The sequence below is a fragment of the Elaeis guineensis genome, chromosome 10 (assembly GCF_000442705.2).
Source record: "Elaeis guineensis isolate ETL-2024a chromosome 10, EG11, whole genome shotgun sequence".
In the NCBI taxonomy this organism is placed as follows: domain Eukaryota; kingdom Viridiplantae; phylum Streptophyta; class Magnoliopsida; order Arecales; family Arecaceae; genus Elaeis; species Elaeis guineensis.
Window position 1 is genome coordinate 79,885,705 of NC_026002.2, and position 143,072 is coordinate 80,028,776.

Consider the following 143,072-nt stretch of genomic DNA (forward strand, 5'->3'; position numbering starts at 1 on the left):
CATCATTTCTATTGCTTATGCTAGTTTTCAAAATTTCAATAAATTGTATATTCTTTGTGATTAGAAAAAGCTTTGGGCTTTCATGAGAATTTGGAACAAAATCAAGAATATTCCTCATTCTCTTTCCATGTTTTGATTTTCATTTGGGTTCTTATTACTCATCCTTTTATCTTTCTATCTTTCAAGATGTAAATTCTTTTATCTTTATTAATAAAAGCTAGGTGGCCCTCTTTTTATCAAAAAAAGGTTGCTTTTCTTAGAAACAATTGTTTACTTTCGTTATGCCAATTAGTATTTGATCAAGAAAATTAGTAGTTAAAAAAAAGTGTTTTATCAAAGAAAAAGAATGAAATAGAATTATACTCCATCTTATTTTATGCTTTCATAAATAATGGTTCATGTTATAATAGAGCTGGCAAAATACGACCGATCTATCAATCTTACTCACATTCGACCCACTATAAATAGATTTGAGTCGTGGTTTAAACGAGTTCGGCCATAAATAGATCAATCCATTTAACCTATTTATTATTCGAATCGGATTTAGATTCTGATCTTCTGATATATTTAACTCATTCATTAAATAAATCGGATATAGGGTTGGCAATTAGATCGGGTTAGGTTGGATATGGGTTAGTCAATATGGGTTGGATCAGAAAATAGTCAATCCAAATCTGACATGTTTATTAAATAGGTCAAAAATTTAGATCTAAATCCGATCTGTTTATGAAACAAGTAATCCGATTCGACTCACTTAATTTGTTTATTAAGCAGATCAAATTAGATTAAATGGATTAAACAGGTCAAATTAAATAGGTCAGAAACATGTTAAGTAGATTTTAAACAGATTAAATAAAATTTAAATAGATTAAAAAAAGTTATCTAATTCAATCTGATCCGAATATTAAATGGATTAAATGAGTTAAATAGATTAATATCTGTAATTTAAATTCAATCTAAATATTAAATAAATTAAATAAATTGATCTATTTATGAGTTAAATTTATTTAATTTAAATTTAAATTTATTTATAATGAATCGAATATGAATCAGATTAGTAGGTGAGTCGTATTCTGTTGGTCTTAATCAAAATAGCTGAGTCCGCTTAAAATTTGTAATCCAGTGCCCAAGCCCACGTAGTCCACTGACTTAGGACTCCAGTCTCTTTCGAAGTCTTTCTAAATTCCAAATCGTGACACCGCCCTCTCTCTTTTCCTAATTCCACCTAGTTAGGTTTCCAAATTCACGATTGATCGAGATGCAAGCAACGCAAAACGCCATCCGTCTCATGAGTTCGTTCTATCCTGTTCCGACGGTGGTTGGCGGCAGAGCGGTGGGATTCTTGTAGCCTTCGATCCTCAATCCTCGAGACAAGCAGGAGGTCACCGATCGAGTCCTCTGATCCTACCGCTTTATCGATCCCTCCAAGGTCTGTCATCCATCCTCTTCCGTTTCTCCCATTGGCTTTATCCATCTGGTGAGATGAACCATTGGCTTATCCTTCCTCCTCCACCATGCCACCCCCTCGATCGCGAGAGAGATGATCGCTTTAGGGGGTTACGAAATTCGGCTTCTCAAATCTAGGGTCCCTAGAGAGGACCGTCCAATGACTGCCATGCCAAAAGCCTCCTCTGTTCCTCTTCCCCATCCCCTGTTTATGATCGTAGATTCTATCTCTCTCAGTCACTCTCTTTCTTTGATCCCCACAGAACATCCTGTCCTTTACCCGTGTCGCCTCGGCCTTGAGCGGCCGCTATGCGATGCCGCTTGGATCGATTCCTCTCAGGTCCCCCTTTACCATGTTTCCCTTCGGCTCTCTCTTTCCCCTGGCTGGACCTGAGCTTCCAATCTCCCAACCTTTGCTAGCAGGCCATCTCTCACCCTCTCTCACATGACTGTCGTTACCTTCTTTCCCAATGGATAGTGATTATGATTGCTGTTCCTGATATCATCTCTAGTTTGATGGGAGGCACTTAGTCACCTGATGTTTTACCATTTGTTTTTGAGAGAACAGCAAATCAAGTCAGGATGATCCCTTGCAAAGGTTGGAGTAGACAGTATTTATTTCTTCAGTCCATGTTTATTTCTTGGCCTCTTTGATATATGTCTTTGTTTTTTTAGATCCCTGAATTGTTCTTTGGTTTGAAAAGACCTAGAGGTAAAATCGAGCTGAGCCGAGCCGAGTAGCTGGAAGCTTGAACTCAACTCGGCTCAAAATACTCAGCTCGAAAGTTGGATCGAGATCGACGAGTTTTAATATCCCAAGTTTAAGACTCGGTTCAATGAAAAATAGGCAAAACTCGAGATCGGATCGGCTTGACTCAGCTCAAATATCAATCGAGTCATATCTGAGTTTGAGTTCAAGCTCAAAATCGAGCCTTAGTCTATTAGTAATATATATATTAATACATATTAAAAATAAAAATAATATTATTAAAAATATGTATAAATTTAAGTGGGCTTGCGAGCTTTCAAATTGAGTATTCGAGCAACTCGAGCTTGATAATAATCGATTCGAGCTCGAGTAGCTCGTAAGCAGCTTAACTTATTTGCGCAATTCTTATAACTAAGCTAAATATATTTATTAAATAGGTAAAATTGGTTGGATTGAGTTAGATGAACAGATTATCTATTTGGGTTATCTTTTTATTCAACAAGTAGGTTTTTGTTTAATAAATAGGTAGGGTTTAGGTTTGGATTTTTCTAATCTGATTTGTATCTGATCCGATCCATTTATGATCCAACTCGACTCAATTGCCATTCCTATGTAATAATGACGCTATACACACATTCTTATAAACCATATTCCCACTTGGGAGTTGATGCTGCAACCCATTTACTCCCCAAGTCTCTCTTTCTATTTTTTTTTTTGGCCATTTGTTGTGACAAACCTAAAAGCTTAAGAATTTTCCAACAACTTGGTTGTCTCTGATCCAGCCTCTCTCTCTTCTACTAGATCCTCAAGGCCGAATCCTCCCTCCCCCTTCAATCTGCCACCTATCGAGGCTCTGTAATCCCTAATATCATCACATACTTTTTTGTGATTTTTTACATTCCTTTCTTCATGAAACCTCTTATAAGATAGTTTAGTTTGAATTTAATTGGTTGTATGTGTGCATAGTTTTTATCTTGTTTAGTAGGTCTATTTTTCCCCCTGAATGGAATAAATTAGGGACATAGGGTTTTGAATTAATTTGTTTTATTGTTCGAAAGGAAGATGACATTGTGTTGTAACTTTCAATCAAAGAACTAGTATTTATTGAATATTTATATATCATGACAATTAATTGGTGATTTATCTATTGCTCATCAACGTGATTTTGCGAATCATTTACCGCTATTTTATAACATAGGTACTATTATTTTACAATGTAGGGGAAATGTTTGTGATGCATGATGTATGCCTTTCTACCTTTGGGGTAGCCTTAACTGATTAAAATTTAACATATCGCACATTCTATACCCATTCCAACTTGAGTTTGATTTGAGTTTGTGATGGTTAGTCTTAACTGGTCATGGCATATGCCATACTTGGGTTTTGTTTGGTCAAGCTTAGAACTTTGGTTGAACTTCCTATAAACTTGCTTGGAAGATCCTATTTTAGGCCAAATCCCCTCATTCTATTATATGTCAAATCTTTTCAGAAGATTTGATTAGTATGTTTAATTTTTTACTATATTATCTTATCACCAGTTATCTCTCTATCTTGTCCGTTGTTTTAATTTAATTTCTTTTTGACAAGTTTTTTGAAGCTCTTTGAAGTGTAGATATGGTAGCATGGAAACTAGAGCTCCTAATAAGCTCGAGGCAGCTAATGGTCCGTCAAGCTGGTCCAAGATTGCATTTAATAGAATGAGCTTTAAGTCTGAGTAAGGCCTTAAATACAAGATAAACTTATCCTCAACCATTACAATACCCAAAATACCTTGTGCATTTTAAGAAAATAACTTCCACACAAATTGAGCTCAACAATATCCATAAAACACTATTAAATTTGTTGGTTTTAATTCAGGCTCTGAATGTCTCATAGATCTATGCATTATGAACTTAGAGCATGATCAACGGCAAAGAAATTGTATATATAAGTTATATTAAGCTATAAGTATAGATAAACTTATGCATGCAAGTAAGTGTCTTCTTGTTGTTGCTCAAGCACACACATCCTGATTATTTATACTATTTCATACCTTCTTGGTTATTTTTTATAAATATATCATATCATTTTTTAATTCTATATAGATTTTCTTGCAACATTTCATATCAATAAAGTAGAAAGGTGATGCAATTGATGGTTTGTTTGCAACTTCTCAAATAGATAGACCAAGAGAGGTTGCATCATGCTGCATGCTAGTTGTGCCAAGTTCCTAACAAAAAAACTTTTGGCAGTGAATATGTACTTAAAATGGGAATAGTCAACTTATAGGAAATATAACTTAATAAAATCTTTATAAACATATGAAAATAAATGTTTTATATGTTTTCTCTCGTAAACTAAATGCATATTTGGAGCAGCTGATTTCAACGAAAATGCGAAACTACATGAATATTGCATGTTTTCAAATAAAATAATATATGGGTTGTCCAGAGGGATCGCATTTATCTTAACATTTCGTTTGCTTGACTTTGCCTCAATTGCAAAATTTCTCAAACAATGCAATAAGGGAGAATCGAAACAGTCAAATTTCAGCTCGAACCATAAAACATTATATAAAATTATTACTTATAAAAATCTTAAAGCTTTCAGAATAAAAGATGCAATCAAATGATGTATAATAATAATAAGATCAAAAATAGATTCATACAAGAGATTTATTCCAAAAAAACAGTAAGATGTGGTAGTTAAGAAAATCATCAATATATGATAAAAAAGAATTGTAATCTCGATTCATCTTAGATGTTGCGATGTTAGGGATTCTAGAGTCTCAATGGATAGTGGATCGAAAGGGGAGAGAGGATTTGGGGTGTGAGAGAGAGAAAGAGAGAGAGAGAGGTTGGATTGGAGATGCCTTGAAAGTGCCATTGGGAAATCCTAGGATTTTGCATTTGTCGCAGCGTGTGGCAAGAAAATGAGATGGGCAAAGCGAATAGGTCAGAGCATCAACTCCCGGATGGTTTATAAGAATTGGCTTGTAGCATCATTATAGCATCGACCATTATTTGTAGAAGTGTAAAATAATATTGAGTAAAATTCTATTTCTTTTTTTGTCCTAATCAAACATTAATTGGAATAATAGGACCAAACTATTTTTTTTTCTAAGAAAAGCAAAAACGGGCTTAGCACCCCTTTTGCTTTTGCAAACCCATATATTCTATTTAATCTAGAATTAATTATTTCATCTGACATGAATGAAATAACTTATTCCAGAATAATGTAGAATAGGAGTAGATATCCCATTACTTGCTCCTATTCTACATTATTTTGGAATAAATTAGTGTTTACCAAAAAAATAGTGTTTAATCAAGGAAAATAAATGAAATAGGATTAATTTTACACCATCATACTTTATACTTTTATAAATAATGCTCGATGTTATGTTACATTGTTTTTGTGGTCAATTTGTTCCCACATCTCCAACGCCTAAACTCATGACGTGTGGTCAAATCAGAGTGAGGGATATTTCCTCCATGTAGATTGGCTTCTGTAGGATCTAAATAATTTGCAAAAAAAAATGTAAGAAAAGAAAATAACTATAAAAATATATATATAGGTACAAATATATACATACATATACATATAATATGTATATGTATATATAGATATATATTGTTCGTTTGTTAGACACCGCTAATTTAATACTTATTTGTCATGCAAGAATTATGATTTTAATTCATTAATGATATAGGCTTGACACTTGATGATAGAGGACAAAGTAATGAACTAGGTAATAGATGTAGATTATAAATTCTCTTATGACTCCTAAATTATGTACAAAACATTCATTGAAGTATGACTTTGTTGGCAGACATAAAAGTTATTTGCATGTTAAATCTTCTATGCTCTCATCTATGATAGAATAATATTCATTGGAGTAATTGCATGTTGAAAAGTATCATTATCTAATTTTCAATGTGATCATTGAGACAACCCTAGTTTATGGTTTTATTATCAAATTAATTTTTTTTTTGCATCCTGTTATTGATATGTCAATCTTTTCTCATTTGTGAGTACAACAAAAAGATTGTTTCCTCACCCAAAAAAAAAACTCAATCCTCATAAAGCTTTAATGGTCACCTAGTATTTTGTGTGAAATTAGTAATTTCTTTTCATGGAGGCAATTTTAACTACCAACAAAAATTACTTAAATAAAAATTTTAAGTATATTGACCAATAGTTTGATTTTAAATTGTTTATTGGCTCTTTTGGAGAAAAGATACATATTGGTATATAATAGGGCCAAGCTCCAATCAAAATATTATCTTCCTCTTATTAGAAGAGGCATTAACAATGGATTGAATTACATTGATATGATACTCAGAGCATGTGCTATTACATGTGGAGGCACTTGGCCTGCTTTTTTTCCCTTTGTGCACAACTTTGCTCGGTTAATACAAAAAAATAGATTTTTTATTGTTAAATAAAAAGTTGGGAATTATCTTCTAAAAGTAGTGGATAGCAGTTGGGTGGCTAATGTCTTCAATAATCTTGTACCATATATCCTTTTTTCTTTTTCCTCCAAACCCCTCAATTGGGACTATTGAACTATTATGGAGGAAAAAAAAGTACATTATGTTTGGGTGGGAACCATAACAATATGTGTGGAACTTTATCCTCATACGAATAGGCATATTATTTTTGGTTTGATTGATTGGTCTTCCAAAAAGCCAAGTTCTTGGAGGAGAGGAGATGGTTTCTTCAAGATGTGCTTACCAAAGGGAAAATATCAGGATCTGAAAATCAAGACATCGTTATAATAGTCATAAGGATGCTAAAGTCCCATTCTCATAAACCCATCCCGAGTTGACAATCTAGCCCATTCACTCCCATAGTCTCATTTTCTTGCCACCCATTGTGGCAGACACGAAATCCTAGGGCTTTTTCAATGGCTCTTCTGGTGTGTCTCCGATCCAGCCTCTCTCTCTCTCTCTCTCTTCCATCGAATGCTCATTCTTTCGATCTACCACCTATTGAGGCTCTGGAATACCTAATGTCACGACCTGATGAATCGAGATTGTAATTCTTTTTTATTATATATTGGTGATTTTCTTGACTTCCACATCTTATTGTTTTTTTGGAACAAATGGCTTGTGTTAATTTATTTTTGATTTTGATATTATTACAAATCATTTGATTGCTTCTTTCATTCTAAAAACTTTGAGATTTCGTAAGCAATAGTTTGTATAATATTTTATGATCCGAGTTGAAATCTGACTGTTTGGACTCTATGTAGTGCTTGATGGATTTTGCGACTCTGGCAAAGTTAAGTGAAGCAAATGTCATATATATATTTTTTTATTATCAAATAGGAAATATTTGTGTCATTTCGTATTTTCGTTGAAATTGGTTGTTCTGAGTATGCATTTACTTTATGAAAGAAAGTGGATATTTTTTTTTTTTTTTTTTTGTGTTCGTATATAGATTTCCTCTTACCTTCTTAACCAGTAGATTGTTGGTTTTGATTCAAGTTATATATCCTATAAACCGGCGATGCCTATTTTAAGTACATATTCACTAGTAAAAGTTTTATGGTTAGAAATTTTGCAGAGCTAGTTTGTACCATGATGTAATTATATTGGTCTATCTGTTTGAGAAGTTGCAAGTAAAACCATCAAAATTTAATTGAATCATCTTTCTACTTTATTTGTAAGAAATCTACTTGGAATCAAAAAAATGATATATCTATAAGAAATTACCAAGAACGTATGAAGTAGTTTAAGTAATTAAGAGGCATTTATTCGAGCAACAACAAGAACACATTCATTTGCATGCATAAATTTGGCTATAGTTATAGCTTAATATAAGTTATATATAAGTCCTTTGCCTTTGACCTTGCTTTAAGTTTGTAGTGTGTAGACCTATAAGACATTTAAAGATCCAACAAATTTGATGTGTTTTATGGATGTTGTCGAGCTCAACTTGCATGGGAAGTTATTGTCTTGGATGCACAAGGTGTTGTGGTTATTGTAACATCTTGGATGAGGATAAGTTAATCTAGTATTTGGGGCCTTACTCAGGCTTAAATCCATTCTGTTAAATGCAATTTTGGATCAGCTTGACAGGCCATCAGCTGCCTCAAGCTTATTAGTAGCTTTGGTTCCCGTATTTTCATGTCTACACTTTAAAGAGCTTCAAGAACTTTGTTGCAAAGAAATTAAAGTAAAACAACTAACAAAATAGAGAGATAATTGGTGATAAGACAATATAGTCAAAATTACGAATACTAATCAAATCTTGTGAAGAGATCTGACATATAATAGGGTGAGAGGGGATTTGACTTAGAATAGGATCTTTCAAGCATGTTAATGGGAAGTTCAGCCTAAGTGCTTAACTTGATCTAAAAGAAACCCAAGTATGGTATATGGCATGATCGGTTAAGGCTAATCATCACAAACTCAAATCAAACTCAAGTCAGAATGGGTATAGAATGTACGGCATGTTAAATTGTGATCAGACATTGACTCCTAATTGAGATATATTACTTCCCCTTCATGGCATAAAAGTTAACCACCAGAAATGTTTCCTAAACTTTCAACGTGCACATGGATAAAAGCAATTAGCTGATGCATAAAACTAAAGCCTCTTCAAATTGTATAAATGTTTAAGACAGCAAGTTTACAAAAAGATGTTCTAATAGAATATATGGGAACCCTTTATGATTTCTAGTTCATTGAGTTGATAGAAATTCAAGTTGAGAATAAATAAGGGTTGATATTAAATCAACATTAATTTGGGTTGGCATGAATAAGATTAAAATTGTTAGCTAGATTCCATTAAAATGGATCACATTATGCGTGCTTATTTACCTTGGATGACATGTAGCAAGTAAGACTAAACCACATGTTCTCATTTAATTATGAATATCCAGTCATGTTAATTATCAAAGTCCATAGACATAATCCACCAAATTGCCAATTTAACCTTCACCTGAAAAGCTGAAGATCTGTATCAAGCCACAAAATGCTCCAAGTACTTCATCTCCATAATAATCTTGACAATTTTCGGCAGTAAGATGAACCACATGTTTTGTTGATTAAGAAAGTTAGCCTGCTTCTTAGAGGAAAAAAATCAATGATGCACAAGCTTGTCCTTAGGTAGACTTCTTAGCCAATTCTTTTATACGTCTAGAGCTATTCCCAAACTAGGTTTTGTTACTGGTTCATGTTCTACACTTGGAGGCTTGGATCATAGTCTTTTATGATCCATGACATCTGGGCATTGAAATTTTTGTAATCAAAAGGTACTTCTGGGTGGAAAGAAACACATGGTAATTTGCAGTGCATATTGAACATACCATAAATCAAGGAATGACCACCAAACATAGGAAGGCATGCATCATGCATCATGAACACTTGCCCTACATTGTAAAATAGCAGTACCATACATTGTAAAATAGCAGTAAATGATTTAAGAAATCACATTGATTATTGACAGATAAATCACCAATTAATTGACACGATATGTAAATATTCAATAAATACTAGTTCTCTGACTAAAAATCAAAATATAATTTCATCTTGTTTTCAAACAGTGAGAATTCAAACCCTTGTGCCCCTAATTGATTCCATTCAGGAGGAAGAATATTACCTGCCAAACATGATAAGAGCTGTACACACATAACCGGTTATCCTATAGGTGGTTTCATGAAGAAAGGAAGCTAAAGAATCACAAAAGGGTTTTAAGTTTTTTTCTTGGACAAGGATAAGAGAAAAAAAGAAGTAACTGGAGAGCTTGACATACACTAGAAAACCAAACTGTCATTATTAGCTAGAAAAGCTAGATTTATCTTGTGAGAGGTTTTTATCAATCAAGGCAGCCAGTGAATCACAATTTTTTTTTTTCCCTTGAAAAAAGAAGAAACACCTAATGCACGCTACAGACAAGACCTCATGAGTTAACTAACAAAATCAGATAGACCAACAGAAGATTAATTGTTTATCTCTATTCATGGGAGGAACCGCATCATATCTGACTGCTTCCTCCTCCATAGCTCCTTGAAGCATGTGAAAGCTGCTAATGGTAAAAAGAAATCCAAAAAGGCAAGGGCTCCAAGGTTTAAACTAGCAGCCATAAGAAATGGTTTGGGACCTCCTCTTACATGGTCCTTCACATAATGGTCATTATTTGGCTATAATCTGATATTTTCACTGTTCACTCTTCTGCTTCCTTATCCCTCCTTTCTCCTAAGCAAGTGCTCTGCACTACTATGATGCTGACTGGACCACTCACCCTACTGCTCTTAAATATTTAACTCCACTCGTCTGCTGTTGCCACTGTTCATGTTTATGGGATTTAAGATTTATAGGCTATATCGCATCATAAATTTTCTAGAAAGTAATAAAAGTCTCATCTACATAAATGTGATGCATGGTATATATTCACAATCTTGATGTGCATCATAATTCTGTTTAGATTTGTCATAGCCCAAAACCCAAGTCCAGATTAACAGACCCAAGCCCATTCAAAAAAAAAAAAAAACAGAGGAAAAAAAAATCGGGAAGAAGACTCCCGATAGGAGTCTTCTTCTTTGGCGAGACCCGGGCGAGATCGGAATCCTAGGACCTCTCGGAGTCCTAGGGTTCTCTATAAAAGGACCTTTCCCTTCCTTAGGAGCCGATCATCGGCCCTTTTCCCCTCTCTTCCTCTCCGATTTTCTCGAATTAGAGCCGCGGACACCCGCTTTGTTCTCACCGTGACTGCTCACCGACGAGATCACCGGAGGTCGAGGTGAGTTCCCTTTCTCTTCCTCTCTTCCTTTCCCTTCCTTCCGTGCCCTTGTGCGCGGCTGCCGGCGACGGGAGTCGCTGATTTTCGGTCGGAAAAGAGACCCCTGTTTTGGTCTCTTTTCCTTGAATTTTTCGACGCCGGCGATCGCAATCGACCGCTGGCCATGCCTCTCTGTGATCGGGGGAGTGGCCCCCCTCTGCCGCCGGCCTACGTCGTGGCGGCCGCGGCCTGAACGGCCCAGCAAAAGAGGGGACCGACGGTCCCTGTTCGGCCTGGAAGGAGCCCGAGAGAAGAAGAAGAAGAAAAAGAAGAAAAAGAAGAAAAGAAAAGAAAAAGAAGAAAAAAAGAAAAGAAAAAAAAAAGAAAAAGAAAAAAAAAGAAAAAGAAGAGAAAAAAGAGAAAAGAGAAAAGAAAAGTGTTGGTGCAAAAATCTGCTTGCGCCGGAGAAGCTGGAGTCGGGGAAGTCGCGGTCGTCGCCGGGACCTGCAAAGGAAGTCTAAACCGGAGGTGGGGTTGCTCCGGCAAGACCCTCCGACGCTCAAGTCAGTTCTCTGCCTCAACAAGAATGGAGTGCTCGAACGGAGAATTTAGCAGAGTTTTGAGATGAAAAAGAGAGCTTAGAGAATAACGTATCTGGGTCCCCCTTTTATAGGCGGAGGAGGTAACGGATTGATGGCGACGTTTGTAACCGTCTGGTAGTGGGCCGCTCATAGTCAGGAGGAATTTATTGCGAAGGGTAGTGGAGCGGAATCGTGGCTATCGCCGTAGCTCGCCACGTAGAATCAGTTGCGAGGAGTGGAGCAGCGTCCGTTGTCGCGACTTGCCAGCGGATGGGAGAATCGCCCGGTATCCATCGCAGGAAGTGGAGCAGGATCGTGGCCGTTATTGCGGCCTGCCATGGAGTAGTGGAGCTGCGCGGAATCCGCCGCAGGAAGTGGAGCAGGATCATGGTTGTTATTGTGACCTGCCGGGGGCGCAGATCCATCGGCTGAAGTTCGGCTGCGGTCGGAGTCCGGCCTCTGTAGGGGTCCGGGCGGAGTCCTCCTTGCGGTTAAAGTTAAAGGCGAAGTCCGGCTCCCGTAGGAGTCCGAACGGGGCTTACCAGCAGTTGACGTTGAGGACGGAGCCCGGCTCCCGTAGGAGTCCGGGCGGAGTCTACTTGAGGTCGAAGTTGTCGGCGGAGTCCGGCTCTCGTAGGAGTCCGGACGAAGTCTGTCTACAGCCGTTGGAGTCGAGGACGAAGCCCGGCTCCCATAGGAGTCCGGGCGGAGTCTTCCTGCAATTAAAGTTAAAGGCGAAGTCCGGCTCCCGTAGGAGTCCGGACGGGGCTTACCAGCAGTTGATGTTGAGGACGGAGCCCGGCTCCCGTAGGAGTCCGGGCGGAGTCTACTTAAGGTCGAAGTTGTCGGCGGAGTCCGGCTCCCGTAGGAGTCCGGACGAAGTCTGTCTGCAGCCGTTGGAGTCAAGGATGAAGCCCGGCTCCCGTAGGAGTTCGGGCGGAGTCTTCCTGCAATTAAAGTTAAAGGCGAAGTCTGGCTCCCGTAGGAGTCCGGACGGGGCTTACCAGCAGTTGACGTTGAGGACGGAGCCCGGCTCCCGTAGGAGTCCGGGCGGAGTCTACTTGAGGTCGAAGTTATCGGCGGAGTCCGGCTCCCATAGGAGTCCGGACGAAGTCTGTCTGCAGCCGTTGGAGTCGAGGACGAAGTCCGGCTCCCGTAGGAGTCCGGGCGGAGTCTTCCTGCAATTAAAGTTAAAGGCGAAGTCCGGCTCCCGTAGGAGTCCGGACGGGGCTTACTAGCAGTTGACGTTGAGGACGGAGCCCGGCTCCCGTAGGAGTCCGGGCGGAGTCTACTTGAGGTCGACATCGTGGGCGGAATCGTTGATTCTGTTGAGGACTTCGGCTGTGGGTATTTTATACCCAACACCAGTCCCCCTACTTTCGAGTTTGAATTTCGAACGAAGGAAATACAGAGAGATGGGTACAGCCGAAGCCGTCCCCTCGAATCCCGCGCACTGCTGCCCCCAGATATTTTGGGCATTAATTGCGCGCGTGCCGGAGTCTTTTCGAATTGGGGCGGTACGAAGGGACTCTTCGAAATTCCCGCAGGAACGCTGGCCCAGGTACAGCGCAATAATGGCCCTGCCAACCGTCAGCCGCTTTTAGCCGCCTGCCAGGGGGAGTGGGACACGTGTCGGATGCGGGCTGGCTTGGGGGGATTCGCGATCATTATGGCGTCGGATCTCAGGGTCTATTTAAACCCATCCTTCCACCTTTAGGTGCCCTACTCCGTTCCTGAGTTCTTACCAGCGTCTGCCTTCTCTTCGAGAGCCCTGTTTCAGTGGGCGTCTTCTCGAGCCGTAGGCGTCTTCTGTTTTCGTCCCTCAGGTCCCTCAGAGCGATATAGGTTAGTTCCAGCACCGCCAACCTTCTTCTCACCACCTAGGGACTTCTTTTCTGTCATTATCTTTTTGCATCCCTCCGAGTTAGCTTCCTGCGGCCTCTCGTTTCCCCTTCTGTCCGTCTTCTTAGGGTCCTTTAGAGCCCCCCTTCGAAACTACTCGAAATGTCTTCCGACTCTTCTGCTCCCTGCAGTTCCGGGAGTTCTTCTGCCTCAAATCCCCAGGTCCCCATCTCTGCAGACGAACCCGCGTCTGGGGTTGGGCTCCGCCCGATTTTCGCGCCGGGCGTCATTCCGTGTTCCCTGACCTCGGAGGAACTCCTTCTGATAAGGGTTCAGTACGGAGTTCCTCCGGAGTACGACCTGGAGCTGCCTGGCCCTTCTGACCGGGCCAGCACTCCTCCTCCCGGTCGCTTTTGTTTGTACCAGGAAGCGTTCCGTGCCGAACTCCGGCTTCCGCTTCCTTCCTTTGTCGTTGCCCTCTTCCATTTCTTGGACATCTCCTTGGCTTCCGTGGCCCCGAATTCTTTTAGGTTTTTGATAGGATTTCTCTCCCTCTGCCACGTAGTCGAGGTCCAGCCGTCCCTCTCCTTGTTTAGGCACTTCTATACCTTCAAACGCCATCCTTCGACGAAGGACTGGTGGTACTTCTCCCCCCAGTTCGGCAAGAAGGGGTTGCTGAAAGGCGCCCCTTCTTCGATCCACAATTGGAAGGAGAAATACCTCTTCGTCCACTGCCCGACCCTGAAACTGGGCCTGCCCCCTTGGGGCTCTCTGAGGGATTCTGTCCGCCGAGCTCCCAGCCTGGGGGAGGACGACCTCCAGGCCGCCCAGAAGCTTCTAGCTTATTCCGCTCCTTCCCTTCCCAATCTTCTAAGGGAGCAGTTTCTTTTCAACATCGGCCTGAGTCCCCAGGATCCAGCGAGTATTCATCTTTTACCTTATCTTCTCTTTTTATGCCTTCCTCCTCCTCTTCCTTCTCTCTCTCTTTCCCCTCTGTTTCTTTCTTTCTCTCTTCTTTCTTTTCTCTTTTTTTTCTTCTTTTTTTTTTTTTTTGACTAATTGGTTTGCTTCTTTTTTTTCTTTCCTTTTCTCTCTCTCTTTTTCTTCTCTTCTTTTGTTTTGTTTTTTTTTCTTTTTTTTTTAGGAATGGACGCCGAAGCAGTGCGGATGCTCACCAGGGGCATGAGGGCCCATAAGAGAAAAGGTGCTGCGACCTCCAGATCGGTGAAGAGGGCCAGGGCGGAGGAGACGAGCTTAGCTGCACCCGTCCAGGCGGCCCCGACCATCGACATTCCTTCGGATGCTGAGCCAACGGCCCCCCGGGCCTCCTCGAGGAGTCCGCCGACTGGGGCCCCCGCTCCGGGGGTTCGCCCTACGGAGGCGCCCGTCGCGGGGAAAAGAAGGAAATCGGTGGCCCGCAGGGCGAGTAGCCGTCGAAACACTGCGGACGAGTCCCTCTGCTCCGAAGAGGGGTCGGAGAATCCCTTCAACGATAGGGACCTGATCAGGCGGCTGATCGACGGCTGCATTCTGCCTGACGTCGTGGAGAGGATCGACCGCGCCGATCCTGAGCAGCGGGCTTGGGATTCTTTGGGGTCCTTCCTTGAGGTAAGCGACTCTTCATTTACATGGCTATTCGGCCTTTGTTCTGATTCCCTAGCCGTCCTTGCAGATTGGGCACCAGCTCCTCGCCTATATCGAGGCGGTGAGCCGTACGAGGAGGGACATCCTCCAGGTGGAGGAACGCTGTCAGGCGGAGGTTGCTCGCCTCCAAGCAAAGACGGCCGAAGTAGCCGCCCTCCAGGAGGCCCTGGAAAGGGAGAAGAAAGCCCGGGAGGAGGAGAGGCAGATCTTGGAGGAATCGGCGAGGAAGGCGGAGGCCGAGGTCGCCCACTTGGTCGAGCAAACTCCGATCCTGGTCTCGGAGGCCAGAGCCCTTGCGGTGGAGGAATTCAAGGCCTCCGCGGAGATGAGGGACCTGAATGTCCAGTTCAGCCAGGAAGCATTCATTAAGGGGTTCGAGCTCTGCCAAGAGAAGGTGGTCAAAAAATTCTCAGAGCTCGACCTTAGCTTCCTAGGCGAGGAGTCTGAGGACGAGGTCGGCCCCTCATCAGCCGCCACTGCTGTCGCAGCCCCCGCACCGAGTTCTCCACCCCCCGCCCCTGAGGTCTGAGACCTCCGATCTTGTACCTTTACTTCGTCACAATTTTTCTTTTCCGTTTGTCTTTAAAAACCATTCAATCAATAAAGTTGAATTTCTTGTTGCGGACGGCTTCTCCTTCCCCCTCCCTCCTCTCTGCTTTTCTTCTTGCAATAAGTCGTGCTTTGACGCTTTTGCCTTCCGATGGCAGTGCCCTGCAGAAGTGCTCCCCCTGCCCCTGGGGGTCCCGCTGAAATCGATGATCCAATGGCTGAAGAAGGAAGTCCTTCACCTGACAAAGAAGTTGAAAAAGATGGAAGGCGAGCTCCGCAAATCGAGAGAAGGTCACTCTGAAGCCACCGCTGAGGCCACCCACTTTCGGAGTCTCCATGTGAAGGGGATCATGGAGTATAGCCGGAGGAAGGCAAACTTCGCAAAGGAACTCGAGGAATGTAAGAAGAGCGCCAGCGATCGAATTTGGGCCCAGGCCGCCAGGATCAGCGCCCTCAAGGTGGAACTGTCAGCTGCGAAGGGGAAGATCGGCCAGCTGGAAGGAAATTCATCCCGGCTCTTGGCCCGGGTCGATGATGAACAGAGGTGGTCGCAGAAGGTCTCCGACCTTCAGCAGCAGCTTCAGGACGCCGAGGTGAGCCACGACGTGCAGTGGGCTAGCTGGCGCAGGCAGGTGGAAGAGTATAAAGGGAGATTCAAGATGGCGGCCGACGAAGTCGTCCGTCTCCAGAGGCAGCTGGCTAACAGGGCACAGCTTACTTCCGCCCAAGATTCTGAAGAGCTCCAAGCCCTAAGAGGCACCGTTGAGGTGATTTTTGTCTCCCTCGGGGAAAAGATAGCCGAGCTGCAACAAGTGAAGATCCAACTGGCACTCGAGCGGCGGGCCGTTGCGGATGCGGAGGCGGAATCCGAGATCTTGAGGAAGAGGCGTCAGGAGGCGGAGGCTGAGAGCCAGCAACTTCGTCGGGCGCTCCAGGATGCGCTGCGGAAGAGGAAAGTGCTAGAAGAAGAAATTAAGAATCTGAGACAGTCCTGGTTAAGAGATGGAGTAGATAATTCTAGGTTGGAGGGAGCAGGGTCTCCTTAGAGCTCTTTTTGTCTTTCTGTCTTTTCATGTATTTACTTTCTTTTTGTCGTTTTGCCTTTCTTTCCTTGGCCTTCCGAGCTTTGTAGTGTGTATATCGGAAATGGAATAAAAAAAATGTTTTGTGTTATCTCGTCCGCGTGTTGTACTAAATTGCTGCCCGCCGAACCTTTCTTGTCATTTGACTTGTCTGATGTAGACGTCGTTAGGGGGCGCCCGGTCGTCGATGCGTTAGCTCGCCTTTCTCGTCGTACATGGCCGCGAGCCTGAGCTTGGCCGTCCGGGCTCCGCATTATTTTGGGGATGTCGTTGTCTTCCTAACCGGTGTCGAAAGTCTTTTTAGCGGCCGGAGGTGTTCGGTAGGAGCTCTCCGTTTCAGTTGGGACGAAGTCCTTTAGGTCTTTTGGTGTGGTTCATCCTTCGTCCGTTCCCGTCGTAGTTCGTCATCCTTCGTTTTTAATTTTCCTCCTCTTCTCGGAGTGAAGGCCTTCCCCCACTTTTCGCGGGGTTGCATAGGAGCGAGGAGGTACCAATGAGGGGCTTTTTCTTTTCATCCGATCTTGTTGGGCGGCCGGGCTTCGCCACCATCAGCTCTTGCTGTAGATGTCATGGGTGGAATCCGACTCCCGTAGGAGTCCGGGTGGAATCTTCCTTGACGTCGTGGACGGAGCCCGGCTCCCGTAGGAGTCCGGGTGAAGTCTTCCTTGGCATCGTGGACGGAACCCGGCTCCCGTAGGAGTCCGGGTGAAGTCTTCCTTGGCGTCGCGGACGGAACCCGACTCCCGTAGGAGTCCGGGTGAAGTCTTCCTTGGCGTCGCGGACGGAACCCGACTCCCGTAGGAGTCCGGGTGAAGTCTTCCTTGGCGTCGCGGATGGAACCCGGCTCCCGTAGGAGTCCGGGTGAAGTCTTCCTTGGCGTCGCGGACGTAACCCGACTCCCGTAGGAGTCCGGGTGAAGTCTTCCTTGGGGTCGCTGATGGAACCCGGCTCCCGTAGGAGTCCGGGTGAAGTCTTCCTTGGCGTCGCGGACGTAACCCGGCTCCCGTAGGAGTCGGGTGAAGTCTTCCTTGGCGTCGCGGACGAACCCAGCTCCCGTAGGAGTCCGGGTGAAGTCTTCCTTGGCGTTGCGGACGTAACCCGGCTCCCGTAGGAGTCCGGGCCTTCCCCTTCGCTCGAGCCAGGGTGAGGTTCTCCTCCCGTTCCCGGCTTGGCTGTGGGGGCGCGTTAGGGCGCTGTAAGGCCTCTCCCCCCATCCGGTCTGAAAGAACCGGGCCTTCGACTTTGCCCATGTCAGGATGAGATCCTCCTCCTGTTCCTGACATGGCTGTGGGGGCGCGTTAGGGCGCTGTAAGGCCTCTCCCCCCATTCGGTCTAAAAGAACCGGGCCTTTGACTTTGCTCATGTCAGGACAAGGTTCTCCTCCTGTTCCTGACATGGCTGTGGGGCACATTAGGGCGTTGTAAGGCCTCTCCCCCCATCCGGTCTAAAAGAACCGGGCCTTTGACTTTGCTCATGCCAGGACGAGGTTCTCCTCCTGTTCCTGACATGGCTGTGGGGGCACATTAGGGCGTTGTATGGCCTCTTCCCCCATCCGGTCTAAAAGAACCGGGCTTTTGACTTTGCTCATGTCAGGACGAGGTTCTCCTTCTATTCCTGACATGGCTGTGGGGGCACATTAGGGCGTTGTAAGGCCTCTCCCCCCATCCGGTCTAAAAGAACCGGGCCTTTGACTTTGCTCATGTCAGGATGAGGTTCTCCTCCTGTTCCTGACATGGCTGTGGGGGCACATTAGGGCATTGTAAGGCCTCTCCCCCCATCTGATTTTGAGATAGTCGGACTTTCATTTTGGGTATGCTTGGGTGGGGTTCTCCCCCATTCCTGACATAACTTTATTTTTGGAGGGATCATATCCAGTCATAATTAATCCACGCCAGATGGGAAGAGTACGTTAAGTAGAAAGAAATTTAGATTCAAGGTGAAATCGTAAGTGATACATTTACAGGTGTTCCGAGCTCCACGGTCGCGGGTGGCCCGCTCCTCCTTGAGGCCCTCCGGTGATGGAGTCGATGGTCCCGATGGGAGGCCGGTCCCTGGGTTGCTCTTCCCTTCTTGGCGGTTCAGGCTGCGGAAGGGCTCTTGGCCGGTCTCCTCTACCCTCAGGCCTGCGGCGGATGAACCTGTCGGGTCGATCTCGCCGAATGAGCTCCTCGATCTCATCCTGGAGCTGGATGCATTCCTCTGTGTCGTGGCCGTGGTCGCGGTGGTAGAGACAGAACTTGTTGGGGTTGCACTTTCCGGGGTGTGTGCGCATCCTCTCCGGCCTAGGGAGCTGCTCCCTGACCTCCATCAATACCTGGGCCTTCGAGGCATTGAGGGGGGCGTAGTTGCGGAATCTCCCTGGTGGGGAACCCCACCGAATCCTGCGATCCGGGCTTCTCTGCCTGCGCGCCCGGGATGGAGTATGGGCGCGCTTATGCCCGGGAGGGGATCGAGAGCACAGCCGGGCTTCCTTTGGCCTTTTCTAAACTGCGGGTTTACTCGAGTCTCCCGCTTGCCGCTCCCTCGCCGTCTCTTCATCCTTCATTTTGAAGGCTTCTTCCGCTCGGGCGTATCCTTCAGCCCGAGCCAGCAAATCAGCAAAGTCCCTGGGATACTTCTTCTCCAGGGAGAACAAAAGATCATTCTTCTGAAGGTCGCCTTTCAGGGCGGCCATGGCGACTGATTGGTCCAAGTTTCGGACCTCCAGCGCTGCGATGTTAAAGCGATTGATGTATGCCCGTATGGACTCCCCTTCCCTCTGCTTGATGTTGATGAGGGACTTCGAACCCTTCCGGGGGCGCCGGCTGCTGACAAAATGGGCCACAAATTGGTGGCTCATTTGGTCGAAGAAAAAGATGGTACCCGATTTTAAAGCCGAGTACCAGTTCCTCGCCGCTCCCTTCAAGGTAGACGGGAAAGCCCGGCATAAGATGGCATCAGGAGCACCGTGAAGCAGCATCATTGTCCGGAAGGCCTCCAGATGATCAACCGGGTCCGAAGTCCCGTCGTAGCTTTCGAACTGGGGAAGCTTGAAGTTTGGCGGGATCGGTTCCTGCATGATCATTTGGGAGAAGGGAGGGTCAGTACAAATATCCTCACTGTAAGCGGGAGGTGCATGGCGGAGTTCTTCAATCCGCCGGTTCATCTCCTGGAGCCTTCGGTCCAGGAAATCCTCTCGACTTCGAGTCTCGAGGGTCCTCTGGCAGAACAGGGGCAGGGATCTTCCAGGGGTGGAGTCGTGGTCCGATTGAGGGCTCTCTACCCTCGGGTTTGTTTTCCCAGGAAGGACGGGGCGGCTGGCCCAGGTGGCCCGCCCCGCCGTCGGGTTCTGACATTCCGGAGACGCCCTTTCCGGGTGCGCTGACGCCTGCGGCTGCTGCATTACTTGCACAGCTTCGACGAGGCCTCTGACCTGCTGTGCCAGCAAGTCAAACTGCTCCGTGCCGACCACCGCCGCCAGAGGAGGAGGAGGAGGTTGAGAAACAGGAGGGGAGGCCGGAGCCTGAGATCTGGCTGCGGAGGCCGTGGACCGTCGCGTGGACGCCTTGCGTGGAGGCATCGAGTATGGATCCCGCAGGGGGAAACAAGGAGTGGGTGTCGGAGGAGACAATCGGAGGCGGCTCCGTTGAACGCTCCTTTAAGAACAAGGGTACTGCGAAGACACAGCCCTTCCTCTAGCGCCAATCCTGTTGGTGCAAAAATCTGCTTGCGCCGGAGAAGCTGGAGTCGGAAAAGTCGCGGTCGCCGTCGGGACCTGCAAAGGAAGTCTAAACCGGAGGTGGGGTTGCTCCGGCAAGACCCTCCGACGCTCAAGTCAGTTCTCTGCCTCAACAAGAATGGAGTGCTCGAACAGAGAATTTAGCAGAGTTTTGAGATGAAAAAGAGAGCTTAGAGAATAACGTATCTAGGTCCCCCTTTTATAGGCAGAGGAGGTAACGGATTGATGGCGACGTTTGTAACCGTCTGGTAGTGGGCCGCCCATAGTCAGGAGGAATTTATTGCGAAGGGTAGTGGAGCGGAATCGTGGCTATCGCCGTAGCTCGCCACGTAGAATCAGTTGCGAGGAGTGGAGCAGCGTCCGTTGTCGCGACTTGCCAGCGGATGGGAGAATCGCCCGGTATCCATCGCAGGAAGTGGAGCAGGATCGTGGCCGTTATTGCGGCCTGCCATGGAGTAGTGGAGCTGCGCGGAATCCGTTGTAGGAAGTGGAGCAGGGCTGCGATCGTTACTGCGGCCTGTTAGGGGTGATGGAGCTGCGCGAAATCCGCCGCAGGAAGTGGAGCAGGATCATGGTTGTTATTGTGACCTGTCAGGGGGCGCAGATCCATCGGCTGAAGTTCGGCTGCGGTCGGAGTCTGGCCTCTGTAGGGGTCCGGGCGGAGTCCTCCTTGCGGTTAAAGTTAAAGGCGAAGTCCGGCTCCCGTAGGAGTCCGGACGGGGCTTACCAGCAGTTGACGTTGAGGACGGAGCCCGGCTCCCGTAGGAGTCCGGGCGGAGTCTACTTGAGGTCGAAGTTGTCGGCGGAGTCCGGCTCTCGTAGGAGTCCGGACGAAGTCTGTCTGCAGTCGTTGGAGTCGAGGACGAAGCCCGGCTCCCGTAGGAGTTCGGGCGGAGTCTTCCTGCAATTAAAGTTAAAGGCGAAGTCCGGCTCCCGTAGGAGTCCGGACGGGGCTTACCAGCAGTTGACGTTGAGGACGGAGCCCGGCTCCCGTAGGAGTCCGGGCGGAGTCTACTTGAGGTCGAAGTTGTCGGCGGAGTCCGGCTTTCGTAGGAGTCCGGACGAAGTCTGTGTGCAGCCGTTGGAGTCGAGGACGAAGCCCGACTCCCGTAGGAGTCCGGGCGGAGTCTTCCTGCAATTAAAGTTAAAGGCGAAGTCCGGCTCCCGTAGGAGTCCGGACGGGGTTTACCAGCAGTTGACATTAAGGTCGGAGCCCGGCTTCTGTAGGAGTCCGGGCGGAGTCTACTTGAGGTTGAAGTTGTCGGCGGAGTCCGGCTCCCGTAGGAGTCCGGACGAAGTCTATCTACAGCCGTTGGAGTCGAGGACGAAGCCCGGCTCCCGTAGGAGTCCGGGCGGAGTCTTCCTGCAATTAAAGTTAAAGGCGAAGTCCGGCTCCCGTAGGAGTCCGGACGGGGCTTACTAGCAGTTGACGTTGAGGACGGAGCCCGGCTCCCGTAGGAGTCCGGGCGGAGTCTACTTGAGGTCGACATCGTGGGCGGAATCGTTGATTCTGTTGAGGACTTCGGCTGTGGGTATTTTATACCCAACAAAAAGAAAAGAAAAGAAAAATAATAATAATAATAATAAAATATATATATATATACATATATATATATAATAAATAAATAAATAAATAAAATGAGAGAGAGAGTTTCTCTCTCTTCTCTCTCTTCTTTCAGTCTGAACCTTTACTTTCTCTCTCTGGAATTGGATTTTCTTTTTCTACTTTCTCTCTAAAATTTTCTCTCTCTAGATTATTTCTCTCTCTTGATGGATTTCTTTCTCTCAAAAGTTATTCTTCTAGAATTAGCGTAGTGGAAGGCTTCATTTGATGATTTTTGATCGAGTTTAGAGAAGAGTTTGATTTTAAGTGAGGTTTTGATTTGGGACTTGTTTAGATTTAATTTTGAATTAAAATTAATGTACAAATATAATTTTAGATAATAGGCACGGAAGAATCTCCTAGAAGTTAGTCGATCTGTTCATTCAGTGCTCCGTGAAAAGTAAGTAATGAATCATCTTCTCGAGATATTTCATATTTATTATGAAAATAAATAATTATTCTCTGAAATTATGCATGAATTATGAATTATGTTTTGAAAGAAAAGTACTTTTGAAATATTATGGTACGTCGATTATGAACACGTTTCGTGAAAAAAAATTATGATATATTATGATACAAAGTATTTTGATACAGATCGGATTTATGCTCTCAGCCTAACTATGTTTCAGTGGGCCCTGCCAATGGGGATTATACATTGGTACTCAGTGGACCCTGCCAGTGGGGGTTGTGCGCTGGTGTTTGTGGACCCTGCCAGTGGGGGTTGTACGCTGGTGTTTGTGGACCCCGCCAATGGGGGTTGTGCGCTGGTGTTTGTGGACCCTGCCAGTGGGGGTTGTGCGCTGATATTCTGTGGACCCCGCCAATGAGGGTTAAACGTTGGTCATAGTCAAGGCCGTTGAGTTACGAGTGTTTTGCATCGAATCGGATTTATGATTATATTATATGTGAATATTTGAAAATATTTGATTTATATTAAATCAGCATGAAATATACTCTTATGTTTATTTGCAACATTATTCTTAAAAATTATATAATATCTGAAATATCTAGTTGAGATATTTGTTACTTACTGGGCTATCTAGCTCATTACCTTTCTTTCTATTTTTTCAGATTCAGATAATTAATTTCGAGCGTGGGAAGAAATATTGGGACAGAGCTTTTAGAGGCAAAATTTAGCATTGTCAACTTCATTGAACTTAGACCTATTGTTTTATTGTTAGTAAAATTTTATTGGACGTAAGACATTTGATTTAATTACTTGAATTAAGGTTGAATAATAATTATTTAAATTTATTCCGCTGTGATGCATTGATATCGTGATGAGATGTCTTGCATGCTTATGAAGAGAGTTCTTCATAAGTATGCGGCGGTTGCCATGATCCTCGATTCACAATCTCGGGTCGGGGGCGTGACAATTAATATGGTATCAGAGCATAAGTGGATAAATTATGACACATAGAATTTGACATAGTATGAGTGTAGGTGGGTAAACATTAGGAATATTGGGACGTTGAAGTATGAGCATCATAATAAATCTATCCTAACAAATAGATAAATGAATCTAATAAGATTTTACTACTACAAGGTTACCATGCCTCCCCGTAGAATGACAAGAACTACTCAAGGAATTGCAAGAGAGACATCACAACCTCGGGATGGTAGCACTCCCCATCTGATCAGTGGCACCCCTCAGGAGGAGGGAGTCGTAGATCCTAATGGGAGTACTTCGAGAGCACGTCAAGAACCAGATATGGCTCAGTTAATGCAGACCCTAATCAGAATGGTACAAGCGCAACAACAAATACAACAGCAAATGCTTGAACAACAGCAGATACAATGAGATATACAACAACATCAGCATCCATCACCACAATATGGAGAGCAACCAGTATAACGGAACAACATTTCAGAATTTAAAAAGCTTGCTCCTCCAGCTTTCAAGGGGACTACTGAACCTTTGGAGGCTGATAACTGGATAATGGAGATGGAGAAGGCCTTCGCTGTCCAAGAGTGTCTTGATGAAGAAAAGATTCGATATGCAGCTTATTTACTACAAGGAGAAGCATACAACTGGTGTCAGCGACTACAGCGCAAGCATGAACAAGACGGCGAAATACTTACCTGGGAAAGATTTCAGATTGCATTCTATGATCAGTATTTTTCTCGGAGTATAAGGATCCAGAAAGAGCAAGAGTTTATTTATTTGAAGCCAAAGGGTATGAGTGTGACTGAATATGAAGCAAAATTTACAGAGTTAGCAAAATTTGCTCCGAGATTAGTGGATGGTGAGCAAGAACGTGTTCACAAGTTTGAGATGGGATTGAGAACTGAGATTCGAAAATAAGTGGTTCCATATGAATTGACAACTTATGCAGATGTGGTAAACAAAGCACTGATAATTGAAAGAGAAGTCAATGAAGAACGTATGGAAAGGGAAAGAAAGCAAAGAAAGAGAGCAAAATCAAATGATACACAAGGGCAGAATAATAAAAACATCAAAAGATCAGCTAAGGGAGCAATAGATAATAAGACACAACAGATTGATGGTGAGCAGTGCTCCAGATGTGGCAAAAATCATGTAGATAAGGATTGCTATTGGAATACAGGTGCTTGCTTCAAATGTGGTCAGATGGATCATAAAATTGCTAGCTGCCCGCTAAATACTGAAAATCTAGTTAGCCAAAGAACTTATGAAGGATAACATAAGGGGGGTGGACAGATTCCTAAAAATCAGGAAAGAATGTATGCGCTTACTCAACAGAATGCACAGGCTTCCAATACAATGGTGACAGGTATGAAAAATTTTGAGGACGAAATTTCTTTTTAGGGGTGAAGAATGTCATAGCCCAAAACCCAAGCCCAGATTAACAGACCCAAGCCCATTCAAAAAAAAAACAGACGAAAAAAAAAATCGGGAAGAAGAGTCTTCTTCTCCGACGAGACCCAGGCAAGATCGAAATCCTAGGACCTCTCGGAGTCCTAGGGTTCTCTATAAAAGGACCTTTCCCTTCCTTAGGAGCCGATCATCGGCCCTTTTCCCCTCTCTTCCTCTCCGATTTTCTCGAATTAGAGCCGCGGACACCCGCCTTGTTCTCGCCGTGACTGCTCACCGACGAGGTCACCGGAGGTCGAGGTGAGTTCCCTTTCTCTTCCTCTCTTCCTTTCCCTTCCTCCCGTGCCCTTGTGCGTGGCTGCCGGCGACGGGAGTCGCCGATTTTCGGTCGAAAAAGAGACCCCTGTTTTGGTCTCTTTTTCTTGGATTTTTCGACGCCGGTGATCGTAATCGACCGCCGGCCATGCCTCTCCGTGACCGGGGGAGTGGCCCCCCTCTGCCGCCGGCCTCCGCCGTGGCGGTCGCAGCCTGAACGGCCCGGCAAAGGAGGGGACCGACGGTCCCCTGTTCGGCCTGAAAGGAGCCCGAGAGAAGAAAAAGAAGAAAAGAAAAGAAAAAGAAGAAAAAAAAGAAAAGAAAAAAAAAGAAAAGAAAAAGAAGAGAAAAAAGAGAAAAGAGAAAAGAAAAGAAAAGAAAAGAAAAAATAATAATAATAATAAAATATATATATACATATATATATATATAATAAATAAATAAATAAATAAATAAATAAATAAATAAAATGAGAGAGAGAGTTTCTCTCTCTTCTCTCTCTTCTTTCAGTCTGAACCCTTACTTTCTCTCTCTGAAATTGGACTTTTTCTCTTTACTTTCTCTCTCTAAAATTTTCTCTCTCTAGATTGTTTCTCTCTCTTAATGGATTTCTTTCTCTCAAAAGTTATTCCTCTAGGATTAGCGTAGTGGAAGGCTTCATTTGATGATTTTTTATCGAGTTTAGGGAAGAGTTTGATTTTAAGTGAGATTTTGATTTGGGACTTGTTTAGATTTAATTTTGAATTAAAATTAATGTAAAAATATAATTTTAGATAATAGGCATGGAAGAATCTTCTAGAAGTTAGTCGATCTGTTCATTCAGTGCTCCGTGAAAGGTAAGTAATGAATCATCTTCTCGAGATATTTCATATTTATTATAAAAATAAATAATTATTCTTTGAAATTATGCATGAATTATGAATTATATTTTGAAAGAAAAGTACTTTTGAAATATTATGGTACGTCGATTATGAACACGTTCTGTGAAAAAAAATTATGATATATTATGATACAAAGTATTTTGATACAGATCGGATTTATGCTCTCAGCCTAACTATGTTTCAGTGGGCCCCACCAATGGAGATTATACATTGGTACTCAGTGGACCCTGCCAGTGGGGGTTGTGTGCTGGTGTTTGTGGACCCTGCCAGTGGGGGTTGTACGCTGGTATTCTGTGAACCCCGCCAATGAGGGTTAAACGTTGGTCATAGTCAAGACTGTTGAGTTACGAGTGTTTTGCATCGAATCGGATTTATGATTATATTATATGTGAATATTTAAAAATATTTGATTTGTATTAAATCAGCATGAAATATACTCTTATGTTTATTTGCAACATTATTCTTGAAAATTATATAATATCTGAAATATCTAGTTGAGATATTTGTTACTTACTGAGCTGTCGAGCTCATTACTTTTCTTTTTATTTTTCAGATTCAGATAATTAATTTTGAGCGTGGGAAGAAATATTGGGACAGAGCTTTTAAAGGCGAGATTTAGCATGGTCAACTTCATTGAACTTAGACCTATTGTTTTATTGTTAGTAAAATTTTATTGGATGTAAGATATTTGATTTAATTACTTGAATTAAGATTGAATAATAATTATTTAAATTTATTCCGCTGTGATGCATTGATATCATGATGAGATGCCTTGCATGTTTATGAAGAGAGTTCTTCGTAAGTATGCGGCGGTTGCCATGATCCTCGATTCACAATCTCGAGTCGGAGGCGTGACAAGATTATTATATCTTGATTTCTTCTATAGCTATTGATACAAGGAAGATCAACAGTTCAGATAGCTGATTCTCGTTGACTTATTTTAGGAAAATAAGCTGCAAATCCTTAGGGAGTTGGCACCATTTCAAAATGGGTTTTTTAGGTCTGGCATTATTGGAAATAATTCTTTCTGCAGAAGCATAACAACAGTAGGTCATCCTGATTCATCTCTGGGACAAGACGATACTACCTCCCCTGATGTAGATCATCCTCGATGCATTAAGTTTAAAAGGCTCGATGAAACAGCGAAGCATATCATGAATGTAAGCCTAATAAGGTGGATGCGATTCTTTTGTCTTAGCATTATGCTGTACTTTTTTGTTTAACGAATATTGATAATTTCCGATTTTTGTTGAAGTGAGGAAGTCCCGCTTAACATATTCTTGAGGCTGTCATTGGTGTGGTTTACACTGCAGAAAGGATATGGCGACTCTCAATATCTTAACTTTTGATAGTTTCTGACATTTACAGATTTTAGATAAAGAAGCAGTGGAAAAAGTACAGGCTGAAAGAGAGATTCCTGATTTAAGGCCTGGATATATTGTTCAGCTAAAAGTGGTATGACGTTCTTTTTTTGGTAAAGAAGTGGTATGACTTTCTTTTTTAGTGGATTTTCTGTTTGGTTCTCTTCTGATCCATGATTTGAACGGGAAGTTCCCGAGAGCAAACGAAGAGTTTCAGTTTTAAAGGGCATTGTCATAGCAAGGCGAAATGCGGGTCTAAATACAACATTTAGATTGCGTAGACTTGTGGCGGGTGTTGGAGTTGATTCTGTTTTCCCCTTGTAAGTTACAATTTCAGACGCTTTAATTCCTATCCTGTGTGTGAGGTCAATGTGCCAAACGGTCAATTTTGGGACCTATCATATCGTGACAGATATTCTCCGAACATCAAGGAAATGAAGGTCTTAGACAAGAAGAAGGTTGGGAGGGCAAAACTCTACTACCTCGGAGACAGGATGAATCCACATAAGAAATGAAAGTGTTCTTTGAGTCATTTCCTCTGTCATTTATTTGTCGACCTGTTGATGTAGTTTATCCATGTGGCTTGTAAGGATGTTGTCCATAATTTCGTCAAACAGATTTTATAAATTGGATGTGCCCACTGTGAACTTTGATCGGGAAAGTTGAGGGTTCATTCATAGTGAACTTTGATCAGGAAACTTGGGGGTTCATTCATAATCAGAGAGGGTCTTAAAAAGGTCCTGCTTGGTGGGCCTGAATGTTGAGTTTCTGATGGTTAGTCTTAACTAATCCTACCATATATCATGCTTGAGTTTTCTTTTGGTCAAGTTTAGCACTTAGTTTGAACTTCCTATAAACTTGCTTGGAAGATCCTATTTTAGGCCAAATCCCCTCATTCTATTATATGTCAAATCTTTTCAGAAGATTTGATTAGTATGTTTAATTTTTTACTATATTATCTTATCACCAGTTATCTCTCTATCTTGTCCGTTGTTTTAATTTAATTTCTTTTTGACAAGTTTTTTGAAGCTCTTTAAAGTGTAGATATGGTAGCATGGAAACTAGAGCTCCTAACAAGCTCGAGGCAGCTAATGGTCCGTCAAGCTGGTCCAAGATTGCATTTAATAGAATGAGCTTTAAGTCTGAGTAAGGCCTTAAATACCAGATAAACTTATCCTCAACCATTACAATACCCAAAATACCTTGTGCATTTTAAAAAAATAACTTCCACACAAATTGAGCTCAACAATATCCATAAAACACTATTAAATTTGTTGGTTTTAATTCAGGCTCTGAATGTCTCATAGATCTATGCATTATGAACTTAGAGCATGGTCAACGGCTAAGAAATTGTATATATAAGTTATATTAAGCTATAAGTATAGATAAACTTATGCATGCAAGTAAGTGTCTTCTTGTTGTTGCTCAAGCACACACATCCTGATTATTTATACTATTTCATACCTTCTTGGTTATTTTTTATAAATATATCATATCATTTTTTAATTCTATATAGATTTTCTTGCAACATTTCATATCAATAAAGTAGAAAGGTGATGCAATTGATGGTTTATTTGCAACTTCTCAAATAGATAGACCAAGAGAGGTTACATCATGCTGCATGCTAGTTGTGCCAAGTTCCTAACAAAAAAACTTTTGGCAGTGAATATGTACTTAAAATGGGCATAGTCAACTTATAGGAAATATAACTTAATAAAATCTTTATAAACATATGAAAATAAATGTTTTATATGTTTTCTCTCATAAACTAAATGCATATTTGGAGCAGCCAATTTCAACGAAAATGCGAAACTACATGAATATTGCATGTTTTCAAATAAAATAATATATGGGCTGTCCAGAGGGATCACATTTATCTTAACATTTCGTTCGCTTGACTTTGCCTCAATTGCAAAATTTCTCAAACAATGCAATAAGGGAGAATCGAAACAGTCAAATTTCAACTCGAACCATAAAACATTATATAAAATTATTACTTATAAAAATCTTAAAGCTTTCAAAATAAAAGATGCAATCAAATGATGTATAATAATAATAAGATCAAAAATAGATTCATACAAGAGATTTATTCCAAAAAAACAGTAAGATGTGGCAGTCAAGAAAATCATTAGTATATGATAAAAAAGAATTGTAATCTCGATTCATCTTAGAGGTTGCGATGTTAGGGATTCTAGAGTCTCAATGGATAGTAGATCGAAAGGGGAGAGAGGATTTGGGGTGTGAGAGAGAGAAAGAGAGAGAGAGGTTGGATTGGAGATGCCTTGAAAGTGCCATTGGGAAATCCTAGGATTTTGCATTTGTCGCAGTGTATGGCAAAATGAGATGGGCAAAGCGAATAGGTCAGAGCATCAACTCCCGGATGGTTTATAAGAATTGGCTTGTAGCATCATTATAGCATCGACCATTATTTGTAGAAGTGTAAAATAATATTGAGTAAAATTCTATTTCTTTTTTTGTCCTAATCAAACATTAATTGGAATAACAGGAGCAAACTATTTTTTTTTCTAAGAAAAGCAAAAACGGGCTTAGCGCCCCTTTTGCTTTTGCAAACACATATATTCTATTTAATCTAGAATTAATTATTTCATCTGACATGAATGAAATAACTTATTCCAAAATAATGTAGAATAGGAGTAGATATCCCATTACTTGCTCCTATTCTACATTATTTTGGAATAAATTAGTGTTTACCAAAAAAATAGTGTTTAATCAAGGAAAATAAATGAAATAGGATTAATTTTACACCATCATACTTTATACTTTTATAAATAATGCTCGATGTTATGTTACATTGTTTTTGTGGTCAATTTGTTCCCACATCTCCAACACCTAAACTCAAGACGTGTGGTCAAATCAGAGTGAGGGATATTTCCTCCATGTAGATTGGCTTCTGTAGGATCTACATAATTTGCAAAAAAAAATGTAAGAAAAGAAAATAACTATAAAAATATATATATAGTTACAAATATATACATACATATACATATAATATGTATATGTATATATAGATATATATTGTTCGCTTGTTAGACACCGCTAATTTAATACTTATTTGTCATGCAAGAATTATGATTTTAATTCATTAATGATATAGGCTTGACACTTGGTGATAGAGGACAAAGTAATGAACTAGGTAATAGATGTAGATTATAAATTCTCTTATGACTCCTAAATTATGTACAAAACATTCATTGAAGTATGACTTTGTTGGCAGACATAAAAGTTATTTGCATGTTAAATCTTCTACACTCTCATCTATGATAGAATAACATTCATTGGAGTAATTGCATGTTGAAAAGTATCATTATCTAATTTTCAATGGGATCATTGAGACAATCCTAGTTTATGGTTCTATTATCAAATTAATTTTTTTTTTTGCATCCTGTTATTGGTATGTCAATCTTTTCTCATTTGTGAGTACAACAAAAAGATTGTTTCCTCACCCAAAAAAAAACTCAATCCTCATAAAGCTTTAATGGTCACCTAGTATTTTGTGTGAAATTAGTAATTTCTTCTCATGGAGGCAATTTTAACTACAAACAAAAATTACTTAAATAAAAATTTTAAGTATATTGACCAATAGTTTGATTTTAAATTGTTTATTGGCTCTTTTGGAGAAAAGATACATATTGGTATATAATAGGGCCAAGCTCCAATCAAAATATTATCTTCCTCTTATTAGAAGAGGCATTAACAATGGATTGAATTACATTGATATGATACTCAGAGCATGTGCTATTACATGTGGAGGCACTTGGCCTGCTTTTTTTCCTTTGTGCACAACTTTGCTCGATTAATACAAAAAAATAGATTTTTTATTGTTAAATAAAAAGTTGGGAATTATCTTCTAAAAGTAGTGGATAGCAGTTGGGTGGCTAATGTCTTCAATAATCTTGTACCATGTCCTTTTTTCTTTTTCCTCCAAACCCTTCAATTGGGACTATTGAACTATTATGGAGGAAAAAAAAGTACATTATGTTTGGGTGGGAACCATAAGAATATGTGTGGAACTTTATCCTCATACGAATAGGCATATTATTTTTGGTTTGATTGATTGGTCTTCCAAAAAGCCAAGTTCTTGGAGGAGAGGAGATGGTTTCTTCAAGATGTGCTTACCAAAGGAAAAATATCAGGATCTGAAAACCAAGACATCGTTATAATAGTTATAAGGATGCTAAAGGCCCATTCTCATAAACCCATCCCGGAGTTGACAATCTAGCCCATTCACTCCCATAGTCTCATTTTCTTGCCACCCATTGTGGCAGACACGAAATCCTAGAGCTTTTTCAATGGCTCTTTTGGTGTGTCTCCGATCCAGCCTCTCTCTCTCTCTCTCTCTCTCTCTCTCTCTCTTCCATCGAATGCTCATTCTTTCGATCTACCACCTATTGAGGCTCTGGAATACCTAATGTCATGACCTCCAAGATGAATCGAGATTGTAATTCTTTTTTATTATATATTAGTGATTTTCTTGACTTCCACATCTTATTGTTTTCTTGGAACAAATGGCTTGTGTTAATTTATTTTTGATTTTGATATTATTACAAATCATTTGATTGCTTCTTTCATTCTAAAAACTTTGAGATTTCGTAAGCAATAATTTGTATAATGTTTTATGATCCGAGTTGAAATCTGACTGTTTGGACTCTATGTAGTGCTTGATGGATTTTGCGACTCTGGCAAAGTTAAGTGAAGCAAATGTCATATATATATTTTTTTATTATCAAATAGGAAATATTTGTGTCATTTCGTATTTTCGTTGAAATTGGTTGTTCTGAGTATGCATTTACTTTATGAAAGAAAGTGGATAATTTTTTTTTTTTTTTTTTGTGTTCGTATATAGATTTCCTCTTACCTTCTTAACCAGTAGATTGTTGGTTTTGATTCAAGTTATATATCCTATAAACCGGCGATGCCTATTTTAAGTACATATTCACTAGTAAAAGTTTTATGGTTAGAAATTTTGCAGAGCTAGTTTGTACCATGATGTAATTATATTGGTCTATCTGTTTGAGAAGTTGCAAGTAAAACCATCAAAATTTAATTGAATCATCTTTCTACTTTATTTGTAAGAAATCTACTTGGAATCAAAAAAATGATATATCTATAAGAAATTACCAAGAACGTATGAAGTAGTTTAAGTAATTAAGAGGCATTTATTCGAGCAACAACAAGAACACATTCATTTGCATGCATAAATTTGGCTATAGTTATAGCTTAATATAAGTTATATATAAGTCCTTTGCCTTTGACCTTGCTTTAAGTTTGTAGTGTGTAGACCTATAAGACATTTAAAGATCCAACAAATTTGATGTGTTTTATGGATGTTGTCGAGCTCAACTTGCATGGGAAGTTATTGTCTTGGATGCACAAGGTGTTGTGGTTATTGTAACATCTTGGATGAGGATAAGTTAATCTAGTATTTGGGGCCTTACTCAGGCTTAAATCCATTCTGTTAAATGCAATTTTGGATCAGCTTGACAGGCCATCAGCTGCCTCAAGCTTATTAGTAGCTTTGGTTCCCGTATTTTCATGTCTACACTTTAAAGAGCTTCAAGAACTTTGTTGCAAAGAAATTAAAGTAAAACAACTAACAAAATAGAGAGATAATTGGTGATAAGACAATATAGTCAAAATTACGAATACTAATCAAATCTTGTGAAGAGATCTGACATATAATAGGGTGAGAGGGGATTTGACTTAGAATAGGATCTTTCAAGCATGTTAATGGGAAGTTCAGCCTAAGTGCTTAACTTGATCTAAAAGAAACCCAAGTATGGTATATGGCATGATCGGTTAAGGCTAATCATCACAAACTCAAATCAAACTCAAGTCAGAATGGGTATAGAATGTACGGCATGTTAAATTGTGATCAGACATTGACTCCTAATTGAGATATATTACTTCCCCTTCATGGCATAAAAGTTAACCACCAGAAATGTTTCCTAAACTTTCAACGTGCACATGGATAAAAGCAATTAGCTGATGCATAAAACTAAAGCCTCTTCAAATTGTATAAATGTTTAAGACAGCAAGTTTACAAAAAGATGTTCTAATAGAATATATGGGAACCCTTTATGATTTCTAGTTCATTGAGTTGATAGAAATTCAAGTTGAGAATAAATAAGGGTTGATATTAAATCAACATTAATTTGGGTTGGCATGAATAAGATTAAAATTGTTAGCTAGATTCCATTAAAATGGATCACATTATGCGTGCTTATTTACCTTGGATGACATGTAGCAAGTAAGACTAAACCTCATGTTCTCATTTAATTATGAATATCCAGTCATGTTAATTATCAAAGTCCATAGACATAATCCACCAAATTGCCAATTTAACCTTCACCTGAAAAGCTGAAGATCTGTATCAAGCCACAAAATGCTCCAAGTACTTCATCTCCATAATAATCTTGACAATTTTCGGCAGTAAGATGAACCACATGTTTTGTTGATTAAGAAAGTTAGCCTGCTTAGAGGAAAAAAATCAATGATGCACAAGCTTGTCCTTAGGTAGACTTCTTAGCCAATTCTTTTATACATCTAGAGCTATTCCCAAACTAGGTTTTGTTACTGGTTCATGTTCTACACTTGGAGGCTTGGATCATAGTCTTTTGTGATCCATGACATCTGGGCATTGAAATTTTTGTAATCAAAAGGTACTTCTGGGTGGAAAGAAACACATGGTAATTTGCAGTGCATATTGAACATACCATAAATCAAGGAATGACCACCAAACATCGGAAGGCATGCATATCATGAACACTTGCCCTACATTGTAAAATAGCAGTACCATACATTGTAAAATAGCAGTAAATGATTTAAGAAATCACATTGATTATTGACAGATAAATCACCAATTAATTGACACGATATGTAAATATTCAATAAATACTAGTTCTCTGACTAAAAATCAAAATATAATTTCATCTTGTTTTCAAACAGTGAGAATTCAAACCCTTGTGCCCCTAATTGATTCCATTCAGGAGGAAGAATATTACCTGCCAAACATGATAAGAGCTGTACACACATAACCGGTTATCCTATAGGTGGTTTCATAAAGAAAGGAAGCTAAAGAATCACAAAAGGGTTTTAAGTTTTTTTCTTGGACAAGGATAAGAGAAAAAAAGAAGTAACTGGAGAGCTTGACAAACACTAGAAAACCAAACTGTCATTATTAGCTAGAAAAGCTAGATTTATCTTGTGAGAGGTTTTTATCAATCAAGGCAGCCAGTGAATCACAATTTTTTTTCTTTGAAAAAAAGAAGAAAATTATCAATAATCGATCCTAATAACACAAATCTAGGACCTCTCTTAGGATTAATCAAAATTAGGATTTATCTAAGCATCTGGATCCTCCACTGATCCATAAGACTTTTAGAGAGAGAAAATCCATGAAGAGAAAGAAAATTTTAGAAAAAAAAGTAGAGAGAGAAAATTTTTGTATCCTTCAGACGAGGCAATCATGATCAAGATCATCAAAGATCATATCAGAGTGACTCAATATGGATTAACCATGATTGATGTTATCAATTTTGAATAAAGATCGAATCGGGATCTAATCTACTGCACGAATTTCGAAGCAATCTCAAATCATCTTATTTTCATCTCAATTTTATCCTAGGGTCTGTGATGCAATCAGAGAGAGAATAGAAAGACCTTAGAGAGATAAAATCCATAAAGAAAGAGAAAAAGATCTAGAGAGAGAATCTAGAGAGAAAGTAAAGAGAGGAGAGAGGAAAGAGGAAGAGAAAGGAGAGAGAGGAGAGAGAGAAAATTCTCTCTTTCTTTTTTTTTCTTTTTTTTCTTTTTTCTCTTTTTCTTTTTCTTTTCTTTTCTTTTCTTTTCTTTTTCTTTTCCTTCTTTTTCTTTTTTTTCTTTTCCTTCTTCTTCCCACGGCCCTCTCTTGGGCCGAAATAGGGGATCTCAAATCCCCTCCTTTGCTCGGCCGACCAAGGGCCGCAGCCGGCATGACGGTGGCCGGTAACAAGGGCCGACGATCCCACAGCTCGGAAGGACCAAACCGGTGGTCGACGGTGACCACCAGCGTCAGAAAATTAAAGAAAAATGGGCAAAATAGAGGTTTCTTCCGCAACAAAATCCGGCGACTCCGGTCACCGACGAGCGTGCACACCAGCACGGGAAGGAAAGGGGAGAAGAGAGGAAGGAGGAGGAGGCTCATCTTCGATGCCGGTGAGGCTTTCTGGCGAGAAATTGGACGGGCACAGGTCGGATCTCCACGGTGGTTTTCCGATAATTGCCTCCGACTGGATCTCGGGTCTTTGGTGGAAGGGAGAGAGGAGGGATCTCCTCCTTAAATAGAGCTGGAGGTGGCTCTTTTCCGACTCCGATTGGGAGTCGGTGAACGGAGGAAGAAGACTCCCTTCGGGAGTCTTCTCCTCTATTTCTTTCCTTTTTTTTTTTTTTTGTGTTTGGGTTGTGGCTGATTCTAGGCCCAATTGGGTCGGGTGTTACAGTAAAATAGCAGTAAATGATTTAAGAAATCACATTGATGATTGATAGATAAATCACCAATTAATTGACACGATATGTAAATATTCAATAAATACTAGTTCTCTGACTAAAAATCAAAATATAATTTCATCTTGTTTTCAAACAGTGAGAATTCAAACCCTTGTGCCCCTAATTGATTCCATTTAGGAGGAAGAATATTACCTGCCAAACATGATAAGAGCTGTGCACACATAACCGGTTATCCTATAGGTGGTTTCATGAAGAAAGGAAGCTAAAGAATCACAAAAGGGTTTTAAGTTTTTTTCTTGGACAAGGATAAGAGAAAAAAAGAAGGAACTGGAGAGCTCGACATACACTAGAAAACCAAACTGTCATTATTAGCTAGAAAAGCTAGATTTATCTTGTGAGAGGTTTTTATCAATCAAGGCAGCCAGTGAATCACAATTTTTTTTTCCCTTGAAAAAAGGAGCTCTTTTCCAGAATAATACAAAAAAAAATTTAAATATCAACATAATTCAAAACCAAACTTATTTATCAAACTAATGCAAAAGAGAAAAACGTCATTTTGAATGGTGTTTTTTCCCCTTCCACGTCATCCTCCTTTTCCACGATGGCATCATCCCCAAAAAAAAAAAAGAAAAAACGCCAATTGGAATGGCGTTTTTAAATTTTCCCACAAAAAAAAAGAGAAAAAATCATGAAATAATGAGAATTTTTTTTAAAAAAAAATTGAAATTAATAAATAAATTAAAATTTTAATTTTGATTGAAATTTAAAATATAAAGATTTGAATTTTTAATTCATTAAAAAAATTAATTTAGATTTTTTATTTCAAATTTTTTTTAAAAGATGTCAAAAAAAATCATAATTAATAAAAAAATTATCATAGAAAATAAAAAAAAAGAGAAAGAAATATGAAAGAAATAAAAATTTGAAATTTAATTGAAAAACATCATTCGAAATACTTGTCCTAAAAATTTTAAAATTTAAAATTATTAAATAATAAAAAAAAGAATTATAATTTAAAATTTAAAAGAAATAAAATTTTAAAGATTAATTGAAATAAAAATTATAATTTAAAATTATAAATTAGATTAGAAAAAATATATCATAAAAGAATAAAATTAAATTAAATTAATTACAATATTTTTTTTAGGGTATTTTATAAATGTGACTTAAAAAAATTAAATTTGAATTAAATTTTGATAAAAAAGAAATACATTAAAAAGTTAAAAAATGAGGAAAAGTTAAAAAGTTAAAATTTTTAAAAAATCACAAAAAATTATAATTATAAATTAAAATTTAAAAAAAATAAAATTTTAAAGATTAATTGAAATAAAAATATTTTTTAAAATTATTTTCTCAAATTAAAATTAATTTAATTAAAAAAAATTCAAATAAAATTTAAAAATCGCCTAAAAAAATTTCATAGAAAGATAAAGAATTGAAAAAAAATAGAGATTCTAATTGTAATTGAAGAACAAAGGTTATAATTTTTAATTTTAAGAAATAAGAATTAAAATTATAATTAAAATTAAAAATAATATTTTAAATAACTAAATTAATTTAAACATTATTATTTAAAAAATATTTTAAATAAAGAAAAAAAATTGGAAGAAAAAGTTAAATTTTAATTTGAATTAAATTTTGATCAAAAAATAAATACATTAAAAATTTAAAAAATGAGAAAAAATATGAAAAAAAAATTTGTAAATTGAACTTTAGAAAAAATAATATTTTTTTAACTAAAGAAAAAGAATACGTAATAGAATGCTAAAAAGATAAAAATGGAAGAAAACTGAAATTATAATTTCAAATGATAAATATTTTAAAATAAATTTAAAAAAAGTATCATAAAAAAATAAAAAAGTAGTAATAAAATAGGAATTATAATTATAAATTTTAAAAAAATTTAATTTTAATTTAAATTAAAAATTATCATTTAAATTATTATTTTTATTATTTAATTAAATTTATTTATTAAAAGATTATAAATAGATAATTAAAGAAATAAAAAAAAAAAGGAGAAAACGCCATAGAGAATGGCGTTTTCCCCTCCCCAAACCCATTTTTCCTCTCCTTCTTCCTTTTCCCTCTTCTCCTTCTCCTTCTTCCTTTTCCCTCTTCTCCTTCTTCCTTCTCCCTTCTCCCTTCTCCCTTCTCCCTTCTCGATCTTCTCCGGCGTCTCTCCGGCGGTACGGCGGTGAGGTCTCGGCGGCGGTGAGCTCTTCCCGCCTCTCTCTTCCTCTTCCTCTTTCTCTCTCCCTCTTCCCCTCTCTCTCTTTTTCTCTTAGTCATGCCGGCGGCGGGCCGCGCGTCCCGACGGCGGGTCCCGCATCCCGACGGCGGCCCCCGGCCCCCTCCTCTCTCTTCCTCTCTCTCTCTCTTCCTCTCTCTCTCCCTTCTCCTTGGCCGCCGGCCATAGACGGCCGGCGGCGGGTCCCGCATCCCGGCGGTGGCCCCCGGCCCCCTCCTCTCTCTCTTCCTCTCTCTCTCCTCCTCCTCTCTCTCTCCCTTCTCCTTGGCCGCCTGCCACAGACGGCCGGCGGCGGGCCGCGCATCCCGACGGCGGGTCCCGCATCCCGACGGTGGCCCCCGGCCCCCTCCTCTCTCTCTTCCTCTCTCTCTCTCTTCCTCTCTCTCTCCCTTCTCCTTGGCCGCCGGCCACAGACTGCCGACGGCGGGCCGCGCGCCCCGACGGCGGGTCCCGCGTCCCGACGGTGGCCCCCGGCCCCCTCCTCTCTCTCTTCCTCTCTCTCTCCCTTCTCCTTGGCCGCCGGCCACAGACGGCCGGCGGCGGGCCGCGTGTCCCGGCGGCGGGTCCCGCGTCCCGGCGGTGGCCCCCGGCCCCCTCCTCTCTCTCTTCCTCTCTCTCTCCCTTCTCCTTGGCCGCCGGCCACAGACGGCCGGCGGCGGGCCGCGCGTCCCGGCGGCGGGTCGCGCGTCCCGACGGTGGCCCCCGGCCCCCCTCCTCTCTCTCCCTTCTCCTTGGCCGCCGGCCACAGACGGCCGGCGGCGGGCCGCGCGTCCCGACGGCGGGTCCCGCATCCCGGCGGTGGCCCCCGGCCCCCTCCTCTCTCTCTTCCTCTCTCTCTCTCTTCCTCTCTCTCTCCCTTCTCCTTGGCCGCCGGCCACAGACGGCCGGCGGCGGGCCGCGGGTCCCGACGGTGGGCCCCGCATCCCGGCGGTGGCCCCCAGCCCCCTCCTCTCTCTTCCCCTCTCTCTCTCCCTTCTCCTTGGCCGCCGGCCACAGACGGCCGGCGGCGGGCCCCGCGTCCCGGCGGCGGTCCCCGACCCCCTCCTCTCTCTCTTCCTCTCTCTCTCCCTTCTCCTTGGCCGACCACAGATGGCCGGCGACGGGCCCCGCGCCCCGACGGTCGGGGTGTCCCCGCGCCCCGGCGGCGGTCCTCGGTCCCCTCCTCTCCCGGCGGTGGGCCCGCATCTCGGCGGTGGGCCCCAGACGGTCGGTGAGGCCGCGTGCCCTGACGGCGGCTCGCGTGGTGATGGCCCCGATGCGATGGGCTGCGATGACGGTGGGGCCCACGGGTTCCGGTGCTCATTTTTTTTATCTCATTAATTTTTTTTATTTTTATCTTTATCTAATTAGATTCAAGTGTATTTTAAATTTTTAAATATATTGTATTTCATGAAAACGTAGACCTGTCAATTGATCAATGTATAATATTCTACGTTATCCATATAAAATATATATGAAATATATATTTTTATATGGATATCGTAAAATACATACATTGGTCAATTGATTGTCCAGTTTGGACAGTTTGGAAATTATATTTAATTCTATAGATAATTACATTATTCGAATGATATGCGGAGGGTTCGAGAAAAATTTCGGACAGTATTTTTCTTTAGTTCTCCTCACACATTTTGAGTCGTGTGGGGAGAACTAAGGGGAAATGCTGTCGAAATTTCTTTCGGTCTTTTTTGCGTATCGTTTGATTAATGTAATTAATCTATAGAATTAATGCAATTCTCGAATGGGATAGGATCTATCTGTATCTATTTGTTGATGATATGATGCATGTATCATGTAAATTTTTTGTAATGATAAAATAATTAATAATATTAAATATTTTAATCTTGATTTTATTGTAGGTTTTTTTGAGAAAATGGCCAGTACTCGAGTTCGTGTTTTATTGTATTATGACGGCATGATACAGAATGATCAAACTGGTGTGCAGTATAGTCACCCTGCAAATCGGATGATTAGAATATCTTCATCATTATCACGTCAAGAATTATTGGATCATTTATACAGCAGTATTCCTGTAGACAAAGAAAAATATGAAATAAAATTGAAATGGAGATCTCCTAATCTGTCGGGACAGTTAATGCAGAGTAAATATATCTTGGTTCCAATTGATGACGATGATGATGTCGAAGAAATACTGATCTTTCCTTTGAAATATTCAGAATATCGATTTTTAGAATTATATATTGAAAAAGAAGATGTACCAAGTTTTGGATATCATAGTCGGTTTTTAACTCAAGCGGATAATAATGTTGGGCCTTCCTCACCTTTCGTAACTCCTATGATACAAACCGATAGAAATGAGGCCGGTTTTGCAGAACAACATTCCACTACTGCCGGTCCTAGCTGTCCAATTATTCCAAGTGCTGTGGTGACTTCTCCTGTGTCTTCTGCTATGGTGACTTCTCCTTTGGTACAAATAGTGGTAAGTGCGGGAGACGACACTCATATAGGAAATGATGATTGGGTAGTCGGTGGAATAAATTCTGATAGTCTGGGTTTTGAGTCAGATGAAAATGAAGATGAAGACAGTTGGATGGATGAGGACAGTAGCAGTAATGATGATGATGATGAAGATGAGAATGATGATGAAGATATTCAAGCTAATATTAATGTGGAAGAATCTCAATCTCGTTTGCACGAACCTCCACAATATTTTAATGATATAAATTTAGATGATGGTGGTTGTGTTAGTGCTGGTCGAAGATTGAATTCTGACAATCAATTTTGAGACTCTTCGATGACTGAATTTTCTAAAGGTTTAATGTTTGAGAGTAAAGATGATGTAAGGAGAGCTGTTGATCTTTATCACATTATGAAGCATCGGACATACAATGTAGTTCAGTCGCATTCAAAATTATGGTCCGTACGATGCGCATCATCAGATAATGTTCAGTATTGTAAATGGAGGCTTTGTGCTGCATTGTTGAAAAAATATGGATATTTTCAAATCACAAAATATGAGGGTCCTCACACTTGTTTGTTTACGGGATTGAGTTAAGACCACAAACATGTCAGTGGAAAGATGATTAGCACATTAGTCCGACATATTGTTGAGAAAGATCCCGGTGTTAAAGTTGAAGCTATTGTGGCGGCCGTTAATGATCAATTTCAATATACAGTATCATACAGGAAAGCATGGTGTGGAAAGCATAAGGCATTGGTTGATATTTATAGAGAATGGGAGCCATCTTATGCTAAATTACCTTATTATATGGCTGCACTTCAATATGCAAATCCTGGTACAGTTGTTTCATGGAATTTTTTTCAAGCTGTGAATTCCAATGCTCGTGTTTTAAATTATATTTTTTGGGCTTTCGAACCATCTATTCAGGGTTTTATGCACTGTCGTCCTGTAATTAGCATTGATGGCACGCACTTGTATGGTAATTTTAAAGGTAAGATGTTAATTGCAACAGGCATTGATGCAGAGAATGGGATATTTCTATTAGCATATGCAATTGTCGATGAGGAAACGACTGCAAGTTGGAGTTGGTTTCTTTTCCAGCTCAGAATACATATCGTTAAAGATAGAAATGGAATATGCTTAATTTCTGACAGGCATCCAGGTATATTAAATGCCATCACAGATGAGTCTATTGGATGGAGTCCACCACGTGCCTATCATCGATACTGTTTAAGACATATCTGCAGTAATTTCAACACTCATTTTAAAAATGTGTAGCTGAAAAGAGCAGTATGGCAAGCAGAAAGTGCTCATCAAGTTCGTAAATTCAATTTTATCATGGGTAGGATTAGAACAGTGAATGAAGAAGCTTGGAGCTGGTTGTCCGAGATAGAAAAGGAGAAGTGGACATTGGCACATGATGATGGCCTACGCTATGGTGTTTTGACTACAAATTTGTCGGAGGTTTTTAACAGTGTTTTACGAGGAGCTAGAAATGTGCCAATTACAGCTTGTGTTCAACTGACATTTTATCGTCTTGTCAAATATTTCAATACGAGGCATGCCCAAGCCTTGAGATATGTAGAGGAGAATCCAAATAATCTTTTTACTCCTCATGTTGCAATTAAAATTGCTGAAGATCAAGTTAAGGCTAACCAGCACCGAGTAACAGTATTCAACCTTCAAAGAGGTATATATGAAGTGCTTACGAGAAGAGCAAGCGGAGGATTACGAGGTGGAGGAAATTCTCATACTATTACATTAGCTGAAAGAAAATATTCTTGTGAAAAGTGGAGCACGTACAAATATCCATGTTCACATGTTTTAGCTGTGTGTCAAGAAATTGCTGTACATTTTAGTGGTTTTATGGATGATGCATATACAATTACAGCATATATGAATGCTTGGAGCGGTAATTTCAATCCACTACCACATGAAGATTATTGGATGCATACAGTATGTTCAAATGTATGCCTGATCATCATCGTTTGAGACCGAAGCAGAAAGGTAGATCAAAGTCAACGAGACTACGAAATGAGATGGATGATAGGCAAATAAGAAATAAGAACCACTGTGGTATTTGTAGGAAATAGGATCATAATCGTCGTCGCTGTCCTAGGATATTTCAACATACTTCAACTTCAAGCAGTGGAAGAAATTGAAAGCTTCGAAAATTTATTTTTGTCATTGTTTTATGAATTACTGTGAGATTGTATTTGAATTTACGTGTTTAATATGTTGGGATGAACTGAATTTTATGTTTAAATTGTATTGTGTGATAATATTATATTTAAAAAAAAATAAAATATATTATCTTATTTTTTTAATATATCTGTGATAATATTGCTTGAGACAGCGTATTATGGCTTACGATCTATGATATCCCGGTCCTCGAGACAGCAGCATTCTTACATTGTAAGAGCACCATCGATCACAGACTATTTTAGATGGCGGCGTAAGCATTACAATCTTATTTACTCTTTAAATTTTTATTTTAAAAATCATGTACGTTATCTAATTATTATATTTTATTGCAGGAGTTCAGACATCTTCGTCTACGACGATCCGATGCAGATTTCTGGAGGACAGAGGACATCCCAGATAGAGTGTTAGATTATTTACGATATCTGAGATTTTATGGAGTATATCGGATCGATCGTATATAGATGGACGTTGGTCTTATTACTGCTTTGCTTGAGAGATGGCATCCAGAGACACACACATTTCATCTTCCATTTGGTGAGGCGACCATCAATTTACAGGATGTCAGCATCCTTACTGGACTATCAGTTGATGGAGATCCAGTTACCGGAGTTGATCCCACACTTACCATTCCGGAGTGGCAGGCTTTGTGCTTGCGATTGTTAGGGTTTGAGCCCGACGTACATTTTTTCGATCATTCAGGATTGAGTGTTTGGATGATCGTTATCGTCATTTTCATATTGCGGATGATGCACCAGAGGAGATGGTGCAACAGTATGTTAGGGGTTAGGTGCTACGATTGTTAGGTGGTGTCCTGTTACCTGATACTTCATCGAACAAGATGAAGTTGATGTTTTTGCCATTATTAGAGGATTTAGACTTCGCTCGTCGACTCCGTTGGGGCAGTGCAGTACTAGCTTGTCTATACCGAGCTATGTGTCGGGGTTCCTATGCTGATCAGAGCGAGATTGGTGGTTATCTTGTATTATTACAGGTATGTGAATTAAAATTTTTTATTTTTAATATTTAATTATATTTTATATTGGATATATCATTTATTTAATTTTTAAAATTTACAGATTTGGGTATGGGAGCGTATGCCGACTATCAGTCCATTACGACGACAGTTGCTCGAGATGCCATCAGAGCAGCAGGATCCTGATGTTCCATTCAGACTAGACGGACCATTAGGATACAGATATCGAAATATTATTTTTTTTATTTAAATTTTATTATTTTAAATTTATTTAATATTAGTACATTGTGAAACAGATGGAACGTTGCATTCAACGTTCATCACGTATCGACAAGAGTGGCACGGGTTTATAGGTGCCAGTTGGATACATTAGTTGATACATCTAGACGGGTAAATTTTGAATTTTTTACAAATATCAATTTACAGTATTCATAATTTATTATAATTTTTTACTAATTTTTTTTATTTTAACTATATTATATCAATTTTTGTGGGAGCCATATACAGATGGGATATTGGCTATACTGCCGCAGATGTGTACAGTTGGACACGACATATGGACTGCTAGGGTGCCACTTATTTGTTTTGATGTGGTAGAGTGGCATCTTTCCGATCGTGTCCTGCAGCAGTTTGGTCAGACTCAGGGCATCCCATAGCAGTTTGATACCAGCCAGGGACTTCATCGTATTGATCAACGAGAGAGAGCTCGTATTGACTGGCGTATCAGACATGCACAGTACATCGATATTTGGGATGCACGTCGAGATCACATTGTTCATGGTGATCCTATTTTGAGAGGCCATTCATATACTGATGACTACATGGCTTGGTTTTTTAGCATTACGGTGCGAGTCATTGGACAGTCTCAATATGCAGTTTCTGGATACGAGGGCGAGAGTTCTACTATACGTCTTTTGGTAAGATTACGAAAATTACTTCATGTTATTTGTGTTATATTTTTGTTTTATATTGTACACTATACTTATTGTTTTATACTAACTGTTCTATTTTTATTTTATAGACTGATTCTATGTCGGATCTCGTGTTGGACGCTCGTCGTGCTTTATCTACGACTGATGAGGACGAGCAGATTCAGATACTGCGGGAGATGGAGAGAACAGATTCTGGAATATTGGTGGCGATTGGTGTTGATCCACATACCTGTGCGTCTTGGTATGGAGCAGTTCGGGCACTAGATATGAGTTATACGCCGTCACCATATGTTTCACATATGTAATCACCGCATATTCCGCATATGTCATCATTTGATGCTGCACAGATGCCACCGCCTTTTCATCCACAGATGGCAGCGTCTTCTTCTTCCTACATCCCCCAGATGCCATCACCAGGTACCAGTTGGCCACATGAGTATGATACTTTTTTTTCAGGTCCATCCGTGTATCCAGATGAGAGAGTTGAATGGGTCTCTCAGTCCGTAGATGATCTGACAGCATCAGTTATTCCTGCGCAGCATGATCAGCAGATCTCCTCCACTGATATAGGAGAGGAGCCATCACAGCAGGAGCAGCCGGCGAGGACCTTCCTGAGAAGGTCCAAGCGACCACGAGCGCCGCGACGTCCTTGTGGGACTTAGTCTTTGTTATATTTGTATTTAGTATTTTTACATTTTTATTGTACTATTTTTTTTTATACGTTTGACATTTTTATTCTATTGAATAATATTAAATGTTGATTTTATTTTATATTATTTAATTTTAAATGATTGGATATTATGATTTGTGTATATGGATACACATACTCGAACGTGTCTCAGAACATTAGGAGAGAAAACGTTATGCTGAAAGGACTATAAAAATTATAACGTAAATAATAATATATCGAATGTTGCTCTTTGAATTGATTTTGATGGTTACAAAGCATTTGAAGGGATTACTAATGATTTTGATTTGAAAAAAGATTTATTGTATTTCAGGAAAAAAATCATAATTTTATCAGATATGATTCTGAAGTCTCAAAAGCAAGAACAAAAGATGTGTAATCTATTGGAGGTAATTTCAATATTTTTGGAAGCGTATTTTGTAAGAAAAATAGGTTTATATTTTTGAGTCGACTCCATTAATCGACTCATGGTTAAAAGAGCTTAACGGCACGTAAAATTTTTGGCTACCACACTCTGTGAGTCGACCCCTTGACTTTTTTTCTGATAATTTTTATTTTTTAAATTTTTTAAAAAGAGGAAGAGAGAGGAAGAGGGAGAGAGAGGAGGCAGCTCACCGCCGTGCTGTCGGAGAGACGCCAGAGAAGGGAGAAGAGGGAGAAAGGAGAAGAGGGAGAAGGAGAGAAGAAGAAGGGAAAGGAGAAAACGCCGTTCCCTTCGATATTTTTTTATTCTTTTTTTTTTAATTTTTTTAAATTTTTTTCATAATTTGTTTAATTATTTTTTTCTATTTTTTTTAATTTATTAAATTTTTTAATGAGGATAGTAATTTGAATGATAATTTTTAATTTAAATTAAAGTTAATTTTTTTTTAGAATTATAATTTCTATTTTATTACCATTTTTTTCTTTTATTTATTTTTTTATGATATATTTTTTTAATTTAATTTATAATTTTTATAATTTAAAAATATAATTTTAGTTTTCTTTTATTTTTATGATATATTACGTATTCTTTTTCTTTACTTAAATTTGTAAAGGAAGAAAGAGAAGATCGAGAAGGGAGAAGGGAGAAGGAGAAGGGAGAAGGAAGAAGGAGGGGAAAAAGGGGTTTGGGGAGGGGAAAACGCTATTCTCTATGGCATTTTTTCTTTTTTTTTATTTTTTTTAATTTTTTTACTTATCTATTTGTAATCTTTTAATAAATAAATTTAATTAAATAATAAAAATAATAATTTAAATGATAATTTTTAATTTAAATTTAAATTAAATTTCTTTAAAATTTATAATTATAATTCTTATTTTATTATTATTTTATTATTTTTTTATGATAATTTTTTTTAAATTTATTTTAAAAATTTTATCATTTGAAATTATAATTTCAGTTTTCTTCCATTTTTATCTTTTTAGCATCTATTACGTATTCCTTTCCTTTACTTAAAAAAATATTATTTTTTCTAAAATTTAATTTATCAATTTTTTTTTCATATTTTTCTTCATTTTTTAACTTTGTATTATATTTTTTAAAAAATATTATTTTTAATGTATTTATTTTTTGATCAAAATTTAATTCAAATTAAAATTTTTTAAGGCACATTTATAAAATACCCGAAAAAAAATTGTAATTAATTTAATTACATTTTATTCTTTTATGAAATATTTTTTTTTATAATTTTTATAATTTTAATTTTTAATTTTAATTTTCTTCCATTTTTATCTTTTTGAGCTCTTTTCCAGAATATATGCGTCTTGTTTGGTAAATAAAAAATTAATTTAATTTAATTTTATTCTTTTATGATATATTTTTTCTAATTTAATTTATAATTTTTATAATTTTAAATTTCAATTTTAGTTTTCTTCCATTTTTATCTTTTTGATATTCTATTATGTATTTTTTTTCTTTTATTTAAAATATTTCTTAAAAATTTATATTTTAATTAATTTAGTTATTAAAAATGTAATTTTTAATTTTAATTAAAATTATAATTCTTATTTCTTAAAATTAAAAATTATAAACTTTGTTCTTCAATTACAATTATAATTTCTATTTTTTTTTCAATTCTTTATATTTTTATAAAATTTTTTTAGCCTATTTTTAAATTTTTTTTGAATCTTTTTAAAATAAATTAATTTTAATTTGAGAAAGTAATTTAAAATAATATTTTTATTTCAATTAATCTTTAAAATTTTATTTGTTTTAAATTTTAAATTATAATTTTTTTTTGATTATTTAAAAATTCTTTTTTTTAAAATTTTTAGGACAAGTATTTCGAATGATGTTTTTCAATTAAATTTCAAATTTTTATTTCTTTCATTTTTCTTTCTCTTTTTTTTTTTTCTATGATAATTTTTTTTATTAATTATGATTTTTTTGACATCTTTAAAAAAAATTGAAATAAAAAATCTAAATTAATTTTTTTAATGAATTAGAAATTCAAATCTTTATATTTTAAATTTTAATCAAAATTAAAATTTTAATTTATTTATTAATTTCAAATTTTAAAAAAAAAATCATTATTTCACGATTTTTTCTCTTTTTTTTTGTGAAAAAATTTGAAAGCGTCATTTTGAATGGTGTTTCTAAAAACGCCATTCAAAATGGCGTTTTTAAAGATGCCATTCCAATTGGCGTTTCTTCTTCTTTTTTTTTGGGGGGGGATGATGCCATCGTGGAAAAGGAGGATGACGTGGAAGGGGAAAAAATGCCATTCAAAATGGCATTTTTTTCTTTTGCATTAGTTTGGTAAATAAGTCTGATTTTGAATTATTTTGATATTTAAATTTTTTTTTGTATTATTCTAAAAAAATTCAAAAAAAAGAAACACCTAATGCACGCTGCAGATAAGACCTCATGAGTTAACTGACAAAATCAGATAGACCAACAGAAGATTAATTGTTTATCTCTATTCATGGGAGGAATCGCATCATATCTGATTGCTTCCTCCTCCATAGCTCCTTGAAGCATGTGAAAGCTGCTAATGGTAAAAAGAAATCCAAAAAGGCAAGGGCTCCAAGGTTTAAACTAGCAGCCATAAGAAATGGTTTTGGACCTCCTCTTACATGGTCCTTCACATAATGATCATTGTTGGTGCAAAAATTCACCTGCATCAGAGAAGCTGGAGTCGAAGGAGTCGCGGTCGCCGTCGAGACCTGCAAAAGAAGTCTAAACCGGAGGTGGGGTTGCTCCGACAAGACCCTCCGACGCTCAAATCAGTTCTCTGCCTCAACAAGAATGGAGTGCTCGAACGAAAATTTTAGCAGAGTTTTAGGATAGAAAATAGAGCTTAGAGAATAACGTATCTGGGGTCCTCCTTTTATAGACGGAGGGAGCAACAGACTGATAGCGATGTCTGTAACCGTCTGGCAGTGGGCTGCCAGAGTCAGGAGGAGTTTGTTGCGAAGAGTAGTGGAGTGGAATCGTGGCTATCACCGGGACATGCCACGTGGAGTCTGTCGCGAGGAGTGGAGCGGCATCCATTGTCGCGACTTGCCAGAGGATGGAAGAATCGCGCGGTATCCGTCGCAGGAAGTGGAGCAGGATCGTGGCCATTATTGCGGTCTACCAGGGAGTAATGGAGCCGCGCGAAATCCGTCGCAGGAAGTGGAGCAGAGTCGTGGCCGTTACTGCGGCCCGCCAGGGAGTGATGGGGCCGCGCGGAATCCGTCGCAGGAAATGGAGCAGAGTCATGGCCGTTGCTGTGGCCCGCCAGGGAGTGCAGGCCTGTCGGTCGAAGTTCGGCTGGAGTGTCTGGCGGAGAGAGGTGGTTAGCTACCCGTCTGAGAGGAGCTCGGAGTCTGGTTCCCGTAGGAGTCCGGACGAAGTCTTCCTTCAGTCGAAGTCGGAGATGAGGTCCGGCTCCTGTGGGAGTCCGGACGGAGTCTTCCCGCAGCTGGAGTCGGAGACGAGATCTGGCTCCCGTAGGAGCCTGGGCGGAGTCTACCTGCAATCAAAGTCAGGGGCGAAGTCCGGCTCCCTTAGGAGTCCGGACGAAGTTTACCAGCAGTCGAGGTCGACGACGGAGCCTGGCTCCCGTAGGAGTCCGGACGAAGCCTTCCAGCAGTTGAGGTCGGGGATGAAGTCCAGACGGAGTCTTCCTGCGGCCGGAGTCGGAGACGAGATCCGGCTCCCGTAGGAGTCCGGGCTGAGTCTTCCTGCAATTGGAGTTGGGGGCGAAGTCTGGCTCCCGTAGGAGTCCGGACGAAGTCTACCTGCGATTGGAGTTGTGGGTGAAGTCCGGCTCCCGTAGGAGTCCGGACGAAGTTTACCTGTAAGTGAAGTTGTGGGCGGAGTCCGGCTCCCGTAGGAGTCCGGACGAAGTCTGCAGGTGAAGTCATGGGCGGAGTCCGACTCCCGTAGGAGTCCGGACGAAGTTTACCAGCGGTCGAAGTCGGGGATGAAGCCTGGCTCCCGTAGGAGTCCGAGCGAAGTCTTCCCGTAGCCGGAGTCGGAGACAAGATCTGGCTCCCGTAGGAGTCCGGATGGAGTCTTCTTGCGATTGAAGTCAGAGGCGAAGTCCGGCTCCCGTAAGAGTCCGGACGAAGTCTGCTTGCAGTAGAAGCCGGGGATGAAGTCCGGCTCCCGTAGGAGTCCGGATGCAGTTCACTTGCAATTGGCGTCGGGAGCGAAGTCTGGCTCCCGTAGGAGTTTGAAAGAAGTTTTCCTGCAGCCGGAGTTGGGGACGAGGTCCGGCTCCCGTAGGAGTCCGGGCGAAGTCTTCCTGCAACCAGAGTTGGGGACGAGGTCCGACTCCCGTAGGAGTCCGGGCGAAGTCTTCTTGCAACCAGAGTTAGGGATGAGGTCCGGCTCCCGTAGGAGTCCGGGCAGAGTCTACCTGCAATTGGAGTTGAGGGTGAAGTCTGGCTCCCGTAGGAGTCCGAACGAAGTCTACCTGCAATTGGAGTCGTGGGCGGAGTCCGGATGAAGTCTGCCTGCAATTGGAGTCGTGGGCGGAGTCCGGCACCCGTAGGAGTCCGAACGAGGTCTGCCTGCGATTGGAGTCATGGGCGGGGTCTGGCTCCCGTAGGAGTCCGGACGAAGTCTGCCTGCAATTGGAGTCGTGGGCGGAGTCCGGCTCCCGTAGGAGTCCGGACGAGGTCTGCCTGCAATTGGAGTCGTGGGTGGAGTCCGGCTCCCGTAGGAGTCCGGACGTCGCAAAGAATCCGATCGACGCTGGCGGGGTCCTGTCTGTCGGCAAAACTTGGGAGTGTTGCGGAGGCTCGGCCACCTGGGAGGTTTGAAGAGATGTTGTCGGAGGTCGGAAGTTGGTTGGATCCCCGGAGGGTCACTCCTGTCACGAACTTCGGCTGGGAGGATATTTTATACCCAACACCAGTCCCCCTACTTCCGAGTTCGAATTTTGAATGAAGGAAGTACAGAGAAATTTTCGCAACTGAAGTTGTCCCCTTGAATCTTGTGCACGATCGCCCCCAGATATTTTGGCATTAAATGCATGCGTGCTGGAGTCTTTTCGAATCGGGACGATTCGAAGGGACCTTTCAGAATTCTCGCTGGTACGCTAGCCCAGGCATGGCGCAGTAATGGCTCTGTCAGCTGTCAGCCACTTTTAGCCGCCTGCTGTGGCGAGTGGGACACGTGTCGAGCGCGGATCAGTCTGGGGGGATTCGCGATCATTATGGCGCCGGATCCCAGGGTCTATTTAAACCCGCCCTTCCGCCTTTAGGGGCCCTATTCCGCCTGAGAGTTCTATCGGTGTCCGTCTTTTCTTCGAGAGCCCTGACCCTCCTTGGCGTCTTCCTTGGCCCTAGGCGTCCTTCGAGTCATCCCTGTCCTCGCCCCTCTGCATCCTTCAGAGCGATCTAGGTTAGTCCCGGAACCTTTGTCTTTCTTCTTGCCATTTAGGGGCCTTTTCTCCTCCATTTTTCTTCTGTCGCATTCCTCTGGTTTGGTCTCCCGCGACCCCTCGTCCCTTGTCCCGCCTGATTTCTCCAGGATCTTTAGGGTCTTCGTTTGAAATCATTCGAAATGTCTTCCGGCACCTCCGCCTCCAGCGGTTCCGGGAGTTCTTCAATCTCAGCCCCCCAGGACCCCCATACTGTAGACGAACCCACATCTGGGGCTGGGCCTCGTCCGATTTTTGCGTCGGGTGCCATTCCCTGTTTCCTGACTTCAGATGAACTCCTACTGATAAGGGTTCAGTATGGAGTTCCTTCGGAGTACGATCTGGAGCTTCTTGGTCTCGCCGACTGGGCTAGCACCCCTCCTCCTGGCCGTTTCTGCCTGTATCAGGAGGCCTTCCGTGCCGGACTCCGGCTTCCGCTTCCGCCTTTCGTTGTCGCCCTCTTCCATTTCTTAGATATTTCTTTAGCTTCAGTTGCTCCGAATTTCTTTAGGTTCTTGATAGGGTTCCTCTCCCTTTGCCACATAGTCGAAGTTCAGCCATCCCTCTCTTTGTTTAGGCATTTCTACACCTTCAAGCATCATCCCTCGATAAAGGACTGGTGGTATTTCTCCCCCTAGTTTGGCAAGAAGGGGTTGCTGAAAGGTGCTCCCTCTTCAATCCACAACTGGAAGGGGAAGTACCTCTCCGTCCACTGCCCGACTTTGAGGCTGGGCTTGCCCCCTTGGGGCTCTCTGAGGGACTCTGTCTGTCGGGCTCCCAACCTGGGGGAGGACGACCTTCAAGCTACCCGGAAGCTTCTTGGCTATTCCTCTCCTTCCCTTCCCAACCTTCTGAAGGAGCAGTTTTTGTTCAACATCGGCTTGAGTCCCCAGGATCCTGCGAGTATTCCATCTTTTCTTTCCTCTTCTTTTCTTCCATCCCTCTTCTTTTTTTTCTCTCTTTTTTTTTTGTGTGCCACTTCTTCCTTTTTCACCCCATCGCTAATTTTTGATTGATTTTTGATTTTTTTTTTCAGGAATGGATGCCGAAGCAGTACGGATGCTCGCCAGGGGCCTCAAAGCCCACAAGAGAAAAGGCGCCGCGGCCTCCGGATCAGCAAAGAAGGTCAGAGTGGAGGAGACGAGCTTGATCGCGCCTGTCCAGGTGGCCCCCGCGGTCGACATTCCTTCAGACGCCGAACCATCGGCTCCCCGGGCCTCTTCAAGGAGTCCCCCCACTGGGGCTCCCATTTCAGGGGTCCATTCCACGGAGGCGCCCATAGTCGAGAGGGGGAGGAGAAGGAAGTCGGTGGCCCGCAGGGTGAGTAGCCGCCGAGCCACCGTTGAAGAGTCCCTTAGTTCTGAAGAAGAGCCGGAGAATCCCTTCAATGACAGGGACTTGATCAAGTGGTTGATCGACGGCTGCATTCTGTTTGAAGTCGTCGAGAGGATTGATCGCGTCGATCCTGAGCAGCGGGTTTGGGACTCCCTAGGGTCCTTTCTCGAGGTAAACCAATCTTCATTTAATTGGCTTTTCGACCCTTGCTCTGATCCCCTAGCCGCCCTTGCAGATTGGGCACCAGCTCCTTGCCAATATCGAGGCGACGAACCGGGCGAGGAGGGACGCCATCCAGGCGGAGGAGCATCGTCGGGCCGAGGTCGCTCGTCTCAAAGAAAAGGCAGCCGAAGTAGTTACCCTACAAGAGGCCCTGGAGAAAGAAAAGCAGGCCCGGGAGGAAGAGAAGCAGACCTCGGAGGAGACGGTGAGGAAGGCAGAGGCCGAGGTCACAAATTTGGCGGAGCAGATCTCGGTCCTGGTCTCAGAGGCTAGGGTTCTTACGGTGGAGGAGTTCAAAGCCTCCACAGAGATGAGGGACCTGAACGTCCGATTCGGCCAAGAAGCATTCATCAAGGGGTTCGAGCTCTGCCAGGAGAAGGTGGCCAAAAAATTTTCCAAGCTCGATCTCAGCTTCTTGGGCGAGGAGTCTAAAGATGAGGTCGGTCCCTCTCCTACTGCTACTGCCGCCGCAGCCCCCCCTCCAGAGACACCGAGCTCCCCAACCCCTACTGCAGAGGTCTGAGACCTCCGACCTTGTATTTTTCTTTTACTGTAATTTTTTCTTTCCTTTTTGTCTTTAAGAAACATTCAATCAATAAAGTTGAATTTCTCGTCGTGGATGGCTTCTCCTCTCTTCCTTCCTTCTTTTTGTTTTTCTTTCTGCAATGAGACGCGCCTTGACGCTTTTGTCTCCCGATGGCAGTGTCCTGCCGAAGCGCTTCCCCTGCCCCAGGGAATTCCGCTGAAGTCCACGATCCAGCGGCTGAAGAAGGAAGTTCTTCATTTGACAAAAAGGTCGAAGAAGATGGAAGGCGAGCTTCACAGGTTGAGGGAGAGTCACTCTGAAGCCGCCGCGGAGGCCACCCGCTTCCGGAACCTCCATGTGAAGGGGATCATGGAGTATAGCCGGAGAAAGGCGAACTTCGAGAAGGAGCTCGAGGAACACAAGAAGCGCACCAGCGACCAATCTTGGGCTCAGACTGCCAAGATCAGTTCTCTCAAAGTGGAGCTGTCGGCTGCCCAGGAGAGGATTGGCCAGCTGAAAGGAAGTTCATCCCGGCTTTTGACTCGGGCCGACAGCGATCGGGAGTGGTCGAAGAAGGTCTCTGACCTTCAGCAACAGCTCCAGTATGTCGAGGTGAGCTATGATGCGTACCGGACCGGCTGGCGCAAGCAGGTGGACGAGAACAAGGAGAGGCTCAGGATGGCGACCGACGAGGTTGCCCACCTTCGAAGGCAGCTACCTGAGGGGGCTCAATCTGCTTCCGCTCGGGATTCCGACGAATTTCAATCTCTGAGGAGGATCGCAGAAGAACTATCCATCGCTCTTGGGGAGGGGAAGGCCGAGCTGCAGCAATTGAAGATCCAGCTGGTGTACGAGCAGCGGGCAGTTAAGGATGCGGAGGCGGAATTCGAGGTCCTGAGAAAGAGGTGTCGAGAGGTAGAGAATGAAAGCCAACGACTTCGTCGGATGTTCCAGGACATGCTGCTGAAAAAGAGAGAGCTAGAAGAAGTTGAAAATCTGAGGCAGTCCCTGATAAGGAGTGAAGCAGATAATTCGAGGTCGGAAGGAGCAGAGCTTCCCTAGGGCTCTTTTTGGCCTTCCGTCTTTCCATGTATATATTTTCTCTTTTATTGTTTTGTTTTGTTCTTGTGGTTTTGTTTTTCTTTCTTTAGCCTTCTGGGCTTCGTAGTGTATATTTCGTGAATGAAATGAAAAGGGGATTTTGTGTTACCTCGTCCACGCATTGTATTAAATTATCGTCCGCTGAACTTCTTTTGTCTTTTGACTTGTTCGACGTCGACATCGTTTGGAGGTGCCCAGTCGTCGTCACGCTGATTTGCTTTTCTTGTCATCCATGGCCGTAGGCTCGAGCTCGGTGGTCCGAACTCCGCATTACCTTGAAGGGGTCATTATTTTCTTGACCTGTGTCGAGAGCCTTCTTAGAGACTGGGGATGTTTGGTAGGAACTTTTCATCTTTGTTGAGACGATGTTCTCTAAGTCTTTGGTGTGGTTTGTTTTTCATCTGTTGCCGATGTAATTCGTCGCTTTCCTTTTTAATTTTCTTCCTCTTTTCTGAGTGAGGGTCCTCCCCTTGCTTTTTGTGGGGTCGCGTAGAAGTGTAGAGGTGCCATTGAGGGAACTTTTTCCTTTATCCAATTTTGTTGGGCAGCCGAATTTTTGTCATCGTCAGGACGAGGTTCTCCTTCTGTTCTTGACGTAGTCGATCTCAGCTCAGGTTAGGATGAGGTTCTCCTCCTGTTCCCAACGGGGCTGTGGGGGCACATAAGGATCGTTGCAAGGGCCTCTCCCCCCATCCGGTCTAAAAGAACCGGGCCTTCGACTTTGCTCATGTCAGGACGAGGTTCTCCTCCTGTTCCTAACATGGCTGTGGGGGCACATTAGGGTGTTGTAGGGCCTCTCTCCCCATCCGGTCTAAAAGAATCGGGCCTTTGACTTTGCTCATGTTAGGACGAGGTTCTCCTTCTGTTTCTAACATGGCTGTGGGGGCACATTAGGGCATTGTGGAGCCTCTCTCCCCATCCGATCTAAAAGAACCGGGCCTTTGACTTTGCTCATGTTAGGACGAGATTCTCCTCCTGTTCCTAACATGACCGTGGGGGCACATTAGGGCGTTTTAGGGCCTCTCCCCCCATCCGATCTAAAAGAATCGGGCCTTCGACTTTGCTCATGCTAGGACGAGGTTCTCCTCCTGTTCCTAACATGGCTGTGGGGGCACATTAGGGCGTTATAGGGCCTCTCCCCCCATCCGATCTTAAAATAATCGGACTTCCATTTTATTTATGTTAGGATGAGGTTCTCCTCCTATTCCTAACATGACCTTGGGGGCACCTAAGGACCGTTATATGGGCCTCTCCCCCAATCCGATCTTAAAATAATTGGACTTTCATTTTATTTATGTTAGGACGAGGTTCTTCTCCTGTTCCTAACATGACCTTGTTTTAATTGTTTGAAGGGGTTATCCCCAGTCATAACAAGCCCATGTCGAAAGGGAAAGACATGCAAAGTCGAAAGGAATTTTGATTCAAAGCAAAGTCGTTAGTAATACATTTACAGGCTTTTCGAGTCCTATGGTCGTGGAAGGTCTGCTCCTCCTTAAGGTCCTCCGGTGACGGAGTTGATGATCCCGATTGGAGGTCGATCTCCGGACTGCTCTTTCCTCCTCGATGGCTCAAGCTGCGGCAAGGCCCGTGGTCGATCTTCTCTACCCTCAGGCCGACGTCGAATGAATCTATCGAGTCGACCTCGTCGGATGAGCTCCTCGATCTCGTCTCGGAGCTGGATGCATTCCTCCGTGTCGTGGCCGTGGTCACGATGGTAGAGATAGAACTTGTTGGGGTTGCACTTTTCGGGGTGCGTGCGCATCCTCTCGGGCCTTGGGAGCTGCTCTCTGACCTCTATCAGTACCTGGGTTTTCGATGCGTTGAGGGAGGCATAGTTACGGAACCTTCCTGGGGGAGAGCCCCGTCGAGCTCGGCGTTCCGGGCTTCCCTGCCTGCGTGCTCGCGGAGGAGTCTGGGCGCGCTTGTGCCCGGGAGGAGTTCGAGAATGGGGCCGAGCTTCTCTCGCCCCTTTTTCGACTGCGGGCTTACCCGAGTCTCCCGCCTGCTGCTCTCTCGCGGTCTCCTCATCCTTCATTTTGAAGGCTTCTTCCGCTCGGGCGTACCCTTCGGCCCGAGCCAACAGATCTGCAAAATCTCTGGGGTACTTTTTTTCAAGGAGAATAAAATGTCATTCTTCTGAAGGCCGTCTTTCAGAGCGGCCATTGCTACCGACTGATCAAAGTTCCGGACCTCCAGCGCGGCGACATTGAAGCGGTTGATGTAGGCCCGAATGGACTCCCCCTCCCTCTGCTTGATGTTGATGAGGGACTCCGAACCCTTCCGGGGGCGTCGGCTGCTGACAAAATGAGCCACAAATTGGTAGCTCATCTGATCGAAGGAAAAGATGGTACCCAGCTTCAGCGTCGAGTACCAGTTTCTCACCGCTCCCTTCAAAGTGGATGGGAAGACTCGGCAGAGAATGGCGTCAGGCGCGCCATGAAGTAGCATCATTGTCCGAAAGGCCTCCAGGTGGTCAACCGGGTCCGAAGTCCCGTCGTAGCTTTCGAATTGAGGGAGCTTGAAGTTTGGCGGGATTGGATCCTACATGATCACTTGAGAAAAGGGAGGGTCAGTACAAATGTCCTCACCATAAGCGGAGGAGCGTGGCGGAGTTCTTCGATCCGTCGGTTCATCTCCTGAAGCCTTCGATCCAGAAAATTCTCTCGACTACGGGTCTCGAGGGTCCTCTGGTAGGATGGAGGCAGAGATCTTCCGGGGGTGGAGTCGTGGTCTGATTGGGGCTTTCCACCCTTGGATTCATCTTTCCGAGAAAGACTGGGTGGCTGGCCCAAGTGGCCCGTCCCACCGCCGAATTTTGGAGTTCTGGCGACGCTCTTTCCGATCGCACTGATGCCTGCGGCTGCTGCTGCTGTTGCATGGCCTGCACAGCTTCAGTGAGGCCTCTGACCTGCTGCACCAGTAGGTCGAATTGCTCCGCGCCAAGCGCCGTTGCCGGAGGAGGGGGTAGAGGCTGGGAGACTGGAGGTGAGGCCGGAGCCTGAGATCTGGCCGCGAAGGCCGTGGATCGCCGTGTGGATGCTTTGCGGGGAGGCATCGGGCGAAGATCAAGTAGGGGAAGGAGGAGTGGATGTCGGAGAAGATGACCAGAGGCGGTCCCGTTGAGCGCTCCTTTAAGAATAAGGGTACTGTGAAGACACAGGCCCCTTCCTCTAGCGCCAATCCTGTTGGTGCAAAAATCCATCTGCGTCGGAGAAGCTGGAGTCGAGGGAGTCGCGGTCGCCGCCGGAACCTGCAAAAGAAGTCTAAACCGGAGGTGGGGTTGCTCCGGCAAGATCCTCCGACGCTCAAGTCAGTTCTCTGCCTCAACAAGAATGGAGTGCTCGAACAGAAATTTTAGCAGAGTTTTGGGATAGAAAATAGAGCTTAGAGAATAACGTATCTGGGATCCCCTTTTATAGGCGAAAGGAGCAACAGACTAATAGCGATGTCTGTAACCGTCTGGCAGTGAGCTGCCCAGAGTCAGGAGGAGTTTGTTGCGAAGAGTAGTGGAGTGGAATCGTGGCTATCATCGGGACATGCCACGTGGAGTCTGTCGCGGGGAGTGGAGCGGCGTCTGTTGTCGTGACTTGCCAGAGGATGGAAGAATCGCATGGTATCCGTCGCAGGAAGTGAAGCAGGATCGTGACCATTATTGCAGTCTGTCAGGGAGTAATGGAGCCGCACGGAATCCGTTGCAGGAAGTAGAGCAGAGTCGTGGCCGTTACTGCGGCCCGCCAGGGAGTGATGGGGCCGCGCGAAATCCGTCGCAGGAAATGGAGCAGAGTCGTGGCCGTTGCTGTGGCCCGCCAGGGAGTGCAGGCCTGTCGGCCGAAGTTTGGCTGGAGTGTCTGGCGGAGAGAGGTGGTTAGCTACCCGTCTGAGAGGAGCTCGGAGTCCGGCTTCCGTAGGAGTCCGGACGAAGTCTTCCTTCAGTCGAAGTCGGGGACGAGATCCGGCTCCCATGGGAGTCCGGACGGAGTCTTCCCGCAGCTGGAGTCGAAGACGAGATCTGGTTCCCGTAGGAGCCCGGGCGAAGTCTACCTGCAATCAAAGTCAGGGGCGAAGTCCGGCTCCCTTAGGAGTCCGGACGAAGTTTACCAGCAGTCGAGGTCGAGGACGGAGCCCGGCTCCCATAGGAGTCCGGGCGAAGCCTTCCAGCAGTTGAGGTCGGGGATAAAGTCCGGACGGAGTCTTCCTGCGGCCGGAGTCGGAGACGAGATCCGGCTCCCGTAGGAGTCCGGACTGAGTCTTCCTGCAATTGGAGTTGGGGGCGAAGTCCGGCTCCCGTAGGAGTCCGGACGAAGTCTACTTGCGATTGGAGTTGTGGGTGAAGTCCGGCTCCCGTAGGAGTCCGGACGAAGTTTACCTGTAAGTGAAGTCGTGGGCGGAGCCCGGCTCCCGTAGGAGTCCGGACGAAGTCTGCAGGTAAAGTTATGGGTGGAGTCCGGCTCCCGTAGGAGTCCGGACGAAGTTTACCAGCGGTCGAAGTCGGGGACGAAGTCCGGCTCCCGTAGGAGTCCGAGCGGAGTCTTCCCGTAGCCGGAGTCGGAGATGAGATCTGGCTCCCGTAGGAGTCCGGACGGAGTCTTCTTGCGATTGAAGTCAGAGGCGAAGTCCGGCTCCCGTAGGAGTCCGGACGAAGTCTGCTTGCAGTAGAAGCCGGGGACGAAGTCCAGCTCCCATAGGAGTCCAGACGCAGTTCACTTGCAATTGGCGTCGGGAGCGAAGTCCGGCTCCCGTAGGAGTCCGGAAGAAGTCTTCCTGCAGCTGGAGTTGGGGACGAGGTCCGGCTCCCGTAGGAGTCCGGGCGAAGTCTTCCTGCAACCAGAGTTGGGGATGAGGTCCGGCTCCCGTAGGAGTCCGGGCGAAATCTTCCTGCAACCAGAGTTGGGGACGAGGTCCGGCTCCCGTAGGAGTCCGGACAGAGTCTACCTGCAATTGGAGTTGAGGGTGAAGTCCGGCTCCCGTAGGAGTCCGAACGAAGTCTACCTGCAATTGGAGTCGTGGGCGGAGTCCGGACGAAGTCTACCTGCAATTGGAGTCGTGGGCGGAGTCCGGCTCCCGTAGGAGTCCGGACGAGGTCTGCCTGCGATTGGAGTCGTGGGCAGGATCCGGCTCCCATAGGAGTCCGGACGAAGTCTGCCTGCAATTGGAGTCATGGGCGGGGTCCGGCTCCCGTAGGAGTCCGGACGAGGTCTGCCTGCAATTGGAGTCGTGGGCGGAGTCCGGCTCCCGTAGGAGTCCGAACGAAGTCTGCCTGCAGCCGGAGTCGGGGATGAGGTCCGGCTCCCGTAGGAGTCCGGACGTCGCGAAGAATCCGGTCGACACTGGCGGGGTCCTGTCCGTCGGCAAAACTTGGGAGTGTTGCGGAGGCTCGGCCGCCTGGGAGGTTTGAAGAGACGTTGTCGGAGGTCGGAAGTTGGTTGGATCCTCGGAGGGTCACTCCTGTCACGAACTTCGGCTGGGGGGTATTTTATACCCAACAATCATCATTTGGGTATAATCTGATATTTTCACTGTTCACTCTTCTATTTCCTTTTCCCTCCTTTCTCTTGAGCAAGTGCTCTGCACTACCATGATGCTGACTGGACCACTCACCCTACTGCTCTTAAATATTTAACTCCACTCGTCTGCTGTTGCCACTGTTCATGTTTATGGGATTTGAGATTTATAGGCTATATCGCATCATAAATTTTCTAGAAAGTAACAAAAGTCTCATCTACATAAATATGATGCATGGTATATATTCACAATCTTGATGTGCATCATAACTCTGTTTAGATTATTATATCTTGATTTCTTCTATGGCTATTGATACAAGGAAGATCAACAGTTCAGATAGCTGATTCTCGTTGACTTATTTTAGGAAAATAAGCTGCAAATCCTTAGGGAGTTGGCACCATTTCAAAATGGGTTTTTTAGGTCTGGCATTATTGGAAATAATTCTTTCTGCAGAAGCATAACAACAGTAGGTCATCCTGATTCATCTCTGGGACAAGACGATACTACCTCCCCTGATGTAGATCATCCTCGATGCATTAAGTTTAAAAGGCTCGATGAAACAGCAAAGCATATCATGAATGTAAGCCTAATAAGGTGGATGCGATTCTTTTGTCTTAGCATTATGCTGTACTTTTTTGTTTAACGAATATTGATAATTTCCGATTTTTGTTGAAGTGAGGAAGTCCCGCTTAACATATTCTTGAGGCTGTCATTGGTGTGGTTTACACTGCAGAAAGGATATGGCGACTCTCAATATCTTAACTTTTGATAGTTTCTGACATTTACAGATTTTAGATAAAGAAGCAGTGGAAAAAGTACAGGCTGAAAGAGAGATTCCTGATTTAAGGCCTGGATATATTGTTCAGCTAAAAGTGGTATGACGTTCTTTTTTTGGTAAAGAAGTGGTATGACTTTCTTTTTTAGTGGATTTTCTGTTTGGTTCTCTTCTGATCCATGATTTGAACGGGAAGTTCCCGAGAGCAAACGAAGAGTTTCAGTTTTAAAGGGCATTGTCATAGCAAGGCGAAATGCGGGTCTAAATACAACATTTAGATTGCGTAGACTTGTGGCGGGTGTTGGAGTTGATTCTGTTTTCCCCTTGTAAGTTACAATTTCAGACGCTTTAATTCCTATCCTGTGTGTGAGGTCAATGTGCCAAACGGTCAATTTTGGGACCTATCATATCGTGACAGATATTCTCCGAACATCAAGGAAATGAAGGTCTTAGACAAGAAGAAGGTTGGGAGGGCAAAACTCTACTACCTCGGAGACAGGATGAATCCACATAAGAAATGAAAGTGTTCTTTGAGTCATTTCCTCTGTCATTTATTTGTCGACCTGTTGATGTAGTGTATCCATGTGGCTTGCAAGGATGTTGTCCATAATTTCGTCAAACAGATTTTATAAATTGGATGTGCCCACTGTGAACTTTGATCGGGAAAGTTGAGGGTTCATTCATAGTGAACTTTGATCAGGAAACTTGGGGGTTCATTCATAATCAGAGAGGGTCTTAAAAAGGTCCTGCTTGGTGGGCCTGAATGTTGAGTTTGCTATGTTTCTCAGATTAAACGTGTTTCTCAGATGAGATTCTTCTACTATTGGTTGGTTGACTGCGGAACGAGGAATCGACTTCCTTGCGGTTCTTTTGTGCCGCACGTCATTCCGCAAAAGTGCCGACTGGTTTGACTTCAACTTTGTATGGCCTCCACGGTTATATTATCAAACGTCTGAAAGTAGGCTTTTACTATGAGAAGTGTGAAATCGATGGTCAAAGCTATAACAGTATTTCATCATTTTAGTGGAATGTATTTATTCTGCGTAAGAGCATAGAGGAGAAAGTTCTCTTCCAATTTTTTTTATATTTTGGGGGGTGGAGGTTGGGTAGGTGGGGTGTTGGGGTGGGGGCTGCTATCCATTTTCTAAATATATAAAAAGGTAAGAAGGGTTTTTTTGGTAAAGTACTAATCACCGCATAATCCATCGCATATCAGTGTCACAACTTTATTTCATGTATTTATTTTTCCACTCAAGAACCAAAAAGTTCTATCTTACGTAATAAATTCTGTTCCTCCAAAGTTTCCTTGTATCTCAAAATTTATTCTGTCGTTTTGCCAGTTCCTAAGAGGTCCTGGATGCAAGCTTCCTTTCCTTCTATTCAATTATTGTTGTTATTTTCATTGGCACTTCGCCGCTGATTTCTCTTAATGTGCTCTTTGTGAATCTGAGGTGAAGTCCGTTGAGCAAAATTGGAGTAGATTTTGTGTATAGCTCAAAAGTCTTCTACCTTTCAAGAAGTAGCTAAAACCATACATGGACTAGTGCAGCAGATCAGCTCCGGCATACAATTTTATTTGGTCTTTCTTTGATTTTGTTTTAGTTAGTGGTCCAAACAACTCTGAATTGCTTGGCTTGATTAATTAGAGATCATTCATTGCTTACTTCAATGCCATATCTAATCCATACCATCCGGAATTGGCCCTATCCAAGCCTCTGTTCGGGTGCTGGCCCTAACTAACTGCTGTGCGATCCAACAATGGATTCGTGCGAAGGAAGAGAAATCCTTTTGCAAGGAAGATACAAACCCCGCCCTACGCTATAATGGTGTTTGTGGGGGTCTGGTAGGATAACAAGCATATCACAATATCAAATTATTTATAAGGTTGATCAAAATAGAAGTTCTCCGTTTGGATTTCTCAACGAATTATGAATACCTTCCTAAATGGGAAAGGCGTGCTTACCATGTGACTATTTTTTGAATGATTTCTTTCCTTCTCTCCTTTTTTTTTTTTTTTTTTCCAGTAACTTGGCTCTACAATTTTGAACTTGTGGCTATGCTTCAAAGTTGTAGACTGAAATCTATATCTCACTAGCAAGCCTTCTTGTTCTTAGGTTCTTTTACAAATATCACCAAAGAAGCATATATGCTTAGCTCCACCTACCATGCTTCCTAGAGATTCCACGAATCCGTGACATATCGACCATTCAAAAAAAGATATGAAAATTTGGAATTTGAACAAGAGAAACCCGCGTTTTTTCTTGGAAAAAAAAAAAAAGGGAAAAAGAAAGGTAGCCGGGGAGACAAGATTGGCTGGTTTGATTCCCAATCATGCTTGGTGGGTCCGTAGCAACATTTCCGTTACACGGCAGGCAAGTTACTGCAGCATAGGGATAGTGGGGTCATAGAATCTAGCGAACCTCGCAAAGCCCCCGAGAACGTGGGGTAGTGGGGCCCGCCTCAATCGGACCACCAAATCAATCGCAGTTTTTCAAAACTAAGAAAGAATGTTTTTTTTTTTTTCTTAAAAAAAATATTGGCATCCTATGATCAATCTCAAGCGGAACAACGGATCCAACCGTTGATTAACTACCAGAAGTACATGGTTCGATAGCTCAAATGTTCCGGAGTCCGGAGCCTCCATCAGCCGGGCTGCACTTTTGAGTGTAACACCACCGTTCGAGTCCGACCCAACCGATCCCGAATATTAAAATGACAAAAGCGGGGAGAGCGACGCAAACCCTGGCCCGAGACATTGTAGTTAAAAATGCCAATTGTTATTACCTCTCGCGGCGAGTGGGACAAGGGCCTGCTCCTCCTCCGTCTCCCTTCCACGCTCCTCATCCCCTCTGCCTCCACGAGGTCGAGACTTCTACCCCCCTTCCTCCCACCCTCGGTGGCGTCCATCCGTGTCAACCCTGCGTTCTTAAATGTAGAAGGAGAGGAGGACGCAAGGTTAAACTAGACAACTCTTTCTTCCTGTTCTTTCTTTCTTCCTATTTTCGTTTTCTAGAATTAGCAGGGGAATTATATTTAATTTTGTCAGCCTTTAGAACACTGGTCAGACTTGGTTTCCTTCGAGAGCAAGCCGCCGCCGGGATCTTGATTTCGATCGGTCGCTTGAGCGGGGTCTACAGGATCTTGATAGAAGTCGGTAGGGGAAAAAGTGAGAAGATCGCCAGAGAGAGGGAGGAGGGATGTCGAGAATGATGGTGGGGTGCTGAAAGATTATGGAAGTGGTTGCCCTTGGCGGTGGAGATGACGCTTTACATTGCTCGCGAGGCTTCCAAGGTCTCCTTTCCCTTCTCTTCTTTTTTTTCCTTTATTTTTTCCCCAAATTCTTTACTAGCCTTTCTATTTGCTTTTCTTGCGCTTGTTTTGGTTGTTCCAGTGTCTTTTTGTTCGATTGCAGCTATGGAGGAAGGTTTGCATGGAGACGTCGGTGGAACTTCATCTTCTGCTGGAGAAATGGAAGCTGCTGCTAGCGGGACTCGTTTTTCAGGTATTCTTGGGCTGATCTCTATTGGTTATATCCAATTCAACGTTGAGGGTTTTCAAGAATTGAGAATTTAGAGTTGTTCCTTCTGAGATAATTTTGGATGATTCCTTCTTCTTCGATGGAATGTCGAAGTGATAGGGCTTATGAGGCTTTTAATGATGCATCGATCATTTAATTTTGGGTTTTGATTCATGTGTGCGGTTTCCATATTTGTGTGTTTCTTAAATTGCACAAACTGCTAAAAACATGTGCTCTTTGTTAGTTGTTGTTGCTGCTGCTGTACTTATCCCACTTGTTGTGGATTCATATAACTTTCAGTTTAGAGGAGTTGTGTAAATTTTGGAACTGGATGATTTCTCATGGATTTGCAATGACCAATACATCAAAATATATACAAGAGACTTACCGTGAATTAGGCCTCAAAGCAAGGTAATAAATCTTCTAAAATAACTAATCTGCCAAGGAGGTAACAAATCTCCTAAAATGACTAATCTGCCAATGATGTGATTGTGGCCTATAAATCATGATTAAAAATACGGCTATTATCTAAATGGCAGATTATAAAATATATATTTTTGAATATGGCGGATATGGTGGATGTGTATTTTTGAATATGGTAGATATGGCAGCTCTATATTTTTGAATACTCTCCCTCAAGTTGGAGCATGAATATCGAGAATGCCCAACTTGGAAAGTAAAAAAAAAATGAAAACGATCCCGTCCAAGTGCTTTTGCGAAAATGTAGGCTAACTGGTACTTGGTGGAGATGTGGGCAAGCATGATGGTCTTAGATTGGATATGCTCGCGAATGAAATAGCAGTCGATCTCGATGTGCTTTGTGCATTAATGAAAGATGAGATTGACGGCGATATGAAGGGCCACTTGATTATTGCAGTATGTCCGCATGGGTTATACTGGTTTGTTTAGCATTAGCAACAATTGCTGTTCCACCATCTTTTCTCCCTCATGCATTCCTCCGTTGCTCCCAATTGGGTGGATATCCCATAAGCCGCGACGAGGTTGGGGTTACCAGCTACGAATTTTAGGACAGAAGAAGCTGCTCTGATACCATGTAAATTTTGGAACTTGATGATTTCTTATTGATTTGCAATGACCAATACATCAAAATATATACAAGAGACTTGTCATGAATTAGGCCTCAAAGCAAGGTAATAAATCTCCTAAAATAACTAATCTGCCTAGGAGGTAACAAATCTCCTAAAATGACTAATCTGCCAATGATGTGATTGTGACCTAGAAATCAGGATTAAAATTATGACTATTATCTAAATGGCAGATTATACAAATATATACAAAGAAATATGTCCGAATATAGCGGATACAATAGATATGTATTTCCAAATATGTCAGATATGGCAGCTTTATATTTCTGAATAAGTTGTTCGGGAGGAAGCAAAAATCTAATGTTGGTTTTCTAAATTGCACGGCATCTTCTCCTGATTGGTCATGATATTGTTGTTTACTCAGAAAGCATTAAATTGAAATTCTACTTTGAAATTGCGTGATGTCGCATTCAGCAAAGAAGTTGTTGCTCATTATAATGGCAAGATAAGACTAAGTTGGCAAAGCGGTACATTTGGCATTTTCTTCCAATACACTCCACCACTCGAGTTGAAACTTCAGATTATCATAAGTTGTCATTTATCAACTGATGCTGTTTTTGGATGATTCGGCATCTGAGAAAGTAGATGGTGCAAACAACTTAAACAACTCTTTTAGGAAACTACTGATCTTTTTCTGGATCATTTTTAATTTTACTAAATTTTAAGGCATGATTTGCTTGTATGGTTGACATTTTGTTCTTTGTTAGAATCATGCAGAGAAAGTCATCAGATAACCATTTGGTTGTTATGAAAGTTCAGATAGTATAAGAAGCTTTATTTTGGAGTTTATCCTGTCCAAAAGTTTAATATGTGAGGAGGGGGGAGAAGCTTAACTTATTAGTTTGGCTGATACCTAATAGGGGCCTTTATCTATATTAGAACATTACTGAATATTGTTGCATTGTTAGGATTGATGCTGATCCATATATGCCAAGGTTTGGAAAAAAAAGATTGTATAAATTTGTTTGATGACTCAGGGAACTGACATATTCGTGACTAGAATATGGTAAGATATGAGTAAAATGGAGGATATGAGCAAACTAAATCAGTTTAGAACAGTGCGAGATGATTATGAATGAGTTTGAATTGGCCAATCATTTCAGAGGGCTTCCTATTTTTACATTTTCCATTGCATTGGCCATTGTTTACTATTGGTCACAGTTGATCTTAGAAAACTTCCATTGGCTAGAATCCCAGCTAAATACGAGTGGACCGAACGGATTTGTAGGGACTCTAGCAGGTGGCGATGTTTTCATTAGTGTGTGTGTGTTTTCTGTAATGAACTTTTTCATTACTGAATGATACTAATAAGACCTATTGGAAAGTTATGTTTTTGATGGTGGACTCCATGCATTAGACTTCTAGTTACCTGTGACTTACCTTACCTTTCATAGTTGATTTTAGAAAACTTTGGTTGGCTAGAAGCCTGGCCAAATATGAGTGGACCAACTGACCAAGTGAACTTCTAGGGACTTTAGCCTCTCAAAGTTTCTCATTGGTGTTTTTTTTTCTTTTGCTGTGATTTACTTTATCACTACTGAATGATACTAATAAGACCTAGTGAAAAGTTATTGTTTCTGATGGTGGATTCCATGCATTGAACATGTAGTTACCTATGACTCTGGGTTTCATTTACCTTTACTTTTCCCTCTCTTGCTTCTAAAAAGTTATATAAATCATGCATATTTCACTTTGCATATCAAATTGTGTAGAATACTTGTTAGCATTCAGTATCATAGCAACAAGTTTCTCCATCTTATGAATGTGGGTCAAAGAATCTTTCTTCTTCTTCTTTTTTTTTTTTTTTTTTTCTGAATGTGGACATTAATGTATTATTTTTGGGGTTTTCAATGCCACAAAGAGGGGAAATCTCATCAAGAATGCAATGGTGCACATCTTGAAGTAGATGAGTGATTTACTGGGAAAATGCATGAGATTCAGCTCTCATCTGGATGATTTCTATGGAGCCCAAGCTGAAAGACCAATTTCATAATGATATTGAAGTTTCGGTATATGCAGATAAAATCTAAGATTTGGCTATTGAAAAATCTAAATATTAAAAGAAATGAATTTCCTTTGTTCATGTTCAATGAGTACAATGATCATTTATAATTAATGCTTGAATCAAATGTGACCATTAAGACAAATGTTCAAAACAAAGATTTTACAGTCTTTTGAAACATGTTGACTGGTCAAAGCTTCAATGATCAGATGTGATTTGTTGGTTTTTGGGAAGATCTCAAGATAATATCAATGTAATATTAGCATATTAACATAATTAGGATTCTAGGTGGGGCTTTAGGTTTGGGTTTATTTAGTTGTTTTGGAGTTTATGTTGTCTCTCCCTCCCTCCCTCTCTCTCTCTCCCCCCCCCCCCCCCCCCCCCCCCCCTCTTCTCTCTATTGTTAATAAATCATCTGGAAAGAATCTGTTTGTGACTAGAGAATTTAAGGTTCAGTGCATATATCTGAGATCCACTCATATGTTGGGTGGGGGAGGGGGGGACAGCAGTAAGATTTCTTTTTAAAAATTTTTATTTTTTTTACTTTTGGTAGTTTTACTCTCAAAAGACTATGAACTCATTCTTCGGCAGTGAGACTGTAAATAAGGTTGTTTTCTTCTTTTCTTTTCTAGTTTGGTATAGTGTCACATGTGATTCGTTTCCACATTTATGCATGGTGGTCTCTACAGTGTGGATCTTAGGTTAAGTTGGTTGGGAAATTATCTGTTTTGATAATGGATTCAATCAGTTTGTCCCTGTTTTTTCTTTTGCTTCAGAATTAGTCCCTCTGTAGATTTGATTGTCATTTTATTGTATTGATGTATCAAAGCAATCACACACATGGTTTCCAATGACAAATTTATCAACATATAGCATCAGCACCTTTTCTTAGAACAGATTTGATGTTGATTTATTTCTTCTCAAAGAGTCCCTATCTTCATGAGGGTAATTTTGGCAGGATGAAAATCTTTTTATCCGTGCTTCCAACAAGCCATCACAATCACCCCTTTTGAGAATGCGAGGTACCCAATTCAAGTCCTGTTCTCCTTCTTATGGCAACTTGTCTCCGCTGCCCCTGTCAAAATAAAAAAATTCCATGCTTTTTCTTACCTGTGGGTCTCCTCTCTTATCTCATAACCTCCCTCCCCCAGGGGAAAAAAACGGGGAAGACACACTCATGTAACTCATCATGTGAAGTTTAGATGTTCCAACTGAAAAAAAAAAAGTGGGGGAGGACAAAAGAAAAAAGATAGCTTAAAGAAAAAGGGTTAAAGTTATCAGATGGGATTAAATCCATTAATAAACATGAGTTTGAACTCTACCTTGGATACTAATTAGTTTTGGATATTAGTTTAGATCTTCAGCTGCATCTTGTAGGGTTCTAATTTGTTGGAGGTCCAATATGTCCTGTTGGATTGGGGTGCAGGCCTAGTATGGATCTGAATGCATTTTACAGCTACACTCATATTAGATACAGAAAAGTACTGAGTGGTTCAATTTATTAGCAAGTCAAGAAATTATAAGTGGCTTTTCCTCCTGTTCCTTTCCAGTTAGAGTTGCATAATTGTAAACAATACCTCATTATTGTTGGCTGACCAACTTCTGTATAGGGAGCATCATCCTTAGAACTATAAAAGTTAATCAAATTCCTTCCCACTAATACCATACAGTTTGTATATGGTCTCTTCCACCTCTTTTGATGGCACTTACCTGTATTCTTTCAAGGCCTCTCCTTTGTTCAGGCCTTCTGTTGCAAACATTGTACACAGTCAAGCTAATTCTAATTGCCATCTTTACTTTGTTTTGTGTTAGTGTAACTCCTAGCATTCTACATACACATTTATATTAAAGTCTTCCTAAATTTAGAACTTTTCTTTTTATGCACCATCCTCATCTTTATTATGCACATTTTCTGCTCATTTAACCTCTACACGCTGCGGTTTGATCCATGTAACAAAGTGTCTGAAAATTGTCATATGGCATTTTGATGTGTCTTTTGTCTAATGAAATGGCTGTCATATCTCCTATTACTGAGTGTTGTATATTCAAATAAAAAAATTAATCTATATTGAAATAATTTTTCTTTATATTGAACTTCTGAGCTTGAAGCATTAATGTCTTCTACGTCACGCTGTATTTGAGGGAAAAAAGAACTCCATGTTGCAACTATTATTTTATTGGACTTTGATTCACCTAGATAAATCTCTTTGGATGTTGATGTTGTTACTTTTATTCTAAACGTTTGGCAAGCTTATGGTATATCATCTTCTTCTGATGGTGCAATTCAGTATCATGGTATTGAATTGTTATTAAATTCACATGGTTTCCTTCATCATGTTTATGCAAGTGGGCAGGTAATTTAGTATGTTTATTTCATTGACTTGCAATTTCTGTTGTTATAATTCATCGTCTTTATCTAATGTTTCTTCAAATTCATCATGGGCTTACTTGTATAGTTTTTGACCAAGGCATAAATTAATTTTAGGACTTATGGTGTGATTTTTTCTATCGCTAGTATATTCATGGATTGGCTGCTCGAGGAGTTCACTATTTACATCAACCCGGACCAACTCTTCAAGATCTTGGATTCATGATCCTTCCGGTATGTATAGTATGTGTAATCTACTGCTTAATCTTATTAACTTAATTCTTTAATTAAGCATAATATTAGTTTTATTATTAAACTGACTTTTTGTTGCTTTCCGTTATTTGTAATTTAGGAACTTGGGAAAGAAAGGGGCTACATCAGTGAGAGTGTATTTACTGTCATCTTTTTGTCCTTTGTACTGGTATGATCTCTCTTTTGGTTTTTATCTGTTTATGAAGTTTTCTTGTTGATATCAATGGCTGCAACTATGTCATCGTTTGACTTTTTTAACTATGTTATTGCTTGACCTGTTTTATTTGTGCTTATAAACAATTATTCTTAGAATGATTGCATTTCAAGTTTTGAAACAAAATCATGTTTCTTCAGTTTCTCCTTTGTTTGGCCTTAAAGTTTGCTCCTACTTCTGAAGGAGTCTCTGCATTTGTTTTTTCATTCTTGTTACCTTTGGTTCATGTACATACTTGTAGCTTCTGGACATTTTGTATTGGATCAAGGAGCAACTTCCAATATTCTTAGTTATTTCTAAGATGCAATGAGGCTTATAAGTTTAAAGGTATTACCAAGATCATTGCTGTGGCAAAAGGGATGAGCAAAATAGTGTCAAATGTGAGAGAATATCCATGATCTGGTGAGAGTATTAATGTATGCTTCCATCAAGCATTCTCAGTTTTATCTTACTGGTAATTGCTTATTTGGGATCCTATTAAGTTATTGAAGTATATAAAGTCATGAGGTATGCACTAAATAGCATATGTCTGCATGGCTGATATTGACATGTGAAGTTGTCTTTTGTTTTTATAAACATTCTCTTCTTTTAGTAGATACGCTCGTCCATATTAACTTTTACCATATGCCTAGGAGAGAGGGAAAGTCTAGAAGCTGAAATGGACATGTTTATCAATTCCACTGTAAACAACCTTGATTGATGGGATCATAAACATTCACTAAATGCTCCTTCCTCTTAAATAAACAATGTGTAGTGCATATGCCGGCATTGGTAACATCTATATGTATACGAATATGTTTAACAGGTCTTAACCTATTTGGAATTAAGAAAACCTGTGTATTGTGACAAAAGTGGGAAGCATGTCTGCAGAAACATATCAAAAAGGATTTGTAAAGCTGTCGAGGTTGCATATACAGATGTGTATGCATGGGTATGTAGTGGCATACAGGTAATATTAGGCGAGAAGATTGTTAGAGTAGAAGTTTTAAAAAGAGAATGATATTAGATGGTTTTATCCTCTTCTGCTGAAGTACCAGACCAGTAAAATATTTGCTCTTATTTGTTATGCCACTTGCCTATACATCTCTTATTAAAACATTCCAAAATTAGACTTGAACAGAAACTTCTGTTTCTTCAACATCTTCCAGTGCTGTACAGTAATTCTGCCAGAATCAGGGAAGTTCATATAGTTGTGACTGCCATAACTTTATTGCAGTTATTTCCATCCTTTTACCATGGTGGTCATCTAGTTTATAAATCTTATTGGCTGCAATTTATGCCTTGTTTTGTTTTGTACCTCCCATCAGCCATGTCTTTTTTATCCTCTCTCCTATATGTGAGTGCTCATGTTTATCTAACATTGCAGAAAGGCTGTATATCTATCTCATTGTGTGGTGGTTGTGACATGGTCTTTCTTCTGTTGCAGTGGACATTTCATCCTTTCATATATCACAGCAAACGCTTCTATACCGTTCTACTCTGGCGCAGAGTATTGGCATTTTTAGTTGTAAGTTCACTGATCTTTTTGTTGTTTTTTTTTTTGTTTCCTGGTCATGCTCTGCTGTGATGTGGAATATGCACCTTGCAGGCTTGCCAAGTTTTACGGATCATTACATTTTTTTCCACCCAACTTCCTGGTCCGAATTATCACTGCCGTGAGGTAACAATCTGTATAGCATGGTTATTAGTGATTAATTAGCATTTTGCTTGGTCAAACGTTTTAATTCATATAATTTAATACTTAAACCATGTTGCTTTCCATGTTTGTTTGCATTCAATGCAGGGTTCAGAGCTTGCTAGACTGCCCAGACCAGACAGTGTAGTTGAAGTGCTTCTCATTAACTGTAAGTATCCCTCTCTTGGGTTTTGATCTAATACCCTTGAATGCACTATCTATTTTCTATATGTTTGCTTGCTTGTTTTTGTTTGCAGTCCCACGGGGAGTCGTTTATGGTTGTGGTGATTTGATATTTTCATCGCACATGATATTTACGCTGGTTTTTGTGCGTATATACCAGAAGTATGGTTCTAAAAGGTAAAGATTGATATCAAATTAATCATGGACTGGTTTCATCTCCTGTGATCAGAGTCGAATATTTTGCTTCATAGTATCGTATGCATTGGGATTAGGCATGTTCACAACTTCCACCACATGTGATATGCAAATAGCAAAATTTTCTTGATATTCTTGCAGGTTTGTCAAGCTGCTTTCCTGGTTGCTGGCTATCATTCAGAGTCTACTCATAGTAGCTTCACGCAAGCATTACACAGTAGATGTTGTTGTTGCATGGTAGAAACATATGATCATAGTGATATTTATTTTTGGCAGCATGTTTGTTTTTATTTTAATTCGTTTGGCATGTCTGCAGGTATACTGTAAATTTGGTGGTATTCTTTGTTGACAATAAACTACCAGGTGAGTTTTCTTTCCTTTTTTTCTGGATAATCATGTTGTGTGCTTGATCATTGAAATTGTAATTGTCATATTGTCATCATATAGAAATGCCAGATCGAACTGGTGGGTCCCCGCCATTGCTGCCCTTGAGTGTCAAAGAAAAGGAAGGCAGGGCCAAAGAAGAGAACCACAAGCTGTTAAATGGGAATTCGGGAGAGATTGCTGATTGGGTATGTATCACTAAATGATTAGCTATTTTCTCACTGAGGAATTATGGGTCTAACATGGTTCAATAATGAGCTGATGTTAGCTAAACAAAATCAAACACTTTCGTTAGGTTCAAATGCTCATTTTCTGTATATAATTCCAGGTTGAATTTCAGTTATGGGATTTTTATTTGTCGGTCTCTGTTCTTTGTGATGTCTGCTGCACTTGAAGACTTGTTTTGCTGTTTCCTGTTTATGCCAGCTTGGGCCTAGGACAAGGAAGACTGCCTTTATTTATGGAAACAGTTCATTAAGATTAAAAAATGCATCATTTATAATGGAATATTTCTGACTTGAAGTGTCATTTATCTTTCTGTTAGATGGACCAGAAGGAAAGGTATGGTGGGTTACCGCCATACTTATGGAAACTTGCAGTAGTGCACTTATGTTCGCTATTGAGCCTGCTCATGTCTATTTCTTTTTGCCATATAAATGAATATTTAGATGAGTTGATGTGGCATGGGGTAAGATCGTATCACATTACTAATAGGTTGGTGCATCTTTATCATAGTGTGTTAATATGCATATTACCATATTTTGATCCTATGTGATGTACTCATTACATTTTTGTGCATTATCTAACTCTCTTTTGGAGCATTAATATCTGTATTTTCTCTTTGAAGTATTAATATCTGTATTTTCCCCCAGAGACAAAGACCGCAAGTAAATGGGAAGCATGTAGAAGATGGAAACCATGTCCATTCTGAGGCAACTTTGAACGGTACATAGATGATGTTGGATGCCGCTGTAACTGCTGTTTCTCAAAGGAATCAGACGGAAGCTTCCTGATGTCTCGCTAGGCTAAAGCTTTGTCAGGTGATAGGCAGCATGGTTGCTCGCAGTCTGTAACCTCACTGGAGCCAAAATTTTGGCTTGGGCCTATAACAGTTTTGCTTGTTTCATGGTAATTATGCCCACATGTATCCTTTAGTTTTGTTCATTTAGATTCCGTGGCCAATTCTTATGAAGCGGTTAAAGGAGTTTATTCTTATCTTGGCTAGGTCGGTGTAGTATTATGCATGGTTGAATATGCTTTTTTAGTTAGACAACCGTGCCATATATTCAGGTTTTCTGCATGTCACGTCCAGGATTTTATCAATATTGCTTAGAACACCTTTTCTTGTGCTTATTTGCAAGTCAAAAATAATTTAAGATAAATGTTTTTTTTATTGCAATGTAGTCCTTTTATCAGCCTTTTGTCGCCCACAGTAATCTTGATCCTTCATTAGGTCAACCAAAGGTAGGAAATGACCATCCTATCCTTGGATATTCTCAATTACGGATTTGCTTGGCTAGAACCTGGATACGTTTTCCCTTTCTCTATCTAGGGTTTGTCTTTTTTGTTGCTCTCCGCTGGTGTTGCAATCCTCGCTAGTGTTGTAGCTTCCTAGTGTGTTCTTTCGAGGGTCTATAGATCTCGAGGTTTCTGAGTGGGTTCTTGGAGAAGTTTCGCTCCTTTCTTCGTTGCCGATCCCGTGGCAACCAGCCTAGTAGCCCTTCTCCCAAATAAGCTCTCTCTCGGAGCGGTACCCCACCTCGCTCTTTGTGCTAGTAGGTCAACACTGCCCTTCTTGATCCAAACTAGGTCTGTACTCACAATGCTCCAACAGTACTCTCCATCCATTGATTTTTAGATTTTGCTATGGCATTTTAAAAGATAGATGGCTTGAATTTTTTCATTAGTAATCAATTGGAGCATTAAATATGCATGATTGGTATGGTAAATACCTCAAAGATCAGAATTAAATTGAATGTCAGTTTTTTTTTTTCTAAAAATTTTTTCGCCTCTCCTCCTCTCTTAAATCATGATTTTTCAATAGAGTTAGGTGGTAGAATTGGAGAAGGTCCGAGGAGAAGTTGGGGGGACGTGCATCGAGGGCAGAGGAGGGGTGGGATGAGACGGCGATGTCATCACCAAGGGTAGAGGAAGAGGAGAGAGAGGAGGAGGTGGGGGTGTGCACTGAGGGTCGAGGAGAGAACGGGACGTTGGGGTCATTACCAAGGATGAAGGAAAGAAGAGAGGGGGTGTAGCGAAGGAGAAGAAAGAAGAGAAGGCGGGGCTGGAGGGGGCTGTGGTGGAGAAAAAAAGGAGAGAGGATGGGGGGCACGAGCAGGAGGCGGTGCGGTCGCGAAATAAGGGTGGCATAATTATGAGAGGGCAGAGGGAGGGGGGTGAGGGGGGGCGGCACCATATGGTGGAGAAGAAAAAAAGAGCAGGGAGATAGCGCAGTCATGGGAAGGTGGGGCTTGTGGCGGAGAAGAAAGAGTAGAGAGATGGCTCATTCGTGGGAGGAGGGGATGGCATAAGTACCAGGAGGCCACGAGTGTCGGTGGAGGGGGGTGTTGAAGAAGGGAAGGGAACACTCTGAAGTGGGGCGCTCATGCGGGAGGTGGGGAGGCGAGCAGGAGGCGATGGGGGGGAGGGGGGAAGACCACCGGGGAGGTGACGGGTGGCGGCGAGGAGAAGCAAAGAAGAAGATGTAGAAGGATAAAATATAATAAAATATTTATTTTTTTTAAAAATAATAAAATATAAAAAAAATAATAGTGTAATATTTAAATTATCTTTCATAATAAAAAAATATTAATAGAGTACCGTAGCAAAATCTTTGATTTTTTATGCAGTTTGAGTTTTTTTCTTTTTTTTTTTTCTTCGTGATGTTGTTGTTGTGTAGTGTCACTATTTATAATGATATTTGAAATTTCAACCACATTTCTTTTCTTGATCTAATATTAACTTCTTTATTTGGAGTTTTGCAATTTGTTTGGCCATTGACCTTCAGGATGCTCAGGTTAACACTACTGTTCTTGATCCAAGATGGGATTCTTTAATCCAAATGCTGGAATTTGGGATATTAGTGTTGTCTGGCCATTGATTTTATCTGACTTCTTTTACATTTATTCCACCTTTAATTCTATGATTAATACTCAGATTTTAATCCTAAAATTAATGTGTAGCCAGCATAAATGCAACAAATCTGCTGTACAAACATATGGTATCAAGAATACCCAATAGGATGGTTCTTTTTTCTTTTTGTATAATTCTTTATCTTCAGCAGTTAGAGCCATAATTGGATGCAACACTGGTAGACATATGGTAGCATGACGAGAAGAAGGCGGAAAGACAGACAAAACCGAGAGCATTTTTTTTTTTTTTGGTAGGAAAAACCGAGAGCAATTGATGGCAAGGACCAAGCAAGAGGAGGAGATAACCTTGAGAAGTAAAGGTGTAGAGAGATGAGTAGATGGTAAAGAGGGAAGGAGAGGATTGAAGAGGAAAGGAGAGGAGAATGAGGAAGTTGGGAAGAGGGAATAGATGAGAACGGGGGCAATATCGGTCTTATCAAATGTGAACAGGTTATTCCGTCCTCTAACTTGCAATGGTCCCAGCAAAAGATGGAGAAAATGGCCTGTTCATTGATCTGTTAGAGTCAATCTAATCGAAGGATAGTCTTGTAACTTCAATGAATGGATTTCTAAATAGAGATTAGAGGAGATGTTGTATACAATATTGACAAAATCCTGGCTCACTTTCGAACCGGTTGAGGCGATTGGCCGTTATAAGGGATTGTTTTTACTGCATGATGGTAGTGGGGTTACAATTCCATGGGTAACTGAAAATTTCATCGTACTTCTATTTCTGAGGAACTTCGGGTGGTATCACATTCATGGATGGTGTTTCCGCCTTTCAGGTTATGCCCTGGTCTCAAGCGTCAGGACTGATAACAGGCTTACCATAATAAATAGAAATGCGGCTGATAATAACCTAAACTATCTTCTCGATCAATCAAACTCTTCTCTAAATATGCAATAATAAGTTAATTTGTCTCCGGTAAATTCTATCTTTTTGGTAGGTGCAAGTCACATGCCTTGCTTATAGTCCCATCATTCTGATGATGTAGGAAAATGAATGCCTATAGGTCGGTCTAGGCTGAATTTTTCTGTGAATAATCATAAGTCTCTCTCTCTCTCTCTCTCTCTGCACGCATATCATCTTCAGTTCTCCGGCAAGTTAACGTGGTGCTTATTAACTAACCATATGAAATATATTAAAGCTCATGAACAGCTTCGAACATTGGTCAACCAACATTTGCCGCTAAGTACATATTCATGGCTTATATATATATATATATATATATATATATATATATATAACCATACGAAATATATTAAAGCTCATGAACAGCTTTGAACATTGGTCAACCAACATTTGCCGCTAAGTACATATTCATGGCTTATCTATATATATATATATATATATATATATATATTGAACGAGATTAAATTATATTGTTGTATCCGTTATCTTTGAGAGAGGGCTATCGACGCTAGTCAGTGGAGCATCTGAACATGTGCACTGCACGTCGGGAAAATGATTGATTATAGACGGTTAGTACGCATCAAACATTGCAATTTTACATGCTAACAAAGGACTGTCCTTAAAAAAACAAAAGTTAACAAAGATCGTGATCAAAGAGTAAAATTGTCAAGATTCAGAGATTCCCTTCAAATATATATATATATATATATATATATATATATATATATAAACGGCATGAGAGAAGCCTTCAAGCTAGAGGCTTATTGTTTCCTCTCACTCACGATTCTCAGCACACTCCGGACTGGGGGGATTTTGTTTATCTGGGCAGAGACTGGAATGACAACTCAAATCCACTTCCTCTACATGTCCTGACTTTGATCAGTAGAGGAACCACTTAATGGATGTTGTTCAGGCCTTGGCCATTGTCCTCTTCCCCCACCTCCCTTGCGGGCCACTGGAGGACAGCTTTCAGCAAAAGAGAATCACGTTGACGTATCATAACGGATCTGAGACTTTGAGAGCCTTGTGGTCTTGTCCAGTAGAATAGTAGCAAATCAGACGGTTCCTTTCAGATCTTAGGGTGGCATGGCATGTTCCTCTGAATTAAAGAATCAGTACTGCTATCATGGTAGTTGCTCCAAAGGATGGATGCATGCATGCCTGTACCCAGCTAAAAGGCTTGCCCACCATGTGGGCATGGGTGGGCTTTTAGCTACTTTTTGTAGTTTCCCCTGTTATTGGATACGTCCAGCTTTCTAACAAAAGTAGAAATATGATAAAATTCTTCTCGTTTATTTTTTTTCCTTTTTTAGCTCAGCTGGATCCATGGCCGGAAGAAAGATTGCTGTTGTCTCACAATTAACATAATCTTTCACCATCAAATCACCAAAAAGTATGCATTTCTTAGTATTAATAAACTCATCTTTGGAATTATTTCAGTATTATTAAGTGGTAGAGGTGGGCGCACGCTACATGGCAAGTCTTGTCGCACCAAAACCTGGTAAGGTGGAAGATGGTTGTGTTGGGTCGAGCACTGGCAGAGCTCATAAAAAAAAGGTTACGTGACTTGCCGTGTGGAACCCCACTAGACCCCTGCGTTTCCTACACCAGTTAAAGCAAAAGGAGGAGAAGCCGGCCCATGTCATCATCATTCCGTAGCAGGTCGTGGCGATGTTCCCTGCCTTTCCCCATGCCTGTCAGAAAATAAATTGGCTCTGGCTCCATGTCAGTGGAGAGTTATAATTAAACCGCAGGACTGGATGATGACTGCCCCAAGAACTTTTTCAGCAGTAAATCTCAGCAACAGGTTCCTGGTTTTATTGCTCTTTAGATCCAATGCCGGGGAAAAGAACGTCCAGTTAGTGCTGCATATTTATAACAATTCATTTGGAGAAAGAGAAGCCTCGGGTGAGCTTGGAAAACTGGTGCGAACATCCACATATATGGTTACTTTAATACGATGAGTGAAAGCAGCGACACGAGGGAAGCACGCCAAGTGCGAACGAGAGGGAGCAGCAACCGCATGTCTGGCTATTAATTGTCTGAATGAATTAGTTGAGTGCGTTTATGAGGTTCACGAGGAATACACACATATCACACCATTAGAGTGACATATCATTTACACTGCGGGATAGAAAAAAGTATTCATGGTCACAAGGCTAATCTACAGTTACTTTTCCTCAACCGTGTCATCGTAGGGTTCCATATTGGTATTGTGCAGACCTGGGAAACGAATGTTGGATACGCTCCTATAACAGAAAATACCCGGAGTCCTCCAAAAAAAATGTTGGTCTTTTATTGTCGTAAGTAGGAGTGAGTTGGGCGTTTATTAGGGGAGGATGATATGAGCATCTCTCACCTACTGGCTGTCCCAAGTGTACTTATGTATATAGATAAAAATACTCCATTAACATGTGCACATTTTTACAAAATTGTTGCTACGCAGGTCCTGCATGATATAGTATCACATGATTGGAACAATGATTTGCAATGTTAAACAAAAATTATGTCAATAATTTTTCATTTGCACCATAATTAGATATCCTCGTGGCAATTGATTGCACTGTGAACGTTGGTAGCAATTTTGAACCGTGTAAAATGTATAATAAAACATTTATACTGTTCCTCTTGTAATATATGTATATATGTATGTGTTATAATATATAAAGAGCCTCCGTAGAGATGTCCCCCTCGAGCAGGTTGAACGAGTAGTTTATTAAACTGAAAGAGATGGTGTTGTTTCAATCAGTTGAGTCAAGGATGGTAGGCTACTATGTGTAACGTATCCGGGCACGTGGAAACTCAACTACTTCCAATATCCTTATATATCACATCATAAAATATTGTTGGCTCTCTATTAGCTTACTTAGTAACAGCAAATTTCGGACATTGGATTTGCTGTAATTGTGGCTAACCCAGGGATGCTTACTAAACCCTGTCAACAGTACCAACACATTAAACGTCTTTTGTAGGCCATGCCAGGCGTGAGTTGCGCAAAATATCCCGAGACTGGCAGAATAAAAGCAATAATGTTAGACATCAATTGAAGGCTCCAGATATCATACTCAAGAGTGCCTGGTAGGACCAAATATCCTCTCATCCTGCTATGGTCAGGTTTGCTGGCCTCTATGTCGATGTATATTATCAGTTACTCCTCGAGGGTCGTGCAGGGATTTGTTTATTTTCCCTGGGGCTCAAATAGCTTGTGTCAACCCAATTCAGTCCAGTATGGTTCTAGGCTTCTCTGTGTCGTCCGAACCCACCCGGGTCCGATTCCAGAATGTGGATCAAGAAAAAAACACCAAGTGACGTGAACGAGTAGCCGAGACTGTAGACCGAGGAGGAAGCAAGAAATACGTGTACATGGTCAACAAGGAAAAGATTCGCTTATTATTGTACAAAAGAAAAGGAAAAAAAAGAAAAAGATTCGCTTATGAAATTGTTTTGAAGGAGAGGCTGTTTTCAATTTTCAAAACCTAGATTCCGTGGTGAAATGGTATACCGAAGTTAATGGGTTGGGAGGGGCGATTGGATATTAAAAACAATACGAAGTTAATGGGTTGGGAGGGGCGATTGGATATTAAAAACAATATATATATATATATATATATATATAGACACACACACACACACACACACATCGTAGCATTGCGAGAGGGACCAGAAAAGCAGCTGAAAGGAGAAAAGGTTGAGGGAAACCTCGGATCCACAACAAATCCACTCTCAGAGTCTTTTATCTTTCACCATTCGTTCTCCTTTCTTGTTTCTGCCCCTCCCTTCCCCCCCCCCCCAGTCTCCATCCTTTCCCCTTCTCTTTTCTTTTCGACTAGCTTGCTCCATCTCGTCGTGAGTGATGAGATCTTCTTCTTGATTATATCCGAAATCCTTAACATCGCCGAGCGATTAAGAATGGGAGCTCGCTGCTCCAGATTCTCCCTCTGCTGGTGGCCCGCCCACTTCAAGTCCTCTGTCCTCGAGCCCGCCGACGATCTTGGTACTCTTTCTTTTCTCTCTTGGCTACCGATCAAGGTGGTGGTGGTGATGGTCGCTTTAATTTGTTGTTTATTATGAATGGGAGCTGCAGAGAATGGGGGCGACGGCGATCGGGACGGGGTGCCGAGGTTTGCGGAGTTCAGGCTGGAGGAGCTTCGGGCGGCCACCGATGGCTTCTCCCCAGATCACATCGTCTCGGAGCACGGCGAGAAAGCCCCCAACGTCGTCTACCGTGGCAACCTCCTCAACAGCGACCGCACCGTCGCCATCAAGCGCTTCAACAAGTTCGCCTGGCCCGACCCGCGCCAGTTCCTCGTCCGTCCCCTTTCCTTGTTTTAAAATTTCTTTGTTCTCTCTTCTTTCTCTCTCGTATTTTGATTTCGATCGGTTTCTTGGTGGGCTCGCAGGAGGAGGCGAGAGCGGTGGGGCAGCTCCGGAGCGAGCGGCTGGCCAACCTCATTGGCTGCTGCTGCGAGGGTGAAGAGAGGCTGCTGGTCGCCGAGTTCATGCCCCACGAAACCCTAGCCAAGCACCTCTTCCACTGTACTCGCTCCTTCCTCCACCCACCTCGGTTCTTTGTTTTTTTTGTTTTTAACTTTTTCCCTCAATAAAATTTGGAACCGTTACCGATTATTGCTGATGAATAAATTCGAGGTAGTCGATCCTATATAATTTCCTTGATCCGTATAGATTCATCGCCTGCGGAAATAATTCTTTGCAAAGTGCTTCTATATTTGGTAATTTTTAGTTGTTTAATCGTGAATGGGCGAGAGTGGTATTTATGGCATTTTAAGTTGTTTATTGGAAGAATTTTATATAGTCCGGTTGATGTAGCAGGCATCATTTATTGTTCTTTTTCCATGCAATACTCTATTTACTTTGTTGAATCAATTGTAATATATAGCGTTGTGATAAGTTATATATATATATATATATATATATATATATGTGTGTGTGTGTGTGTGTGTGTGTGTGTGTGTGTGTGTGTGTGTACATACATACATATACATACATACATATATACATACATATACATACATACATAAATACATACATACATACATATGCACATGTGTATATATATATATATACATACATACACGTGTATATATATATACATACATACACAAGTGTGTGTGTGTGTGTGTGTGTGTGTGTGTGTGTGTGTGTGTATGTGAATCAAGCCAATATTCTAGGTATCAATTTTCTTCATTTATATAGGTAGACTTTTGATTATGATAAAGGCTTCTGTTTCAGTTGCTTTCAAGACCAGGTTGTTTCGTTCTAACATGATCTAAATATTGTATATACATGGGCGTATTTTTGAACCACCTTCATAGAGTATACTGGATCAGTGGTTTAATAATGAAAAATGAGGGGTGGTGATGGTATATGACAGGGGACACGCAGCCTTTGAGTTGGGCAATGAGGATAAGAGTCGTGTTGTACTTAGCACAAGCACTGGAGTATTGCAACAGCAAGGGGCGGGCACTCTATCACGATCTCAATGCATACAGAGTCCTCTTTGATCAGGTGAGATCATCAGCTGGCTTCTGCATAAATGGTACTCTTTCGTCATGTGCTGTCGTGCTGCATTATCACCACTGGCTGTGTTTCTGATCGGGCTGTCGGAATTTGACAGGATGGTGATCCCAGGCTCTCCTGTTTTGGCCTCATGAAGAACAGCAGAGATGGGAAGAGTTATAGCACTAACTTAGCATTCACACCTCCAGAGTACCTCAGGACAGGTATGCAGATTCTTTAAGTGGCAGTGGGTTGAGTGGCCTTTGATTACTTTATACAAAACACATGCATCCAAACATGTTTGCTGGACTTTTGCATGTTTTAAGCATTGTGGTAGGTTAAACTTGTTAAATGGTTCCTGTTGAATGCGTTGGATTGCCTAATTCAGTGTAGGACCTTGTTGATGTATATTGGGGTAAAAAAGTCATTTTCCAGGTTTGAAGTTTTGGCAGGGTGTTCCGTTGAACCCAAGATGTTCAATTTTGGAGCTTCTGCTTTTTTTTTTTCTTTCCTTTGGCACTCCTTATGGTTTTTAATTTTAAACAGTGTCTTCCGTTTGGAAATAAAGGTTTCAATTTGTCCAATATAATCTAAAATTATATTTCAAATACTTTTTCTTCTTCTTTCTAACATATTTCTTGGATTAATAACCTTGGATTCTGTTTAGTTGCAACTTCAAAACTACAGAAAAAAACTGGTGCATCTATCAAAACCAAACTCCTTTGCCCTGGCCCGAACTAAACAGACGAACCTTGCTGTTGATTTCAAGGAATGATCCCCAAAAGAGTATCTTTTGAATATCTTATTATCTATTCTATTCTTTTTTGATATCTCCATTCTGCATGTTCTCCCCCAAATGGAGTAATGGACTTACTTAGATCATATATAGGCATTCCCTCTATAGCTACTAGATTGCATGGGTGCTGTAATAGAGAATCTACAATTTCCATGCATATAGTTTCATTTTTTTCTAAATTTAAAATTTAAAATCAATCGATTGGATGATGTGCATAAAAAAGGAAATTATATGTTGTTCAGAGTTGGAAAGTATCATATATATCTTATTAGATCCTTTTGGCAGGGAGAGTGACGCCAGAGAGCGTAGTATACAGCTTTGGAACTCTGCTGCTTGATCTTCTTAGTGGAAAGCATATTCCCCCAAGCCATGTAAGCTCGTACTTCCCAAAAATATGTTTGGCCTTACCTGATTTGAAGCTGAATGCCATAACAGCATTTAGTAGCAGTTGATTTACTTGAATGTTTTGGAGGATGTAATAGTATTGTCTATGAGCCATTTCTACATAAACAGCCCCTAAATTAGTACTTGAACTATATTCATTCTCTATGCTCCTGAAGGACAGGAAACTCCTAAATCTGCTCGCAGGGACAGAAGATTAGTATGATAAGCTAAAATTCTAATACTTCTACTGATAATTTTTCCTAGACAACTCTTGACATGTTGTCCTTTAGAAATTTAACTATTATTGCAAGTTTGAAATAGTTGATGGTAAGATTTCAAGTGTAATTTCCCTGTATGGAACGTCTCGTTATAAGTACAGTGAAGGTGAATGCCCTTTGATAAGCTTTACCACAATGATTTATCCAGAGCTCCATCATGCAGCCAGATGGATGCTTCAGCTTTTATAAGCAGGCTTACACACAAACTTGTGCATGCCACAGGCTAATTTGACATTGTTTTGTGGCTTGATGGTGATATTAATTTCTGTGTAGCAACAAACTATTAAGGGGTGGCAGAATTTTATGTTAAAAAAGTGCATTTGCTTCCAATTCAGCACCTTCGTCTCTTAGGTCCTGTGTTGATCTATGTGTGGTCGACAGCTTATAGTTTAGTGTGCATACATTGTCACTTATTGCCCCTATATTCTGAACCTTAAATGTAGATCGCAAAATAGCGGGCAAAAAAAGAGAAAACAGAACTTTTGTGGCTTCACTAGTGTCAATGTTAAAAGATTTTCTTTATTCCCGCTTTCTACTTATCTGTTTTGAACTTGGACAGAGCAATTGTCCCATCACAATTGATGAATTCAGAGCATTGACATAGATCTCTCTTGCTGCAGGCACTTGACCTAATTCGCAGTAAGAATTTTCTGATGCTGATGGATTCATGTTTGGAGGGGCATTTCTCCAATGCTGATGGGACTGAACTGGTGCGGCTGGCTTCTCGTTGTTTACAATATGAACCTCGTGAGAGGCCAAATCTGAAGTCATTAGTGACCACTCTTACATCGCTTCAGAAAGATGCAGACGTAAGTTTAATTCCCTTAGAAGCTACTGTTTTGGATCATTAAGAACCTCCTTGGTCTCACACATTTCTTTTCTTCTTTAATTGTGAAATTTTCAACATACATTAGGTGGCTACTTATGCTAGAGGTTATGCAATTCTCCTCTAATTCTGGCTCAGTGGAGCATTTGGTGGTTACTGCACTTGATATTGCTTGACTAAACCTATAGATTTTTGCAATCCATTTGTTATTTAAATTATATGTCAACAGTTCGTTTCTTGTGATTACTGTTATATTTTCCCACAAAAAGGTTATAGAACTATTTTTCAACCTTGGTAACATAGATAAAATGGTCATAACAGTCATTACTCATAGATTACCTGCATAAACTGTACTGATATTTTTTTGTTTCTGAAAGCAGGTGACATGTTCATTTTATTTTGATTATACTATTTTGTTACTCTGTGTTCATACTACAATGCATGGTACTCATTCAATTTTTACTTAGCAGGTGCCCTCATACATATTGATGGGTATTCCACATGGTCCTACAAACTCTGTGCAAATACTTTCTTTATCTCCTTTTGCTGAAGCTTGCACCAGGTTAGACCTCACTGCTATACATGAAATATTGGAGAAGGTTGGATACAAGGATGATGAAGGAATAGCCAATGAGGTAAGAAAAACTTTTAGCCTCTGTTTTCACTTTTTATATGCAGTTTTGTGCTTGTGTTTGCTTTCATGTTTTCATTTCTATAAGGTACTTGTAGATTCGACCAGAAGAGGCATTATTTGTCTGTCTTAACCCTGCTCTGTGGTTGACTTCCCTCCTTTTTCCCATTTCCCTTGCATGTAATTTCTATATAACTTTTGGTAGATCCAACAAGAATAGTACCTTAGTTCATGTGCTTTGAGGTGCATGTGGAGCAAAATGTAGCGAGTCTAAATCCAAGAAAATCATTATGGGAAATTATCTTTCTGAAACAAAGGTGAAAGTGCTTTAGTTTTCCCCCCTTTTTTTTGTGCATGGAATTAAGATCTGAAATTGTTGCCATCATATGAAGGTGAGTTCATTTTTAATATTCCACTAAAAGCAGCTATAAGCCAATAGAAGATAGACAACTACTTAAGCCACACAATTTGGGATTTTCTTCAATCTTTTATCTTACACAAATCATTGGTTAAGCTTAACACCCACCTGTAAACAAGAAAGGAACAAGTGGTGAACAAAATCAACACATTTGGAAGACTGAACGACTGGTTCTATTGTTTTCAAGTCTATGCTTCTGTCCTTGTATTATTTAAACAAGCATGATTTGGTTTTAAGGAAATGCATATTTAGTCAATAATGGGAGATCAGGCATCTTTGCAGTCCACTCTTAAATCAAATTTACCGCCTTGCGCTGAATAAACGAACTGTTGAAGGCATATCCTCCTTGGGCTTTCAATATTTGTCATGTAGAATCCTACTTATATGGGTTTCTAATAGCAGGATTTTCCTGTAACAACTGGCTTAAGGAACATGGAATTTTCCAAACATGCATGCATGCACAGACACACTCCTGTTGGAAACTGTGTTATAAGTCTCTGCAGCCCAACTGAGGCTTATCAATGCCAAAAGTTTTTTTGTTAAGAAAAAAAAAGGACAAAAAAGGAAAAAAGGAAAAAGACAATAATGAGAACACTTGTGGCATATCCTGGTCAGTGATTTCTTCTGAGTTTGTAATTTACGTTTTAACCCAATTTCAGTTTGAATTCAAATTTCAGGAAGCTGTGTAGTTAAACAAGAATCAGTAATAGGGTCAAAGGGATGGGTGACAACTTTGTTATTGTTAACAAACATATTTGGATAGTAACAAAGACCAGGAATGGTATGCTAAGTAACCTGCACCATGCATCTATCACATGGCAAAACAAAGGAAAATTTTGTAGTAGGAAACAACACACAAAAAAAAAAAGAAGGGTCACTCTCACGATTGCTTGCTCTTACATTTTAAGTGATCTGGTATCTGTTAAAGCTGACATAAATTTACCTTCATGGGTCATTATTAATTAGCTTCACTGATTTGCTATCCATTTCAAATATGTTGTTCTCTTGTGCAAGGATGCTATGAATTTCAAATCTATTGTTCTCGGTTCTCCCAAGATTCAATTCTGATTAATGTGAAATTATAAATCTCTCTGAATATTTTCATTTGCCATTCGGTTCTCTACTCCCAAAGATTATGTCACAATGGTTATCCTTCTAGCAGCTCTCTTTCCAAGTGTGGACCAGCCAAATGCAGGAGACTTTGAACTGTAAGAAGCATGGAGACAGTGCTTTTCGGGCTAAAGATTTTGGAACTGCAATTGATTACTATACACAGGTTTATTCTATGAGCCTAAAACATACATTATAAGTTACATTTATTCACATTGATTTAGACACTGCACTGAATAATAAGAAGTCAGGTAGCCATTTAATTATTCATTCAATTTGATTGGGTGGTGAAACTGGCCTCGTGACAATTCTAGACTTGTGAGAAGTGAGTCCTTAGCCTTTCTCATCACCCAGTTTTATCCAAGATATTCCCCACGCATTCTTCTTCTATTCATAGGTCATGAAATTCTTTCTGTTACTTTTCTTTTGGCTAATTTCTTTAACCGGTGCGTCTGGGCGTGTACAAGGTAAATTTTTGGATGTAACAGAAACTACAGAATATGAGTATAATTTCAATCCTGCTATAGGAAACCTCTAAGTTGTGATTGATGAGCAGCAAGCCTGGCATGTATTAGTTCCTTCAGTCGATATTGCCAAGAAAGCTTTTCACACTCCACCCTGTACTATTCAAAACATGTTCTCTTTCCCTTGACATGCTGTAAAAACCTGAGGAGCTTGACTTTTTTTTTTTGCTAGTTTATTGATAGTGGAACAATGATTTCTCCAACGGTCTTAGCCAGGCGTTGCTTGTCATACTTGATGAACGATATGCCACAAGAAGCTCTAGGAGATGCGATGCAAGCGCAGGTGGTGTCGCCTGAGTGGCCCACTGCTTACTATCTTCAAGCTGCTGCTCTACTTAGTCTTGGAATGGAAACCGACGCCCAGGAGTCGCTGAAAGATGGTGCTTCTCTAGAGACTAAAAGGAATAAAAAATACTGAAGTGTAAAGGTTTATTGTTCTGTTTATTTATTTTTTTTCTTGTTTTTCATTTCTTTTAATTGCCGTTGATGCGCACCAATAGGTTTGGTTCGTGTTTCTTTTTGTTGAAGTGTCTGTATCATGGACAATGATGGGATCAAAAATTAAATGAAGTTGATATAGCATTTCAATCCACTGGGGTATGATTTGGCAGATAGCAATTGATTATGATTTAATTAACACCAAGGCTGAGCAACAATTCGTAGCAGTCTGGCTTCGAACTAATAACACATTAGCCATCGAACTAATAACACATTAGCAAGGAAGGAAAAATAAATAAATAAATAACGATAGCATATTCTTGACACCATCTCCTGTATCCATTTAAATATGTCTGAATTCTCAAGTCGTCCGCTTGTCTCCGTATGGTTGCATTCATATGCATGCACTGACGATATATAAAGTGACAGACAAGCATCAGAAATTATTTCTCAGCCAGGAACGTTCAGAATAAATTGACCCCGTTAATACTGGCAATAGGATATTTTGTGTGCACCACCATGCCTTAAACCAGCAGTAATAAGTACGTGCTATCTTCTACCCCTTAAAAAAAATAAAAATAAAAATAAAAAAAGCTGCGTGCTATCATCTGCACGATGCAGCAATAACTTCACATCGGTGGTCGATTGGAAGCAAGCAACTGCCCTGTTAAATTTGTCACCTGAAATGGTCAAAGACGGGGTGAAAACTGAGATTTCCAATTTATCTCCATGCTTTTACATCCATGTTTGAATAATAAATACGAACTTTCGGAAGAAAGCATAAACAATAACATCATTCAAAAATAAACATGAATCTCATAATATATATCCTCTTCAAAAATGAAGACAAGCATGATTCAGTCTACACGGCAGGATCCACCACTTGAGCATCATCGGTCAAAAAGATTCCATAGCAAGATGATTTCCAAACAAAAAATGACAAATCAAAAAGGCCAGAAGGACTAATATCTCAGTATCAATGCGTGAATTATGCAGTTGCATGCGGTCTTAAGAATCACTAACATAACCTGAACTCTTCATTTTATTTTATTTTAACTGATATTTTATTTGTTGACTGACCTATTTTCAGCTGAACTCTGAAAAGCAAAGGTTTTTTTCAACTTGATACGGTTGCTGTATCAAGCTGATCCTATGCGGGATAACATTTTGTCATCATAGCAATAGTTTCTGCAACCACCCCTGATCTGACGAAACCATTGTAACCCACATGTTGATGACAATAAACCAACATATGACAAAGGATGACTAATGCACACATGTATGTCACGTGAGCCTGGGGGCAAGACCACCTTAGAGACAATTTAATATATGTTTCAGAGCAATGGTTCTTAACTACAAGAGTCAAGAGAACTAACTTGATGTTCTATTTACCGCCTGTGAAAACTCTTCCAGCAGTTCATAATGATCAGGCATCTGATTTGACCAGGCAATCACCTTCAAGTAAAAAGGGATTGAAAAAGTGTTGAGATATTGCAATTACGTTCATTAAAACAGAAAATTTAAGGATTTAAATTGTTCAATTCAACAAGATTGTCAAGCGGTCAGAAAAACATAACCAAACCAAGCAAACGGACAACAACTATGTGTATACCATGGTAAAACAGAACACAATGCAATAATGTTCAATACATGAAGAAATTGAAGGATTTTGATTTGTTCAATTCAACAAGATTGCCAACGTATAGAAAAATCATAATCAAACCAAGCAAATTATAGCTCTATGAAAGGACAACTATGTCGACCATGTTAAAACAAAGCATCAAGTAATGTCACTGCTCATGTTGATGTATTTTAATGTGACAGATCCAAAAATAATGACAACACAATCAAAAGTAGATGGGGGAAATGTAAAAATGGAATATAACTAAGCCAGGTGTTTGACAATCGGACAAAAGTTCTTAGCACTCTAATGGATCTTAGTCAAAGATTTGAAACTTATGATTGTCAAACTATTCTCATTTGATTCTCCTTTGTCATTACTATTTCCTGTTCTTAAAAAAATGCAAAAGACAAGTAATCAATAAATACAATTATGCCCAACATAAATATCAAGTTAAAGCAATTTCCCACAGATAACTTACCTGCCAATATTTTGAAACACAACGATCAATACAGCTATTCTCACCCATATTGAGCTCAGTTTCCTTGTATCTGGACAGAAGACGTGGAAAGTATTTGAGGTTGAAGTGACTACTCTTTAATATGTTAAAACAAGCAAAACTCTTTCAAGATATTCATCTCATAAAAGTCTACACTTGCAGAGTGCACCCAAGATTAACTGTATGTTACCAGTATGTTATTTGAGTACCAACAAACCAACCTCCTCTTCCTTTTTTTTTGGGGGGGGAGGGGGGCGTGGAGGGGCGGGCGGGAGGGGGAAGGGAAGTAGGGAAGGAGGGTCGTTAGTCATAGAGACATACTGATTCAAAAGCTATATTCAAGAGCACAAAAATCTATCATCTCAAATCACATTGATAGATTGATCAATTGGTACACATCCAAAGTTAATTCAAAGGAATATAGATATGTATTTAGAAAATGAATGGAGAACTGTGATTCGGAATCTTAAAAGAGTATCAAGAGATTGGAGAAGGGTTCATCAAATTCCAACATACCTTTTATCAATACATTTGTCAAAACATAACTTGGTAAGCCTGTACCAAACATTAGAAAAGAAAAAAATTGTCAAAACTAAAAAGCTATGCTAGTGGTTTCTTTTGTATTCTTGTAAGCAACAGATACCACCTCCACATCATTTTTCAGTATGGAAAATGAATAAATCTTTCAGCATAAGTTCAAAAAAGTATGCACTAAGACTGTAATCTCAGACACGATTTTCAGAAGCAAAAGGAACAATGTAACATCAAAGATCATATTGTGATGTGGGTATGAGCTACATGTCAAAAGGACTCTCAATACACAGTTAATAGTGCTCAATGTAAGAAATACCAGACAGCAAAGTAATCAACCTCATATTATTCCAGCTTTAGAAACTAATTTTTGGAAAAATAAGCCAAAAAGATAACTTAAATATGTTTAACATGAAATAAGGACTCAAAACATAATTAACAAAGAAATTTCTGACATGTTATTGAAGGCAAGGATTCGAGTCCAGGTAGGACTTATCACAGGCCATTAGGATGCGGCAACATCCCAAGTGTTGTGACGGGACTATCCTGCTGTCATTCCGCAAGCCACTAGGTGCATCTTGGGACATCTATCCCACGAGTTAGGACAGGATAGGATGGCGGTGCATCCCATTCTATGAAAAAATTAGGATAGCTCTATTGCATAGGATTTGAATCATTGATCGAAGGTGAGTATACAGCCTCTGCACATGAGGCCTCCATTTTGATTAAGCAGATTGCACTGTGACAGTAGTTACCATGAAAAATAATTTCATATTTCCCAAATATTTCTCAGGCAATATGCTCACTATACCTTTTATAATGTGGCTCCTTTAAAACTTGGAAATGCATGGTAATATAATAACCTGCCATGTATTTCCAGAAAACCTTCATATCTTCCAAATAATGGGTAGATATGACTGCTTGCAGCTTTTGTTTCTTGTATTTTCCAACACCGAGTTTCCACCAAGGTAACTATTTTTTTTGTGAAAAAATGAAAGGATAAAGAGTGAGCTTTTTATTTGATGACTGCTCATAGATGAACCACTCCTCAAATATTAAAACATGAATTATTGTTAGTGAAACAATTCAATGCATCAAACATTCACCACCAACAACTTTCATACACCTACTTGAAATTGCACTTTGTAAGTTCTTTAAATATAAGTTAAGATGCTAAGGTAGCAACACCGACATAAAAACCCTATCTGTTAAGGATCAGATCACATAAATCAAGCAAGTTGGATCTATAGGCTCAACCCTACCCATGCTAGGTGCCCCCCCCCCCCAAAAAAAAAAAGGCTAAATAATAAATATAAAGAAGTTCTGTTAAGACTCTACCATGTGCTCATGCTTTGAGTTCCATCCCCTGATGTATGGTGCTATTTACTAATGAGAGACACCAGTTGAAACAGGTGTTGCTCCCTATTCCCACCTGATTTCTGGACACCAATAGAAGTATTTGATCATAACATGAATAGTTCATATTTTCACTAATTGATGGCCACTCGTTCAAACAACAAAGTAGGGGCTTCCTTAACAACTATCAATTTAAGTATTCACAAATTTAACTCCTCGAAAATCAAACTTCATATCTATCTTAAACTTACAATATGTACAATTTTTCCACATATTGACAAAATTTAGGCCAACACCAATCTTTGCTAATCAAAATAGTGAAACACAATCAAGGCCATGCCAGAAAAAAGGAACTTCAATGTGTTGGTTACTTGGGATAGCAACTCTTCACCTTTCTCTCTAATATATATATTTATTGCCTTTTGATTTTCAAAACAACATGCTGCAAATATTGAGATATATTAACAACAATTATATGACTTACATATCAAATACTGCTTTGTATGGGTTCAAAAACTAAACCATTGATATTGGCATCAGCGGGCATTCTGGGTTTACTCTATAACAAAAAATAACTAGAAAATTCCTAGAAGTCAAGAAATAATAATAACAATAATCGAAATGAGTTTTGAAAATATTAGTTCTTGTCTTCTGTTGATGGCAAAATGAACACTGTTTATTAGATTGTCTTGATTTGTTTTATGTTTTGTGGCATCTCATCAATAGTTAGGTTGTCCATCACTTTTTATTGCTCATCATCTGTTTTTGCAATCTTTGAGTCACTTGGTTTGCTCGTAAGATAGACTACTTAACACTTGATTAAATCTTTTGCTTTCTCAAATTTATATTGTGATTGAAGGATGAATTATCATTTTTGTGTCTTTTTAAATTTCTTTAATAGGATGTACTTTTTATCACTAACTGCAAGTTCTATTTAGACATTCCAATCTAACTGCTCCACTCCAAGCAGGATGAGTAGGATGTTCAAGAAGGTAGAGAAAACATGGCTACTCAAGAGAGATATAGATTCATGAAAGCTTGAATTATTTTGGCAGTTTGTTGATCAAAAGATTCGATTGGTTAAAAGTTGTCTCAAAAGGATAGTGTTATGAGTGGATTCTTTGTGTGAAGGATTATAGACTATTTGAGGGGTAACATTTAAGAAAAGCATGTTATTCTAAATCCTTTTCTCAAAATGATTGATGTTATCAGATGTGCTTTACTTTCTATAGTTGCTATTTGCAGTTGGGAGTGGCCAATCAAATTAGACTCTCTGCAGAAGTTATAGGGTCATCATAAGCTAGATTGATGCCTCAAATTTATCTTTGTAACTCAAGTTTAGATGGTGAAGCATCTATCTAGCTTATGATGACCCTATACCTTCTACAGAGAGTCTAATTTGATTGGCCGCACCCAAATGCAAATAGCAAACATAGAAGGTAAAGCACATCTGATAACATCAATCATTTTCTCCTTAAATGTTACATCTCAAACAGTATAATCCTTGACACAAATAATCCACTCATAACACTATCAACGCTATCATTTTGAGACAACTTTTAACCAATCGAATCTTTTGGAAAAAATTACTAATGAATGACCAACAAACTGCCAAAACAATTCAAGCTTTCATGAATCTATATCTCTCTTGAGTAGCCATGTTTTCTCTACCTTCTTGAACATCCACTCCATCCTGCTTGTAGTGGAGTAGTCAGATTGGAATGCCTAATTAGAACTTGCAATTAGTGATAAAACTTACATCCTATTAAAGAAATTTGAAAAAACACAAGAATGATAATTTACCCTTGAATCACAATATAGATTCCTACTTAAGGGCAAACCAAGTGAGTCAAACATTGCAAAAGCAGATGATGAGCAGTAAAAAGTCATTAACAGCCTAACTATTGGTGAGATACAACAAAACATAAAACAAATCAAGACAATCTAACAAACAATGTCCATTTCGCTATCAACAGAAGACAAAAACTAATTATTGTTATTTCCAAACTTCCAGAAATTTTTTAGTTATTTTTTGCTATAGAGTAAACCCATATTGCCGACTGATATCAATATCAATGGTTTAGTTTTTAAGCCCATACAAAGCAGTATTTGATATGTAAGTCAAATAATTGTTGTTGATATATCTCAATATTCACAGCATATTGATTTAAAAATCAAAATGCAATAAATATATCAATTAGAGAGAAGGGTGAAGATTCACTATCCCAAGTGACCAACACAGTGAAGTTCCTTTTTTCTGGCATGGCCTTGATTGTGTTTCACTATTTTGCAAGGCATGGTGTTAGTGTATCTCACTTTTGGCAAGATCTTGGCAACTAACACTTATTACCAGACTTATACTGTTAAAGATGTAGCAGTCCTAGCATATTAACTTATAATAAATGAATTTATACATTTTCTTCTACCAGCAGTTCTTACGTATGTCTTGTCATGCAATTCATGCCACATACACATAAGGAAGGGGGGGATAAGCAAAGAAAACAGGAGGGTGAAGCTTAAGAGATAGTAACTCTGGAATAAAACTTAAGGAATGAGATGAAATATAAAAAGGCTAATAAAGAATTTTTTACGAATGATATATTGGGGAAGAGGGTGGCATGTAGCATCTGCAAAACTCAAAATTTAAGATCATCTTACCTGTTAAAAAGATCTACCCTGTACTCCATCTCTTGCTCTGCCATTCCAAATATCTGCAAAAGGCCATATGACGAGCTAGAGACAAGGAATGATAATATATACTTAAGAATCATGCATAAAATTGTCATGATCAACAGAACACGCTTCCAATTAAAGCAGCCATTTTAATCCATCAAAATCAAATTTAGCAATGCACAAATTCTTACAGCAACATAACAAGAGGTCTCCTACAGAAACATGCAACCTTGTTGACAAGAAAGTAAAATAACTGAGTCATGAGTCATTTTTCAAAGTTTCTGCCTCACATGCACAGCATAAAATAATTTTCACAGCATCACAAAGATGACATATTCGGACTTAAGTACAAAACAGTTTTAGACCCTTTTCACATGAATATATGTAACAAGCACATCCCTGAACCAAAGGACTTCAACTTTGAATAGAAAACAATGGTTAAGCAGGATCTACACATCCACCCACAAATTCATAAGACAGGATGAGATTGATGTCTATACATTCTCATGCATACAGCCTCTTGTAAAGACCTCAGTAAACACTTTAGAGGGAGAATACATGTGACAAGCAATTAATTCAAGCAAACAATGGTGCGCATCCAACAACAAATGGGCACTTTTTATTTTCACTCTTTCGGTTATTTCTTTGTTTTCTTTCAAAATGCCTAATAAAGAAGATTACGAGTCTGTCAAGTGCGGGTATACCTGCTCTTTCTCAATACTCGTTTGGCCATTTTTAGCAGCCATCGTTATATCCTCCACCTGAACGATCAAGAAAACCTTAAAAAAAGGAATCATCACGTAGAACTCCAAGAAAATATGGGTACATCAAGAAAGAAGCATTAACTGAGCGATCAAGAAAAGGATCTCAAACAGAAGTATTACTACATAAAAATGCCAAGAGAACAAGTAGTTACCAAGAACAAGATCAAGAGAAATACATCAAGAGCAAATCACAACGTTAAAACTCTGAAGAAGCAAAGAAAAAAAGGCATTAACAGAACCAAAAAAAAAAAAAACGAAAGAAGGTTATTGCTGCATTAAAAATCCCAAAACAAGGATATAGCACGAATCAGATCCACAATACCTCATTCCTGGAAATCCAAAAGAACCGGAAGGAGAGAAAAATCGCTAAACGACAAGAAACGAAACAAAAGTTTCTCAGATACCCAAGGATCTACCGCTGATTAGCCAAGAAGAGAGGATATCGTTCTTTAGTGCGGACTGCAGAAGATTAATCATCTTCTTGAAAAAAAGGAAAACCTAAGATCGGCCGGAAAACCCTAGTATACAGATAAAATTCAAAGGTTCATACCCAAGAAAACATTGAAACAAATTCCTGCAAGCTCTGCAAAAATAAAACCAAGATTGACGACATACCAGGAGAGCGGGCGCAGTCCCCACGGAATGCAAGAAAGAGATCGACCGCGAGGATTTGAGGAAGTATAAAACCTTCGGACATCCTCGCTCCGTTTCTCACTAGTCACTAGTCTAGGGTTTTAAGTAGGAAGCGGGGATTTGTCGGATGAGATCGTGGATTTAAATGTAGCGGGCTCGAGACTCAGGCGGATCGCTTTGGGGCTTGGGAAGGGGTGCGAGCGTGCAACCTTATAAATAGTGGGTTTGGGGAGTCGGCGGATTCGGATTCATCCACGCCCACACCTAAACCATATATTAGATCCAAACGGAAATGCAAATCCAATTTAGACTCTACACCTACATCCAATATCGCACCCAAAATCGTACCCAAAAAAAAATCAAGTGTTGAGCCGGTAGAAATCAGGAATTTGACAGGTTATTTTGCTGCATTTTTACAATTATTAAGTGCATCCAAAATGCTAAAATATGAAAAAGTGCATTTATTAAGTTGTTGATTTTGTTACCTACATATCCATGCAACCTAAATAAAAATATTCCTACCGTAATTAAGCTCAAATTATTAAATTCAACTTATATATTATGAAAAAAAGTTAATTTTTTATTAAAAATATGGATATAAATTTGGAGATGTTTGGTTTGGATAATTAAGGTCTAGAATGAGAATCGAAATGGATGATTCTCATTCCAACTGTTTGGTTAAAAGAATCCCATTCCGATTTTCATTCCTCAGAGGAATGAGAATGTCCCGATCTCTCTCCAGTCTAATCCAGACTCTTTCCATTGGATTGAGATCCCATTCCACCAAAATGATAATTTAAAAAAAAATATCGAAGTCGATATACTTTAGCTCGATGTTGTCGTGGAGGCGATCGATGGCAGGGGCAGCATCGGGATTGTCGGACTTGACCTCGATCTTGTGGCCAGAGGAGGCGATCGGGGTGAAAAGAGTGGGAGACGAGATAGTAGAAGTGGGCGACGAGGGAGGGGGAGAAGGCAAAGAGTTGGGAGGGGAGAGAAAGGGGGCCATCGTGGTCAAAGCCGACGACGTTGACGAACTCGGCGAGGGCAGAGTAGGCGTAGGCGAAGATGAAGCCCGGGAGGTGAAAGGGCCCACAGCGAAGGTGGGCGATAAGGCTACCGTCATCGTACGCATAGTAGAAGCAAGGGCATGGGTGAAAGGTGCAAGAGTCATTCATCTCGATAACTTCAAGAGGGTAGCCGGCGATAGCGCATAGGTCTGACGAGGAGGAGGACGAGGCGGCGGCGACCGAGTGGGCAGCGGAGCGGCATGAGACTAGATGAGAGCCGACGGCTGGTGAAGGCGGAGGGGATGGGGAGGTAGAGGGGATTTCTTTTCATTCACAGAGGATGCACTCGAAAGAAGAGCAGGAGAACTAGACAAAGTCACTGCTAACTAGAAATTTGGGATTGAATTTTTTTTTTTTTTTTTGACTTAAAGGAGGAAGGTTGTGGGCCATTCTTACTTTATTAGTATGGAGGGACTAGATTTTTTTTTTTAGTTAAGAATAAAAATAAAAATTTGAGTTGGTTCCGATTCCATTCTTTGTATGAACCAAACAACAACAATAAAAATCATCCATTCCGATTTTGATTCCGGATACGAACCAAACGCTTCGGAGAACTAGGCCATTTCGATTCTAATTTTAATTCATTCTGATTTTTATTTTGATTCCGATCGCAAACCAAATATCTCTTCAATAAAGTACGATGATGAGGCATCCAACAACATAAATCAGGTTGAATTTCAAGGTTTTGGGCACGGATACATCACCCAACCTCATAAGACTTCGGAGACTCATTTTGGAATCCAAGCCCACCAACAGCTTTTTATATATCCGAGTCTTCTATTTTGAGTCACTTTCGAATTAGGTTTTCAGGTTTTGTGGCCTCTATTAACACCCCTTTTTGGGCCTGCTTGTTCCAATTGTATTTCTGTTAGGCTAATAGGTTCCAGGACCCACCTGAGTTTGGTTGTTCCAGTTGCTTTTTAGTTCGTACATATCTACGTACATAAAATGATGGTTCCTACCACCAATTTTCTTTAATATTTCTTAGCTGTAGAAGAATAGGTCTTTCTTTTGAGAAAAGGGAGCAGAGATTAACCCTACTCAGCCACCTAAGCATGATTACTAGATACACAGCTCATCAAGTTTATCAGCTATATTAGTGCGCATCAACGAAGAAATAAGAATAGATATCATCGATTGTAGTGTAGTTAATTAAAATGCGATTTAGGCCTAAGGTCAGAATAAGGTAATATCAGCCCAGCATTCCACCGGTTGACGCTAGGTGGTAGCCAGCACAAGCCTTGGTCCTGCCAATGAACAGCGGGTCTACCGATAGAATGCTTAGCACCTACTTTGAAGGCTAATGTGAAAATGTTGCTAAATATCCAAAGCCCTGGTCAGCAGCTTTCTTGTGCGTAAGATTTTCCCTGTCAAAGCACTACGACACAACCGGCTTGTAGTAACCAGCAAGGTTTAAAACCTCCAATAACTAATAGAAATACATAAGCTTACTTGTAGATGGATACATTTGCAACTTCTAGTTTTCTAAAGAGAGGACACATAACCTTAGACCGTCAACAAGTAGAGCTGAGAAAAAGGATTGCGAATTTATAATGGCAAAACCTTTTTTTTTTTTTTTTTTTGGGATGCAACAATGGCATGGCTGAAAATTAAAGGACAGTCATACTCATCAAACACCTAGAATAAAGCTCATCAAGGGGCTATCAAAAAAAAAAAAAAAAAAAGAAAAAGCAAAAAAAAAAAGGGAGGGGTGGGGGGGGGGGGGGGAGGAGAAGAACATATCAACAATCTGATTCCTGATAGGCAGCATCCTGGTTTGTTGGCCTGATCTTTTTCTCTACTCAAAGAACTTGCGATAGATTTTTGACACCCAATACGAGGCATCTGGTTATTTTGTCCGCCCTTGCAATAAACTCAACAGAACTTTTCCTACTATTAGAAGGCATCATGGTGCTGTCACCAAATCTTCTTGGATTTTTTTGTAATGATATTGCCAATGGGTTCCAGCTAGCAATGGAGATAACTTTCTTATGATAAAGTGGGGAACCCTTGCAACTGGAAATGGACTCAACCAGGAGCATTAAAATGAAAAAGCCAGGAGATAACAAAGGCAAAAACCATGCATGCAAGCAAGAAGTTGAGGAACCGATGCCCCTGCCAAAAGCTTCGGGTTTCCGATGGTGACGCAGGTGGTCCAGCAGCATTGTTTGCTTCATTCCACTGCTCAATGAACTCAGTATCCCCAGTTCCAACCACATTCCGTGCAGTTGAGCCACAAATCTCACAGGTTCTGAAATAATATGCCCAGAACAAGTGAGTCTCAAAAATTTTGGATGTTAATAAACATAAATATTTTAAGACAACACATAAGGGAACTGCACAGGTGATGAGCACATCAAAACATAATAACAGTTAGGCATCACATATGGGGAAGTGCCAAAGTTAATACAGGCGAGAAAGATATATAACATAATTGTCAACTTTGTTTTCCCATAATTTGTATTGTGTTTTCATGCAATGATGTGATAGAGGGGGAAGATAATATGATTCTTGGAGACACCATTTTGACCTTGAATAGAACCACTGGCAACATACAAAATGCTCTTCTCCAACCCTACGAGACATTGTCCATGACTCTGTTCTCTAAATTTACATTTCACGGTAAAAAATGTCAGGCACTATGTTGCAAGGTAATATTCAGCAGGAGCCAAACACAATGTTAAAACACAAGCAGGAAAGGATTGTAGTGAGAGAACAGACGCAAGATAGACATGAAGAAAGATAAAAGAGATAATAAGAACCAAAATGAATGAAGAATAGGGAGAGTATAATATGCAGCAAGGAGTGCATCTCTATTATCCAAATTATCAAACATGATTGTCTCAATTGCATAAAATTTGTTACAGCAGAATTGATTACATATTTTCCAACTTCTGTAACAATTCTACAGACATAAAAAGAGGTGAGCCTCATGGTGACCAGACACTAAAATGTCAGGTAAGGACGACACAAGCAACTGGTGCCTTTTTGAAACATCTACTTCAGGATATTCAGCAATTTACCAGTTAAGCCACAGTAACATTCTTCAGTGACAGCATCAATAAGATGGCCTATTGGATGAAAATCAGACTTTCTAGAAAAATGAAATAATTAACCTGTAGACGTAGAGTGAAATCTGATTGTTTAAATCTTGCAAGGAAATAGGTTAAAAGTTAGCAATTACTTAATGAAGATTGGAGGAAAAGAAACACTGAGGTAATGCATTTCAGAGATCTACCAGTCCTCATAAAAATCATGCCACCTTCTTGAAGATGACTAGATTATCCATGTTGTGGCTCATTATTCATATAGCAGCCCCAAATAAAGGGACAACTTAATCATCTGGTCCCTTTAAAACTATTTTAAAGGTACAACTCAGTTAAGCTGGTGAGTTTAGTCTCCTATACAAGGTTGCCTAGAAAATACAAGGACATAAATACCCTCCAAAAGTCACTTGCACAAACCTCAACAGGGAAGCAGGGCCCAAAATGACCACAATTAAATGTAAATTATGTGGTCTGAAATCTAGGACATTTATCATCATAAAATGAATGTATCAAGCAATTCATCAAAATTAATTGCTGAAATATAAATGAAAATATTAAAAAACATGATCATAGGAGATGTCTTTAAACAATCAATATTCTCCCTCCATTAATTTGGAAATACTGTTGCTTATCATTACCAGGGTGAGGGTGCTGGGGTTTGGGTGAGTTAAAAATTGAGAATGGTGCAGGACTGGTAAAAATGACACCACTCTTTGAAGGGCCATCATGAGACGAAAACAACTCTAAGATACCTTTTGCTTTTTCAGAATAACGATGGGGACACCAGCAATCATGTCATAGAAATGATGGAAAACTTAGCATGCTAAGACTCATGGTCACACACTCACACCTCCCATGGTTAGAACAAGGAAGCCCCTCCCTACAAGAGGAGTGCAACCACTGCACCATATAGCCTAGTTTGCCAACTCTAAGTAAAAATATAACAGAGAGCACACTTGTATAAGCTGAAGATGCAAATATGAGAGATTGCCAAAAAACAATGAGTTATTATGTCAGTCAAATGTGATTCTGTCAATTTATACCATCCCACCTTACTGTGTTATTCTATTAATACATAAATTGAAATAGCAAAAGAAGATACGAAGATCATTAAATACTCCAGGCCCCACATCTTTTATAAAACCCATGACATCAAGCAACAAAGTCAAATATAAGTCGAATGCATCATCTGTGAAAAATAAAATGTCAAAACTCCACTTTTCCTATGATTAGATGGTGAAAGAGTAAGGAAATGGAAGAAGAATGAAAACAAAGAGACCTCGCAAATGAATCCTCCAAACTATCATTCCCAACACCAAATCCCCAGTGTGTTTCTTTATCAATGTGGTACCTCAGATTCATTACAACCATAATTCTTACTGTCCTACATTATCACTTTAACTTCTCCATTGCTTATAACTTAATATAGTCTGCCTCACTTTTCTTTTCCTCTCTCCTTTTTTCAGTAAAGAAGGAACATGCTTCTCATATAAGTTTCTATTACCATGTGTACATAGATTTAATTCCTGGCTACTAAGAATAAGCAACAAAGAGCATATTCTGCACAACCTTCCAGGAGTCATCACATGACTCAGCCTATTACATTCTGCCATGGAGATTTTGGTTAGCATATTGCAAATAAATGATCATCAAAGTCTATGCAGCCCCAAAACTGTCAATTAGCAAATTCCAGTTCAAGGCTATTCTCGTTCAATGTGTATAAAAGAAGCAAGCAATATCCAGACAAAATGAAGCACTATAGCAACAGATGCAATGAAAGACAGAACTATTGAAAAGCAAATCCTGTGTTGCCCGAGCTATGCTGCAGAATCTAACTAAAGTTCATAATTCCACAATAAAGAATGCAAATATAAGTTGTTTCACTTACCTGTTTCCTTTGATTTTAAACCATGTCTCAGCACATTGCTTGTGTGCAGCACCTAAATCATCCTTGCAAGAACAGCCCAATACAATTGGGATGCCCGACTCCGGGGCACCACTCTCCAAACTGAGATGACAGATCCTGCAATCCCTCTCAACCTTATCTTTATTTACCTTAATTTCTGAAATCCCTCTCTCCAAATCAACCTCGACTGAACACTCTGAGAAGCTAGATTTTCTGCATGGCTCTTGAATTCCATCATCTATCTCGAAATGAGAAGCACCCGAGAACCGATACTCATCATATGCAGAACCAGCACAATTTGAACCATATGGTGAATGCCAGGACCGGTCCTCTGCATCAGAAAAGCAGAGGCTATCGTCACTCTCATCTGAGAAGAGGTCGTGTGGCCCTCCTTCTATATCTTCACTATAATTCTCTCCCTTTGTTGCCATTTATCAGAGAATCAGACCTTATTTTATGGCATGAAAAGCCCTATAAGAGGCGATATTTCAGGATATCAATCCAAAACAAATAAAAAAAGCTTCGCGAAACACTGGAAACAAACTCTTTGGATGGGAATCCGAGTAAAGTCTTGCAAGAACTCAGATGCAAAACTAGATTTTTAACCCCATTATCCGGGAAAAAGAAGCACATTACTAGAGAAATTGATGAAATGAACCAAGGAGCTACTCCAAAATTTCAGCTATGGTGGGTTGAATAAGCAAACAGATCCGCAAACACGAATTTTAGGTGACGGTTGAAGGCCTACAAAAGAAGTAGATACCTAACAAAAATGGGGTTCTCAGAAACACCTAATCCAACTTCTCAGAAGCAGCAAATAAACGCAAAATCACTTCTAGGGCGCACATATTCGTCCCCAAATGGAAACATTTTTTGAGAAGTTGTAATGCAGAAATATAGGGAACCATAATTGATGCATTGGCAAACCTATTAAAGAAACGAGCACTTACGACACTACGATTCACAACCACGAAAAATTATCAAAACAAACCACACAAAGATGGGATCTTTGCAAGATTTTCTCAATCCATAACCCATCAGAAGAAGGAAGGAGCTAGAAAACAGAATGAAACGAGATTTTAACAGCAACCAGGAGGTGGGGGGGGGGGGGGTGACCTCTCTCTACCTTCAACAAGATTTGAGCTTTGCAAAGCACAAGAAACGTAAAAGAGAAGACGCCCACAGCCTTTCTTTTGGATTTTACTCGGAGCAGGGAGACATGATAACGAAAGAACTATTACCAGCACTGGCGCTACGGGTGGAGACTGGGAGAAAAGGAGAGGGATAAAGGTAAAGAGGGAAGCAAAAAAGTTGGGGTTACATGGTGGGAGGATCTTTGCTTTGGCTGCCTTAATCGTGCTACTGGAAGGGTTAAAATACTTTATTTAAATAAAAAATAAAATTAAAATAATAAAAATTTATTCGTTCATGATGCTGGTTTCGGCAACGGCAATCCGTCTTTCCAGGTGAGGTGATAACATAACACACACGCACACACCATTTCATTTCCATTTTTCTTCCAAATTAAGTGGCTCATGAATTTTTAAGGTATTTTATTAGAATCATTTTTGTCATCTTTTTACACGACATGAGAATGAGATGGCCTTGATAATAAGGTTGGACCGACCAAGTCATTTTGAAAGCGGATCCAGGTAAGGCTGGAAGGACAAAATTTTCTCAGCGCAATGGTTGAAACGTGGAAGGTGGAGATCATCAGCGAGGCTGTGGGCCCCTTCAAGATTCGAATCTTGGTGCTGATCTATCTCATGAAGGCCGGATGGCCGAGATTGTATTATGATGGAATCACGATCACACCAAATAATCCAACAAATGGAAGTGGAAGTCAACAAGGACAATCTTGTATTATGGGCAAAAGAGCCATGAGTCCGAAAGAACAATTTATTTACCTGGATGACGAGGAGATTGCTCTAGAACTCGCATGCGTGGAAACTATCTTAAGAATTAAAATTATATATATATATATATAAGAAAAAAAGAAACAACTAGCATCACACCAACTGCATATTTTTGTTTTAGAATTGAACCCCCGCTACATTTGTTCCACGCAAGCAATTTTTCTTTTCCAGTGTTGTCGTACTGGCAGTGTAGCGCTGGTTGAACCAAAGGAGCGTTCACAACTTAATGACAAAGGAACCAACCCTTTGGTCATCTCAGAGTTATGCACTTTTTAATTGGATATGGAAATCCTTGGTGATTGATTTTCCACAACGGGGCCTTCGAGCATTGTGTCGTAAAGTAGGTTCCCCAAATAAGTGCGGTCTCATTCAAGGATGGATATGTCCCTGTTCGCCAATGAGCAACCTTGTCACAAGCCTCTATAAAACAAAATAAAATAAGCTAAAAATCTTAATGGCACAGTAGGTGCAGGCAATCAACAAGGACGACACGAGACCGATAAAAAAAACATGGGAAAAGAAACCAGGCACGTCTGACAGATTGACCAAACTTTCTTCTGGATCGTGCTTCAAGGCCACCAGAACAGGAAGACATTTGACCATCCAATCAAAGTAGAACATGAGAAGAAACGCACATGGTAACGTCAAAAAAAAGAAGAAAGAGAAGAAGCGCGCATGGATTAAATATGTTGATGCAATCGGTGCCATGCAGCCTTCCGCATGCAATTTCATCTACCGCTAAAAGTAAAAAGTTCCATGTTTCAAATTTATGTCGAGGGTTATACAGCCCAGCCGCAACCAGTCATAAATCCAAACAACTTCAGCCATGCTTCATGAACGAGGCATGTCATCAGGCTCTCATGGAAAAGAAATCATCGGTTGGACCAGATCCACCGGCTCACCACAAACCAATATGTACAAACATGGATAGAGAAAAATTGACGCAATTCATGGGATTGTCACCATACATAGACTATTTGATTATGGGATTGCCAATCAATACTTACAAGAGCTTAGTTGATTATGGAGATCAATACTTGTAGGAGATTAGCTGATTAAGGGTGTTGGGTATAAAATATCCTCAGCCGAAGTTCTCAGCGAGATTGACCCTTGCAGGTCCCCTCCGACTTTCGACTACTGGTGGACTCCGCCTGGATTTTTACGGGAGCCGGGCTCCGTCCTCGACTCCAACAGCAAGAAAATTCCGTCCAGACCCCTACGGGAGCCGGACTCCATCCCCGACTGTGACTGAAGGAAGACTCCATCCGAGCTCCTGCCCAAGCCGGATTCCGAGCTCCTCTCGGACAGATGGCTAACTACCTCTCTCCGCCAGACACTCCAGCTGGACTTCAGCCGGCAGACCTTCACCCCCTGGCGCGCCGCAATAACAGCCGCGATTCTGCTCCATTCCCTGCGGCAGATTCCACGCGGCTCCATCACTCCACGACCCTGCTCCACCTCCTGCGACGGATTCCATGCGGCTCCATCACTCCCTGGCAGGCCGTAATAATGGCCACGGTCCTACTCCACTTCCTGCGACGGATACCGCGCAATTCTTCTATCCTCTGGCAAGTCGCGACAACGGACGCCGCTCTGCTCCTCGTGGCAGACTCCACGTGGCACGCCCCGGTAATAGCCACGGGTCCACCCCACTATTCTCCGCAACAAATTTTTTCTGACTATGGGCGGCCCACTGCCAGACGGTTACAGGCATCACCATCAGTTTGTTGCCCCCTCCGCCTATAAAAGGGGGAACCCCAGATACGTTATTTTATAAGCTCTCGTTTTTACCTAAAAACTCTGCTAAAATTTTCGTTCGAGCACTCCATTCTTGTTGAGGCAGAGAACTGACTTGAACGTCGGAGGGTCTTGCCGGAGCAACTCCACCTCCGGTTTAGACTTTTTTTGCAGGTCCCGGCGGTGACCGCGACTCCAGCTTCTCTGGCGTAAGCAGATTTTTGCACCAACAGGATTGACGCTAAAGGAAGGGGCTGTGTCTTCGCAGTACCCTTGTTCTTAAAGGGGCGCTCAACGGGACCGCCCCCGGGCATCTTTTCCGACGTCCTCTCCTCCCTCCTTTACTTGGTCTTGGCCCGATGCCTCCCCGCAAGGCATCCACACGATGATCCACGGCCTCCGCAGCCAGATCTCAGGCTCCGGCCTCACCTTCAGTTTTTCAGCCTCCTCCTCCTCCTCCGGCGACGGCGATCGGCGCGGAGCAAGTTGATCTGCTGGCGCAGCAGGTCAGAGGCCTCACTGAGGCCGTACAGGCCATGCAGCAGCAGCAGCAGCCGCAAGCATCAGTGTGCCTGGAAAGGGTGTCACCGGAACGCCAGAATCCGGCAGTGGGGCGGGCCACTTGGGCCAGCCGCCCCGTCTTTCCCGGGAAGACGAACCCGAGGGTGGAGAGCCCTCAATCGGATCATGACTCTACCCCTGGAAGATCCCTGCCCCCATTCTGCCAGAGGACCCTCGAGACCCAAAGTCGAGAGGATTTCCTGGACCGGAGGCTCCAGGAAATGAATCGGCGAATCGAAAAACTCCACAACGCTCCCCCTGCTTATGGTGAGGATATTTGCACTAACCCCCCTTTTCTCAAATGATCATGCAGGAACCGATCCCGCCAAACTTCAAACTCCCCCAGTTCGAAAGCTACGACGGGACTTCGGATCCGGTCGATCATCTGGAAGCCTTCCGGACGATGATGCTGCTTCATGGCGCACCCGACGCCATCTTGTGCCGGGCCTTCCCATCCACCTTGAAGGGAGCGGTGAGAAACTGGTACTCGACACTGAAGTCGGGTACCATCTTTTCCTTCGATCAAATGAGCCACCAATTCGTGGCCCATTTTGTCAGCAGCCGGCGCCCCCGGAAGGGCTCGGAGTCCCTCATGAATATCAGGCAGAGGGAGGGGGAGTCCATTCGGGCCTACATCAACCGCTTCAATGTCGCAGCGCTGGAGGTCCAGAATTTAGACCAATCGGTAGCAATGGCCACTCTGAAGGACGGCCTTCAGAAGAATGACCTTTTGTTCTCCCTGGAGAAGAAGTACCCCAGGGATTTTGCTGATTTGTTGGCTCGGGCTGAAGGGTACGGCCGAGCGGAAGAAGCCTTCAAAATGAAGGATGAGGAGACCGTGAGAGAGTGGCAGGTGGGAGACTCGAGTAAGCCCGCAGTCAAAAAAAGGTCGAGAGAAGCTCGACCGCGTTCTCGATCCCCTCCTGGGCACAAGCGTGCCCATACTCCACCCCGGGTACGTAGGCAGAGAAGTCTGGATCGCGGGGTTCGACGGGGTTCTCCACCGGAAAGATTCTGCAACTATGCCCCCCTCAATGCCTCGAAGACCCAGGTACTGATGGAGGTCAGGGAGCAGCTCCCTAGGCCAGAGAGGATGCGCACACACCCCGGGAAGCGCAATCCCAACAAGTTCTGTCTCTACCACCGCGACCACGGCCACGACACGGAGGAATGCATCCAGCTCCGAGATGAGATCGAGGAGCTCATCCGATGAGGTCGACTCGACAGGTTCATCCGATGCCGGCCTGAGGGTAGAGAAGATCGGCCAAGGGCCTTGCCGCAACCTGAACCGCCAAGGAGGGAGGAGCAGCCTAGAGATCGGCCTCCAATTGAGACCATCGACTCCATCACCGGAGGGCCTCAAGGAGGAGCAGACCTTCCACGACCATGGAACTCGGGAAACCTGTAAATGAGGAGAACCTCGTCCTGGCATGAGCAAGGTCGAAGGCCCGGTTCTTTTAGACCGGATGGGGGGAGAGGCCTTACAACGCCCTAATGCGCCCCCACAGCCATATCAGGAACAGGAGGAGAACCTCGTCCTGGCATGAGCAAAGTTAAAGGTCCGGTTCTTTTAGACCGGATGGGGGGAGAGGCCTTACAACGCCTTAATGCGCCCCCACAGCCATGTCAGGAACAGGAGGAGAACCTCGTCCTGACATGAGCAAAGTTGAAGGTCCGATTCTTTTAGATCGGATGGAGGGAGAGACCCTTGCGATGGCTCTTATGTGCCCCCGCGGCCCCTTTGGGAACAGGAGGAGAACCTCATCCTAACCTGAGCTGAAATCGACTACGTCAGGAACGGAAGGAGAACCTCATCCTGATGGTGACGAAGCCCGATCGCCCAACAAGATCGGATGAAGGGGAAAGGCCCCTCAGCGGCACCTTCACACTTCTACGCAACCCCGCAAAAGGCAAGGGGAGGGCCCTCACTCCGAAAAGAGGAGAAAAATTAAAAAGGAAAAGCGACGAACTACGTCGGAAACAGATGAAGGACAAACCACACCAAAGACCTAAGGAACCTCGTCTCAACAAAGATGGGAAGTTCCTACGAAACACCCCCGGCCTCTAAGAAGGCTCTCGACACAGATCAAGAAAACAGCAATGCCTCCGAGGTAACGCGAAGTTCGGACCATCAAGCTCGAGCCTACGGCCATGAACGACGAGGAAAGCAAACCAGCGTATCGACGACTGGGCACCTCCAAACGACGTCAACATCGGACAAGTCGAACGACAAGAGAAGTTCGGCGGACAACAATTTAATACAATATGCGGACGAGGTAACACAAAATCTCCTTTTCATTCCATTTGCGAAATATACATCACGAAGCCCAAAAGACCAAAGGAAGAAAAACAAAATGACAAAAGCGAGACAAAACAACAAAAGAAAAAATGTATACATGAAAAGACAGAAGGCCAAGAAGAGCCCTAGAGAAGCTCTGCTCCTTCCGACCTAGAATTATCTACTCCACCCCTTATTCAGGACTGCCTCAGATTCTCAACTTCTTCTTCTAGCTCTCTCTTTTTCAGCAGCGCGTCCTGGAGCGCCCGACGAAGTCGCTGGCTTTCAGTCTCCGCCTCTCGATGCCTCTTTCTCAGGACCTCAGATTCTGCCTCCACGTCCGTGACGGCCTGCTGCTCGTATGCCAGTTGGATCTTCAATTGCTGTAGTTCAACCGTCCTTTCCCCGAGGGCGATAGAAAGCCCTTCGACGGTTCCTCTTAGGGACTGGAGTTCATTAGAATCCCGAGCAGAAGTAAGCTGAGCCCTGTCAGCCAGCTGTCTCTGAAAACGGGCGACTTCGTCGGCCGCCACCCTGAGTCTCCCTTTATATTCATCCACCTACCTGCGCCAACCGACCCGATGCACGTCGTAGCTCACCTCGACGTCCTGAAGCTGCTGCTGAAGGTCGGAGACCTTCTTCGACCACTCCCGGTCGCCGTCGGCCCGAGCCAAGAGCCGGGATGAACTCCCTTCCAGCTGGCTAATCCTCTCCTGCGCAGCTGACAGTTCCACCCTGAGAGAGCTGATCTTGGCAGCTTGAGCCCAAATTCGATCGTTGGCACTCTTCTTGTGTTCCTCAAGCTCCTTCGCGAAGTCCTCCTTCCTCCGGCTATACTCCATGATCCCCTTCACGTGGAGATTCCGAAAGCGGGTGGCCTCCGAGGTGGCTTCAGAGTAACCCTCCCTTAACCTACGAAGCTCGCCTTCCATCTTCTTCGACCTTTTCGTCGCATGAAGAACCTCCTTCTTCAGCCGCTGGATCGTGGACTTCAGTGGGATCCCCTGGGGCAGGGAAGCTGCCTTGGCAGGACACTGCCATCAAGAGACAGAAGCGTCAAGGCGCATCTCATTGCAGAAAGAAAAATAAAAAGGGGGGAAGGGGGAGAAGAGAAGCCATCCACGGTGAGAAATTCAACTTTATTGATTGAATGATTCTTGAAGATAAAAAGAAAGGAAAAAATTGCAGTAAAAGAAAGCTACAAGGTCGGAGGTCTCAGACCTCAGAAGCAGAAGCTGGGGAGCTCGGTGTCCCTGGAAGGAGGGCTGTGGCAGCAGTAGCGGCAGGAGAAGGCCCGGCCTCATCTTCAGACTCTTCGCCCAAGAAGCTGAGGTCGAGCTCGAAAAATTTTCTGGCCATCTTCTCCTGGCAGAGCTCGAACCCCTTGATGAAGGCTTCCTGGCCAAACCGGACGTTTAGGTCTCTTATCTCCGCGGAGGCCTTGAACTCCTCTACCGCAAGACCCCTGGCCTCCGAGACCAAGACTGGAATTTGCTCCGTCAAATTGACGACCTCGGCCTCCGCCGTTCTCACCGTCTCCTCCAAGGTCTGTTTCTTCTCCTCCCAGGCCTGCTTCTCTTTCTCCAGGGCCTCTTGGAGGGCAACTACTTCAGCGGCCTTTTCCTTGAGGCGGGCGACTTCGGCCCGACGACGCTCCTCCGCTTGGATGGCGTCCCTCCTCGCCTGGTTCGTCGCCTCGATGTTGGCGAGGAGTTTGTGCCCAATCTGTAAGGGCGGCTAGGGGATCAGAACATGGGTCGAAAAACTGATTAAATGAAGATTTGTTTACCTCGAGAAAGGACCCCAAGGAGTCTCAAACCCGCTGCTCGGGATCGGCGCGATCGATCCTCTCGACGACCTCAGGCAGAACGCAGCCGTCGATCAACCGCTTGATCAGATCCCTGTCATTGAAGGGGTTCTCCGGCTCTTCTTCGGAGCCGAGGGACTCGTCAGCGGTGGCCCGACAGCCACTCACCCTACGGGCCACCGATTTCCTTCTCCTTCCCCTCTCGACTACGGGCGCCTCCGTGGAGCAGACCCCCAGAACGGGGGCCCCAGTCGGCAGACTCCTTGAAGAGGCCAGGGGGGCCGTTAGTTCGGCATCCGAAGGAACGTCGATCGCTGGAGCCGCCTGGACAGGCGCGGCCAAGCTCATCTCCTCCACCCTGACCCTCTTTGCTGATCCGGAGGCCGCGGCACCCTTTCTTTTATGGGCCTTGAGGCCCCTGGCAAGCATCCGTGCTGCTTCGGCGTCCATTCCTTAAAAAAAAAAATCAATCAATCAAAAATCAGAAGTCAATAATGGGGTGAAAAAGGAAGGAGTAGCATGCAAAAAAAAAAAAGAGAGAAAAGAAAAAAGAAAGAGAAGAAAAAAGAGAAAAGAGAAGAAAAAGAAGAAGGACGGAAGAAGAGAAGAGAAAGGAAAAGATGGAGTACTCGCAGGATCCTGGGGGCTCAGGCCGATGTTGAACAAAAATTTCTCCCTCAGAAGGTTGGGAAGGGAAGGAGCGGAGTAGTCAAGAAGCTTTCGGGCAGCCTGGAGGTCGTCCTCCCCCAGGCTAGGGGCCCGGCGGACAGAATCCCTCAGAGAGCCCCAAGGGGGCAGGCCCAACCTCAGGGTCGGGCAGTGGACGAAGAGGTATTTCTCCTTCTAGTTGTGGATTGAAGAGGGGGTATCTTTCAGCAACCCCTTCTTGCCGAACTGAGGGGAGAAATACCACCAGTCCTTCGCCGAAGGATGACGCTTGAAGGTATTGAAATACCTAAACAGAGAGAGAGATGGCTGGACCTCGACTACGTGGCAAAGGGAGAGAAACCCTATCAAAAATCTAAAAGAATTCGGAGCAACTGAAGCCAAAGAGATATCTAAGAAGCGGAAGAGGGCGACAACAAAGGGCGGAAGCGGAAGCCAGAGCCCAGCACGGAACGCCTCCTGATACAAGCAAAAATGACCGGGTGGGGGAGTGCTAGCCCGATCGGAGGGGCCAGGCAGCTCCAGGTCGTACTCCGGAGGAACTCCATACTGAACCCTTATCAGAAGGAGTTCATCCGGGGTCAGGGAGCATGGAATGGCGCCCGGCGCAAAAATCGGACGAAGCCCAGCCCCAGATGCGGGTTCATCTACAGAACGAGGAACCTAGGGGGTTGAGGCGGAAGAACTCCCGGAATCGCTGGAAGTGGAAGAGCCGGAAGACATTTCAAATAACTTCGAATGAAGACTCTAAAGATCCCGAAGAAAACAGACAGGACAAAGGATGAGAGGTCACAGGAGACCTACTCAGAGGAAGGCGACAGAAGAGAATGGCGAAGAAAAGGCCCCTAAGCGGCAGAGAGAAGAGCAAAGATTCTGGGACTAACCTAGATCGCTCTGAAGGATGCGGAGGGGCGAGGACAGGGGCGACTCGAAGGACGCCTATGGCCTAAGAAGACGCCAAGGGAATTGGGACTCTCGAAGCAAGGGCGGATACCGATAGAACTCTCGAGCGGAATGGGGCCCCTAAAGGCGGAGTGATGGGTTTAAATAGACCCTAGGATCCAGCACCATAATGATCGCAAATCTCTCCAGACCGGCCCGCGCTCGACACGTGTCCCACTCGCCATGGCAGGCGGCTAAAAGCGACTGACGGCTGACAGAGCCATTACTGCATCGTACCTGGGCCAGCGTACCAACGGGAATTTTGAAGGATCCCTTCGTATCGCCCCGATTCGAAAAGACTCCAGCACGCGCGCATTTAATGCCAAAATATCTGGGGGCGGTCGTGCGCAGGATTCGAGGGGATAACTTCGACTGTGCCAATCTCTCTGTACTTCCTTCATTCGAAATTCAAACTCGGAAGTAGGGAGACTGGTGTTGGGTATAAAATATCCTCAGCCGAAGTTCTCAGCGGGATCGACCCTTGCAGGTCCCCTCCGACTTTCAACTACTGGTGGACTCCGTCCGGATTCCTACGGGAGCCGGGCTCCGTCCTCGACTCCAACAGCAAGGAAACTCCACCCAGACCCCTACGGGAGCCGGACTCCACCCCCGGCTGTGACTGAAGGAAGACTCCATCCGAGCTCCTGCCGAAGTCGGATTTCGAGCTCCTCTCGGACAGATGGCTAACTACCTCTCTCCGCCAGACACTCCAGCCGGACTTCAGCCGGTAGACCTTCACCCCCTGGCGCGCCGCAGTAACAGCCGCGATTCTGCTCCATTCCCTGCGGCAGATTCTATGCGGCTCCATCACTCCCTGGCAGGCCGTAATAATGGCCACGGTCCTGCTCCACTTCCTGCGACAGATACCGCGCAATTCTTCTATCCTCTGGCAAGTCGCGACAACGGATGCCGCTCTGCTCCTCGTGGCAGACTCCACGTGGCACGCTCCGGTAATAGCCACGGGTCCACCCCACTACTCTCCGCAACAAACTTTTTCTGACTATGGGCGGCCTACTGCCAGACGGTTACAGGCATCACCATCAGTTTGTTGCCCCCTCCGTCTATAAAAGGGAGAACCCCAGATACGTTATTCTATAAGCTCTCATTTTTACCTAGAAACTCTGCTAAAATTTTCGTTCGAGCACTCCATTCTTGTTGAGGCAGAGAACTGACTTGAGCGTCGGAGGATCTTGCCGGAGCAACCCCACCTCCAGTTTAGACTTCTTTTGCAGGTCCCGGCGGTGACCGCGACTCCAGCTTCTTCGACGTAAGCGGATTTTTGCACCAACAAAGGGATTTCCAAGTCAATGGACTTCTCATGTGCATATAATGGGTGCCTCAATGATTCTCCTTCATTGGAAAATTGCCACTCTTTAACATTTTCTTAGTGGAAACTTAACAAGCAGAAAAGATAACACAATGTTTTCCAACTATGGCAATGCTGGGTTCAAGTAAGTCCAAAATTCTAGTTGATGGAATTCGATAAGATTCTGAAGTCAAATTATAGATCCATGTCAAATGTTAACTGCGCCTTCTTATTCCCTTCCATAGTTGAGATGAAAAGAAATATGGAGACAATAGTAATCGTCCCAACAAGATTAAACCTACCAGAGGATGGAGAAAAGACACTTTCTGATGGAGGAGAATGATAGCAAGAAAGGAAAAAAAAAAAAAAAAAAGGAAGGATATGATAGGAAAATCAAGAATATCTGGACGCACAGCTAACACGACATGGAACAAAAAGGGTGCGTCCAATGTTCTCTCGATGCTTTCAGTCCTCCTCAAAACATGCATACGTGCTTAATCGTCAGCACAACTGTCACGCCTCCGACCCGAGATTGTGAATCGAGGGTCGCGGCAACCGCCGCATACTTATGAAGAACTCTTTCCATAAGCATGCAATGCATCTCATCACGATATCAATGCATCACAGCGGAATAAATTTAAATAATTATTATTCAACTGTAATTCAAGTAATTAAATCAAATGTCTTACATCCAATAAAATTTTTGTTAAAAAATAAATCTAAGTTCAATGAAGTTGACAATGCTAATCTCGCTTCTAAAAGCTCTGTCCCAATATTTCGTCCCACGCTCGAAATTAATTATCTGAATCTGAAAAATAGAAGGAAAGGTAATGAGCTAGACAGCCCAGTAAGTAACAAATATCTCAACTAGATAATTAAGATATTATATAATTTTCAAGAATAATGCTGCAAATAAACATAAGAGTATATTTCATGCTGATTTAATACAAACCAAATATTTTCAAATATTCACATGTAATATAATCATAAATCCGATTCGATTCAAAAACACTCGTAACTCAACAGCCTTGACTATGACCAACGTTTAACCCCTATTGGCGGGGTCCACAGAATACCAGCGCACAATCCCCACTGGCAGGGTCCACAAATACCAGCGCACAACCCCCACTGACAGGATCCACAAACACCAGCGCACAACCCCCACTGGCAGGGTCCACAAATACCAACGTATAATCCCCATTGGCGGGGCCCACTGAAACATAGTTAGGCCGAGAGCATAAATCCGATCTATATCAAAACACTTTGTACCATAATATATATCATAATCTTTCACTAAATATGTGCATAAATCGATATACCATAACATTTCAAAAGCACTTTTCTTTAAAAACATAATTTCATAAATCATGCATAATTTCAGAGAATAATTATTTATTTTCAGAATAAATATGGAATATCTCGAGAAGATGATTCATTACTTACCTTTCACGGAGCACTGAATGAACAGATCAACTAACTTCTAGGAGATTCTTCCGTGCCTATTATCCAAAATTATATTTTTACATTAATTTAATTTAAAATTCAATCTAAACAGATTTCAAATCAAAATCTCACTTAAAATCAGACTCGTCTCTAAACTCGATCAGAATCATCAGATGAAGCCTTCAACTTCGCTAATCCTAGAGGAATAACTTTAGAGAGAGAGAAATTCATCAAGAGAGAGAAATAATCTAGAGAGAGAAAATTCTAGAGAGAGAAAGTCCAATTTCAGAGAGAGAAAGTCAGGGTTTAGACTAAGAGAAGAGAGAGAAACTCTCTCTCTCATCAATTTCAATTTTTTTTAATTTATTTATTTATTTATTTACTTACTTATATATATATATAAATATATATATATATATATATATTTATTTTTATTATTATTATTATATTTTTTTTTCTTTTCTTTTCTTTTTCTTCTTTTCTTTTTCTTCTTTTTCTTTTTTTTTTTTTCCTTTTTTTTTTCTCTTTTTCCTTCTTTCTCTTTTCTTTTTCTTCTTTTTCTTTTTCTTCTTTTTCTTCTTTTCTTCTTTTTCTTGGTTCTTCCCGTGCCGGAACAGGGGACCCTTGGTCCTCCGACCTTGATCGACCGTTCGGGCCATGGCCGCCGCGGCGGAGGCCGACGGTCGACGGGGGCCACCCCCCGGTCACGGAGGAGCATGGCCGGCGATCAATTCCGATCGCCGGTGCCGGAAAATCCAAAGAAAAAAAGCTCAAAAACAGGGTCTCTTTCCCGTTCCGAAATCGGCGACTCTCGTCGCCAGCAGCCGCGCACAGGAGCACGGAAGGAAGAGGAAGGAAGAGGAAAAAAAAAGGAAACTTACCTTGACCTCCGGTGGCCTCGTCGGATAGCAGTCACGGCGAGAACAAGGCAAGGGATCGCGGCTCTTCTTCGGGAAAATCGGAGAGGAAAAGAGGGGAAAAGAGTCGATGGATCGATTCTAAAGAGAGGGGGTCTTCTTATAGAGAGTCCTAGGACTCCGAGGGGTCCTAGGATTCCTAATTCGCTTGGGTTTCGTCGGAGAAGAAGACTCCTACCGGGAGTCTTCTTCCCGATTTTTGATCCCCTGTTTTTTTTTTTTTTCGTTTCGGGCTTGGTCTGCTGGGCTGGACTTTGTTTGGGTTGGGTTTTTTGGGCTATCACATTCTTCACCCCTAAAAAAAAATTTCGTCCTCGAAATTTTTTATACCTGTCACCATTGTATTGGAAGCCTGTGGATTCTGTTGAGTAAGCGCATAAACTCTTCCCTGGGTTTTAAAAATCTGTCCGCCACCCTTATGTTGTCCTTCATGAGTTCTTTTGCCAGCTTGATTTTCGGTATTTAGCGGGCAGCTAGCGATTTTATGATCTTTCTGACCACATTTGAAACAAGTACCGGTATTCCAATAGCAATCTTTGTCTGCATAATTTTTGCCACATCTGGAGCACGGCTCACCATCAATCTGTTGAGTCTTATTGTCTACTGCTCCCTTAGCTGATCTTTTGATGTTTTTATTATTCTGCCCTTGTGTATCATTTGATTGTGCTCTCTTTCTTTGCTTTCTTTCTCTTTCCATGCGTTCTTCATTGACTTCTCTTTCAATTATCAGTGCTTTATTTACCACATCTGCATAAGTTGTCAATTCATATGGAACCACTTGTTTTCGAATCTCAGTTCTCAGTCCCATCTCAAACTTGTGAACACGTTCTTGCTCACCATCCACTAATCTCGGAGCAAATTTTGCTAACTCTGTAAATTTTGCTTCATATTCAGTCACACTCATACCCTTTTGCTTCAAATAAATAAATTCTTGCTCTTTCTGGATCCTTATACTCCGAGAAAAATACTGATCATAGAATGCAATCCGAAATCTTTCCCAGGTAAGTATTTCGCCGTCTTGGTCATACTTGCGCTGTAGTCGCTGACACCAGTTGTATGCTTCTCCTTATAGTAAATAAGCTGCATATCGAATCTTTTCTTCATCAAGACACTCTTGGACAGCGAAAGCCTTCTCCATCTCCATTATCTAGTTATCAGCCTCCAAAGGTTCGGTAGTCCCCTTGAAAGCTGGAGGAGCAAGCTTTTTAAATTCTGAAATGTTGTTCCGTTGTACTGGTTGCTCTCCATGTTGTGGTGGTGGATGCTGATATTGTTGTGTATCTCGTTGTATCTGCTGTTGTTCAAATATTTGCTGCTGTATTTGTTGTTGCGCTTGTACCATCCTGATTAGGGTTTGCATTAACTGAGCCATATCTGGTTCTTGACGTGCTCTCGAAGCACTTCCATTAGGATCTACGACTCCCTCCTGAGGGGTGCCACTGGTCAGATGGGGAGTGCTACCATCCCATGGTTGTGATGTCTCTCTTGCAATTCCTTGAGTAGTTCTTGTCATTCTACGGGGAGGCATGGTAACCTTGTAGTAGTAAAATCTTATTAGATTCATTTATCTATTTGTTAGGATGGGTTTATTATGATGCTCATATTCTAACGTCCCAATATTCCTAATGTTTACCCACCTACACTCATACTGTGTCAAATTCTATGTGTCATAATTTATCCACTTATGCTCTGATACCATATTAATTGTCACGCCCCCGACCCGAGATTGTGAATCGAGGGTCGCGGCAACCGCCGCATACTTATGAAGAACTCTCTCCATAAGCATGCAAGGCATCTCATCACGATATCAATGCATCACAGCGGAATAAATTCAAATAATTATTATTCAACTGTAATTCAAGTAATTAAATCAAATGTCTTACATCCAATAAAATTTTTGCTAAAAAATAAATCTAAGTTCAATGAAGTTGACAATGCTAATCTCGCTTCTAAAAGCTCTGTCCCAATATTTCGTCCCACGCTCGAAATTAATTATCTGAATCTGAAAAATAGAAGGAAAGGTAATGAGCTAGACAGCCCAGTAAGTAACAAATATCTCAACTAGATAATTTAGATATTATATAATTTTTAAGAATAATGCTGCAAATAAACATAAGAGTATATTTCATGCTGATTTAATACAAACCAAATATTTTCAAATATTCACATGTAATATAATCATAAATCCGATTCGATTCAAAAACACTCGTAACTCAACAGCTTTGACTATGACCAACGTTTAACCCCCATTGACGGAGTCCACAGAATACCAGCGCACAACCCCCACTGGCAGGGTCCACAAATACCAGCGCACAACCCCCACTGGCAGGGTCCACAAACACCAGCGCACAACCCCCACTGGCAGGGTCCACAAATACCAACGTATAATCCCCATTGGCGGGGCCCACTGAAACATAGTTAGGCCGAGAGCATAAATCCGATCTATATCAAAACACTTTGTACCACAATATATATCATAATCTTTCACTAAATATGTGCATAAATCGATATACCATAACATTTCAAAAGCACTTTTCTTTAAAAATATAATTTCATAAATCATGCATAATTTCAGAGAATAATTATTTATTTTCAGAATAAATATGAAATATCTCGAGAAGATGATTCATTACTTACCTTTCACGGAGCACTGAATGAACAGATCAACTAACTTCTAGGAGATTCTTCCGTGCCTATTATCCAAAATTATATTTTTACATTAATTTAATTCAAAATTCAATCTAAACATATCCCAAATCAAAATCTCACTTAAAATCAGACTCATCTCTAAACTCGATCAGAATCATCAGATGAAGCCTTCCACTTCGCTAATCCTAGAGGAATAACTTTAGAGAGAGAAAAATTCATCAAGAGAGAGAAATAATCTAGAGAGAGAAAGTAGAGAGAGAAAGTCCAATTCCAGAGAGAGAAAGTCAGGGTTTAGACTGAAAGAAGAGAGAGAAGAGAGAGAAACTCTCTCTCTCATCAATTTCAATTTTTTTAATTTATTTATTTATTTATTTACTTACTTATATATATATAAATATATATATATATTTATTTTTATTATTATTATTATATTTTTTTTCTTTTCTTTTCTTTTCTTTTCTTTTTCTTCTTTTCTTTTTCTTCTTTTCTTTTTTTTTTTTCCTTTTCTTTTTCTCTTTTTCCTTCTTTCTCTTTTCTTTTTCTTCTTTTTCTTCTTTTCTTCTTTTTCTTGGTTCTTCCCGTGCCGGAACAGGGGACCCTTGGTCCTCCGGCCTTGATCGGCCGTTCGGGCCATGGCCGCTGCGGCGGAGGCCGGCGGTCGACGGGGGCCACCCCCTCGGTCACGGAGGAGCGTGGCCGGCGATCAATTCCGATCGCCGGCGCCGGAAAATCCAAAGAAAAAAAGCTCAAAAACAAGGTCTCTTTTCCGTTCGAAAATCGGCGACTCTCGTCGTCGGCAGCCGCGCACAGGAGCACGGAAGGAAGAGGGAAAAAAAAAGGAAACTTACCTTGACCTCCGGTGGCCTCGTCGGAGAGCAGTCACGGCGAGAACAAGGCAAGGGATCGCGGCTCTTCTTCGGAAAAATCAGAGAGGAAAAGAGGGGAAAAGAGTCGATGGATCGATTCTAAAGAGAGGGGGTCTTCTTATAGAGAGTCCTAGGACTCCGAGGGGTCCTAGGATTCCTGATTTGCTTGGGTTTCGCCGGAGAAGAAGACTCCTACCGGGAGTCTTCTTCCCGATTTTTGATCCCCTTTTTTTTTTTTTTTTTTCGTTTCGAGCTTGGTCTGCTGGGCTGGGCTTTGTTTGGATTGAATTTTTTGGGCTATCACAACAACCGCGTTTATTACAACACCAAAGTACAAGCCACTATATTCCTAGTCATAGTCGGTAGTGGTCTGGGAGGGTCCCGCCCCTTCGGTTGATCTAGTCTTTTGATTGCGTTGCTAGAATTTGGATAAAGCCCTCATCCCAACACACAGTAGATCTAAATAGAGCTAAAGAACATTTCCTAAGCATGCTCCGTATCTTTGAAAAATATAACTATTCTCCAACGGTGGGGACGTTTGGTAGCACATGCAAGTTAAATGGAACGTGATCTACATAGCTAAAAACATCATAAAATTATGTTTTATAGCTTACAGTTCTTTGCAGCTCGAAGAAATAGTGTCCTGAAAAGAATATAGAATTTCTTGTCCGTTACAAAAGAGAGAGCATACATGCTTCCAATTAAAAACATAAACAACATGAGCAACACATTCATAACGATTCTAACACAACACAAGCAATACATCCCTGGTGATTTAAACACCTCACAAAGTACACAGTACACTCTGGAAACGTGCAGTTGCATAAAACAAGTATGGACTACCGGCTCACGCACAGTGAGGAGGTTGCCAGGAACTGAAAACTTCAACATACCTGTTTGATAAGACATGTTTATGCCGCCATGGTTCTGACGTCCAAGCAACAGGCTCAAAAATAAAATGTGGCTTGGAAATTTTAGCGGGCTAGGCTGTGAATTAACCAGTAGAAGAAACAAAACAGCAAGACAAGGCATAAAGCTTTACTTTTCTGGAGCGCAATTTAACCTAGAAAGTTCTAGTTTATCAACCGACTCCTACTTTGGTTATTTCTTCCTTTTTTTTTTCACCATTAATATTTAGGTTTCAGCATACAAATTAAATATGATGGCCAAAAACCATGACTTACATGACATGATCATAATCTAGATCATACAACCGGGCCAGAAAAAAGTATGGACCTCTGTTTAGTGAATACAAGACAACCATCCAAACATGAGGCAACGTATCAAACAAGTAGTCACGATGTCACGACAGGCACGGTTCTCTTTGCTTTTTGACTACATAAAGAGTTCTAAAAATAAGTACATGTTTTGTTTATTAAAAAAAAAAAAATCAAGTTCTTTTCTCTACAACGACATGGCACACGTAAAACATTGATCAAAGAGGTCAAAATCACACATCAATATATCTCTGTACGGTATTAGGCAAGAAGCATACTTTCTGTTGCAGATGCTGAAGAGAACATACTTCTATTTAGCTGACCGTTCATATATTGTTATACCAAAAAGTAACAAAGTACACCACAGAAATCAAAGATACCTTTTTGATTAATCAAGATCTAGCGGTTTATCCCAAGGAACTTACTAGTTTATTATTCTATAAATAAAGGGAACTCTTGCCATCCCCATAGGGTATCCTAATCCCTTCCTAGCATATTCGAACTAAAGTTGCTTGGTTCATGCCCTCAGTATCAGCTACTAGATGAAAAGGTGACCTTGACATACCTCAAATACTTGAGCCATTAAGAACTCACTTTGTTTTTACCGTCATCAACTTGCAAGTGACCATCCTTGTAACCCTCTCAATTTTGCTCATTGCACATGTCCCCCTGGTGGAGCTACCGGACTAGGTGAACCACCATACATACAGCTGCTACCGACTTGCAAGCCACTTTTAAGCCACGCAATACTGCTCAACTCTGAGGCTACTGAAAACAATTCTTGATTTGAAATGGCGGGAAGCTCCACAAATTCAACAAACTCAGGGCCCAACAACGAGTTCTGAGGATGGCTGTCATTTTCAATGCTACCACAGCCATGGCCACATCGGGGTGGCACCTGAGGTTCACTGCAGTTACCATCAAGCAATTTGGAGATTCCAGCTCCAGTTTGAAAGGCTTGGGATAACAATCCATGCATTTGGACCGGTCTTGACAATAAAGAACCACATGACTGACCAGACACATGATTATATGGGTGGAAGGCACTGACTCTTGCAACCGGTCGGAACAGGTAAGGTGGGTCTTTTACTTCAGAACTGTCATCTCTGGCATTGACTATATCTTCAGAATTGTCAGACATGTTTTCTTTCGAATTAACATCTCTTCCTTCCAAGGACTTGAAGGAATTAACATCCCCAATGGATGGACTTTCTTCTGAAGATCCTTTGGCTTTCTCTGCACTAGCATCTTGCAAAGCATCACATGCTGCTGCTTTGTATTGCTCAGCCTGAAAACATCTACGCCTCAGGGTGGAATTCCAGTGATTCTTAATCGCATTATCTGTTCTTCCCTCCAAAAGCCTCGCTATCGATGCCCATTTGTTACCATGGATTGCATGGGCAGCAATTATGATACGATCCTCTTCCTCTGCAGCAAAAATACATTCTATCAGTTTTGCTTATCCAGCACCATAGCCATACCTTATCCATAAACAAATCAAGGCAACCAAGCACTATTATACAATACGATAAAATTTTCTAGCAGCCTGCAATAGCTCATTATAAATAATATATTACTTGTTGGGACATTTGATTCACATGATGGATAGCATAAGATCAAGCCCCTTTATCAAAGAATAAGTTCCAGAAGATACGTGCTTGTTACCTATTTTCAACTACATAAATACCATTCAATGTGGAAGGATGATCATTTGGATGTCGGTGTAAGGAAGTCAACTCTGGAGTATGCATCTACATAAAGCAGATTCTTCATATTCCTATTGGCCTGGACTCATCGACATCTCACAACATGGTGTAATAAATATGGATAGTTGGGAGATATACAAGTATACAATCATGGTAATTTAGTGCCTGAATAGTTAATATCAGATAAACAAAATGATGAGACTTGTCTTTTGCTTGTACCATACTTAATGGACCCCTTTTTCTAATCAAGAACATATTTGATTGATTTATTAATACCCTTTCTTCTTTGATTGGATCCCAAAACACCCGCCCCCCCCCCCCCCCCAAAAAAAAAGAAAAAACACCCATCCACCCACACACCCCTCTTTGTGTGTATCGGGCATGTGATGGCAATGCCTAAGAGGACAAAAGAAACAAGTGTTTGCATTTTGTAAGGCAGATCTTTATTTATTGGTTTTAGACACCAACCAGGCATAGCCCAGAGGTTCACACCATCCTCCCTATCGTATAGCTTCATGATTCCATGCCTCTGTTGATGTGGCTCAGATTCAAACAATGCAGGAGACTGTAACGGATTGCATGGGTATGGAGCAGCATCCATTTGTTGCCTACAAATTTAAGCTGGCCGATGGGTCCTTCTAATTAAAAAGTAAACAGGTGTTGATGGCCAAACTAGAAATGGAAAGGAGATATGCAGTCAAGGATTTGCATTTAATAGAAGTTATGAACCTCTGATACCAACATCATGGGTATTGAACCATCAAGGAGTGCAATCTGGAAGGAAGCTGGGAGCCAAACTCATTGATCAAAAAAAAATTGATGATGAGGTCAATATCAATACCTAGAACAACTTTGTCAATCATCAAATACTCTGAATCATTACACATGCAAAATCTTTGCCTACTCTTCTATCATGCCAAGTTAAAAAGCATTCCGTTGAGTACTTTTGCTATGCTCTACATAAGAAATATGTTTTAATGTACTTATCCCTGTGAACATATAATGACCAAAAGCAGTTATGTCATGTCAGCTTCAATGTTGGAGAATAAGGGCTTCCTGATCACATAATGCCCTCATACAGCTTAGCTGGTCATCTAACCAAAGATTCAATCCTTAACCTTTTTTTATAGTTTACTACCAATTCAAGCTTAGACTAGTAAGAATGGTTGGCAGAATCACAAAGTTTAGATGAGAGCAGCGTGGGCTCAAAACGACAAGATGAGACTATGAAAGGTATTTTGGCTAAATGTGTTGGCTAGATAGCATCTTCACCATAACATCACCATATAATAAAGAAATAGCTGCATGCTCCCCTGAGTCTCTTGCATGGAACCAAATATCAAAAGTAAAACTTTTACGATATAAAGTCTTGACTTCTCATGCAAGGACCATTAACTTTGATTACAGTTCAATAGTATTCTTATAGTGAATTTAAATGAACACAAAGTTGATGTTGTATGATCTTTTATGTTTTATCTATGGACAATATAACATCTGATTTTTAGATTTAAGGCTTTAAGCTGCTTTCGGAACTCATGTGGCCTAAGAAAGAACTCAGGCTCTCACGCCAGCACATCATGGATCGGAACAGCAACTCCAAAATAGCAAGTAGCAACTGTGATTAACAATATGACAGTGACCAGGGATTGCATGAGTATCAGATCACCCTGGGATAGTTTTAGGACACCACAATAACATAGCAGTCCTGGAAAATGTAGTTATTCTTGCAATGATTTGGAATCCTATTTCAATTAGAATGTTTAGCAGAAAATGTAGTTTTAGTTATAGGTTCAGTTGAGAATCCTAGATCCATTATCGACGTATTTTAGAGTGGTTTTGGCGCTTCTGGCGCTTCATGGATCCATATTATGCTTACATTTTATGGAAAGATCTAAGATGTGTGCTGCAAATGGAAAATCTACAAAGGAGAAATAAGTACAAAGGGGAAGTAGGAGAGATTTAGTGAAAAAAATGCAAATGACTCTTCTTTTCTTACTAAAGAAAGCGAAAATGAGCTCCAACAAGGGTATTACTAGGACAAGGATATCACTGGGACAATACAAAAGACAGAAATTTTTATTGATGATGTGAGAATTATATTTAGAAGTTTAAATATTTATGAGTAGGACAAACTGACTAAAGACACCAATAGGACACATTTTTTTTTTTTAAATGATTGTGATCAACCTAAATCATAAATTCAGATCTTGAACTTCACAAGACCTTTTTTTTTTTTGGTAGCTGGATTGTTAATACAGATCTAGTATGAATACATCCAAAAAGATTAGAAAAAAGGATGTCCTTAAAGATTGCCGAAAGGTCTTCAATCTCAGTCCATATTGTCTCACCGATATGCTCCACCACATAAAAGGCCCATCCAGTCAGCAGCATAGTTGGCTTCTCAGTAAATGTAACAAATCTCAAAGGAAAGGCAAGTCCCCGCCACGCACTGGCCATCATGAATGAGAGGATGCACTGCCGCTAACAATGGTTTTCCAGATAACCAGGCTACCACCATGGCGGAGTCCCCCTCAATCACAAGTCTCTTTGCTCCAAGCCTTAGTCTAGCAAAGATAATATCTGCCTACGCTGCCTACAGCTCTGCCACTGGAACCATGCTGCCGATGAGGTGACAACCATCGACAACCAGAAATCTAGAGCCTGGGCCGTGAATCACAAATCCTGTGCTCGCTCTATTGCCTTTGATGTTGCCTCAAAGTTGACCCTGATATACTCGATAGGTTAGGGCTCCCAAGTGACAAACACCAATCGAGGCGCTGCTGAAGCAGCCAAAGAGTCCTAGATAACCCAAGTTGCTAAGGTCGAACTGGTCGGGGTGCAGCGCATGATCTCCGTAGCCTGGAGCGAGGCCCTCTCTAGAGTGTGCCTCTCTGATTGCCAAACATCCTCGAATAAATCTCTATTCCTAGTCAGCCAGATGTAATAGACAATATAGGCCACCCGAGTACCCATGGCCCTAGATGAGTCATTCTCCATGCTCTTCTGAAGAGCCTCTAAAAAGATCTGAGTAGGCTCCATGGGGGTAATGGTCATGGCATGAAGGTCGGCCATCCTCCACACCTGGTGAGCACGAGGGCACACGAAAAGGACATAATCAACAATCCCTTTCTCCAAACCACGGGACGAACATGTTGCCAGAAGCTCTATGCCTCTAGCTCGCAGAACCACCCTAGTCGGAAGCTGGCGCCTAGCCACTTTCCAAATGAACAAACTAACTCATGTGTGGATATGCAGCCTCTAGATCCATACCCCATCTAATCTCCCGATCGAGAGCCCCCCGTAAGTCTCATACAGATCCCTGGTCACCACCCTCAAAATGCAGGCCGATCCCCACACTTTCACATCTAGGTTGGTGTGAATAGGCAGCATAATAGAAAGCATTATCTTTGCTAGCTTAGCGCCAAACAGGTGGGTCACTAAGCCAACATTTCATCCATTCCCCCCCAACTGAAATAGGTCACAAACATACCATGATTCGATGATCTCCATGTTCACAAAGGTGGGCCATTTGCTCAATGGTAGCTCAGCAATCCATGGATCTCGCAGAATATCAATTGTCTGACCATCGCCCACAAACCATCTGACACAGTCTAGGACCGTTTGAGCCCGAGACTAAATCTTCCTCCATACAAAAGAGCTGTGCTGAGCAGGTTGGATGGCATCACCAAGGTGCCAAGAACCATATCGAGCCCTCATCACCGTAATCTATAGGTAATTCGACTGTAATAGAAATCTGGCAGCATGTTTGGCAATCAACACATCGCATCTTGCCACAAGGGACTGGATGCCAAGAACCTCATCCTTGGTGGGCTGGCAAATCACATCCCAAGCCAATAGATGGACACCACGCCTGCCCCGATGAGACCCCCATGAGAAGCTCCTGAAGTATTGCTCACATCTCGTCACCATAGCCTTCGGCAATATGGTGTGGGACATCAGGTAGACCGAAATAGAGTTGAGCATCAATCTAACAACTGTGACTCTACCCATCATGGAAAGGCATCTGGCTTGCCATCCCTCCAGCCGACCTCGGATCAACTCCTCAATCCTTGTACACTCTATCCTTTGGTGCCTGCCCTAATGATCGGGACCCCAAGGTAATGATAGGATCCAATATGCTCCGAGATCCCTAGCCTCTCGCGGATCACCTATCTCAAACGGCTCTTGATCTTCGGACTAAAATACAAGACCAATTTCAGTAGGTTGACCTTCTGCCCAGATGCCCCACAGTACTCCAAAATCCACTGGAAACAAACCGCGTTCCGAGCAGTCGTCCAACCAACTAAGAGGCAGTCATCTGCAAAAAAAGAATGCAAAATTAGCCTAACTCTTGGTGCGGACTTTAGAGGTTGAGATCTCGCACCGCAGTAGCTGCCCGCAGTGCTTTGGACAAAGCATCAGCACAAAGAATGAAGAAGTAGAGGGACATGGGACAATCTTGATGGAGGCCAACTGTAGACTGAAAGTAGTTGGTCAAGGTGCCGTTAACCAAAAGAGCAAAGCAAGGTGATCGGACATAGTCCATAATCCATCATGTTGGAACTAGATCGAGCTGGGCTGAGCCATACCCCTGCTCGAGCTCGATTCGAAATAATTTTTTAGGCTTCGGACTGGGCTTAGGCCCGATTTTTTGGAAAAAAACAAACCCGAGCCTGATTGGGCCAACCCAATGCAAGGAGCCCAATCAGGCATCGGTCTCAATCTCCAACGATTCGTCTTCATCTCAATACGCCGCTGGGGATCCCTTCGTCTTCATCCGTGATGTCGTCCAGAAACTCACCGGATCCCTCGCCCACCACCAACCCCGCCCGACAATGCCACCTCCTCCTCCCCCTCCTTTTTGCCGCCCCCACCACCACCTCCCACCTCCATTGCATCCACCCACCGCCCTTTGCCCACCTGCCCCCTCCGTCTCCCACCCTCACCATTAGGCTTCCGCCACCGTCGATGTCTAGATGCGGCCTCTCCTCTCCCCACTCCCATCCTTTCCCACCATCAGCTTCGCCCCGGAGTCGCCCATCTCCACCTACATGCGCCACCTCCATAGCAGTGAGGTCAGGTAGCCACTGCTGGTGCCCTCGCCGATGGCGGCGGCTGCCCCCCGCCGACTTGTCTGCATACCAGATGATGCTCTGGCTGGGCATAGTGTTCCCGACCTTGCTAGGAGTGTCTTACCGAGCCCGAGATTGGAGGATCTGTGATAGGAGGGCTTCGATGCTTTCGATTAGCCAGCTCTTCATCTTGATCTCCGTCGACCCCTCTCCTTATCTCCGGATGATCGTAATCTCCTACTCCTAATCTGTCGACCCCATTCTTGATCTCCATCTTCGGACGATCCACCAATGTCTCCATGTCTAAATCTCTTGATCTCCTCCTTCGAGACCCCCCTGTCAATGACTCCATCTCCATCCATAGACAATCCGATGGTGGTGGCATTGAAGGGGTGGGAGAAGAAGAGGGGGAGGGAGAGAAGAATGGAGTGGGCCGACGAACGAGCCTCTAATCGGATAGGGCCCGGGCCAGGCCAATGGTATGCCCGAGCCCGGCCCAAAAGATGAATAGGCTATATATTCGAGCCCAAAACCCGATCTAATTTTTTCGGGCCCAACCCATAGCCTGACCTAAAGTCGGGAAGGCCCGAAGCCCATCGGGCTGGCCCAAGCCCATTTCCAACCTTAATAATCCATCTAATCCATTGCTCATGAAATTCGAAACTTTCCAAAGTATGCACTAGAAACTACCAACTGATATGATCATACGCTCTATCTATGTCAAGCTTGATGGCCATGAGACAGTGACGAACAGAAGCCCTCAATAAATCATGCATGAACTCCTACACAACTATCACATTATCGTAGATGCTACGATCCCCAACAAAAGCATCCCGCTCAGAATAGATCAGCTTGGGGAGCATCGACTTCATCCGACCAATCATAATCCTTGCACGGCCTTGCACAGGGTAATGTAAAGACTGATGGACCTGAAATGACCAAACTTTGAGGCATTCTGAAGTTTCGAGAGAAGCACAATAAATGTCCTCTTCCATATCTCCAACATAGATCCAAAGGCGAAGAACTGCTGCATTGCCTCTACTACCTCATTCTGAATAATCATCCAGTACCACCTAAAGAAAAATGAAAACCATCCGAACCAAAGGCCTTGTCTTCTGCCATGGCATAAAAAGTTTTATAGACCTCCTTCGCTGACATCAGACTAATCAACATATCATTGTCTTGCATTGAAACATGGTTAATGGGAGAAGGAATGACAGATATCTCACTTCCCCCAAGACGCTCCGTCCACCTCATTCGGAAGAAGCAAAAAACCTCCTATCTGATGTTCTCCTCACCCTTCACCCAGTGCTCTCGCATCTCTTAGCATCTGAATCTGGTTCCTCTATCTCCTGATGATGGTTGATTGATGGAAGAATTTGATGTTCCTGTCATCCTCTCTAATCTATTGGATCCTCGACTTTTGCCTCCACATCACCTCCTACTAACTTAACAAAGAATGGTGCAGAGCAAGTCTCCTACGTAGCTCCACAAGGTCCACCTTCGTTAACTCACCATCTTGATCCTCCATCCTTTGGAGCTCAATGATGGCAGCCTCGATCTCGTCTAGTCTCTAAGAAATGTCACCAACCACCTCGCAGTTCTACCAATAGAGCCTGCATCTCGACATCTCCAATCTCCGAGTGATCTGATATATTGCATCGTCTCGAATCAGAAGCCGCCACACCTCACGCACAATATCTCAGGATCGGGGATAAGATAACTAGAACTTCTCAACTCGAAAAGGACTTCTATATGAGAAGTCCCTATCCATAGATATCAGCATTAGACAGTGATTAGATGCAATCTTGAAAAGATGGCTAACCTGATATCTCAAAAACATCTGGATCTAGTTAGCTGTACCAAATGCTTTGTTCATGCAGTCCCAAATCTTCGCTCCATCCTGACGATTATTGCATCAGATAAATCTGGAGCCAGAGAATCCCAAGTCTACCAGACCATTCATCCTAATGAATTCACGAAATTCTCTAGCCTCAATGCTACCAACAAAGAGCCTTCCACCCATGTTCTCCTAGGCACTATCAATATAGTTAAAATCTCCTGCCACCAAGGATAGACATCCTGATCAATCAGTCTCACCACTTTGCTCCACACCATATATCTCTCCCTATAATCAGTTCTTGCATAGACACCGGATAAGAGCCAAGAGACTTGTCATTCTCAGATAGAACAATAATCACATGCTGGTCACAGACACCATTCCTCCAAGCTACAATGATACCCCCAAAAAGCCCTCGAGACTCGATTGCATAGAGCCCCTAGGTTCTCAAAAATCTCCGCTTGGCATGGATGAGGCTATTCCCTAACTGACGGATTTCAAGCAAAACACAAAGATCTGAGCCATAAAGATACATAAGTCTTCAAAAATGAGACATGTAGGACGATTTTTCAAACCCACGGGTATTCCACACTAACACCTTCATGGGTACCACATTAATAGTGAAGTGCTAGGTCTCCCCCCGCCCCAGCACGATCCTCAGGAGCTGTGTCCAAATCCTTCATGGGATGAGCATAGAGATCAGTCCGGTCTACCTCCAAAGCAGCTTTCAATTTGGCCACCACTAGCTCTTGGCCTGCTTGCAACTTACAGCCCGGCCCAACATTAGCCAAGCCCTTGCCACCCGAGATTGTCTCATGGGGATGTGCCCCCTCACTAGCCTCATGCCGCGAGGGAGGTCCTTGGGGTCCAAAAATCACCGTCGGTGATGCCGCCATCCCCTCCCCTTGGTGAGGAGCTTGCAATCAGCCGCACCTCCCAAGCCTCCTCCATCGGCTCCTTCCGACCATCCACCACCCGTCTGTCTCCCTTTGGTCGGTTGACGTTGATCACCTCCTCCTCCGACCCCATCACCTCTCTCCGGCCTTAAGGTTCTGCCGTCGCCTTCACGCCTTCCACCTTGGCCCACTTTAGGATGGATGCAAATGAGTCGAGCTGCTCGCGAGCTCGATTCGAGTCTAAGCTAGACTCAACTAGGTTATTATCGAGCTCGAGTAGTCAAGTCGAGCTCGACTAGCTTTCGAGTCGAGCTCAAGTGGTAGGATACTCAGCTTGAAAGCTCGCGAGCCTACTCAAATTTTTATATATTTTTAGTAATATTATTTTTATTTATAATATATATATTAATACATATATTATTACTAGGCTAAAGTTCGATTCCGAGCTCGAGTATGGCTCATTTGATATTTGAGTCGAATCAAGTTGAGTTGATCTCGAGTTTTATCTATTTTTCATCGAGCCGAGCATGAGCTTGGGATATTAAAGCTCGTCGATCTCGAATCGAATTTCAAATCCGAGTATTTTGAGTCGAGTCGAACTCGAATTTTCAGCTACTCGACTCGGCTCGACTCGATTGCACCCCTGATCTGGGATCCCAAACACCCCTCGATCTACGTCATTGCTCGATCCAGAGCCCTTCCAGTCCAGCTCACACTCGAGCCCAATAGCCCTCTCGACCGAATGGACCTCCGACGGGCTTCTGGCCTATTTTAATTTGGAAGAACTGGCCTCGTTCATCACCATGTCACGTGGGCTTGGGCTGCTCTTCGATGGATCGAGGTCCATAAGGGTTGAAAAGGCCAATCTAGCCCCCTGCTCTGACTCAGTTAAGCTAACTCGCCCAAGTTCCAACCCAGCTTTGGGATCCCAGACGTCCCTCGATCCATGTCATGGCTCAGTCCAGAGCCCTCCTGGTCTAGCTCACGCTCGGGCCAATAACCCCCTTAACCAAACGAGCCTTCGGTGGGCTTCTGGCCCGTTTTAATTTGGAAGAACTTGCCTCGTTTAGCACCATGTCATGTAGGCTTGGGCTGTCCTCCGATGGGCCAAGGTCCATAAGGGTTGAAAAGTCAGATCCAGCCCCCCACTCTGACTCGATCGAGCTAACTCACCCAAGTTCCAACGCAGCTCTGCCTTTCTCTGACGATTTGCGCCAGCCACCTTGGTCGGCTTTTGCCACTTATCCAAATTGGGTGGTGACTCAGTAGACCTCGACCCCTGCTTCGGTGAACTCGGCCTGGAGGAGGATGAGTTAGGACAAGATGACTCAGCCTCCTTCCTCGACTTTGGTCCTGCTTTAAGAGGCCGTAGCTATCATATCCAAGCCGTGACAATCTAGGGTCCCATTTGTGGACAATCGTCGGGTGTCGAAGCAGAGACGCTACCCTCTATTTGAATCTCCGAAATGTTCTCCTCCATCCCTAGTTCCGCCCTCGGCCTCTAGCCCATCCTGCCGACATCCACAAAATTCACCGACTAGAGTGGGCAATCACTGCCACCCAAGTTCGATTCCGTTTGGGAAAAGTGGCACCCGTCGTCCGCATGCCCCAACTAACCATAGAGATAGCAAACCGTCAGAATATTCTCATAAATGAAGGGTTGCTAAAACACCCCTCTCTGCCCCCTAATTAGGACCCAACCTTCAACGGCACCGTCGCATCGAGGGCGACCCGCACCCAGGCATAGCCGGTTTTTCACAATTGACTGGTGAAGTCATTGATGGCGAGTGGCGCCCTTGCCTCTGATGCGATCCCCAGGACCCATGACTCCCTCAATACTCGATCGACAGCTCCAACAACCGTAGCCACACCATCATCCAGGTGACTGCCCTAGTTCCAGACATAAAGTCCGGCACCCACGGCTCCATCGCCAGCGGTTGGCCGACGACGAACCAAGACCTATTGGAAAGAGCCATCTTGCAATTCATAGTGGATCGGAAGCAGAGGAGATGATGATCCTCCCCCAGAGCAAAAGCCTCGAGGCCATACTTAAGCTTCCTCGTCTTTCACCTCCTTCATGACCCATTCGAGAGGCACCCACCAACCTAAGCTTCTGATAATGATCGCTACTCCCTCCCATTCCTTCCTCGAAGCCTCTATCTCCTCCTCTGGAAACTCCAACACTTTTGTGAAGTACCATTGAAGTCTCTCCACCTCCTCCTCGGTGATCTTGTGGGAGGTTCATAGTGGCTGCCGTGGGCTGCCTTCCACCACCTTCACCATGAACAATTTCCTTCCCAGAGCCAGCGGACGACTGGCCCCCTTCGCCACTGCTAAAATTCTTCCCTTCCATTCCAAAGCCTAAAGGATATTTGACAAAAAGCAACACAGACCGCACCAATATTAAGGCAACACCTTACCACCGTGAGCACGCACTCGAATCCCAACCTCCACATAAGACCATTAAGCGCAGGAATAAAATCTACTTTTTCGAATGAGGCTATAAAGTACAAAATAATGAACTCCTTTTTAATTTACAAATAGAAGAAAAAAAGAAAAGAAAAGAAGACTTCATGATTTGATGTTCATAAACGACCAATTTATGTCAACGACTTTTAATTTATATGTCAAAGACATCACAGTTCTAACACATTGTTCACCTAGAACCCAGTTTCTGATGCATGTATGGTGACATGTTAAATCAGTAAGTTTCTAACTCTCAATGGAAATATGCCTTCCTCTTTCCAATCATCTCCCATAGCATTTAGTCATTACCTTCCAAACATCAACAATGAAAATATTGAATCAACAATTTGATGCCAATCTTATTCAACATTGACTGTAGATTTGCCAATTAATATGCTTCACATCAATATAAAAATTCACAAGGGCAAAGAGCTCACCCATTATGCAGGTCTCCTTTATTTAAGGGTTGCACATGATGATCAAACCATTATCAGAGGAGGTTAGGGGCATTAACAATGTGAACTTGGTGAGCCTGGGCTAAGATATGCATGAACTTGGCCTAATGCAAGAATAACTGAGCCCAGACACTTAACAAGCCCAAGAAATGGCTGAACTTTTTCATTCTCCATGCACTGATCTTAAGTAACATTTCATGCATTCTTAACCCCAGGCGATTCACAAAATGGTTTTCTCAGGGTGCCAGTATAATATATGTAAAACCCATTCTTACACCAAAACAAAATCAATTTCACAGTATTTAAACTAAAATGATCCTTCCTCCATCTTTCTGATAGCCTAATCAATCATATTAATTACAAACCTATAACCTAACTCAACTCCCACAGCTCCTTCCTCCGTCTATCTTTCAGATCAAAAGGTACATTGCATTTATCTTCCCAGTGCTCAAGATTTTACTTCTTCCAGCAGATACATAATTAACCTACCAAGATGCAAGCTGCGTCAAGTTTCAGACAAGCTGCTACTCAAAGGGATCACCACCATTGTGTATGTCACACAGAAGCAGGGGGCACTATATAGTGCCCGCACCTCCTAAAACATGACCAAACCCTAATAAGATTAACAGCACATGAAGATTTCCGATTTCCATCATATGCACGAGCGTAAGCATCAATATAGTGGTCTCAAGAAAAACTCTACGGAGCCACAAATTTTAGGGTTCAATCAACCACCATACTTCTCCCTGACACAAAGATCGTCGTTCCAGCAAAAGTGATATAAAAATCAGACACCAAGAAAAGATACGCAGACGCACGAATGTCTTTAGATATAATGCGAGAGCAAATAAAGGCAAGGAATAGATGATCGACGGTACCAGTGAAGGGCTTGCGTTTGACGTAAGGGTCGAGTTGATTGCACCACCGTAGGCGGCATGACTTTCCAGAGCGGCCGGGGATCCCCCGTGCAATCAGGCTCCAGTTCCTCGCCCCAAACTTGTTCACGAGATTGCTCAGTATCACGTCCTCCTCCGGCGACCACGGCCCCTTCACTCGGTCCTCCGCCGGCGCCACTCCCCCACCGCCGCCGCCGCCTCCTCCAGAGGCCGATCCTTCCGCCCCTGCTGCTCCGGGTTCGTTCGTTCCTCCGTCTGCGGCCGGCGATTTGGCAGCTGATTCCACTACAGCAGCAGTAGGACCAGGAGGAGGAGAGGGGGGAGGCGGAGATGACGACGGAGGAGGAGGATCGAAGTCGGCCGCTGTCTCCGGCTCCGTCTCCATGGCGGTGGGTGCTCTCGCCCTCGTCTCTCTGAAACCGTACCACCCGCCTAAACGCAAATTCAGCTCACGCGAGTCAATGGCGGTCAAAGCTGCGGCCGGTTATCATACAGCAAATGTCGCGAAGCCTTTAACCCGAATTCCATCTGTGCTCCCTCTAGTTTGTACGATAGTATAGCTAATAAGTACACTGATTGGCCTGATGGGCCAAGATCACTTAATCATAATGGGCTAGTGATGAACTTGATGACCAACGTTTGTATGTTTGGGCTCTTTTTTTTTTTTACTTGTTTTTTTGGCTGGGAGTTTCTTCTGTTCTACCAATAGCGGACCCAACCAACATTGTGTTTTGGATATTGTTGTCGTTGAACTCCGATAAGATAGTTGGACAGTAGCCAAGTAAGTGCGTCTTACTTCCAAACAGAATGTTGATATATAAAATAAGTTTGCTTACCGAAGATTATCCGGTATAGAATTTCGATACTTAAGTCAATCAGAATAAAGAAAATAATAAAAAAATTAAAAATATAAAAGCTAAAAAATATCTAAAAAAGCTTAGAATCTCCTTCCCTTGATCCCTCTCTTATCTCCTTTTTATATAAAGTGGAGTAGCGATTATCTGATAACCTCCGTCGGTTTTGATCCCAGATTGTAGGAGTTATGAATATGTTGTGGGCTGTGAGTGGGCGGTTATTCTAGTCCATGATCTTCTAGTTATGATCAATTAATGCTCACATGAAGTAACCATTCTTTAACATCTAATCTATGGGTTCTCGCATACTATAGTAGATACTCGACCAACCTGTGCATCCGAATAAAACAATTGATTAGCCGCCGAGTTGATGACTAAGTTATGATTAACCATATCATTCGAAATAATCTAGAACATACTTGGCCAACTATTGAAATACCTTACCGGGTTGCCATCATAGTCGGGTGTCTGAGTATTAACCCTAATACTTGCCTCTTACTCTCAAACCCAAATCTATTCGCAGAGATTAGATAAAGGGAGTAAGTCGGAATTTTTTTTACTCTCGAAATGCATGTCTGTTGTGTCGTCTTCATCGTCTTCATTTATTCTTGTCTCGAAAGGTTATGTGAGGTTGTTTTGTCATTTCATAGGATCTGCAGCCATTTTGTTGCATCATGGGCTGTGTAGCCATTTTATCACTTCATAGGGTGCATGGCAATTATGAGTGGAGACTACGAGATGATATTCTATAATTATTATCAAAGATTGAGCGATCCGACCTATCTTCCTTAGGCCACTCGAAAATAGCCACATGTCATTATCGGATTGGTTTGATAGCTTTTGATGCGGATTCAGCTTATGCAGCAAAATCGCATCAGTGGTGCGTCGATCGGTCAAAAAGGTTATTGGCCAAGATTTTTACCATATGTCAACATTGCCATGAGAGATGGGATTTTCAGTATTGATCTTGACTGTCGGGTACCTCTATAAATATGGGATCCCTATGCCTTTGTGTTGGTGCAAAAATCCGTCGGCGTCGGAGAAGCTGGAGTCGAGGGAGTCGCGGTCATCGCCGGGACTTGCAAAAGAAGTCTAAACCGGAGTTGGGGATGCTCCGGCAAGATCCTCCGACGCTCAAGTCAGTTCTCTGCCTCAACAAGAATGGAGTACTCGAACGAAAATTTTTACAGAGTTTTGAGATAGAGATTAGAGCTTAGAGAATAACGTATCTGGGGTCTCCTTTTTATAGGCAGAGGATGCAATAGACTGATAGCGACATTTGTAACCGCCTGGTAGTGGGCCGTTCAAGGCCATAAGGAGTTTGTTGCAGAGAGTAGTGGCGTCAGGGGCTGTTCAGAGCCACGTGGAGCTTGTCGCGGAGAGTGGAGTAGTGTCTGTTGTCGCGACTTGCCAGAAAGTGGTGGAGCCGCATGGAACCCGTCACAGAAAGTGGAGCAGAGTCGTGGCCATTACTGTGGCATGCCAGGGAGTCCAGGCCTGTCGGCCGAAGCTCGGTTGAGGTGTCTGACGGAGAGAGGTAGCTCTTCATCTGAGAGGAGCTCGGATGTTGCTGGCGAGCCTTCTACCATTGGATGCCTTGGGCGCTAGTACTGCAGGCGAGGGCCATTTGCTGTAGGAGCTCGGTCAGAGGCTTTTCGTAGATGAAGTTCGGTTTCACGCAGAATTCGGCGGAAGGTCGACCGGCAGTGGATGTCGGATGGCGCTGGAGAGGTTCATCCGCTGGAGGGGTCCGGCTACTGGAGTCCGTGTGTCGTAGGAGTTCGTCCGGAATCTGTCCGCTACAGAAGTTCGGTCGGAGTCCGATCTCCGTAGAAGTCTGGATGGAGATCATTTATCGAGAAAGCTCGATCGAAGCCTGCCTGCAATAGAAGTTCGGAAGAAATTCGTTCACAATAGAAGCTCAGGTGGAGGCTTATAGTAGAAATTCGACGTGGACCGCTCATAGTAGAAATTCGGAGCAGACCGCTTGTAGTGGTAGCTCGGAGCAGACCGCTTGTGGTAGAAATTCGGAGTAGACCGCTTGTGGTAGAAATTCGGAGTAGACCGCTTGTGGTGGGGGCCCGGAGTCCGACCCTTGTCAGAATTCAGATGAGGCCCACCTACGATAGGAGCTTGGGGCTGAAGTTCGGCTCCCGTAGGAGCTCGAATGAAGTCTACCTGCAGTCGGAGTTCGGGGAAGAAGTCTGGCTCCCGTAGGAGCTCGGACAAAATCTACCTGCAGTCAGAGTTCGGAGAAGAAGTCCGGCTCCCGTAGGAGCTCGGACGAAGTCTACCTGCAGTCGGAGTTCGGGGAAGAAGTCCGGTTCCCGTAGGAGCTCGGACGAAGTCTAGAAGGTGGTCGACCACTGTAGAAACTTGGATGGAGTCCATCCGTCGTGGAGAATCCGATCGACACTGGTGGGAGTTTATCCGTCGGCAGAACTTGGAAACGTTGCGGAGGCTCGACCGCCGAAGAGGTTCGGAAAGATGTCGCCAAAGGTCGGACGTCGGTAGAATCCCGGGATGGTTACTCCTGACACGAACTTCGGCTGGGGGGTATTTTATACCCAACACTTTGTATCTTTCCTCTTTTACCGTTTCTCTATACTATATTCATTCCCATATCTGATCCACAGTTGAAAGGGAGAGATCATCTTCATTGCTATCACCATCTCCATCATTGTCGTCTCCATCTTCTTCGTTATCATCTCCCAGCCCTTTTTAAGGTTGAATTTCTCTTCCTTTTTCCTTACTATTTTGATTAAGTCTACAGGATGCCATAAAATTTTTGTAAAGTTTTTTCTTGTTTGTCTCTTCTTTTCACTTTACGAGCTTCTCGACTAAAATGTCTTCTTTTAGGCGAGAGTCTAGAGATGAAAATTTTATGAGAGACTAAGGTTCTCGGGCTCCAACTTCTCGGGATAGGATTGAAGAAGTTCTTCGGGATGCACCCGAGGAGGTCACTTCTTCTCGACAGGACCATTCAGGTTCTCAAGGGTCGGATGATCTACTGACCATCGAGAATCTTTCAGACCCTCTACGTGAGATATCTGAATTGTCTAAGTCCAATGTTTAGCATTTGAGGGATCAATGTCGGATCCGAGTTGATACAGATTGTCGGTCCCAGGCTGAGATGATCGAGTGACTCATTCTCTAGATGGTCACATTACCATCTATGAAGAATTTCTTTAGTCTGGGCTTAATTTCCTCTTCATCTATTCATTTCCAATATTTTGGACTTGTAAAAGTAGTTCTGATCCAGTTGGCTCTGAATTTTATTTGGATTATTTGCTCTTTTATTGTTCTCTATAATCTTCTCTAGTTTTAGCCCCGAGTTTCTCTCTTTTGATCATTATTTCTTCTGAAAAAAATATCCTCGAGAATGAGGGTAGTGATTTTTTGATTCTTGATACTGTCGCCAATTTATCACTGGGCTTCCATCTTCTATTCATGGATGGAAGAATAATTTTTTTTTATATTACGACCAACCATCTCTGGGGCTTTAGCTGGGTTTAGACTACTAATCTTTTACCAAACAAAAATGAGGTAGTCCTTGACGAGGATAAGGGGTATTATGAGTAATTGCTTGGTGCTAAAGTTTCACCATAACAGGTACTACTATTGGAGTAGTACTTATATGACGCCGGATTAAGTCTGATTAACTCTCTAGATAGAGTCTTACTTTCTCTTTGAATTTCTGAGCTTCTTCTGTCACATTCTTTTTATTTTTGAGACTAACTCCCCTTTTCAGTTTTGCAACCATGAAGATTACTGCAGAATCAATTCAGCGGGCGTTAAGGAAGAAGTTGGATTCTTCCCGAGGGGGATCTTCTTCGGGGGTTGGGAGAAGCACATTGCCACTACCATCGTCGACACAAGCATCACCACCACCATCGATAAGGGTGTCACCACCACCACCTATAACTTTCGATGCTGATGATGATGTCATTGAAGTCAAACCAATAAGGACCATATCTATGGTCCAAGCCTTGCCGGTACCTCATACCTCGGATGCTACCCGAGTCATTTCTCATCATCCATCTCTAGCTGCTGTAGATTCGAGTGCCAACCGAGGGAAGGCATCTATGGCTTCTACGTCTTCTACCGAGCAAGCTCCTCCAAAGTCATCCGAGGAGGGGTTCGTCACCCTTGGCATATGTGTCAAGACAAGTGATGTGGCGCTCTGAAACCACCACCTCACCCGAGAGCTGATGAAGATGATTATGCTCCCAACCGACGGAAGGAAAAGAAAGCCCGTCCAGTCGAAGAAATGATCACTGGTTGTTATGCATCATTGTTATTGGTAAGTTTGAATAACTTTGTTACTTTTATAATGTTTTTTTCTGACTTTCTTAGAAAAAAGTTTTGATTTTCTACAATTGACACATGATGCCACAATTTTGTATGAGGGATTGATCGGAATCGGCTGACTCAGTCACTCACTTGAGGATCAAGTCCAAACCACTAACGCTCAGACTGAGGTGGCAGAGGAACTTCTTTGGGCTACTGAAAAGTGGAAAAAGAAGTACCAAGAAGATCTTGCTCGGTTGGATATCGAGCTAGCACCTTCTCGAGATAAGATAGCTGAATTAGAGTCCCAACTGAAAGGGAAGGAGGAAGAAATTGAAAAGCAGAGAGTGACTATCACTGACTTCAAGAAGGAAATGAAAATGGCTGAAGTCGCTCTTGTTGAGGAGAGGGACAAATGTAGAGATGCCAAAAAGGCTGCTCAAGATGGAAGAAAAGGCATCTGCTGCTGAAGCTTGGGCCCAGGAGATAGCTTCTCAGGCATTGATTGAGTTTAAAGCTTCCCAGAAATATGAAGATAAAATTATCAAAGGATTGATGGTCGTTTATAGAGTCGGCTTTGGGGATCGCAAGGCGGCAGTTAGTTGCCTTCACCCCAAGTGGGATTTAAATGAGGTGCGGCCCGACGAAGGTGGCGAGGACGAGGAGGATGCTGCTATTCCAGAGGCCGCCAACAAAGGAGCTCATCCCGATGTCATTCCTTAGTTATTTTTCATCTTTCTTTTTGTTCCCATTTTGTAGTCAGTTTTTCATCAGACATGTACAAACAACTTTTGCAATAAAATGAATTTCTTTCTTTAAATTGCTTTTATCCAAAGTGTTGCTTTGTTTGATTTTGTTGATGAAATGTTTAAGTAAGGTGGTGGGCAAGGGTCAGAGAACAACTTGAGTAATAGAAGAATAATTTGAATAATTTCAACCAGATGATGCTCTGGCCGGGCATAGTGTTCCCGACCTCACCAGGAGTGTCCTTGCCGAGCCCGAGATTGGAGGATCCGTGATAGGAGGGCTTTGATGCTTCCGATTAGCCAGCTCTTCATCTTGATCTCCATTGACCCCTCTCCTTATCTTCGGATGATCGTAATCTCCTACTCCTAATCTATCGACCCCTCTCTTGATCTCCATCTTCGGACGATCCACCAATGTCTCCATGTCTAAATCTCTTGATCTCCTCCTTCGAGACCCCCCTGTCAACGGCTCCATCTCCATTTGCAGATAATCCGATGGTGGTGGCTTTGAAGGGGTCGGAGAAGAAGAGGGGGAGGGAGAGAAGAATGGAGTGGGCCGACGAACGGGCCTCTAATCGGATCGGGCCCGGGCCGGGCCAATGGTATGCCCGAGCCTGGCTCGAAAGATGAATAGGCTACATATTCAAGCCCAAAATCTGATCTAATTTTTTCAGGTCCAACCCATAGCTTGACCTAAAGTCGGGCTGGCCCAAGCCCATTTTCAGCCTTAATAATCCATCTAATCCATTGCTCATGAAATTCGAAACTTTCCAAAGTATGCACTAGAAACTACCAACTGATATGATCATACGCTCTCTCTATGTCAAGCTTAATGGCCATGAGACAGTGATGAATAGAGGCCCTCAATAAATCATGCATGAACTCCTACACAACTATCACATTATCAGAGATGCTACGATCCCCAACAAAAGCATCCTGCTCAGAATAGATTAGCTTGGGGAGCATTGACTTCATCCGACCAACCATAATCTTTGCACGGCCTTGTACAGGGTAATGTAAAGATTGATGGACCTGAAATGATCAAACTTTGAGGCATTTTGAAGTTTCGAGAGAAGCACAATAAATGTCCTCTTCCATATCTCAAACATAGATCCGAAGGCGAAGAACTGCTGCATTGCCTCTACTACCTCATTCTGAATAATCATCCAGTACCACCTAAAGAAGGATGGAAACCATCCGAACCAAAGGCCTTGTCTTCTGCCATGACATAAAAGGTTTTATAGACCTCCTCCACTGACATTAGACTAATTAACATATCATTGTCTTGTAGTGAAACATGGTTAATGGGAGAAGGAATGACAGACATCTCACCTCCGCTAAGGTGCTCCGTCCACCTCATTCGGAAGAAGCAAAAAACCTCCTAACTGATGTTCTCCTCACCCTTCACCCAGTGCTCTCGCATCTCTTAGCATATGAATCTGGTTCCTCTATCTCCTGATGATGGTTGATTGATGGAAGAATTTGATGTTCCTGTCATCCTCTCTAATCTATTGGATCCTCGACTTTTGCCTCCACATCACCTACTGCTAACTTAACAAGGAATGGTGCAGAGCAAGTCTCCTACGTAGCTCCACAAGGTCCACCTTCGTCAACTCACCATCTTGATCCTCCATCCTCTGGAGCTCAATGATGGCAGCCTCGATCTCGTCTAGTCTCTAAGAAATGTCACCAACCACCTCACAGTTCCACCAATAAAGCCTGCATCTCGACATCTCCAATCTCCGAGTGATCCGATATATTGCGTCGTCTCGAATCAGAAGCCGCCACACCTCACGCACAATATCTCAGGATCGGGGATAGGATAGCCAGAACTTCTCAACTCGAAAAAGACTTCTATATGAGAAGTCCCTATCCGTAGATATCAGCATTGGACAGTGATCAGATGCAATCTTGAAAAGATGGCTAACCTGATATCTCGAAAACATCTGAATCTAGTTAGCTGTACCAAATGCTCTGTTAATGCATTCTCAAATCTTCGCTCCATCCTGACGATTATTGCACCAGATAAATTTGGAGCCAGATAATCCCAAATCTACCGAACCATTCATCCTAATGAATTCATGAAATTCTCTAGCCTCAATGCTGTCAACAAAGAGCCTTCCACCCCTCTTCTCCTGGGCACTATCAATATAGTTAAAATCTACTGCCACCAAGGATAGACATCCTGATCAATCAGTCTCACCACTTTGCTCCACACCATATATCTCTCCTTATAATCGATTCTTGCATAGACACCAGATAAGAGCCAAGGGACTTGTCATTCTTAGATAGAACAATAATCACATGCTGGTCAGAGACACCATTCCTCCAAGCTACAATGATACCCCCAAAAAGCCCTCGAGACTCGATTGCATAGAGCCCCTAGGTTCTCGAAAATCTCTGCTTGGCATGGATGAGGCTATTCCCTGACAGACGGATTTCAAGCAAAACACAAAGATCTAGGCCATATAGATACATAAATCTTCAAAAATGAGACATGCAGGATGATTTTCCAACCCCACGGGTACTGCACACTAACACCTTCATGCGTACCACATTAATAGTGAAGTGCTAGGTCTCCCCCCACCGCAGCACGATCCTCGGGGGCTGTGTCCAAATCCTTCATGGGATGAGCATAGAGATCAGTCCGATTTACCTCCAAAGCAGCTTTCAATTTGGCCACCACTAGCTCTTGGCCTGCTTACAACTTACAGCCCGGCCCAGCATTAGCCAAGCCCTCGCCCGTAACTGTGTTCCTCTTGCTGCCCTCGCCACCCAAGATTGTCTCATGGGGATGTGCCCCCTCACTAGCCTCATGCCGCAAGGGAGGTCCTTGGGGTCCAAAAATCACCATCGGCGATGCCGCCATCCCCTACCGTTGGTGAGGAGCTTGCAATCAGTCGCACCTCCCAAGCCTCCTCCATCGGCTCCTTCCGACCATCCACCACCCATCTATCTCCCTTTGGTCGGTTGACGTTGATCACCTCCTCCTCCGACCCCATCACCTCTCTCCGGCCTTTAGGTTCTGCCGTCGCCTTCACGCCTTCCACCTTGGCTCACTTTAGGATGGGTGCAAACGAATCGAGCTGCTCGCGAGCTTGATTCAAGTCTAAGCTAGAGTCAACTAGGTTATTATCGAGCTCGAGTAGTCAAGTCGAGCTCGAGTAGCTTTTCGAGTCGAGCTCAAGTGGTAGGATACTCAGCTCGAAAGCTCGCAAACCTACTCAAATTTTTATATATTTTTAGTAATATTATTTTTATTTATAATATATATATATATTAATACATATATTATTACTAGGCTAAAGTTCGATTCTGAGCTCGAGTATGGCTCATTTGATATTCGAGTCGAATCGAGTCGAGTTGATCTCGAATTTTGTCTATTTTTTATCGAGCCAAGCATGAACTTGAGATATTAAAGCTCATCGATCTCGAATCGAATTTCAAATCCGAGTATTTTGAGTAAACACCCCTCGATCCACATCATTGCTCGATTTAGAGCCCTCCCAGTCTAGCTCACACTCGGGCCCAATAGGCCCCTCGACCAAATGGACCTCCGACGGGCTTCTGACCTATTTTAATTTGGAAGAACCGGCCTTATTCATCACCTTGTCACGTGGGCTTGGGCTGCTCTTTGATGGATCGAGGTCCATAAGGGTTGAAATGGCCAATCTAGCCCCCTGCTCTGACTCAGTTAAGCTAACCCGCCCAAGTTCCAACCCAGCTTTGGGATCCCAGACATCCCTCGATCCATGTCATGGCCCAGTCCAGAGCCCTCCCAGTCTAGCTCATGCTCGGGCCCAATAACCCCCTTAACCAAATGAGCCTTCGGCAGGCTTCTGGCCCATTTTAATTTGGAAGAACTTGCCTCGTTCAGCACCATGTCATGTGGGCTTGGGCTGTCCTCCGATGGGCCAAGGTCCATAAGGGTTGAAAAGGCAAATCTAGCCCCCCACTCTGACTCGATCGAGCTAACTCACCCAAGTTCCAACCCAGCTCTGTGAAAACCCGGCCCACTAAGCCCAGTAAAAAAAAAAGAAGAAAAAATAGAGCAGGAAGACTCCTGATTGGAGTCTTCCTCT

General features: G+C 42.3%; 7 protein-coding genes across 23 annotated transcripts; 4 read left to right on the plus strand and 3 right to left on the minus strand.

Moving 5' to 3' along the window:
• Positions 1–1,292: 1,292 nt before the first annotated feature.
• LOC105059215 (uncharacterized) lies at positions 1,293–27,989 on the plus strand (the record flags this gene model as incomplete). The annotated part of the gene is made up of 5 exons (XM_073245050.1): positions 1,293–1,429; positions 26,904–27,030; positions 27,239–27,324; positions 27,417–27,551; positions 27,644–27,989. Coding segments are annotated over 5 exons (588 nt in total), but the record flags the coding sequence as incomplete, so codon positions are not given.
• An 11,084-nt stretch (positions 27,990–39,073) lies between these two features.
• LOC140852230 (uncharacterized) lies at positions 39,074–61,323 on the plus strand. Its single transcript, XM_073245203.1, has 6 exons — positions 39,074–39,279; positions 43,367–43,382; positions 60,092–60,307; positions 60,516–60,601; positions 60,694–60,828; positions 60,921–61,323. The coding sequence occupies exons 1-6, from the start codon at positions 39,074–39,076 to the stop codon at positions 61,021–61,023; spliced, it is 762 nt and encodes a 253-aa protein (XP_073101304.1). The 3' UTR covers positions 61,024–61,323.
• A 1,905-nt stretch (positions 61,324–63,228) lies between these two features.
• LOC105052153 (phosphatidylinositol:ceramide inositolphosphotransferase) lies at positions 63,229–73,613 on the plus strand. 4 transcript variants are annotated; one of them, XM_029266763.2, is made up of 13 exons: positions 63,229–63,457; positions 63,556–63,793; positions 63,894–64,004; positions 69,643–69,729; positions 69,848–69,916; positions 71,388–71,468; positions 71,550–71,621; positions 71,745–71,805; positions 71,894–71,996; positions 72,156–72,251; positions 72,331–72,377; positions 72,462–72,586; positions 73,271–73,613. In XM_029266763.2, the coding sequence occupies exons 2-13, from the start codon at positions 63,761–63,763 to the stop codon at positions 73,349–73,351; spliced, it is 966 nt and encodes a 321-aa protein (XP_029122596.1). In that variant the 5' UTR covers positions 63,229–63,457; positions 63,556–63,760; the 3' UTR covers positions 73,352–73,613. The 4 variants fall into 4 exon arrangements, with proteins under 4 accessions (XP_029122596.1, XP_029122599.1, XP_029122597.1 ...); XM_029266766.2 differs by having other exon boundaries at positions 63,915–64,004; XM_029266764.2 differs by having other exon boundaries at positions 63,274–63,457; positions 63,549–63,793.
• Positions 73,614–80,083: 6,470 nt separating this feature from the next.
• LOC105052150 (serine/threonine-protein kinase BSK5) lies at positions 80,084–87,518 on the plus strand. 2 transcript variants are annotated; one of them, XM_073244266.1, is made up of 10 exons: positions 80,084–80,436; positions 80,521–80,750; positions 80,843–80,978; positions 81,835–81,968; positions 82,078–82,183; positions 83,041–83,126; positions 84,038–84,226; positions 84,714–84,878; positions 86,455–86,568; positions 87,099–87,518. In XM_073244266.1, exons 1-10 carry the CDS (start codon positions 80,352–80,354, stop codon positions 87,342–87,344), a joined length of 1,491 nt encoding a protein of 496 aa, XP_073100367.1. In that variant the 5' UTR covers positions 80,084–80,351; the 3' UTR covers positions 87,345–87,518. The 2 variants fall into 2 exon arrangements, with proteins under 2 accessions (XP_073100367.1, XP_010931161.1); XM_010932859.3 differs by having other exon boundaries at positions 80,085–80,436; positions 80,527–80,750.
• A 150-nt stretch (positions 87,519–87,668) lies between these two features.
• Positions 87,669–95,617, minus strand: LOC105052152 (mitochondrial import inner membrane translocase subunit TIM10). 11 transcript variants are annotated; one of them, XM_010932860.4, is made up of 7 exons: positions 95,424–95,617; positions 94,749–94,805; positions 94,030–94,104; positions 90,001–90,039; positions 89,467–89,536; positions 88,741–88,819; positions 87,669–88,044 (listed from the first exon to the last, which is right to left on the minus strand). In XM_010932860.4, the coding sequence occupies exons 2-7, from the start codon at positions 94,775–94,777 to the stop codon at positions 87,914–87,916; spliced, it is 423 nt and encodes a 140-aa protein (XP_010931162.2). In that variant the 5' UTR covers positions 94,778–94,805; positions 95,424–95,617; the 3' UTR covers positions 87,669–87,913. The 11 variants fall into 11 exon arrangements, with proteins under 11 accessions (XP_010931162.2, XP_010931165.2, XP_010931163.2 ...); XM_010932863.3 differs by having other exon boundaries at positions 94,030–94,082; positions 94,749–94,823; XM_010932861.4 differs by having other exon boundaries at positions 94,749–94,823.
• Positions 95,618–98,423: 2,806 nt separating this feature from the next.
• On the minus strand, positions 98,424–102,841 carry LOC105052149 (uncharacterized). 3 transcript variants are annotated; one of them, XM_073245128.1, is made up of 3 exons: positions 102,591–102,841; positions 101,447–101,912; positions 98,424–98,762 (listed from the first exon to the last, which is right to left on the minus strand). In XM_073245128.1, exons 2-3 carry the CDS (start codon positions 101,893–101,895, stop codon positions 98,540–98,542), a joined length of 672 nt encoding a protein of 223 aa, XP_073101229.1. In that variant the 5' UTR covers positions 101,896–101,912; positions 102,591–102,841; the 3' UTR covers positions 98,424–98,539. The 3 variants fall into 3 exon arrangements, with proteins under 3 accessions (XP_073101229.1, XP_029122593.1, XP_010931160.1); XM_029266760.2 differs by having other exon boundaries at positions 101,447–101,935; positions 102,591–102,838; XM_010932858.4 differs by lacking the exon at positions 102,591–102,841 and having other exon boundaries at positions 101,447–102,577.
• Positions 102,842–120,030: 17,189 nt separating this feature from the next.
• LOC105052148 (transcription factor MYB1) lies at positions 120,031–133,590 on the minus strand. The gene is made up of 2 exons (XM_010932857.4): positions 133,083–133,590; positions 120,031–121,197 (listed from the first exon to the last, which is right to left on the minus strand). Exons 1-2 carry the CDS (start codon positions 133,483–133,485, stop codon positions 120,422–120,424), a joined length of 1,179 nt encoding a protein of 392 aa, XP_010931159.1. The 5' UTR covers positions 133,486–133,590; the 3' UTR covers positions 120,031–120,421.
• Positions 133,591–143,072: the final 9,482 nt, after the last annotated feature.

Coding starts and splice junctions, on each gene's coding strand:
- LOC105052152 (XM_010932860.4), bottom strand. CDS start 94,777: ATGGCCAAACGAGTATTGAGAAAGAGCAG. Junction 94,105..94,748: donor CGAGTATTGAGAAAGAGCAG/GTATACCCGCAC, acceptor CCTTGTCTCTAG/CTCGTCATATGGCCTTTTGC. Junction 88,820..89,466: donor GTGTTTCAAAATATTGGCAG/GTAAGTTATCTG, acceptor TTTTACTTGAAG/GTGATTGCCTGGTCAAATCA.
- LOC105052150 (XM_073244266.1), top strand. CDS start 80,352: ATGGGAGCTCGCTGCTCCAGATTCTCCCTCTGCTGGTGGCCCGCCCAC. Junction 82,184..83,040: donor TCCAGAGTACCTCAGGACAG/GTATGCAGATTC, acceptor TCCTTTTGGCAG/GGAGAGTGACGCCAGAGAGC. Junction 86,569..87,098: donor CAATTGATTACTATACACAG/GTTTATTCTATG, acceptor TTTTTTTGCTAG/TTTATTGATAGTGGAACAAT.
- LOC140852230 (XM_073245203.1), top strand. CDS start 39,074: ATGGCCGGCGACGGGCCCCGCGCCCCGACGGTCGGGGTGTCCCCGCGC. Junction 60,308..60,515: donor CAGCAAAGCATATCATGAAT/GTAAGCCTAATA, acceptor TGACATTTACAG/ATTTTAGATAAAGAAGCAGT. Junction 60,602..60,693: donor TATATTGTTCAGCTAAAAGT/GGTATGACGTTC, acceptor ATGATTTGAACG/GGAAGTTCCCGAGAGCAAAC.
- LOC105052148 (XM_010932857.4), bottom strand. CDS start 133,485: ATGGAGACGGAGCCGGAGACAGCGGCCGACTTCGATCCTCCTCCTCCG. Junction 121,198..133,082: donor CAAACGCAAGCCCTTCACTG/GTACCGTCGATC, acceptor TTTTTGCTGCAG/AGGAAGAGGATCGTATCATA.
- LOC105052153 (XM_029266763.2), top strand. CDS start 63,761: ATGACGCTTTACATTGCTCGCGAGGCTTCCAAG. Junction 64,005..69,642: donor TAGCGGGACTCGTTTTTCAG/GTATTCTTGGGC, acceptor TTCTATCGCTAG/TATATTCATGGATTGGCTGC. Junction 69,730..69,847: donor TTGGATTCATGATCCTTCCG/GTATGTATAGTA, acceptor TTTGTAATTTAG/GAACTTGGGAAAGAAAGGGG.
- LOC105052149 (XM_073245128.1), bottom strand. CDS start 101,895: ATGGCAACAAAGGGAGAGAATTATAGTGAAGATATAGAAGGAGGGCCA. Junction 98,763..101,446: donor TTTAAAATCAAAGGAAACAG/GTAAGTGAAACA, acceptor ATATTATTTCAG/AACCTGTGAGATTTGTGGCT.